The 122,180-nt window shown below is 46.1% G+C and overlaps 3 protein-coding genes across 8 annotated transcripts in view; all 3 read right to left on the reverse strand.

Annotated features, from left to right (window-relative positions):
• Positions 1 to 4,029, reverse strand: part of eif3d (eukaryotic translation initiation factor 3, subunit D) — a 19,567-nt gene extending 15,538 nt beyond the window's left edge. Inside the window, exons 1-3 of one of the 3 annotated variants that reach the window (XM_068019798.1) lie at positions 3,921 to 4,029; positions 1,147 to 1,282; positions 436 to 481 (exon numbers count right to left, since the gene is read on the reverse strand). In XM_068019798.1, coding sequence (XP_067875899.1) covers positions 436 to 481; positions 1,147 to 1,269 — 169 coding nt within the window. In that variant the 5' untranslated portion in view covers positions 1,270 to 1,282; positions 3,921 to 4,029. The other 2 variants (XM_068019796.1, XM_068019797.1) reach the window with 2 other exon arrangements.
• Positions 4,030 to 8,913: 4,884 nt separating this feature from the next.
• LOC137353704 (protein FAM83F-like) lies at positions 8,914 to 22,087 on the reverse strand. Its single transcript, XM_068020066.1, has 5 exons — positions 21,598 to 22,087; positions 11,979 to 12,146; positions 11,173 to 11,294; positions 9,679 to 10,394; positions 8,914 to 9,063 (listed from the first exon to the last, which is right to left on the reverse strand). The coding sequence occupies exons 1-5, from the start codon at positions 22,045 to 22,047 to the stop codon at positions 8,981 to 8,983; spliced, it is 1,539 nt and encodes a 512-aa protein (XP_067876167.1). The 5' UTR covers positions 22,048 to 22,087; the 3' UTR covers positions 8,914 to 8,980.
• A 9,403-nt stretch (positions 22,088 to 31,490) lies between these two features.
• On the reverse strand, positions 31,491 to 110,865 carry LOC137353476 (growth factor receptor-bound protein 2-like). 4 transcript variants are annotated; one of them, XM_068019800.1, is made up of 7 exons: positions 110,194 to 110,282; positions 62,402 to 62,510; positions 58,794 to 58,885; positions 40,080 to 40,199; positions 38,628 to 38,796; positions 34,230 to 34,697; positions 31,491 to 31,759 (listed from the first exon to the last, which is right to left on the reverse strand). In XM_068019800.1, the coding sequence occupies exons 2-7, from the start codon at positions 62,459 to 62,461 to the stop codon at positions 31,580 to 31,582; spliced, it is 1,089 nt and encodes a 362-aa protein (XP_067875901.1). In that variant the 5' UTR covers positions 62,462 to 62,510; positions 110,194 to 110,282; the 3' UTR covers positions 31,491 to 31,579. The 4 variants fall into 4 exon arrangements, with proteins under 4 accessions (XP_067875901.1, XP_067875903.1, XP_067875902.1 ...); XM_068019802.1 differs by lacking the exon at positions 62,402 to 62,510 and adding an exon at positions 96,130 to 96,282 and having other exon boundaries at positions 110,194 to 110,275; XM_068019801.1 differs by having other exon boundaries at positions 62,402 to 62,507; positions 110,194 to 110,254.
• Positions 110,866 to 122,180: the final 11,315 nt, after the last annotated feature.

Consider the following 122,180-nt stretch of genomic DNA (forward strand, 5'->3'; position numbering starts at 1 on the left):
ACTCAATCAAATTAGTAAGACACAACCTCCCCTTCACAAAACCATGCTGCCTCTCGCTAATAAGTTCGTTTGTTTCCAAATGGGAGTAAATCCTGTCCGAAGAATCCTCTCTAATAGTTTCCCTACCACAAGTGGAAAGTCCCCGGATCACTCTATGTTGAGATGGCTAATCTCAGCTGAGAAGTTACAATGGAGCAGGTCGGGGGAGGGAAGGAAGGATGGACAACCATGGTTCCTGGTCCTGATTGATATCCACTAACTCCTACAAAAAGAGTGTAGGTGAAAGTCAGGACACAATGTGGCCAGACTCTATTGTGATGCCCTTGATGGCCAAATAGCCATTGATGCAGAATATCTGGGCTCAGACGGCTGTTTGTTGAGGTAGGTGGCACCTATAAAGTGTATCCATCATCCATTAGGCACTCTGGTACTTACTGGTGTATCGCTTATCTTGATAAGTTGCTCCTGTCCAATCAGCAACCTGAAATTACAAATTGTTAAACCTGCTTACTGAAAGCAAACTAGAGTAACTCCCCTACAAACAGCCATGCTTTCAATTCGTACACATTCACGAGTAAGTGATACTTTTTAAAGACTTGTTTAACATTTGAATCCCCTAATCGAATACGCCCAGAGACGGCGCTCACTGGTTAAGGAAATCTCTGCTGCTAACCTGCAATGAGCTGAAAGTTGGCATACAGCACACACTTCCTGTAACACCGACCCTTTCACACTCTGTCAGCACCCTTGCAACACCACTCCACCTCACACCCAGCCCCCACCCTCCGCTCCAGACCCGTCCTTACACCCAGCACCCCCTCCACTTCAGACCGCACCCCCCGCACTCCAGCCCCCATCTCACACCCAGCCCCGAACAGACCCCTCCTCATACCCAGCCCCTACCCTCCGCTCCAGACCCCACCCTGCACAATTCTACCCTCCTGCCCATGCTCCAACTTACCCATGAGCAATGACACAGAAGATTTGCTAGTTTATGCTAAGTCTAACAGTGTTGTTTGTGTATCTAACAGGTGAGCAGGTGATGATAATGGTAGCTTTGATACACTGTTCTTGGTCAATCAGCCACTGCTCACGGGCCCTCGTTACCCCGTGTATTCCCCCGGTCGCCTCAGGGAACAGTCTCACCTTTCCCAGCCGGTCGCCCTTACTGAATGGCTGGTAAGGCATGTCCTTGAACTGCTCTGGAACAGCACATGGTCCCCATCCGAACGGATTATCCTGGATCACCGGGGTCAGGAATCTCGCCATCTTCTACAATCAGCTGCAAAGAGACACCCAAATGTCAATGAATGAACAAACAGGAGTGAGACAGCTGAGTGCACACGGGTGATCTCGCTCACAGCCCCCAGACACAACCTTACACCACCCCGTCTCTCTGCTTCCCACTCCAGTCAGTCCAACATACCAGTGTCAGCCCTGGCTCAGTGGATAGCACTCCCACCTAACTCAGAAGGTTGTGGGTTCAAGTCCCACTCGAGAGACTTAAGCACAAGCTGACACTGCCAGTGCAGTCCTGAGGGAGTGCTGCACTGTCGGAGGTGCTGTCTTTCGCTTGAGACATGAAATCGAGGGCCCTGTCTGCCCTCTCAAGTGGATGTAAAACATTCCGCAGCCACTATTTTGAAGAGCAGGGGAGATCAGGCCATTTAGTTTAACATCTTAGATAAAATGTTATAAGCTATTATTGAAGATGTTATAGCAGGGCACTTAGAAAAATTCAAGGTAATCAGGCAGAGTCAACGTGGTTTTGTTAAAGAGAGTCATGTTTAACCAATTTATTGGAGTTCTTTGAGGGAATTACATGTGCTGTGGATAAAGGGGAACCGGTGGATGTATTGTACTTAGATTTCCAGAAGGCATTTGATAAGGTGCCACATCAAAGGTTACTACAAAAAATAAAAGCTCATGGTGTAGAGTGTAACATATTGGCATGAACAGAAGATTGGCTAACTAACAGGAAACAGAGAGTAGGCATAATAGGTCATTTTCTGGTTGGCAAGATGTAACGAGTGGTGTGCCGCAGGGATCAGTGCTGGGGCCTCAACCTTTTACAATTTATAGAAATGACTTAGATGAAGCGACCGAAGATATTGTCGCTAAATTTGCTGAGAACACAAAGATAGGCAGGAAAGTAGGTTGGCTACAAAGGGATATAGATAAAGTGCGTGGGCAAAAATCTGGCAGATGGAGTATGATGTGGGAAAATGCAAAGCTGTCTATTTTGGCAGGAAGAATAACAAAGATGCATATTATCGAAATGGTAAGAGATTGCAGAGCTCTGAGATGCAGAGGGATCTGGATGTTCTAGTGCATGGATCACAGAAGGTTAGTATGCAGGTACAGCACGTAATTAGGAAAGCTAATAGAACGTTATTGTTTATCGCGAGGGGAATTGAATACAAAAGTAGGGAGGTTATGATTCAGCTATACAAGGCATTGGTGAGACCACATCTGGAGTACTGTGTACAGTATTGGTCTCCTTATTTAAGGAAGGATGTAAATGCGTTGGAGGCAGTACAGAGAAGGTTTACTAGACTAATACCTGGAATGGGCGGGCTATATTATGACGAAAGATTGGACAGGCAAGGCTTGTATCCACTGGAATTTAGAAGAGTAAGAGGCGATTGATTGAAACATATAAGATCCTGAGGGGTCTTGACAGGGTGGATGTGGAAAGGACGTTTCCCCTTGTGGAAGAATCTAGAACTAGGGGTCACTGTTTAAAAATAAGGGGTCACCCATTTAAGACAGAGATGAGGAGAAATGTTTTTCTCTCAGAGGATTGTGAGTCTTTGGAATTCCCTTCCTCAAAAGGCAGTGGAAGCAGAGTCTTTGAACATGTTTATGGCAGAAGTGGATAGATTCTTGGAGTGGAAGGTTATCGGGGTTGGTGGTAATGTGAAAAAATCTGTTCAGCCATGAACTTATTGAATGGCGGAGCAGGTTCGAGGGGCTGAGTGGTCTATTCCTGCTCCCAATTCGTATGCATGTAACATCACAAAAAAATCATCCGTTAATTATCTCATTGCTGTTTGAGGGATCTTGCTGTGCACAAAGTGGCTCCTACATCACAAGAACAGCTAAAGTTTGAAAGTACTTCATTGGCTGTGAAGCGCATTGGGACGTCTGGCAGTTGTGAAAGGCGCTACGGAAATGCAAGTTCTTTTTCCTTTCAACTTTTTTACCATCTGCTGCTTCGTAATGGCAACCCCTCCCCCCCCCCAACCAAACCCACCCACCCCCCAAATCTTTCCCAAAGGCACTGGTTACCTTCTGAGGGATGGGGGTAACAGCTCTCAGAGTGTCCGCACGCCACAGTATCCCACCCCGAAACACTCTCCTTCACCCCAGGGTTCAGTGGCTGAACGTCTGCAGCTATTTGGCCATGGTGGGGGTGCTGGTTGGGATGGGGGTCCTGGCAGCTGAGGCCAGTCCTGGTTAATGGGGGAGGGGGGAAGAAATAGGTTTATTGCCCCTTGAGCCATTGGCACGGACAGCAATGAAGGCGCTATATAAATGCAGTGTCACTGATCCAGGCGGTGACCGATTCACTGTCGATGTGTCCGGGAAGCCCCGAGACCCGGGGGGGGGGGGGGGGGCGCGGTGGACGGGGGGATATTTTAACCGATTACCTCACTCGCCGTATAAAATTTCTGAGATTTTAAACGCCCAAGGCCGCCGTGCGCCGGATCGCGCGGTTTTTACCCGGTTTTCTCGCTTTTATCCGCCCGATGCCGCCGGATTCAAAAAATAAAAACCCCGAAAGCTCAGCCACCCGGCAGACAGTCGCCACACTGCCGCAAACCAGCACCCGGCCCGGCCGCGCAACAGTGTCGTAAACCCAGGGCCTGGAATGCGCCGTTTAGACAGCAGCTGAATAAATAATTGACCAGTGGTACCTGTGCGGCTAAAGGAAGCGGCTTCCTCTCAGTTATAATGGATAAATGCTTTTAAACGCAATATAAGCCTCTGAAATCACTTTACGATCCGCCTGCCACACTGTCGGAAAGTGAGCCAATACCTACTCTACGCCACTATCGTAAAGAACTTTAGTCAAATTGGACTTTTAAATTGCAAATTTTAAGCCACTACAGGACGTAAGCTACACCTTTAACCACGCTTTGTATCAGACAAAATTAAACATAGCAACTACTTGAGGTTCTGCCTTCTAATTGTCGCATACGAAGTGAATCTACTTTACGGCTGTGTGGCAGCTATAACGACGGCCCGTGGCTCTTATCAGAACAAAGAGCTTGCAACTGGTGCAAGATGGGCCGCGGTGTAAATGGAGGTCGTCCTCCAGCAGCTGCTGCCCTTTGCTGTCCAGGAGAGGAACGGCAGTCCTCTGCACAGCAGTACTCAGGGTCTGAACAGGTACCTCTGACTGGTCAAAATTTGGACACAGTGGAGAAAATTTAAACCACGGCCAGGAAAGAGCTTGGCGGGAGAACTCTTAAAACATCCCAAAGTGCTTTATAGACAATGAAATAGTTTTGAAGTGGTGTAATGCAGCAATTTGTGCACAGCAAGCTCCCACAAACAGCTATGTGATAATAAAATAATAAAGCCACTACCATACGCATCTTCCCCTCCCTTCCCCGGTCAGCATTCCGAAGGGATCGTTCCCTCCACGACACTCTGGTCCACTCCTCCATTACCCCCACCGCCTCGTCCCCGTCCCATGACACCTTCCCCTGCAATCGCAGGAGGTGTAATACCTGCCCATTTACCTCCTCTCTCCTCACTATCCCAGGCCCCAAACACTCCTTTCAGGAGAAGCAGCAATTTACTTGTACTTCTTTCAATGTAGTATACTGCATTCGCTGCTCACAGTGTGGTCTCCTCTACATTGGGGAGACCAAACGCAGACTGGGTGACCGCTTTGCGGAACATCTCCGCTCAGTCTGCAAGCAGGACCCCGAGCTTCCGGTTGCTGGCCATTTCAACACTCCCCCCTGCTCTCATGCTCACATCTCTGTCCTGAGATTGCTGCAGTGTTCCAGTGAACATCAACGCAAGCTCGAGGAACAGCATCTCATCTACCGATTAGGCACACTACAGCCTGCCGGACTGAGCATTGAGTTCAATAATTTCAGAGCATGACAGCCCCCCATTTTACTTTCATTTTTAGTTATTTTTTCTTTTTTACATTTTGTACAATCTTTTTTTTTGCATTTATTTCATTTCATCTTAGTTTGTTCAGTTTGCTTACTCACTGTTTTTTTCATGTTTGTACTTGCAGCTGTTCAATCTTCAGTCGTTACCACCCTATCTGTACTAATGCTTTGTCTTTCAACACACCATCAACATATTGTTTGCCTTTGCTCCATGACCTTTTGGTCAGCTATGTGGCCTGGTCCAATCTACACCTTCTCCTTTGTTATCTCTTGCCCCACCCCCCGCCTCACTTGCTTATAACCTTTGACATTTCTAATATTTGTCAGTTCCGAAGAAGGGTCACTGACCCGAAACGTTAACTCTGCTTCTCTTTCCACAGATGCTGCCAGACCTGCTGAGTGGTTCCAGCATTTCTTGTTTTTATTTCAGATTTCCAGCATCCGCAGTATTTTGCTTTTACAGCTATGTGATAATGCTAAATAATCTGTTTTTGCTGATGTTGGCTGAACATACATTGGCTCTCGATTTTAAACTTACATGTTTGTTTTTGAATCCTTCTGTGGCTTTGCCCCTCCCTATCTCCTGTCACCTCCTCCAGCCCGACAATTCTCCAAGATTTCCGCATTTCTCCAATTCTGGTTTCTTGAGCAACCCAGTTTTAATCGCTCCACTATTGGTGGCCTTGCCTTCAGCTGCCTAATCTCTAAGCTCTAGAATTCCTTCCTTAAACCCCTCTGCCTCTCCACCCTCCTTAAAATCTACTTCTTTGACCACACCTCTGGTCACCTGTCCTAATATCTTTTTGAGTGATTCAGTGTCAGAATTTGTCTGATAATGTTTCTGTGAAGCGCTGTGGGACGTTTTCCTATCTTAAAAGGCGATATATAGATATAAGTTGTGTTTAAGTCTCTGGAATGGGACTTGAGCACACACTTTCTGACTCTGATACCAACTGAACCACAACTATACCTTACTTCTCTCCTCAAAACCTATTTTTCAATGCAGACTGTTTTGGGTAAATGCTGGAAACACACAGCCAGTGAGCTGGCATCTTGAAAAAGAAGACACTTTAAGTGTGTCCAGTACAATAGAATGTTCAGCACAGAAACAGGCCATTTGGCCCAACTTATCTATGCTGGTGTTTATGCTCTGCATGTGTCTCCTCTCATCCTACTTCATGTAACCTCATCAGTGTAAAACCCCCTATTCCTTCCTCATGTGTTTATTCAGCTTCCCCTTAAATGCATCGATACTATTCAAGGACACATTGTACAGCGAGCTCGCCACTGGTATCAGACCCACCGGCCGTCCATGTCTCCGCTTTAAAGACGTCTGCAAACGCGACATGAAGTCCTGTGACATTGATCACAAGTCGTGGGAGTCAGTTGCCAGCGTTCGCCAGAGCTGGCGGGCAGCCATAAAGGCGGGGCTAAAGTGTGGCGAGTCGAAGAGACTCAGCAGTTGGCAGGAAAAAAGACAGAGGCGCAAGGGGAGAGCCAACTGTGTAACAGCCCCGACAAACAAATTTTTCTGCAGCACCTGTGGAAGAGTCTGTCACTCTAGAATTGGCCTTTATAGCCACTCCAGGCGCTGCTCCACAAACCACTGACCACCTCCAGGCGCTTTACCCATCGTCTCTCGAGACAAGGAGGTCAAAGAAAGAAAGACTATTCAGCTCAACCACTCCCTGTGTTAGCGAGTTTCACATTCTCACCACACTCTGGGTAAAGAAGTTTTTCCTGAATTCCCGACTGGATTGATCAGTGACCACCTTATATTTTTTGCCTTTGGTGGTGGTCTCCCCCACAAGTGGAAATATCTTCTCTACGTCTCCCCTATCGAAACGCCTTCATAATTTTAAAGACCATCATCAGGTCTTTCTGTTTTCTGCAGAAAGGATCCCCAGCCTGTTCAGTCTTTCCTGACAGTTATAAACTCTGAGTTCCGGTATCATCCTTGTGAATCTTTTTTTTTGCGCCGTCTCCAAGTCGATGGAGGTAAAATACGGATACTGACTGACCAGCTGTGAGTTTACTATTCCTACTTCTAATTTCTAAAATACTTCTTTCACTGGTTTCCCCTGTTAGTACCTCATGCAGCAGCTACTAATAAACAACCTGCGTCAAATCTCTTTAATAGAGACATTACAAAATAGAATGATGGAATTGTACAAAATATTTTTATTTAATATTTTCTCTTTCAGTAAAGTTCCTTTATGTAAAATATATATCAATAATCTTTACTTTTGATTTTACAATGTAATAAAATATGAATCGATCTATAAAATATTACAAGTCCAGTGCACACTCTTACAAACTTGTGCAATATATCTGTGTCACTTTTAGTCATCGGATAATTTATTTGGGTCATTTATTCCTTGTGAATGACGCCCAGGCCAGAAACCAATTCAGCTTCACGCCTGGTTTAAGTGTAGAAAAGTTTCAACTTTTTTAAACAATGATTCCCTCAATTGGGATCATTTATGTTTTTAACCTCCTGAATTCGCTCAATGTTAAAATACTGGTAGTGACATAGGTCCTAGAAACTAGTGCAAAACATCTGAGTCCCAGTTCCAATGGGTGCTCGTGGAGTCTGGATCCTTGTTCCAATGGGTGCTCACGGTGTCTGGATCCTTGTTCCAATGGGTGCTCACGGTGTCTGGATCCTTGTTCCAATGGGTGCTCACGGTGTCTGGATCCTTGTTCCAATGGGTGCTCACGGTGTCTGGATCCTTGTTCCAATGGGTGCTCACGGTGTCTGGATCCTTGTTCCAATGGGTGCTCGCTGTGTCTGGGTCCCAGTTCCAATGGGTGCTCACTCTGTCTGGATCCTTGTTCCAATGGGTGCTCGCTGTGTCTGGGTCCCAGTTCCAATGGGTGCTCGCTGTGTCTGGGTCCCAGTTCCAATGGGTGCTCGCTGTGTCTGGGTCCCAGTTCCAGTGGGTGCTCGCTGTGTCTGGGTCCCAGTTCCAGTGGGTGCTCGCTCCGTCTGGGTCCCAGTTCCAATGGGTGCTCGCTGTGTCTGGGTCCCAGTTCCAGTGGGTGCTCGCTCCGTCTGGGTCCCAGTTCCAATGGGTGCTCGCTATGCCTGGGTCCCAGTTCCAATGGGTGCTCGCTCTGTCTGGGTCCCAGTTCCAATGGGTGCTCGCTCTGTCTGGGTCCCAGTTCCAATGGGTGCTCGCTCTGTCTGGGTCCCAGTTCCAATGGGTGCTCGCTATGTCTGGGTCCCAGTTCCAATGGGTGTTGACAGTCCTTTGCACACCCACCCAAGTGCCCACACCTCCTGTGTGAATCCAGGCAGCGAGCAGTGACATTGGCAGGCTTTGACTGAGGGGCGTTCGCACCCAGGTTTAATCCTACTGACTCCTGTCCTCTTCACATATTGTCTAACAGGAGTTCCTGGGTAGTGAACCCAAGGGGGAATCCTGGCTTGTTTTCCCCCCGCCCCCTTCCTGAACCCAGTGGTAATGAGACCTACTGCAGCTACAGCTGGTCCAAGGGGCGCCAACTCAACACGCGCCAATCCTGGGACCTCCCTGCTTTGTGAGGCCCAGTCCCAATAGAGTATGCGGTTACTCACTTGGTCATGTGGGGAGCCATGAGGGGCCTAGACCAAGGTAATTGGCACCTTCACCATGGTGGAACACATCTAGGGGGAGTGGGAGATTTGGAACACATGTGTTGTACAGCTTAGTAATATCACTACTGATAGGGACGGCTCATGGATGGACAGTGGCAGAAACACGGACAGTGGGGTATGACGATAAATCTGTAAGTGATTCGCCACCTCCCCCAACCCCCCCAGCTGATCGGTGCCCCTCCCCCATCCTCGGCACATCTCCTCATGATAAGACACATTTCTCCTTCTTACTCTTGCTCAGGGTTGTACTGATCTTCTGCTCCAGGACTGCAGTACTGTCCTTCCCTGTTAAAACAGAAAGGCACAGGGTGAGTAAGAGCTGAGGGGGTGGGGGTCCCACATTGTCATGAGGGGCTCGGGAAGAACGGTTACGGTGTGGTGGGGGCGGGGGGGGGGGGGGGTTCTCACAGTGCCACAAGGGGTTGGGAAACATGTTCACTCAACATCACCTCCTGTTCAAGGGCATCAGTTTCCTCATGTTGTCTCCAGTGAGGGTGGAGTGCTTCTGCTACTGGACCAGAAATCCAGACGACATGAGTTCAAATGCCAGCCACGAGAGTTTGAGAGAGAGGCAGAGAGGTTTAGGGAGGGAATTCCAGAGTTTAGGGCCCCAACATTTCAAGGCACAGCCGCCAATGGTGGAATGACGGAAATCGGGGAATGCACAAGAGGCCACAATTGGAGCAGCGCAGAGATCTCAGATGGCTGAGATTGGAGGAGATTACGGAGATAGGGAGGGGTGAGGCCACTGCGGTGATTTGAAAACAAGGATGAGAATTTTAAAATCAAACGTTAAACTTGAGATTTAAAACAGCCCTGTTGCGAAGCGACCCAAGCCCTGGGCTGACATAGAGTTGTACAGCACGGAAACAGAGAACCCGCCATGCTGGCTGTAGGTACCTGTGTTCATGTCCGTTGAGTTTTCCGCCTCCGTAGGCTGTTTGCCACTTTTCGCCGAGTCCTTCAACTTCGCCTTCACATTTTTCTTGGAGGCCGCATCCTTGGTCTCCACTGTCACCGAGCTCCGAAGGCTGACCCGGGAATCACCGTCGGGACTCTGGGGAACTTTGACTTTCTTGGAGGCGCTCCAGCTGAAGCTCAGTTTCTTGACTCTGCTATTCTTCCGATTATTGATCCTGGGCATCTCACTGATCGGCACCAGATCCTCAAGTGGTTCTGGTTCCTCCAGGCCCCGGACATCGTTCTTAAGCAGCCATTCCTGGACAGCCTGGTTTCCTTTGCTGTGATCCTCCTTCTTGCTGTCCTTCATGGTTCCCTTGCGCTCTCGGAACTTGACGCTGCTCTCCTCCACCTTGTCCTCGTTCGGAGGGAGTAGCTGGTTTTCAGAGATGGCGCGACGCATTCCCTCCGATACCAGGAGGTACTTGGGGTTATTGAACTTGCGCTTCAGGTCATCAGAGCGCGGTGGAATCAGACTGCTGGCGACCCATGTCATCGGGGCCACGAGTCCTGGCTTGATGTTTAGGTGCTCATGCAGATTAACCATGTCTGAGTTGGCGTACAGCTCCCGGAACTCGGTGTCGAAGTTTTCCAGAATCTGCCCGGTGTAGACGGTGAGTGTGCTGCGGTGTAACCGCGCACAGCTCCATGTGAAACTACCGGGAGAAATCACAAATCCAGCTCAGCTTGCTTTAGATTACTACATAACAAAACATTCAGAATCCCATTAACAGAAAGTATGGGTAAGGCCACGGAGGCGAGGGGGAGAAGGAGGGGTGTTTGTGTCCATAGAATCCCCTCTTGCACTGCATTCACGCACCCAACATCCCAGACCTTACCTCCCAATCTGGGCTTCCCACTGCCCAATGGGAATTCATCATCCATGTGTACAAACCCAGTCTGGAACTCAGTCATCTGATGCACACACACACACATACAAAAATACACACACAAACACGGAACAGGCACACACACACAGACACATATAAAAACACAGGCACACACGAGGAAACACACAGACATAAAAACACAAACAGATGCAAACATACACACAGAAACACTCACACACGGATTGAGACTCACATAAAAACAGACACACATATAAAAACATAGACACACATCCAGAAACAGACTCGCTCCAGCAGGAGTCATTGAGGGAATGATGGAGAGGTGTGATGTAACCAAATGCTTCTGTTGTTGTGACCAGCACAGAGTGAGATGGCTCGGTGTCACAGACCAGCTTTACACAGATCCCCCGGGATGGAGGGAAACTGTAAACTGTGAGTAAAATGGCCCTTACTGTCATGTGACTGTATGATATGGAGACTTTGCTGAAAAATAGGACAAACCAATTTGCACCAATAAATAACCAGCGTTGAGAGGATACAGGAATGGTTTCATGTAGTTAGATCAGGTCCCAAGGCAGATGTTTACCTGTATGACCCACAAAGCACTTTATCGCCATCCACAATCATAAACTTCTGGTTTAAAGCACCCTTAACGTATCCTGATTCCAAATAGAGGCCGGGGCCGGTGATGGAACGGACTCGCAAGTACTGCAGTGAAAAACCAGAACACAGGTCAACAGTCAGCAATCTTCTCTAGCTCCCTCTCACTCTCTCACCTTCTCTCCTGCAGGTCAGACCTTAGCTGGGAATGAATTCCATGAACACCAGCAGACTCTTCTCTCCTCCCAAATGCTTGCCCAAGCAGCGGTCCTTCACCTGCTAGCCTGGGCGGTGAGACTGAGATGGTTATTTGGCTAGGGGCAGCGTCACAGCCAAGCCCGATCCTGTCCTGTTTGGTACAGTGTGAGTGTGGTTGGGATTGGGGTCCCTGAGCAAGGCTGATGAAGACAGCAACAGGCTGGAGTTCCCTGCCCTGATCACAAACCCTGACCCCCTGGCTCAGTCTAACATTCATCCCTCTGTCTCTCAGCGAATTCGCCCCCTTTTTAATGACAACTTTCTCCTGCACTCCAATTACACTAGAGAACAAAACAGGCCCCAACAATGGCACCATGGGTCAGGTAGAGACTAGAATCCAGGATTCAGCTCTAACAGAGGGACCCACTCCCAACGTACCCAGACAGGCAGTTGGGGGGGTGGGGGGAGTAGTGTGGGAGTGGGTGCGGGGGTTGAGGGAGGTTGTAGAGCAGCCACATCTGCAGAGAGAAAGACTCGGGAGGGAGAAGCACCCGAGCACTCCCGCAGTGTCAGATCCTCCAATGTGACACTCACTCGAATCATTAGATCATTCAGTTCCATTTTCCTGCACATTTCCAGAAAGTACTTCAGGTTCCCCTCGTTGAGGACGATATAAACAGGGAGTTTCCTCCTGGAACAAGCCTCAATCAGATCTTCAAATATATTCCGGTCTGTGAACTCATCCATCACCATGCCAATTACCTGAATTAAAAAAATTAAAGGGACATTTTCAAACACCCAATACAGAGTTCTCATCGCTTTGAGTCTGAGTTCAAGTCAAAATTAATTCCCTAACCTGGTGTAACCGATGCACTTGTTGTTGCTGTAATTTTAAATATTTGAGTGTACTCCTGATAGAGTCATTTACGGCACAGGAGAAGGCCGTTCGGCCCATCGGGTCCATGCCTGTAACGTGGGAGTGAGAGGTGTAAGGAGTGAGGAAGAGAGAGAGAGTGAGACTTCTGGTGTCTGCTGAGCTGCTGATTCCCGCATTAGAAAGTGGAATTAAAAAAGGCAGCAAAGGGTGAAGAGGAATGAAACGCAGGTGAAAGATTGGATTAGAACCTGGGTTTCAGAGTCCAACATCAATCGGGGAGTTGAGTGACTCTGCAGAAAGCTGGTGCAGTTAAACACGGGTTTCAAACACTGAGTTCTGATGACGGGTCACAGAGCTGAAACGTTAACTCTGCTTCTCGCTGCACAGATGCTGCCGGACCTGCTGAGTATTTCCAGCACTTTCTGTGTTTATATTGTGGATATCTTGTGATGATTGTAAGTAGGTCTTGAGCCCATTGTTAACAGTAGACCCTGCAGGCATGTGGTCTAAATAAACAAATCCAGTTAGTCGACTGCTTGTAAAACTCCTGGTGTGAACTAGAGGTCGCTAATCTGCTTGTAAATTTCGGGCTCCATGTCAGAAGAGCCCAGAACAAAATGAATGATTTCTTTTCTCTCTTGTTGTTCTTTTACAATAAAACACAACAGCTGAGGTGTGACACCCATTGCACGATGGCTGGTGTCTGACATATATCATTGGATAGATTTTCTGTTTAGTTGAACACTATCTAAATGTTCTTCTCTCTGACAGGCCATGCCGGGGCTGCAGCAGACAGGCTCAGCTCCAAGTAGCAATGCCAGGCGACAGTGTGTTAAACAGGTCCGCACATCCCTGTCAAACAGGGGCTACCACTACCCCCACAGTAAAAATTGAGGTAATGCATCCTTGCATCAACTGAACTGGGGTATGGGAGCCTCTGCAGCACGTGGGAGATTACTAACAAGCTGGGAACAGGGCGGCAGACTAGAAGGTGGGTTTAGTCAAAAGCCCTGCAGCTCGCAAAGGGTTAATGTGCGGCTGTGTAGATGTGATGGCAGGGAGTTGCTCAAGATTGCCCGATAAGACCACCTTCCTTTCCCTCCCCCCCTCCCCCTTCATTAATAGTGCTGCAGTCTTGTCTGTGGTGGCTTTTGCTTGTGTGGTTCCAAAACTGATCAGATAACTCAGCAACGCTTCAGACTGTCTGCCTTTCCTGTGACTGTACTCTGCTCACAGAGAGCTGGCACTCACTCAACTCCAGTACAACACTTACTTAGAGAAAATAATGTTGAAAAAAATATAGTATTCGAGGCCTTATTTACTGAATCTGAGTGGGGGGGGTGTAGGGCAGGTTTCTACCCATGGCAATAGTGAGGGGCCAAATGTGTGGGGGCAGAGAGGGGGAGGGGGAGGGGACCAGCCTAACCTCGAGCAGAATGGCCTGCCATGGGTACGGTCATGCTAGGGGGAGGTGTCGGAGGGGGGATTGCGTTTACCCCACCGCTGTTTCTTGGATCCTGCAGTGCATGAACTGCCGGCCACACCTTGCTCACAAAGCAACAGTGACTGTACTTTGAAATAAAGGTACCTCGTTGGTTGGGATTGGCGCCTGGAGAACCGGGAAGGTTTGTATAAATCGCTGCTCATTTTAGGCAGAGAGTTGTGGGGGATGACAGGGGTTGGGGGGGGGAGGTTTGGTGGGGAGGGAAAGGAAGGTGGTCTTATCGTGCAATCTTGAGCAACTCCCTGCCATCACATCTACACAGCCGCACATTAACCCTTTGTGAGCTGCAGGGCCTCTGACTAAACCCACCTTCTAGTCCGCCGCCCTGTTCCCAGCTTGTTAGTAATCTCCCACGTGCTGCAGAGGCTCCCATACTAAAGGCCTGCCACCTGACCTGAACCCAATGGGACCCAACGACATGTGTCGGGTTCGAGTCGGGTCAGGTTGCTCTTCCGGGTCCGGCTTTCAGGTTCGGGTCGGGTCCTGGTCAGACACACACTGTACTACCTTTTGCTCTGCTGGGAGGAAAAGGGAAGTTGAGTAAGTAAGCGTCAAAATTTGAAGACTGCCTGAGCTGGGAGTCCGGGATGTCAAGGAGGGAAACGTGCATCCAGACTCCACAGACTCTGAGTCTGCGCAGTGAGTCTTGTGAGAGTATCGTTGATAGCACGCATTGAGAGGTGGTCACACCGCAGGCTCAGACCCCACAGGCAGGAGGGGAATGGGTGACCACCTAGCAGAGCAAGAGGTCCAGGCAGGCAGTGCAGGAATCTCCTGTGGCTATTCCTCTGCAAAACAGATATACTGCTTTGGATACTGTTGGGGAGAAATGGCCTCTCAGGAGAAAGCAGCAACAGCCCAATTCGTTGCACCACGGTTGGCTCTGCTGCACAGGGAAGGAGTAAAAAATGTGGGAATGCAATAGTTATCGGGGATTCAATTGTAAGGGGAATAGATGGGCATTTCTGTGGCCACAAATGAGACTCCAGGATGGTATGTTGCCTTCCTGGTGCTAGGGTCAAGGATGTCTCAGAGCACTTACAGCACATTCTGAAGGGGGGAGGGTGAACAGCCAGTGGTCATGGTACACATTGGTACAAACAACATAGGTAAAAAAAAAAGATAAGGTCCTAAAAGCAGAATATAGAAAGCTAGGAAAGTAGGACCTCAGGATTACTACCCGTGCCATGTGCTAGTCAGAGTAGAAATAGCAGGATATATCAGATGAATACGTGGCTGAAGAGGTGGTGTGAGGGGGAGGGTTATAGATTCCTGGGACATTGGAACCGGTTCTGGGGGAAGGTGGGGCCAGTACAAACTAAACGGGTTATACCTGGGCAGGACCGGGACTGATGTCCTGCTGGGAGTATTTGCTAGAGTGGTTGGGGAGGGTTTAAACTAAAATGGCAGGGGGATGGGAACCTTTGCAAGGAGTCCGAGGAGGGGGGATCAAAGACCAGAACAAAAGACAGTAAGGGGAATAAGAAAAGTGACAGGCAGAGAAATTAAGGGCCAGAATCAAACAGACCCACAGTGAAAAATAGTGAGAAGAGGACAGTAATGTTAAAAAGACAAGCCTTAAGGCTTTCTGCCTTAACGCGTGGAGCATTCACAATAAAGTGGATGAATTAATCGTGCAAATAGATGTAAACGGGTATGATATAGTCGGGATTACGGAGACATGGCTGCAAGGTGACCAGGGATGGGAAATGAACATCCAGGGATATTCAGTATTTAGGATGGACAGACAAAAAGCAAAAGGCAGTGGAGTTGCATTGCTGGTTAAAGCGGAAATTAACACAATAGCGAGGAAAGATATTAGCTCTGATGATGTGGAATCTGTATGGGTAGAGCTGAGAAACACTAAGGAGCAAAAAACTTTAGTGGGGGTTGTATATAGACCCCCGAACTGTAGTGGTGATGTTGGGAATGGCATTAAACAGGAAATTAGAGATGCAGGCAATAAAGGAACATCTGTAATTATGGGTGACCTTAATCTGCATATCGATTGGGCAAATCAAATTAGTCACAATACTATAGAGGAGGAATTCTTGGAGTGTATACGGGATGGTTTTCTGGACCAATACATTGAGGAACCAACTAAAGAACAGGCTATCCTAGACTGGATATTGTGTAATGAGAGAGAAGAATTGACAATCTAGTGGTGCGAGACCCCTTGGGGACGAGCGACCATAATATGATAGAATTCTTCATCAAGATGGAGAATGACGTAGTTGATTATGAGACAAGGGTCCGGAATCTTAGTAAAGGAAACTACGAAGGTTTGAGGCGCGAGTTGGCCATGACAGATTAGGAAACGTTACTTAAAGGGATGATGGTGGATAGGCAATGGCAAACATTTAAAGAGCGCATGGAGGAACTGCAACTATTGTTTATCCCTGTCGGGCGCAAAAGTAAAACAGGAAAGGTAGCCAAACCATGGCTTACAAGGGAAATTAAAGATAACATTAGATCCAAGGAAGAGGCAAATAAATTTACCAGAAAAACAACAGACCTGAAGATTGGGAGCAGTTTAGAATTCAGCAAAGGAGGACCAAGGGATTGATTAAGAAGGGGAAAATAGAGTACGAGAGCAAGCTTGCGGGGAACAGAAAAACTGACTGTAAAAGTTTCTACAGGTATGTGAAGAGAAAAAGATTAGTGAAGACAAATGTAGGTCCCTTACAGTCAGAAACAGGGGAATTTATTATGGGGAACAAAGAAATGGCTGACCAACTAAATGTATACTTTGGTTCTGTCTTCACAAAGGAGGACACAAATATCCTACCGGAAATGTTGGAGAACACAGGCTTAGAGAGAGAGAGGAACTGAAGGAAATCAGTATTAGTAGAGAAATGGTGTTGGGGAAATTGATGGGATTGAAGGCCGATAAATCCCCAGGGCCTGATGGTATGCATCCCAGAGTACTTAAGGAAGTGGCCCTAGAAATAGTGCAGCATTAGTGGTCATCTTCCAAGATTCTATGGAACAGTTCCTACAAATTGGAGGGTAGCTAATGTAACCCCACTATTTAGAAAGGGAGGTAGAGAGAAAGCAGGGAATTATAGACCAGTCAGCCTGACGTCGGTAGTGGGGAAAATTCTAGAATCCATTATCAAAGACTTTATAGCAGAGCACTTGGAGAACAGTGGTAGAATCAGACAGAGTCAGCATGGATTTACGAAAGGGAAATCATGCTTGGCAAATCTACTAGAATTCTTTGAGTATGCAACTAGTAGAGTTGATGAGGGGGAGCCAGTGGATGTGGTTTATTTGGACTTTCAGAAGGCTTTTGACAAAGTCCCACATAGGAGATTAGCGTGTAAAATTAAAGCGCATGGGATTGGGGGTAGTATATTGCAATGGATAGAAAATTGGTTGACGGACAGGAAACAAAGAGTAGGGATAAATAGGTCTTTTTCTGAATGGCAGGCAGTGACTAGTGGGGTACTACAGGGATCGGTGCTTGGACCCCAGCTATTCACAATATCTTTCTTTTCTTTCTTTTGGGCCTCCTTATCTCGAGAGACAATGGATACGCGCCTGGAGGTGGTCAGTGGTTTGTGAAGCAGCGCCTGGAGTGGCTATAAAGGCCAATTCTGGAGTGACAGGCTCTTCCACAGGTGCTGCAGAGAAATTTGTTTGTTGGGGCTGTTGCACAGTTGGCTCTCCCCTTGCGCCTCTGTCTTTTTTCCTGCCAACTACTAAGTCTCTTCGACTTAGTTATTCACAATATTATTCACAATATATATTAATGATTTAGATGAGGGAACAAAATGTACTATCTCCAAATTTGCAGATGACACAAAACTGGGTGGGAGGGTGAGTTGTGAGGAGGATGCAGAGAGGCTTCAGGGTGATTTGGACAAGTTCAGTGAGTGGGCTAATCATTGGCAGATGCAGTATAGTGTGGATAAATGTGAGGTTATCCACTTTGGTAGCTAAAACAGGAAGGCAGATTATTATCTGAACGGCTATAAACTGAGAGAGGGGAATATGCAACGAGACCTGGGTGTTCTTGTACACCAGTCGCTGAAGGTAAGCATGCAGGTTCAACAGGCAGTAAAAAAGGCAAATGGTATGTTGGCCTTCATAGTGAGAGGATTCGAGTACAGGAGCAGGGATGTCTTGCTGCAATTATACAGGGCCTTGGTGAGGCCACACTTGGAATATTGTGTGCAGTTTTGGTCTCCTTATCTGAGGAAGGATGTTCTTGCTGTAGAGGGAGTACAGCCAAGGTTTACCAGACTGATTCCTGGGATGGCGGGACTGACATATGAGGAGAGATTGAGTTGGTTAGGATTATATTTGCTGGAGTTCAGAAGAATGAGGGGGTTCTCATAGAAACCTATAAAATTCTAACAGGACTTGACAGGGTAGATGCAGGAAGGATGTTCCCGATGGTGGGGGAGTCCAGAACCAGGGGTCATAGTCTAAGGATATGGGGTAAACCTTTCAGGACTGAGATGAGGAGAAATTTCTTCACCCAGAGAGTGGTGAGCCTGTGGAATTCGCTACCACAGAAAGCAGTTGAGGCCAAAACATTGAATATTTTCAAGAAGGAGTTAGATATAGCTCTTGGGTCTAAAGGGATCAAAGGGTATGGGGCGAAAGCGGGAACAGGTTACTGAGTTGGATGATCAGTCATGATCATAATGAATGGCGGAGGTGGCTCAAAGGGCCGAATGGCCTACTCCTGTTCCTATTTTCTATGTTTCTATGATGTCATTGCGTTCATGCTGCAGCTTCCTTCCTTTCCATCCATCCAAAAGTGCTACGTACAGTGAGTGCACTATGGATGTAAAACGAATAATGTCAGCTGGAGAAAGCGAACGTTCCGGTGGTTGGGTCAGGCATAGGAAAAAATGGAAGGACTCAGGCCAGGTCGGGCTCGGGTCCAATGTGGTTCTGTTGGGTTTGGGTAGGGTTCTTTTTCCAGACCCGAGCAGGCCTTTATCCCATACCCCAGTTCGGTCGATGCAAGGATGCATTACCTCAATTTTATTGTGGGGGTGGTTGTAGCCCCTGTTTGACAGGAAAGGGCAGACCTGTTTAACACACTGTCATCTGGCATTGCTACTTGGAGCTGAGCCTCTCTGCTGCAGCCCAGGTGCGACTTGACAAAGGGAAGAACATTTAGATAGTGTCCAACTAAACAGAAAATCTATCCAATGATATCCGTCAGACACCAGCTGTCATGCAATGGGTGTCACACGTCAGCTGGAAGGGAAGAATCATCCACGGTACCTCACTCACCTTCAATATACACTGAGCCCTCAGCTGCAAAGTTTGAGAGTTTAGCCTTCGGATGAGGAGAGGATGGAGCTAGATGGTGATGCACCCTGCAGTTGAATAGCTGTCTGAGCTGAGGTGCACCAAATGCACATGGAATTGAACCTAAGCAAGAGTTGGCACCATCAGAGGAAGGGAGCGTTGGAGGCGGGGTGGGAAACCAATGGATTCAATGGTATTTCCATTGCTGAATCCCCCACTATCAACATCCTAGGGGCTACCATTGACCAGAAACTGAACTGGAGTAGCCATATAAATACCGTGGCTACAATTCCCGTGGCTGGGAATTCTGTTGCGAGTCACTGTCACTGGGTCAAAATCCTGGAACTCTCTTCCAAACAGCACTGTGGGTGTAACTATCTCACATGGACTGCAGCAGTTCAAGAAGGCAGCTCACCACCACCTTCTCGAGGGCAATTAGGGATGGGCAATAGTAAATACATGAAAGGAAGGACATGAAAAACCCACCAGTCGCAACCAAGGTCAAACTCTTCATCCAACAGTGCGAATTCACCCCCGTAGTCACCAGTAACAAAACAGAAATAAAGTTGGGGGGGGGGGGGGTGGTGGGGTGCAGGGAAGAACATCAGATTTCAGGAAGAATGCTGGGAAATTCCTTCCCAATTCCCCAAGGGAATCTCCAGGAGACTGCAGTTGCCTGTGACATATCAGGAAATTATTCTACCCAACCTAAAAGTCCCATTGATCTCCTGCCCCAGATATTACCGGAACGCTGGTTACTGTTAGTCAACAGTTTCACACCTTTCTGTAAACACATCTTTTACTTGTATAAAGTATCAACAATGTGCATTTACATAACTTAGAAAAAACACCCAGCCTACTTCACATCAGGAAATGGTTTAAAATTTTTTTTGGAAATTTCTCTTTACCCCATTCAATCTCAGGGTGGGAGCGTTGCTGGCAAGGCTGGCACTTATTGCCCACCCCCTCGTTGCCCCTTGAGGAGGTGGTGGTGAACTGCTTTCTTGAACCGCTGTTTAACAGCTTAATACAGCTGAGTGACTTGCTAGGCCACTTCACTGGGCAGTTAAACCATGTTAGTGTGGGATTAGTGTGCAATTTAAGAAGCTATATAAAGGAGGGATGATTCGGGAGGGCAATCCAGAGATTGGCGGGAAGGCAGCAGAAGGTATGACCCTCCCCGTAGTGAGTCTGGGGAAGAAGTGTTGGTCGAGATCTTGCAGGGACTCAAAAATTATGGGCACATCTGTGAAAGCAACACTGACTGAACATTACATCGTGAAACAGGAAGTAGCATAAATTATATAAACCTATCGAACTACAGAAAAAAACACATCAAAATTCTGGAAACACACAGCCTGTTGACAAGCTTCTGAAAGAGAAGGGCAGGGTAGGTTTTTCGGGATGGCTTTCCATGACAATGGACCTACTGTGTCCAGTTTACTGTCAGCCATTGCTCAGTAATGGGTAGTACCATCAGCTCGGAGTCGGAAGGCTGTGCGTTCAGAGTCCCTCTCCAGAGCCTGAAGGACAAATCTAGGCTGACGCTCCCAGTGCCAGTACTGAGGGAGTGCTGCACTGTCGGAGGGTCAGTACTGAGGGAGTGCTGCATTGTCGGAGGGTCAGTGCTGAGGGAGTGCTGCACTGTCGGAGGGTCAGCGCTGAGGGAGTGCTGCACTGTCGGACGGTCAGTACTGAGGGAGCGCTGCACTGTCGGAGGGTCAGTGCTGAGGGAGCGCTGCACTGTTGGAGGGTCAGCGCTGAGGGAGTGCTGCACTGTCGGAGGGTCAGCGCTGAGGGAGTGCTGCACTGTCGGAGGGTCAGCGCTGAGGGAGTGCTGCACTGTCGGACGGTCAGTACTGAGGGAGCGCTGCACTGTCGGAGGGTCAGTGCTGAGGGAGCGCTGCACTGTTGGAGGGTCAGTACTGAGGGATCGCTGCACTGTCGGAGGGTCAGTACTGAGGGAGTGCTGCACTGTCGGAGGGTCAGTGCTGAGGGAGCGCTGCACTGTCGGAGGGTCAGTGCTGAGGAGGGCTGCACTGTCGGAGGGTCAATACTGAGGAGGGCTGCACTGTCAGAGGGTCAGTACTGAGGAGGGCTGTACTCAGAGGGTCAGTACTGAGGAGGGCTGCACTGTCAGAGGGTCAGTACTGAGGGTATGCCGCACTGTCGGAGGGGCAGTACTGAGGGAGTGCTGCACTGTAGGAAGAAGCAGTACTGAGGGAGTGCTGCACTGATGAAGGTCACGACTTTCGAATAAGATGTTAAATCAAGTCCCTCTTGGGTGTTGTGAAAGGTCCCACGGGTCACTATTTTGAAGACGAGCAGGGGAGTTCTCCCCGGTGTCCTGGGCCAATGTTTATCCCTGAATCAACATCACAAAAACAGATTATCCGCTCATTATCACATTGCTGTTTGTGGGAGCTTGCTGTGCGCAAATTGGCTGCTGTGTTTCCTACATTACAACAGTGACTACACCTCAAAAATACTTCATTGGCTGTAAAGTGCTTTGGGTCCTGCGGCGGTGTAGAGTTACTTGGTTCTTGATCTTCACTCACCTTCCTCGCCTCTTGGATCACCTTCCGCACGATTTCCTTGATGAAGGGATCGTTGTTCTTCGGGGGGTGCATGTGGACAGTTGCCCTGGTGATCCCTCGATAGACCACATGCTCTGTCCATCCCAGGTCCAGCTCAGGTATTGGGATATCACTCTGCTCTGGCCAGTAGGTTGAGTGACTCTCACCCTCCACCTTCTTACCTTTAGAAGTATTTTTCCCCTCAACCTGGTACTTGTCGTAATTTTTGGAAATCTTCTCAAGCTCTTTTGAGGAAATAAACTCTTTGACTTGCTTTTCCTTCAGTAGCTTATAGAAATCAGTTTCACCAGTTTTCAATAGTTTTTCTAAGGCTAAACGTTGGTCTTCACAGTAATAGAATCCAGCATTTTTATCATTAATTTTAACATTAATATGATTATCTTCCAAACATTCCAGTTGGGAGCCCGCCATGTTCTCCTGCTGCTGTTACTGATTCTCTCTCTCTCTCTGGTCCTGACTTACCTGTCTGACGTCAAGAAAAGTCCAAACAGGTAACACTTTTTGGGACCTCCTCCCTTTAAGGACGGTAATTGACAAACGTTTTAGCCAATCATCGGGCGCAGTTGTCCTGAACTACCAATCATAACGCGAGGTAGGCGGGATTTCTTAAAGGGGCGTTGTCTTTCAAGAACGCGACCAATGTTTAAAGTTCATTCAGGTTCCCAGTTCAAGTGGGCCAGTCTTCAGGAACAATTAAACGCTCTGCGGCTGAGTCACGCCAAAGAAATCACTTTTGCAAAGAGTATTTCAATTATTTTCTGTGATAGGGTGCAGAGAAAAACTTTGGAATAAATTAATGAACTCTATTAAATGTAAACTGCAGCAGATATGTAGCTAGATGATGATAGGCATCCTGACAGTGTGAAAGGCGCTATATAAATGCAAGTTCTTTCTTCACTACACGGGACTAGTTGTGTGTGTTAAAGCCTGGCTCGGGTATAAAATTAAAACCCGACCCGAACCTGGCACATGTAGTCGGGTCTAATTGGGTTTGGGTTGGATAGCCAGGCTTTGTATATTTTTGAAGCACATTTGTTATGAACTTAATATATTTCCGGCAGAGGTGAAATTGATTCTGTTGCTCTATCACTGGGATACGAAGTCTCAGCACCATAATCGGCCACAATGAGGCAAACAAAAGAGAAATTAGCCACTTTTTGCCCAGTTAATCAAAGGAAGTTACACATCTATGGGGAGAGACTGGACCCTGATCAACGGCCTCCTCCTGTACTGCAAACCTCTTCAGTGTGAATCATCCATCATTCAGTCTCAGAGTCACTCTAAGGAATGGCCTTTAGGGACAAGTAGCAACCATTGCACATCCGCTCAGGTATTTCTGAGTCGGCGTGTTTCAAAAACTACAACTTGTATTTATATAGAAACTTAAATGTCGTAAAACGTCCCAAGGTGCTTCCCAGGAGCATTATCAGACAAAAGGAGGTATTGACTATTGGGACAGGTGACCAAAATCTTGGTCAAAAAGGTAGGATTTAAAGCATCTTAAAGGAGGATTAAGAGGTGGAGAGGTTTAGGGAGGGAATTCCAGAGCTTAGGGCCCAGGCAGCTGAAGACACGGCCTCCAATGGTGGAACGATGGACATGGGGAACAGGCCAGAAGGGCAACAAAACTCAAAACACTTGAGAAGGAGGTGCCAGAGAACGGCAGCTCGCACAGTATCGCTGGGGTTTCCCGATCTCGGCTACGTTGCTGCAGTGACACAACGAGCAAAGATCAGGCTCCATTTCTTGAGCAGCGGGGGGGCAGGGGGGAATTCTAGCGAAGACTCCCTCATGGCCTTTCTCACTGACCCCACATTAATCAAGTCAAACAAAGACCTTTTTAAAAAATGCATTCTTGGGATGTGGGTGTCGTGACGAGGCCAGAACTTATCGCCCATCCCTAGTTACCGTGAGAAGTGTACAAGATTATGAGGGGCATGGACAGGGTGGATAGGGAGCAGCTGTTCCCCTTAGTTGAAGGGTCAGTTACGAGGGGACACAAGTTTAAGGTGAGGGGCAGGAGGTTTAAGGGGGATTTGAGGAAGAACTTTTTTACCCAGAGGGTGGTGACGGTCTGGAATGCCCTGCCTGGGAGGGTGGTAGAGGCGGGTTGCCTCACATCCTTTAAAAAGTACCTGGATGAGCACTTGGCACGTCATAACATTCAAGGCTATGGGCCAAGTGCTGGCAAATGAGATTAGGTAGACAGGTCAGGTGTCTTTAATGCATCGGTGCAGACTCGATGGGCCGAAGGGCCTCTTCACCACTGTATTATTCTGTGATTCTGTGAGAAGGTAGTAGTGAGCCTTTGAGCAGTTCGCTGGAATGAGGGTCACTTCATGGTCACTGATCCCAAGTTTTTAAGTTCCAGATTTTGAAATCTGAATTCAAACTCACAAGCTGTCCACTTTGGGATTTGAATTCATGTTCTGTGGATTAAGTCCCAGCCTTTACTAGTCTAATAAAATAGGCCCTAAACCACTGCATCCACAATGATGGTGAAGCAGTAAAGATGTTTGACAGGCCCTGATCGAGTTACTTAATTCCCAATGCCGCACTGAAGCCCCTGTTATATCAAGGATGGAGAGCATTTTGGTTTGTTCATCAACAGCTTGCATATTGATCCTCTCTCCACTCCTCTTTCTCGCACTTCTTAACCAACATCTGTTTCCTTTAAATATTGTTTCTTATCTGTCAAGTCATCAATTTATTGAGAACTCTATCTTAACTATTAAATCAGCGAGCAGCAAACTCTGTGTCGTCAGACCTATTTCACTCGCGATAAGACTTTTGGAGTATTTCTGTTGGACATACACTCAAACTGCCAGCCAAGATCTCAAAGTTGTATGAAGGTGATCGTGTTTCTGTTTGGGGTCACAGCTGATGGCTCAGGTGAAGACGACAAGAGCTACAAGCTCCTGGGAGCTGCATCCCAGTGAGGAACAATGTCCTTAAGGGCAGAAGAAGGACTTGGGGAGGAGGGAGAATAGAGCAGAATTGTAAGGACAAAGGTTGGTTTCATATCTTCATCCTTTGGAGTAATGGAAGGATTCACTACGTGCTGAGGTTCTATCTGTCCCCGGTGTTGCGAAGGATGGGCCTGGTCACATTGCCGCGGAACGCTCCATGCAGTTGGGACGTGCCGTACCACCTATCCTTCGTGGAGCAGTTTCTGCGGAAAAACACCTTTGACCACCGGTCCATCAGGCAGTGGTCTGCACGGAATGTCCTCAAGGCCCTACGGGAAAAGGAAACGGTGGATCCTGTCGGATGGTTCCCCGAGCAGACCGTCAAAGTCATTTGGCGGAATGCCTCATCACCAGAACTTTCAAACAAGCACCAAGACGTAGCTTGGCTGGTGGTGAGAAGGGCCCTCCCCGTCAGATCCTTCATGCACACCCGAAGTCTCGCCCCCTCCGCGCAATGCCCCCGCGGTGGCTGTGGTGGGGAAGAGACGGTCGCCCACCTCCTCCTGGAATGTGCCTTTGCAAAGCAGGTGTGGAAAGAGATGCAGTGGTTTTTGTCAAGGTTCATCCCAAGCAGCTCTGTAACACAGGAGTCTGTGCTCTACGGGCTGTTCCCAGGGACGCACACCGAGACAAACATCAACTGCTGCTGGAGGACTACCAATTCGGTGAAAGACGCCCTTTGGTCTGCCCGAAACTTGCTGGTCTTCCAGCGCAAAGAGTTGTCCACCACCGAATGTTGCAGACTGGCACATTCCAAGGTCCAGGACTACGTGCTGAGGGACGCACTAAAGCTTGGGGCAGTCGCAGCAAAGGCTCAATGGGGAAAGACCACTGTGTAAGGTCCCCCCACCAAGCTGGACTGAGGGGCTGGATCCATGGGAAACCCCTCGAACTGTATGGGGAAAATTTTCATTTGCTGTAAATGTAAAACTGTAATTGACATGACAATTGTGAAACGGAAGGGTTGGGAAGAAACACATGACAGTATTGAAAGAAACTGATCTCCCTTGCAATGTTTGTATTTTTTCGTGCTGTTTGGAAACTGTTTGGCAATGTAAATTTTACAGATTTTTATGAATAAAGTATATTTTGGAAATAAAAAAAAAAGTAATGGAAGGATTCAGCGCAAAGAGTTGTCCACCACCGAATGTTGCAGACTGGCACATTCCAAGGTCCAGGACTACGTGCTGAGGGACGCACTAAAGCTTGGGGCAGCCGCAGCAAAGGCTCAATGGGGAAAGACCACAGTGTAAGGTCCCCCCACCAAGCTGAACGGAGGGACTGGATCCATGGGAAACCCCTCGAACTGTATCGGAGAAATTTTGTGTGCTGTAAATGTAAAAATGTATATGGCATGACAATGAAATGGAAGGGTTGTGAGGCAACTCATGATTGTACGGAAGGTAACTGATCACCTTTGCACTGTCTGTATTCTTTGACTTGATGCTGTTTTAAACTGTTTGGGAATGTAATTTTTACAGATTTTTATGAATAAAGTATATTTTGGAAATTAAAAAAAAGTAATGGAAGGATTCGCAGGTTGATTAACAGGCTGTGACTTGACCACTCCTTCCATGATCTATGATTATCCAACTGATAGGGTGGTTATTCGAGTTAGGAGGGTTAGATTGGCACCCACAGCACATACGATTAGGGACGGATCACCCATACCCACTGGACAAGAGGGTCCCACATCAGCCCAACTGTCTGAAGCAAGGTTTAAATCTGGAACCTTCTGACTGCGAGGCAGGAATGTTACCACTGAGCCAAATGTATTCCAGGTGAATGGATAAACCAGATGACAAAGATATCTATGAGTTTGCTGTGTGTGAATAACCAAATATTTCACTCGATTTGCAAGCGTCTCTACACTTGCTCTCCAAATAGGACTCTGCAACACTCACACCCTCCCTGATTGGAAAGTATTTGCTGCTCGTTTGAAATGACCTCATCACAGACACTGCCTTGCACGGGGGGAGGGGAAGCAAGTGTTCACTCAGCAAGATCCCACAAACATGAATCGTGTACGTCCACCCAAAAGGGCGGGCCAGGGTGTTGGGTTTAACATCTCATCCAAAAGACAGCACCTCTTACACGTACAGCCTTTCCTTGGCAATGCACTGGGAGCGTCAGACTGGATAATTGGCTGAAGGGATTCAAATTCATGACCTCTGACCCAGAGGCCAGAGTGTTACCCACTAAGCCACTGCTGACACCTGACAATAAACATTAAGGGAGCCACCAACTTTATTTTTGAGGGTTGGCAGATGTTTCACATTGTAACCTGAATCTCGGAGATTAATCTGAAAGACTGGTCCATTTCACCTTTTAATGTGAAACTATCTGACCGATTTGCTGATGCAGAGGTTATGATAGGTACACAACTCCAGCAGTCTCTGTCCATTCTCATTCATCCTTCCAATGCCATAGCGCCCAAGGCAGGAGGGCCATGAGTCATGGTCGGCCCCAACCCTGACATTAAAGTCCCCCAGCAGGAACAAATGTTCGGTATTGGGGATGCTACTAATGATATTATGGAATTCCTCGTAGAACTGGTCTTTAACTTCAGGTGTGGAGCAGAGTGTTGGAGCATAGATGCTGAGTGGGTGTACTGGACCAGAGGCGGTGAGCAGTCGGATGGACAGTATGCGTTCCGAGCCGTTTGAAGGTGGCTCTATCATGCTGAGCAAAGAGTTTCTGATGGCGAAGCCCACTCCATGCTGTCTTGGTTCTTCAGGATCCTTACACTGCCAGAAGAAGGTGTAGTTTTGCTCTCTTAGAGATCCAGTCGCAGGGAGGCATGTCTCCTGAAGTGCTGCAATGTCCATATTGAGTCTGCTGAGTTCGTTGTTAATGATGGCGATCTTCCGAGAATCGTTGATTTGTGTAAAGTCTTCCGACAGGCCAGGACACAAAGTTCTGACGTTCCAGCTTGCAAAACGAAGGGCTGGTACCTTCTTTCCTTTTTTTGTCGTGCTGTTTGGTGCGGTGTTACAGTCCACTTATCGGGCAATGACCCTGAGCTCCAAGCACCCATTGAAGCAGGTGGACTGTGGCGGGACAGAACCTTACTGACCGGGGGCTGCCCGGTTTGAGGCGGGCGGTAACTGTCCAGTGAGGTGTGATGACCTCTCCAACCGACAAAGGCAACCCGTGGCACCCAATCTCTGTGCCAATTGAGCTGGACTTATAACCCGTAACTGCTGCCTTCCGTATTGTTTTAGTCGTTGTGAGGTGACTATAGAGTGACCTCTCCATGGCACAAGCCTGGGCGGATGTATGGAGGTTGTGAGTTGCCCAAGCGTCAAAACCCCCCTCTCGGCCTTCCTGGTGGGGTCCAAAGGAGTGCAGAGCACAACGTATGGCACCAGTATGGCTGCAGGAACTGCTGGAAACATGGCAAAGGTGACACATGACCGCCTTAGGAGTACCCTCTGGATTTTCTGTTAGGGTTTACTCCCTTAGCCTTGGTCTCTCCCGAAACACCCACAAGGCAGTGGGGTTGTTAGCTCCTATCCCTGAGCAGGGGCCCGAACAAGTAAACTGTGCGATTTCGTGGAGGGAGAGGGAAGGGGGGAGGGGATACGAGGGGGGAGGGATTGGGGGAAAGGGGTGCAGGGGGAAGGGGGAGCGGGAGGTGCGAGGGGGGAAGGGGGTGCAAGGGGGAGGGGGTGCGAGGGGAGAAGGGGGAGGAGGTGGGGGAGAAGGTGGTGCAAGGGTGGACGGGGAGGGGGTGGGGGGCGTGGTGCGAGGGGGGAAGGTGGTGCAAGGGGGCAGGGGGTGCGAGGGGGGAAGGTGGTGCGTGGGGGGGGAGGGGTGCGAAGGGGGAGCGGGGGTGTCAGTGCCATGGCCGGCCGTGATGTGGAGCTTCTTCTCCCGGGTTCCGATCAAGGATTTTCCGTACGAGACCAGCAGGGGGGCGCCGAGGCCTCGCTGGGCCTTTGGTATGCACTCATTGTCGCCCCAGTCCGGGCACTGCGACCCCAGCTCCGATGTGACCCCGTATCGGCTCCGGCATTAAAGGAGCAGCAGGAGTTTGAGCTTTCTGCGCACATCCCCTTTGTTATGCTGGCCATCTTCTTCAAGATGCTAACAGTCCGGTCTGTAAAACCTCTGCATCCGCAACTCATTCTTTCATACTAAACCCTGTCACCAGGTTTCTTGGAGGCACCCAAGATCACGTTGTTGGCACCAGCTGGACCTCATCGTCACAAGGCGAGCCTCTATAAACAGCGTTCAAATCACACACAGCTTCCACAGTGCGGACTGCGACAGTGACCACTCCCTGGTGTGCAGCAAGGTTAGACTCAAACCAAAGAAGCTGCATCACTCCAAGCAGAAGGGCCGCCCACGCATCAACACTAGCAGAATTTCTCATCCACAGCTGTTACATAAGTTTCTAAATTCACTGAAAAAGCCCTTCAAAACACTCCTACAGAGGATGCAGAGACCAAGTGGGCCCACATCAGAGATGCCATCTATGACTCAGCAATGACCACCAATGGCAAACGTGTGAAGTGGAATGCAGACTGGTTTCAATCTCACTTTGAAGAGCTGGAACCTGTCATAGCTGCTAAGCGCATTGCACTGCTGAACTACAAGAAAGCCCCCAGCGAGTTAACATCCACAGCACTTAAAGCAGCCAGAAGCGCTGCACAAAGAACAGCCAGGCGCTGCGCAAATGACTACTGGCAACACCTATGCAGTCATATTCAGCTGACCTCTGACACCAGAAACATCAGGGGAATGTATGATGGTATTAAGAGAGCTTTTGGGCCAATCATCAAGAAGATCGCCCCCCTCAAATCGAAATCAGGGGACACAATCACTGACCAACGCAAGCAAATGGACCGCTGGGTTGAGCACTACCTAGAACTGTACTCCAGGGAGAATGTTGTCACTGAGACTGCCCTCAATGCAGCCCAGTCTCTGCCAGTCATGGATGAGCTGGACGAACAGCCATCAAAATCGGAACTCAGTGGTGCCATTGATTCTCTAGCCAGTGGAAAAGCCCCTGGAAAGGACGGCATTACCCCTGAAATAATCAAGAGTGCCAAGCCTGCTATACTCTCAGCACTACATGAACTGCTTTGCCTGAGCTGGGACGAGGGAGCAGTACCACAGGACATGCGCGATGCCAATATCATCACCCTCTATAAGAACAAGGGTGACCGCGGTGACTGCAACAACTACCGTGGAATCTCCCTGCTCAGCATAGTGGGGAAAGTCTTCGCTCGAGTTGTTTTAAATAGACTCCAGAAGCTGGCCGAGCGTGTCTACCCTGAGGCACAGTGTGGCTTTCAAGCAGAGAGATCGACCATTGACATGCTGTTCTCCCTTTGCCAGCTACAGGAGAAATGTTGCAAACAACAGATGCCCCTCTACGTTGCTTTCATTGATCTCACCAAAGCCTTTGACCTCGTCAGCAGACATGGTCTCTTCAGACTACTAGAAAAGATCGGATGTCCACCAAAGCTACTAAGTATCATCACCTCATTCCATGACAATATGAAAGGCACAATTCAGCATAGCGGCGCCTCATCAGACCCCTTTCCTATCCTGAGTGGCGTGAAACAGGGTTGTGTTCTCGCACCTAAACTGTTTGGGATTTTCTTCTTCCTGCTGCTCTCACATGCGTTCAAGTCGTCAGAAGAAGGAATTTTCCTCCACACAAGATCAGGTGGCAGGTTGTTCAACCTTGTCCGTCTAAGAGCGAAGACCAAAGTACGGAAAGTCCTCATCAGGGAACTCCTCTTTGCTGATGATGCTGCATTAACATCTCACACTGAAGAGTGTCTGCAGAGACTCATCGACAGGATTGCAGCTGCCTGCAACGAATTTGGCCTAACCATCAGTCTCAAGAAAACGAACATCATGGAACAGGACGTCAGAAATGCTCCATCCATCAATATCGGTGACCACGCTCTGGAAGTGGTTCAAGAGTTCACCTACCTAGGCTCAACTATCACCAGTAACCTGTCTCTCAATGCAGAAATCAACAAGCGCACAGGAAAGGCGTCCGCTGCTATGTCCAGACTGGCCAAGAGTGTGGGAAAATGGCGCACTGACACAGAACACAAAAGTCCGAGTGTATCAGGCCTGTGTCCTCAGTACCTTGCTCTACGGCAGCGAGGCCTGGACAACGTATGTCAGCCAAGAGTGACATCTCAACTCATTCCATCATCGCTGCCTCCGGAGAATCCTTGGCATCAGGTGGCAGGACCATATCTCCAACACAGCAGTCATCGAGGCGGCCAACATCCCCAGCATATCCACCCTATTGAGCCAGCGGCGCTTGAGATGACTTGGCCATGTGAGCTGCATGGAAGATGGCAGGATCCCCAAGGACACATTGTACAGCGAGCTCGTCACTGGTATCAGACCCACCGGCCGTCCATGTTTCCGCTTTAAAGACGTCTGCAAATGTGACCTGAAGTCCTGTGACATTGACCGCAAGTCATGGGAGTCAGTTGCCGGCGATCGCCAGAGCTGGCGGGCAGCCATAAAGGCGGGGCTAAAGAGTGGCGAGTCGAAGAGACTTAGCAGTTGGCAGGAAAAAAGACAGAGGCGCAAGGGGAGAGCCAACTGTGTAACAGCCCCGACAACCAATTTTATCTGCAGCACCTGTGGAAGTGTCTGTCACTCTAGAATTGGCCTTTATAGCCACTCCAGGCGCTGCTTCACAAACCACTGACCACCTCTAGGCGCTTACCCATTGTCACCCGAGACAAGGAGGACAAAGAAGATCTGACCCAAGCCATACTAAACCCAAAGATGTTGGATTGACAGCTCCTTAGGAATTCCCAACTTTATTTTGACCAAAATATTGATTGACTCACAAGTGCAAAATCTAAACAGGATTCACAGACTTCACACCAAAACATCTTCAGACTTCATCAAAGCACAAATATTTTATTGATCGCTATTCTGAGTGTCGGAAAGACAATGACGATTTTCCAGAGTTCAAGTCAGTGTCACCGGTTGATCGGTGCCACGTAATTACTTGGGAACAAACCGATCCGTCCCCATAAATTCCCCTTCCACCACGAGGGGTCCGTGTTGTCCAGGACCTCAATGATATCGCCACTCTTGAACTCCAGCTCATCGTCAGCCTCAGCTGTGAAATCGAACAAGGCGCGAACTCGCCGGGCTTTCTGCAAGGAGGAAACTTTGAGTGAGAAACTGTATCAAGGGATACAGAGCTAAACAGACATCTCACGCCACGTCCCATTCACCTTTCACCCGCCTGTGCTCGCTGACTCTCAGTCTGGCAATGTCTCAACTTTAAAATTCTTATCCCATTCTCATTCTCCTCGTTTTCAAATCCCTCCATGGCCTCGCCCCTCCCTATCTCTGTAACCTCCTGCAGCCCTACTACCCTCCATGATCTCTGCGCTCCTCCAATTCTGGCCTCTTTCGCAGTCCTGATCTTCATTGTTCCACCATTGGCAGCCGTGCCGTCTGCAATTCCATCCCTAAACCTCTCTGTCTCTCTACCTCTCTATTCTCCTTAAGACACTCCTACCCCTTTGACTAAGCTTTTGATCACCTATCCTAATATCTCCTTAATGTGACTCAGTAACAAATTTTGTTTTATATCACTCCTATAAAAGCGCCTTGGAAAGTTTTACTATGTTAAAGGTGCTATATAAAACCTAGTTGTTGTTGTTGTAAATGGGGTTGAGGTTCAGCCATGATGTAACTGAATACAGAACAGACTCAAGGGGCTGAATGGTCTCCTTCTGTTCCTTTGTTCCTCAAAAAGGCTGAGCAATGAGCTAAACTGCCAATGAGCTCCCTCAGATCATAGAATCAGAGAATCAAACAGCACAGAAGGAAGCCTTTCGGCCTATTGTGTCCATGCCAGCTCTTTGAAAGAACTATCCAATTCTTTCTCCTGCTCTTTCTCCACAGCCCTGCAGACTTTCCCCCTTCAAGTATTTATCCAACGCCCTCAGAGTCATAGAGTCATTTTTTATTTTTACAGCGTAGAAGGAGGCCATTCAGCCCATCGAGTCCGGGCCAGCTCTCCACGAAGCAATCCAGTCAGTTCCACTCCTCCGCCTGATCCCTGAAGCCCTGCAAGTTCACTTCTTTCAAGTGCCCATACAATTTCCTTTCGAAGTCATTGTCTCCGCTTTCACCACCCTCATGGGCAGCGGGTTCCAGGTCATTACTACTCGCTGCGGAAAACAGTTCTTCCTCACATTCCCTCTGCATTTCTTTCCCAAAACCTCCCCCTAGTCCTTGTACCATCAGTTACTGGGAACAGTTTTTCCTTGTCTAACTTATCTAAGCCTGTCATAATCTTGTACATCTCTATTAAATCTCCCCTCAATCTCCTTTGCTTCAGGGAGAACAACCCCAGCTTTTCCAACCTAACCTTGTAACTAAAATCCTCCATCCCTGGAACCATTCTGGTAAATCGCCTCTGCACCCTCTCAAGGACCCTCACATCCTTCCTAAACTCCAGTTGGGGCCTAACCAGAGCTTTACAAAGGTTCAGCAAAACTTCCCTGCTTTTATACTCACTGCCTCTAGTTATGAAACCCAAGATCCCACATACTTTATTAACCACTCTCTCAATATGTCCTGCCACCTTCAAAGATCTATGCACATGCACCCCCAGGTCCTGTACATGCTTTAGAACTGTGCCATTAAGTATATGTTACCTCCCTATTCCTTTCAGGCAATGCATTGCTGGTCACAACAACTCACTGCGTGAAAAAATGATTCCTCATCTCCCCTCTGGCTCGTTTGCCAATCTAAAAGACACAGTCGTGACTTGTTAATCCATGAGATGGGTCTGTACAGGCCCACTGCATTGATGACAACATCTGACAATGGTGTAAAAGAAAATCAGAAAATGTTGGAAATATACAGCCGGTCAGTCAGCATGTGAAAAGAGAGCACACAGGCCATTGTGTCTTGTGTGACCCTCCATTGGAACTGGCAATATCATGCCAGGTTAAGATCTGGACTTAATGACAGAGGGAGAGCATAAAGAGATCCAGGACTTGAGGGAGGCGTGGTGGGGAGAGAGGGGGGTGCTGGTGGGGGGAGAGATAGAGAGAGAGAGAGAGAGAGAGAGAGAGGTAGATAATAAGAGGGGCACAAGAGAGAGTGGGGAACAGAGTCACAAGAAATAAAGAGAAAACGGAGGAAGCTAGGACTTGGGTAGGAAGTAACTCCAAGAGACAGTAAGAGAGTGAGAGAGAGATAGAAGGAGACGCAAGCGAGAGATTGAGAGAGAAAGTGATCGAAAGAATAGAGGGAATCCACAGTTTGGGCAGGGGAGAGACGAATAGAGCAAGAGTGCAGGAGCAAGAGAGAGCGCAGACTCGCACTTATGCAGCATGAGAGAACTGTGCGATTTCAGAGTGGGACCCGGGGGTGAGGGGGGTGGGGAGGAGCTGACTGGCACCAAGGCTCTCAGGGAAGACCAGGCTTTGGATCTGGAATGGAGTGTTCCAGCTTAGTTTAATCCTGGTCTGGCATTTCCGTAGGTGCAGCAACTCAGGAACCTTGCTGTTGCACACAGTGTTTCCATCACTTCTGTACTCGCCCCTCGAACCCGCCAGAGATTTGGTTCATTCTCTCTGACGAGCCTATGATCGGACTTACCGGCACCGGTGGGCATTCGTTGGCTTTCCTAACCACTGGTGGCAGTTCATGGAAAGGAGGCTGTGGGCTGCAGGACTGCCTGAACTTGGATGGTACGTCACTGAACGATGGCTGTGGGTTGGAGCCCTTTCGATTCACAGACGAGGTGTCACTGAAAAGTGTGCTTGATCCTGCTGAGCTAGCCAGTCGTGGATCAGGAATTCGGGAATCTGGAACTCGGGAATCTGGTATTCGGGGATTAGGCATTCGGGGATTAGGCATTCGGGAATCTGGCATTCGGGAATCTGGCATTCGGGAATCTGACATTCGGGAATCTGGCATTCGGGAATCTGGCATTCGGGGATTAGGCATTCGAGGATCTGGCATTCGGGAATCTGGCATTCGAGGATTTAGCATTCGGAAATCTGGCATTCGTGAGCCCATCATTCGTGGATCAGGAAGTCGCGGGTCAGGATGACTAAAGCCTCCCTGAAAAAGAAAGGTTCTTAAAGGTCCATTGCATTTAAAACCAGTTACAAACACAGATACCCTGCAAATTATTAAAACCTTTGCACGTCTGCACAGTTTCAGTCCAGCACCTTGTCGCACCAATTTTTGGTCATGCTTTCATGGTCAACATTTCACATTGAAAGCACCAATGTAAACATTGAGAATGGAAATACTGTATGTAAACAGTTGTTGGTAACGATGTAGTTGCACACTTTGGTCCTGTGGAGTGAGTTTCTGAGGTTCCTTCTCACCACCTTCTATATAAAAAATATATTCATCCACTGACATGGATATACTATCTATAATTTACTGATCTCCTCCATGCTCGCTGACCTACATTAGCTCCCAGTCAACCAACGCCTCAGTTTTAAAATTTTCACTCTCGTTTTCAAGTCTCTCCATGGCCTGGCTCCTCCCTATCTCTGTAACTTCCTTCAGCCCTACAACCCTCTGAGATCTCTGCGCTCCTCTAATTCTGGCCTCTTGAGAATCCCTGATTTCTATCACTCCACCATTGGTGGCTGTGCCTTCAGCTGCCGAAGTCGTAAGCTCTGGAATTCCTTCCTTAAGCCTCTCCGTCTCTCTACCTTACACTCTTCCTTTAAGATACTCCTTAAAACTAAGCTGCTGTTCACTTGCACTAGTCTCTTCTTTGGCTTTGTGCCAATTTTTGTTTGATTACGCTCTGATGAAGCACCTTGGGATGTTTTATTACTTTAAAAGTGCTATATAAATGCCAGTTGTTGTTGTAGAAGATTCCCAAAAGTATTAGATAGGGCTGATTTACCATTGCTGTTATCCTCACTGTTCCTTTGTGCTGTGCACTGAGTCTCAATCCAGCACGACTTCCCCTCCTCCAGCCCCAAAAACCACCACCCCCACCCACCCCCCCACCGCCTCACCTTCCCGCCATCTCTCGCCTGCATTTCCCTCCCCCACCCCAGCACAAGATGGGGAAATTTGTCCCCCTGCAGAATCTCCAATCTTTGTGTTTAATCTGCTGGGTTCCTTCCGACCAAAAAACTGCTGAGTGCCCTCAGGTGTCAGCAGTAAGTGGGTCACAGAACCACATTAGAATAAACATTTACTCAGAACTAGCTTGACTGCGACGTGGCAGGTTTTACTGGTCCTGAAACGAAAACAGAAAGTGCTGGAAATACTCAGGTCTGGCAGCATCTGTGGAGAGAGAAACAGAGTTAGTTTCAGGTCTGTGTGACCTTTCATCAGAACTGGGAAAAATTAGAAATGTAATAGGTTTTGAGCAAGTGAAAGGGGGGATGGGAAAGGGAAAGGTCTGTGATAGGGTGGAGGGCAGGAGAGATTAAATGACGAAAGGTTTCATGGTACAAAGACAAAGGGAGTGGTAATGGGACAAATACAGAAACAGAAGATGTGTCTGAGTGAGGTTTAACTGGCAGGGTAGCAGCTATCCGAATACAAAATAGAGGGATTAACAAAGAAACAAGAGGGGAAAAAAATGAACTAGCAAAGAAAACAAGAAGAAAGGAAAAAATGGGGGCAGAGGTTATGATCTAAAATTACTGAACTCAATGTTGAGTCGGGAAGGCTGTAAAGAGCCGAGTGAAAAGATGAGGTGCTGTTCCTCGAGCTTGCATTGAGCTTCAATGGAACATTGCAGCAGGCCGGGGACAGAATGGTCCGACAGTGCCGCGCTCCCTCAGTACTGACCCTCTGACAGTGCAGCACTCCCTCAGTACTGCCCCTCCGACAGTGCAGCGCTCCCTCAGTACTGCCCCTCTGACAGTGCAGCACTCCCTCAGTACTGACCCTCTGACAGTGCAGCACTCCCTCAGTACTGCCCCTCTGACAGTGCAGCACTCCCTCAGTACTGACCCTCTGACAGTGCAGCACTCCCTCAGTACTGCCCCTCCGACAGTGCAGCACTCCCTTAGTACTGACTCTTCCACAGTGCAGCACTCCCTCAGTACTGCCCCTCCGACAGTGCAGCGCTCCCTCAGTACTGCCCCTCTGACAGTGCAGCACTCCCTCAGTACTGACCCTCCGACAGTGCAGCGCTCCCTCAGTACTGCCCTTCTGACAGTGCAGCACTCCCTCAGTACTGACCCTCCGACAGTGCAGCACTCCCTCAGTACTGACCCTCCGACAGTGCAGCACTCCCTCAGTACTGACCATCCCACAGTGCAGCACTCCCTCAGTACTGACCCTCCGACAGTGCTGCACTCCCTCAGTACTGACTCTCCGACAGTGCTGCACTCCCTCAGTACTGACTCTCCGACAGTACAGCGCTCCCTCAGTACTGACCCTCCGACAGTGCAGCGCGCCCTCAGTACTGACCCAACAGTGCTGCACTCCCTCAGTACTGACCCTCCAACAGTGCAGCATTCCCTCAGTACTGACCCTCCGACAGTGCTGCACTCCCTCAGTACTGACCCTCCGACAGTGCAGCGCGCCCTCAGTACTGACCCTCCGACAGTGCAGCGCTCCCTCAGTACTGACCCTCCGACAGTGCTGCACTCCCTCAGTACTGACCCTCCGACGGTGCTGCACTCCCTCAGTACTGACCCTCCGACAGTGCAGCATTCCCTCAGTACTGCCCCTCCGACAGTACCGCGCTCCCTCAGTACTGTCCCTCCGACAGTACCGCGCTCCCTCAGTACTGTCCCTCCGACAGTACCACGCTCCCTCAGTACTGTCCCTCCGACAGTGCAGCACTCCCTCAGTACTGACTCTTCCACAGTGCAGCACTCCCTCAGTACTGACCCTCCGACAGTGCAGCGCGCCCTCAGTACTGACGCTCCGACAGTGCAGCATTCCCTCAGTACTGACCCTCCGACAGTGCAGCATTCCCTCAGTACTGACCTTCCGACAGTGCTGCACTCCCTCAGCACTGACCCTCTGACATTGCAGCACTCCCTCAGTACTGATCCTCCAACAGTGCAGTACTCCCTCAGTACTGACCCTCCGACATTGCAGCACTCCCTCAGTACTGATCCTCCAACAGTGAAGCACTCCCTCAGTACTGACCCTCCAACAGTGCAGCACTCCCTCAGTACTGACCCTCCCACAGTGCAGCGCTCCCTCAGTACTGACCCTCCAACAGTGCTGCACTCCCTCAGTACTGACCCTCCGACAGTACAGCGCTCCCTCAGTACTGACCCTCCGACAGTGCAGCACTCCCTCAGTACTGACCCTCTGACAGTGCAGCACTCCCTCAGTACTGACCCTCCGACAGTACAGCGCTCCCTCAGTACTGACCCTCCGACAGTGCTGCACTCCCTCAGTACTGACCCTCCAACAGTGCAGCATTCCCTCAGTACTGACCCTCCGACAGTGCTGCACTCCCTCAGTACTGACCATCCGACAGTGCAGTGCGCCCTCAGTACTGACCCTCCGACAGTGCAGCGCTCCCTCAGTACTGACCCTCCGACAGTGCTGCACTCCCTCAGTACCGGCCCTCCGACAGTGCAGCATTCCCTCAGTACTGACCCTCCGACAGTGCAGCATTCCCTCAGTACTGATCCTCCGACAGTGCAGCATTCCCTCAGTACTGACCCTCCGACAGTGCAGCATTCCCTCAGTACTGATCCTCCGACAGTGCTGCACTCCCTCAGTACCGAACTGGGCGTGTCAGCCTAGGTGTTGTGCTCAAGTCTCTGGAATGGAGACTTGGGCGTGAGAGCTTCCCACATGCCAAAGACTTGCAGGTTGGTAGGTAAATTGGCCATTATAAATTGCCCCTAGTATAGGTAGGTGGTAGGGAAATATAGGGACAGGTGGGGATGTGGTAGGAATATGGAATTAGTGTAGGATTAGTATAAATGGGTGGTTGATGGTCGGCACAGACTCGGTGGGCCGAAGGGCCTGTTTCAGTGCTGTATCTCTAAAACTAAAACTAAAAACTAAACCTCAGCTGACACCTATATTTACCTTTGCTTCTTTCTTGGAGTCTCTCAGGTAGATCTGTGTTGTTTTGGAGATTGAGCTGACTTTGTAATATTCGACCAGCTTGTTCAGGGATTCGAACTTCTCTGACCACAGGAAGTAGTGACCTTTGCCATCACGCAGGACCTTAAAATGCTGGACATCTTCCTCGTGCCTGAAAAGAAAACCATTTCTCAGTTCAGAATCCAGTTGTGAAACGATTATAATTCCAGCTTCTTGGACACGGAGCCTGGAAAGGCACAAGGAGGCGAATTGGGTTCCAGGCGAGAGATCAAGGCTTGGTAGCACCTGCAACTAGGACATGGGGCAGAAGATCCCTTGTCATGTTGCTGTTACTTTCTCTTTGTTTCTTGTTGTTTGGGTTGCTTTCAAAGCATTGCCCGTTACCGTGTGGGTGGCTAAGACAAGAGCTGAAGTAGCAGCAAGCCTGTGGTTTAAAAACTTCTATAACAGCATGTAGCAAAGTTAGATTTTGATATCACAAGAAAAGAAGGAGGCCATTCAGCCCCTCAAGCCTGTTCCGCTATTCAATTAGAGTTTGGCTGATCCATATCTTAATTTCACGTCCCCGCCATGTTTCAGTAACACTTAATACTTGGATCTTCTGTCAAAGAATTGTTTCTAGTCTAAGCTGTCCAAGATGACTCCTGAATCTTTACATCCTGGATACTCCTCTCAACAACTCATCGCCGCTGTTAGTAACTTTCACAAATCAGCTTTTCTCACATTCCAACATTCAGATCTGTATAATGATAATATGGGATAATCATTGCTTCATGCACTTTTTGATTTTACCAAACTATCTATAGCTTTCAGTATCCTGCTTAGTTTTCCAAAAACAACGCCAATCCTTCTTTTGATGTCGTCTGCACAGCTCCCATGTTCTGACACTAACCCACCATTTCCACCTGTTTTACTGCATCCCATCCTACTGTAACGTGTACCTCTTCCTGCTGCTCCCCGAATGACGTAACCTTTCTCTCCTTTATGGTCATGTATAATCCAAATTTTCCACTCCCCACATACACCCTATCAGTTAGTCTGCAAGTCTGTTTTAGATGTTGTGATGTTCAAAAATCTTGTCAAAAATAAATCTGTCTATCCATTGATTAAGCAACCAACCAATCAGTCTATCTATTAATCTGTGTGTCATTTTAGGAGCCATTCATACAGCAAACGTCAGACCTTAATTCTAAAACAAATGCTTTAAAACTTTGCCTCTCAGTGATTTGGCCTGAACACACTTTCAGTAAAGTGCTTCTGGTGGAGCGCTGAAGTGGGGCGTGAACTCACAACCTCAGGGGTGAGAGTGCCGGAACAGACTCAATGGGCCAAATGGCCTTCTTCTGTACTGTACTATTTTATGATAAATTAAGCCAAGTTGCCCCCAGGAGGCCGCTAGGCAGTACGTCTTTGTAGGAGAGCCACTCTGTATACCTGACTGAGATCGAGAACTCATTCTTGGAGCTCTGGCTGGCCCTGATGAGGAAGAATCCCACATCTTGCTCCAACAGAATGGACTCGGCCTCGCTTCGGGCAATCCCACCGTAGAACCAGCTGTTTGAAAAAATAAAATTAGAAATAAGACATCCAGGACGAGAAGAGGATCTTCAATCCAAGGAAACCTGTCAGGCATCACCCTGAGGCTTCTATTCCCTATAATATACACAGGAGCTGCTATTACCTATAATATACACAGGGGCTGCTATTCCCTATAATATACACAGGGGCTGCTATTCCCTATAATATACACAGGGGCTGCTATTCCCTATAATATACACTGGGGCTGCTGTTCCCTAAAATATACACAGGGGCTGCTATTCCCTATAATATACACAGGGGCTGCTCTTACCTATAATATACACAGGGGCTGCTATTCCCTATAATATACACAGGGGCTGCTATTACCTATAATATACACAGGGGCTGCTCTTACCTATAATATACACTGGGGCTGCTGTTCCCTAAAATATACACAGGGGCTGCTATTCCCTATAATATACACAGGGGCTGCTCTTACCTATAATATACACAGGGGCTGCTATTCCCTATAATATACACAGGGGCTGCTCTGACCTATAATATACACAGGGGCTGCTATTCTCTATAATATACACTGGGGCTGCTGTTCCCTAAAATATACACAGGGGCTGCTCTTACCTATAATATAAACAGGGGCTGCCCTTACCGATAATATACACTGGGGCTGCTATTCCCTATAATATACACAGGGGCTGCTCTTACCTATAATATAAACAGGGGCTGCTCTTACCGATAATATACACTGGGGCTGCTATTCCCTATAATATACACAGGGGCTGCTATTCCCTATAATATACACAGGGGCTGCTCTTACCTATAATATACACTGGGGCTGCTGTTCCCTAAAATATACACAGGGGCTGCTATTACCTATAATATACACTGGGGCTGCTGTTCCCTAAAATATACACAGGGGCTGCTATTACCTATAATATACACTGGGGCTGCTGTTCCCTAAAATATACACAGGGGCTGCTATTACCTATAATATACACAAGGGCTGCTCTTACCGATAATATACACTGGGGCTGCTCTTACCTATAATATACACAAGTGCTGCTCTTACCGATAATATACACTGGGGCTGCTATTCCCTATAATATACACAAGGGCTGCTCTTACCGATAATATACACTGGGGCTGCTCTTACCTATAATATACACAAGTGCTGCTCTTACCGATAATATACACTGGGGCTGCTCTTACCTATAATATACACAAGTGCTGCTCTTACCGATAATATACACTGGGGCTGCTATTCCCTATAATATACACAGGGGCTGCTCTTACCTATAATATACACTGGGGCTGCTATTCCCTATAATATACACAGGGGCTGCTCTTACCTATAATATACACTGGGGCTGCTATTCCCTATAATATACACAGGGGCTGCTCTTACCTATAATATACACAGGGGCTGCTCTTACCTATAATATACACTGGGGCTGCTATTCCCTATAATATACACAGGGGCTGCTCTTACCTATAATATACACTGGGGCTGCTATTCCCTATAATATACACAGGGGCTGCTCTTACCTATAATATACACAAGGGCTGCTCTTACCGATAATATACACTGGGGCTGCTATTCCCTATAATATACACAGGGGCTGCTCTTACCTATAATATACACAAGGGCTGCTCTTACCGATAATATACACAGGGGCTGCTATTCCCTATAATATACACTGGGGCTGCTATTCCCTATAATATACACAGGGGCTGCTATTCCCTATAATACACACAGGGGCTGCTAATACCTATAATATACACAGGGGCTGCTATTCCCTATAATATGCACAGGGGCTACTATTCCCTATAATATAACAGGAGCTGCTATTCCCTATAATATGCACAGGGGCTGCTCTTCCCTATAATATAACAGGAGCTGCTATTCTCTATAATATACACAGGGGCTGCTATTACCTATAATATACACAGGGGCTGCTATTCTCTGTAATATACACAGGCGTTACTATTCCCTATAATATAACAGGAGCTGCTATTCCCTATAATATCCACAGCGGCTGCTATTACCTATAATATACACTGGGGCTGCTATTCCCTATAATATACACAGGGGCTGCTCTTACCTATAATATACACAGGGGTTGCTATTCCCTATAATATACACAGGAGCTGATATTCCCTAAAATATACACAGGGGCTGCTATTCCCTATAACACACACGGGGGCTACTGTTCCCTGTAATATAACAGGAGCTGCTATTCCCTATAATATACACAAGGGCTGCTCTTACCTATAATATACACTGGGGCTGCTATTCCCTATAATATACACAGGGGCTGCTATTACCTATAATATACACAGGGGCTGCTATTCCCTATAATACACACAGGGGCTGCTAATACCTATAATATACACAGGGGCTGCTATTCCCTATAATATGCACAGGGGCTACTATTCCCTATAATATAACAGGAGCTGCTATTCCCTATAATATGCACAGGGGCTGCTCTTCCCTATAATATAACAGGAGCTGCTATTCTCTATAATATACACAGGGGCTGCTATTACCTATAATATACACAGGGGCTGCTATTACCTATAATATACACAGGGGCTGCTATTCCCTATAATACACACAGGGGCTGCTAATACCTATAATATACACAGGGGCTGCTATTCCCTATAATATGCACAGGGGCTACTATTCCCTATAATATAACAGGAGCTGCTATTCCCTATAATACACACAGGGGCTGCTAATACCTATAATATACACAGGGGCTGCTAATACCTATAATATACACAGGGGCTGCTATTCCCTATAATATGCACAGGGGCTACTATTCCCTATAATATAACAGGAGCTGCTATTCCCTATAATATGCACAGGGGCTGCTCTTCCCTATAATATAACAGGAGCTGCTATTCTCTGTAATATACACAGGCGTTACTATTCCCTATAATATAACAGGAGCTGCTATTCCCTATAATATCCACAGCGGCTGCTATTACCTATAATATACACTGGGGCTGCTATTCCCTATAGTATACACAGGGGCTGCTCTTACCTATAATATACACAGGGGTTGCTATTCCCTATAATATACACAGGAGCTGATATTCCCTAAAATATACACAGGGGCTGCTATTCCCTATAACACACACGGGGGCTACTGTTCCCTGTAATATAACAGGAGCTGCTATTCCCTATAATATACACAAGGGCTGCTCTTACCTATAATATACACTGGGGCTGCTATTCCCTATAATATACACAGGGGCTGCTCTTACCTATAATATACACTGGGGCTGCTATTCCATATAATATACACAGGGGCTGCTCTTACCTATAATATACACAGGGGTTGCTATTCCCTATAATATACACAGGAGCTGATATTCCCTAAAATATACACAGGGGCTGCTATTCCCTAAAATATACACAGGGGCTGCTCTTACCGATAATATACACAGGGGCTGCTATTCCCTATAAAATTCACAGGGGCTGCTATTTCCTGTAATAAACACAGGGGCTGGTATTACCTATAATATGCACAGGGGCTTCTATTCCTGTAATATACACAGGAGCTTCTATTCCCTATAATATACACAAGGGCTTCGATTCCCTATAATATACACGAGGGCTGCTATTCCCTATAATATACACAGGAGCTGCTATTCCCTATAATATACACAGGAGCTGCTATTCCCTGTAATATACACAGGGGCTGCTATTACCTATAATATGCACAGGGGCTTCAATTCCCTATAATATACACGAGGGCTGCTATTCCCTATAATATACACAGGAGCTTCTGTTCCCTATAATATACACAAGGGCTTCGATTCCCTATAATATACACGAGGGCTGCTATTCCCTATAATATACACAGGAGCTGCTATTCCCTATAATATACACAGGAGCTGCTATTCCCTGTAATATACACAGGGGCTGCTATTACCTATAATATACACAGGGGCTGCTATTCCCTATAATATACACAGGAGTTGCTATTGCCTATAATATACACAGGGGCTGCTATTCCTTATAATATACACAGGGGTTGCTATTCCCTATAATATACACAGGGGCTGCTATTCCCTATAATATACACAGGAGCTGATATTCCCTATAATATACACATGGGCTGCTATTACCTATAATATACACAGCAGCTGCTATTCCCTTCAATATACACAGGGGCTGCTATTCCCTATAATATTCACAGGCGTTACTATTCCCTATAACATAACAGGAGCTGCTATTCCCTATAATATACACAGGGGCTGCTGTTCCCTAGAATATACACTGGAGCTGCTATTCCCTATAATATACACAGGGGCTGCTATTCCCTATAATATACATTGGGGCTGCTATTCCCTATAATATACACAGGGGCTACTATTCCCTATAATATATACAGGGGCTGCTGTTCCCTGCAATATATACAGGTGATGCTATTCCCTATAATATACACAGGGGCTGCTATTCCCTATAATATACACAGGGGCTACTATTCCCTATAATATATACAGGGGCTGCTGTTCCCTGCAATATATACAGGTGATGCTATTCCCTATAATATAACAGGAGCTGCTATTCCCTATAGTCTCCACAGGGGCTGCAATTCTACATAATATACACAGGAGCTGCTACTGTCTATAATATACACAGGGGCTGCTACTCTCTATAATATACACAGGGGCTGCTATGCCCTATAATATACACAGAGGCTGCTATGCCCTATAATATACACAGGGGCTGCAATTCTCCATAATATACACAGGAGCTGCTATTGTCTATAATATACACAGGGAGTGCTATTATCTATAATATACACAGAGGCTGCTATGCCCTATAATATACACAGGGGCTGCAATTCTCCATAATATACACAGGAGCTGCCATTGTCTATAATATACACAGGGGGTGCTATTATCTATAATATACACAGGGGGTGCTATTATCTATAATATACACAGGGGGTGCTATTATCTAAAATATACACAGGGGCTGCTATTCTCTATAATATACACAGGAGCTGCTATTGTCTATGATATACACAGGGGCGTCTATTCCCTGTAATATACACAGGTGCTACTACTCCCAATAAAATACACAGGGGCTACTCTTCCCTATAATATAACGGGAGCTGCTATTCTCTATAATATGCACAGGGGCTGCTATTACCTATAATATACACAGAGGCTGCTATGCCCTATAATATACACAGGGGCTGCAATTCTCCATAATATACACAGGAGCTGCTATTGTCTGTAATATACACAGGGGCTGCTATTATCTATAATATACACAGAGGCTGCTATGCCCTATAATATACACAGGGGCTGCGATTCTCTATAATATACACAGGAGCTGCTATTGTCTATGATAGACACAGGGGCGTCTATTCCCTGTAATATACACAGGTGCTACTACTCCCTATAATATACAAAGGGGCTACTCTTCCCTATAATATAACAGGAGCTGCTATTCTCTATAATATGCACAGGGGCTGCTATTACCTATAATATACACAGGGGCTACTATTCCCTATAATATACACAGGAGCTGCTACTCTCTACAATATACACAGAGGCTGCTATTCTCTGTAATATACACAGGCGTTACTATTCCCTATAATATAACAGGAGCTGCTATTCCCTATAATATCCACAGGGGCTGCTATTACCTATAATAAACACAGGGGCTGCTCTTACCTATAATATGCACAGGGGCTTCTATTCCCTGTAATATGCACAGGAGCTTCTGTTCCCTACAATATACACAAGGGCTTCTATTCCCTATAATACACACGAGGGCTGCTATTACCTATAATATGCACAGGGGCTTCAATTCCCTGTAATATACACAGGGGCTGCTAATACCTATAATATACACAAGGGCTGCTATTACATATAATATACACAGGGGCTGCTAATACCTATAATATACACAGGGGCTGCTATTCCCTATAATATACACAGGGGTTGATATTCCCTATAATATACACAGGGGCTGCTATTACCTATAATATACACAGCGGCTGCTATTCCCTATAATATACACAGGAGCTGCTTTTCCCTATAATATACACAGGGGCAGCTATTCCCTATAATATACACAGGGGCTGCTATTACCTATAATATACACAGCGGCTGCTATTCCCTATAATATACACAGGAGCTGCTTTTCCCTATAATATACACAGGGGCAGCTATTACCTATAACATACACAGGAGCTGCTATTCCCTTTAATATACACAGGGGCTGCTCTTCCCTGTATCATACACAGGGGCTGCTATTCCCTATAATATCCACTGGAGCTGCTATTCCCTATAATGTACACTGGAGCTGCTATTCCCTACAATATTCACAGGCGTTACTATTCCCTATAATAGAACAGGAGCTGCTGTTCTCTATAATATACACAGGGGCTGCTATTCCCTAAAATATACACAGGGGCTGCTGTTCCCTATAATATACACAGGGGCTACTATTCCCTATAATATAACAGGAGCTGCTATTCCCTATAATATACACAGGGGCTGCTATTCCCTATAATATACACAGGGGCTGCTGTTCCCTATAATATACACAGTGGCTGCTATTCCCTAGAATATACACAGGGGCTGCTATTCCCTAAAATATACACAGGGGCTGCTATTCCCTATAATATACACAGGGGCTGCTCTTACCTATAATATACACAGGGGCTGCTATTCCCTATAATATACACAAGGGCTGCTCTTACCTATAATATACACTGGGGCTGCTATTCCCTATAATATACACAGGGGCTGCTCTTACCTATAATATACACTGGGGCTGCTATTCCCTATAATATACACAGGGGCTGCTCTTACCTATAATATATACTGGGGCTGCTATTCCCTATAATATATACAGGGGCTGCTATTACCTATAATATGCACTGGGGCTGCTCTTACCTATAATATATACTGGGGCTGCTATTCCCTATAATATACACTGGGGCTTCTATTCCCTATAATATGCACAGGTGCTACTATTCCCGATAAAATTCACAGGGGCTGCTATTTCCTGCAATAAACACAGGGGCTGGTGTTACCTATAATATACACAGGGGCTGCTCTTACCTATAATATGCAGAGGGGCTTCTATTCCCTGTAATATACACAGGAGCTTCTGTTCCCCACAATATACACAAGGGCTTCTATTCCCTATAATATACACGAGGGCTGCTATTACCTATAATATGCACAGGGGCTTCAATTCCCTGTAATATACACAGGGGCAGCTAATACCTATAATATACACAGGGGCTGCTATTCCCTATAATATACACAGGAGCTGCTATTCCCTATAATATACACAGGAGCTGCTATTCCCTGTAATATACACAGGAGCTGCTATTCCCTATAATATACACAGGAGCTGCTATTCCCTGTAATATACACAGGGGCTGCTATTCCCTGTAATATACACAAGGGCTGCTATTACCTATAATATACACAGGGGCAGCTATTCCCTATAATATACACAGGGGCTGCTATTCCTTATAATATACACAGGGGCTGCTATTCACTATAATATACACAGGGGCTGCTATTCCTTATAATATACACAGGGGCTGCTATTCCATATAATATACACAGGGGCTGCTATTCCTTATAATATACACAGGGGCTGCTATTACCTATAATATACACAGGGGCTGCTATTCTCTATAATATACACAGGGGCTGCTATTCCTTATAATATACACAGGGGCTGCTATTACCTATAATATACACAGGGGCTGCTATTCTCTATAATATACACAGGGGCTGCTATTCCTTATAATATACACAGGGGCTGCTATTCCATATAATATACACAGGGGCTGCTATTCCTTATAATATACACAGGGGCTGCTATTACCTATAATATGCACAGGAGCTGCTATTCCCTACAATATACACAGGGGCTGCTATTCCTTATAATATACACAGGGGCTGCTATTACCTATAATATACACAGGGGCTGCTATTACCTATAATATACACAGGGGCTGCTGTTCCCGATAATATAGACTGGGGTTTCTATTCCCTATAATATACACGAGGGCTGCTCTTACCTATAATATACACTGGGGCTTCTATTCCCTGAAATATACACAGGAGCTGCTATTACTTATAATATACACTGGGGCTGCTATTCCCTATAATATACACAGGAGCTGCTATTCCCTACAATATACACAGTGCTGCTATTCCTTATAATATACACTAGGGCTGCTATTACCTATAATATACACAGGGGCAGCTATTCCCTATAATATACACAGGGGCTGCTATTCCTTATAATATACACAGGGGCTGCTATTCACTATAATATACACAGGGGCTGCTATTCCTTATAATATACACAGGGGCTGCTATTCCATATAATATACACAGGGGCTGCTATTCCTTATAATATACACAGGGGCTGCTATTCCATATAATATACACTGGGGCTTCTATTCCCTGAAATATACACAGGAGCTGCTATTACTTATAATATACACTGGGGCTGCTATTCCCTATAATATACACAGGAGCTGCTATTCCCTACAATATACACAGTGCTGCTATTCCTTATAATATACACTAGGGCTGCTATTACCTATAATATACACAGGGGCAGCTATTCCCTATAATATACACAGGGGCTGCTATTCCTTATAATATACACAGGGGCTGCTATTCACTATAATATACACAGGGGCTGCTATTCCTTATAATATACACAGGGGCTGCTATTCTCTATAATATACACAGGGGCTGCTATTCCCTATAATATACACAGGGGCTGCTATTCCTTATAATATACACAGGGGCTGCTATTCCATATAATATACACAGGGGCTGCTATTCCTTATAATATACACAGGGGCTGCTATTACCTATAATATGCACAGGAGCTGCTATTCCCTACAATATACACAGGGGCTGCTATTCCTTACAATATACACAGGGGCTGCTATTCCTTATAATATACACAGGGGCTGCTATTACCTATAATATACACAGGGGCTGCTATTACCTATAATATACACAGGGGCTGCTGTTCCCGATAATATTGACTGGGGTTTCTATTCCCTATAATATACACGAGGGCTGCTCTTACCTATAATATACACTGGGGCTTCTATTCCCTGAAATATACACAGGAGCTGCTATTACTTATAATATACACTGGGGCTGCTATTCCCTATAATATACACAGGAGCTGCTATTCCCTATAATATAGACAGGGGCTGCTATTCTCTATAACATACACAGGAGCTGCTATTCTCTATAATATACACAGGAGCTGCTATTCCTTATAATATACACAGGGGCTGCTATTACCTATAATATACACAGGGGCTGCTGTTCCCGATAATATAGACTGGGGCTTCTATTCCCTATAATATACACGAGGGCTGCTCTTACCTATAATATACACTGGGGCTTCTATTCCCTGAAATATACACAGGAGCTGCTATTACTTATAATATACACTGGGGCTGCTATTCCCTATAATATACACAGGAGCTGCTATTCCCTATAATATAGACAGGGGCTGCTATTCTCGAGAACATACACAGGAGCTGCTATTCTCTATAATATACACAGGAGCTGCTATTACCTATAATGTACACTGGGGCTGCTATTCTCTATAATATACACAGGAGCTGCTATTACCTATAATATACGCAGGAGCTGCTATTCTCTATAATATACACAGGGGCTGCTGTTCCCTAAAATATCCACAGGAGCTGCTGTTCCCTATAATATCGACAGGGGCTGCTATTCTCCATAATATACACAGGAGCTGCTATTACCTAAAATATACACAGGAGCTGCTATTACCTATAATATACACAGTGGCTGCTATTCCCTATAATATACACAGGGGCTGCTATTATCTATAATATACACAGGGACGACTCTTCCCTATAATATAACAGGAGCTGCTATTCTCTATAATATACACAGGGGCTGCTGTTCCCTAAAATATCCACAGGAGCTGCTGTTCCCTATAATATCGACAGGGGCTGCTATTCTCCATAATATACACAGGAGCTGCTATTACCTAAAATATACACAGGAGCTGCTATTACCTATAATATACACAGTGGCTGCTATTCCCTATAATATACACAGGGGCTGCTATTATCTATAATATACACAGGGGCGACTCTTCCCTATAATATAACAGGAGCTGCTATTCTCTATAATATGCACAGGTGCTGCTATTACCTATAATATACACAGGGGCTACTATTCCCTATAATATACACAGGAGCTGCTACTCTCTACGATATACACAGGGGCTGCTATTCTCTAATATACACAGGCGTTACTATTCCCTATAATATAACAGGAGCTGCTATTCCCTATAATATCCACAGCGGCTGCTATTACCTATAATATGCACAGGGGTTGTTATTCCCTATAATATACACAAGGGCTGCTATTCCCTGTAATACACACGGGGGCTAATGTTCCCTACAATATAACAGGAGCTGCTATTCCCTATAATATACACAAGGGCTGCTCTTACCTATAATACACACAGGGGCTACTATTCCCTATAATATACACAGGAGCTGCTACTCTCTACGATATACACAGGGGCTGCTATTCTCTGTAATATACACAGGCGTTACTATTCCCTATAATATGCACAGGAGCTGCTATTCCCTATAATATACACAGGGGCTGCTCTTACCTATAATATACACAGGGGCTGCTATTCCCTATAATATACATAGGGGCTGCTCTTACCTATAATATACACAGGGGCTGCTCTTACCTATAATATACACAGGGGCTGCTGTTCCCTAAAATATACACAGGGGCTGCTATCACCTACAATATACACAGGGGCTGCTATTCCCTATAATCTACACAGGAGCTGCTATTCCCGCAAATATACACAGGGCTGCTATTCCCTATAATATACACAGGGGCTGCTCTTACCTATAATATACACAGGGGCTGCTTTTCCCTGTAATATACACAAGGGCTGCTCATACCTATAATATACACTGGGGCTGCTATTCCCTATAATATGCACAGGTGCTACTATTCCCGATAAAATTCACAGGGGCTGCTATTTCCTGTAATAAACACAGGGGCTGGTATTACCTATAATATACACAGGGGCTGCTCTTACCTATAATATGCACAGGGGCTTCTATTCCCTGTAACATACACAGGAGCTTCTGTTCCCTATAATATACACAAGGGCTTCTATTCCCTATAATATACACGAGGGCAGCTATTACCTATAATATGCACAGGGGCTTCAATTCCCTGTAATATACACAGGGGCTGCTAATACCTATAATATACACAGGGGCTGCTGTTCCCCAAAATATACACAGGGGCTGCTATCACCTACAATATACACAGGGGCTGCTATTCCCTATAATCTACACAGGAGCTGCTATTCCCTAAAATATACACAGGGCTGCTATTCCCTATAATATACACAGGCGCTGCTCTTACCTATAATATACACAGGGGCTCCTTTTCCCTATAATATACACAAGGGCTGCTCTTACCTTTAATATACACTGGGGCTGCTATTCCCTATAATATGCACAGGTGCTACTATTCCCGATAAAATTCACAGGGGCTGCTATTCCCTATAATATACACAGGAGCTGCTATTCCCTGTAATATACACAGGGGCTGCTATTCCCTGTAATATACACAGGGGCTGCTATTCCCTGTAATATACACAGGGGCTGCTATTCCCTGTAATATTCACAGGGGCTGCTATTACCTATAATATACACAGGAGCTGCTATTCCCTGTAATATACACAGGGGCTGCTATTCCCTGTAATATACACAGGGGCTGCTATTCCCTGTAATATACACAGGGGCTGCTATTCCCTGTAATATACACAGGGGCTGCTAATACCTATAATATACACAGGGGCTGCTATTCCCTATAATATGCTCAGGGGCTGCTATTCCCTGCAATATACACAGGGGCTTCTATTCTCTGTAATATACACAGGGGCTGCTATTCCCTGTAATATACACGGGGGCTGCTATTCCCTGTAATATACACAGGAGCTGCTATTCCCTGTAATGTACACAGGGGCTGCTATTCCCTGTAATATACCCAGCAGCTGCTATTCCCTGTAATGTACACAGGGGCTGCTATTCTCTATAATGTACACAGGGGCTGCTATTCCCTGTATTGTATCCAGGGGCTGCTATTCCCTGTAATTTACACAGGGGCTGCTATTCCCTGTCATGTATACAGGGGCTGCTATTCCCTGCAATGTACACAGGGGCTGCTATTCTCTATAATGTACACAGGGGCTGCTATTCCCTGTATTGTATCCAGGGGCTGCTATTCCCTGTAATATACCCAGCAGCTGCTATTCCCTGTAATGTACACAGGGGCTGCTATTCTCTATAATGTACACAGGGGCTGCTATTCCCTGTATTGTATCCAGGGGCTGCTATTCCCTGTAATTTACACAGGGGCTGCTATTCCCTGTCATGTATACAGGGGCTGCTATTCCCTGCAATGTACACAGGAGCTGCTATTCCCTGTAATATACACAGGAGCTGCTATTTCCTGTAATATACACGGGGGCTGCTATTCCCTGTCATATACACAGGAGCTGCTATTCCCTGTAATGTACACAGGGGCTGCTATTCCCTGTAATATACACAGGAGCTGCTATTCTCTATAATGTACACAGGGGCTGCTATTCCCTGTAATGTATACAGGGGCTGCTATTCCCTGTAATGTATACAGGGGCTGCTATTCCCTGTAATTTACACTGGGGCTGCTATTCTCCATAATGTACACAGGGGCTGCTATTCCCTGTAATATACACAGGAGCTGCTATTCCCTGTAATATACACGGGGGCTGCTATTCCCTGTAATATACACAGGAGCTGCTCTTCCCTGTAATGTACACAGCGGCTGCTATTCCCTGTAATATACACAGGAGCTGCTATTCCCTGTAATATGCACAGGGGCTGCTATTCCCTGTAATATACACAGGGGCTGCTATACCCTGTAATATACACAGCAGCTGCTATTCCCTGTAATGTACACTGGGGCTGCTATTCCCTATAATATATACAGGAGCTGCTATTCCCTATAATATAGACAGGGGCTGCTATTCTCTATAATATACACAGGAGCTGCTATTACCTATAATATACACAGTGGCTGCTATTCCCTATAATATACACAGGGGCTGCTATTCCCTTTAATATACACAGGGGCTACTATTCCCTGTAATATACACAGGAGCTGCTATTCCCTGTAATATACACGGGGGCTGCTATTCCCTGTCATATACACAGGAGCTGCTATTCCCTGTAATGTACACAGCGGCTGCTATTCCCTGTAATATACACAGGAGCTGCTATTCCCTGTAATATGCACAGGGGCTGCTATTCCCTGTAATATACACAGGGGCTGCTATACCCTGTAATATACACAGGAGCTGCTATTCTCTATAATGTACACAGGGGCTGCTATTCCCTGTAATGTATACAGGGGCTGCTATTCCCTGTAATGTATACAGGGGCTGCTATTCCCTGTAATGTACACAGGGGCTGCTATTCCCTGTAATGTACACAGGGGCTGCTATTCCCTGTAATGTATACAGGGGCTGCTATTCCCTGTAATGTATACAGGGGCTGCTATTCCCTGTAATTTACACTGGGGCTGCTATTCTCCATAATGTACACAGGGGCTGCTATTCCCTGTAATATACACAGGAGCTGCTATTCCCTGTAATATACACGGGGGCTGCTATTCCCTGTAATATACACAGGAGCTGCTCTTCCCTGTAATGTACACAGCGGCTGCTATTCCCTGTAATATACACAGGAGCTGCTATTCCCTGTAATATGCACAGGGGCTGCTATTCCCTGTAATATACACAGGGGCTGCTATACCCTGTAATATACACAGCAGCTGCTATTCCCTGTAATGTACACTGGGGCTGCTATTCCCTATAATATATACAGGAGCTGCTATTCCCTATAATATAGACAGGGGCTGCTATTCTCTATAATATACACAGGAGCTGCTATTCCCTATAATATACACAGGGGCTGCTATTCCCTTTAATATACACAGGGGCTGCTATTCCCTATAATATACACAGGGGCTGCTATTCCCTATAATATATACAGGAGCTGCTATTCCCTATAATATAGACAGGGGCTGCTATTCTCTATAATATACACAGGGGCTGCTATTCCCTATAATATACACAGGGGCTGCTATTCCCTATAATATATACAGGAGCTGCTATTCCCTATAATATAGACAGGGGCTGCTATTCTCTATAATATACACAGGGGCTGCTATTCCCTATAATATAGACAGGAGCTGCTATTCCCTATAATATAGACAGGAGTTGCTATTCCCTATAATATATACAGGAGCTGCTATTCCCTATAATATAGACAGGGGCTGCTATTCTCTATAATGTACACAGGGGCTGCTATTCCCTATAATATAGACAGGGGCTGCTATTCCCTATAATATATACAGGAGCTGCTATTCTCTATAATATACACTGGAGCTGCTATTCCCTATAATATAGACAGGGGCTGCTATTCCCTATAATATATACAGGAGCTGCTATTCCCTATAATATAGACAGGGGCTGCTATTCTCTATAATATACACAGGGGCTGCTATTCTCTATAATATATACAGGAGCTGCTATTCCCTATAATATAGACAGGGGCTGCTATTCTCTATAATATACACAGGGGCTGCTATTCTCTATAATATATACAGGAGCTGCTATTCCCTATAATATAGACAGGGGCTGCTATTCCCTATAATATATACAGGAGCTGCTATTCCCTATAATATAGACAGGAGCTGCTATTCTCTATAATATACACTGGAGCTGCTATTCCCTATAATATAGACAGGGGCTGCTATTCCCTATAATATAGACAGGGGCTGCTATTCTCTATAATATAGACAGGGGCTGCTATTCCCTATAATATATACAGGAGCTGCTATTCCCTATAATATAGACAGGGGCTGCTATTCTCTATAATATACACAGGGGCTGCTATTCCCTATAATATACACAGGGGCTGCTATTCCCTATAATATATACAGGAGCTGCTATTCCCTATAATATAGACAGGGGCTGCTATTCTCTATAATATACACAGGGGCTGCTATTCCCTATAATATACACAGGGGCTACTATTCCCTATCATATACACAGGAGCTGCTATTCCCTATAATATACACAGGGGCTGCTAATACCTATAATATACACAGGGGCTGCTATTCCCTGTAATATACACGGGGGCTGCTATTCCCTGTAATATACACAGGAGCTGCTATTCCCTGTAATGTACACAGGGGCTGCTATTCCCTGTAATATGCACAGGGGCTGCTATTCCCTGTAATATGCACAGGGGCTGCTATTCCCTGTAATATACACAGGAGCTGCTATTCCCTGTAATATCCCCAGCGGCTGCTATTCCCTGTAATGTACACTGGGGCTGCTATTCTCTATAATATACACAGGAGCTGCTATTCCCTGTAATGTATACAGGGGCTGCTATTCCCTGTAATTTACACTGGGGCTGCTATTCTCCATAATGTACACAGGGGCTGCTATTCCTTGTAATGTATACAGGGGCTGCTATTCCCTGTAATTTACACTGGGGCTGCTATTCTCTATAATGTACACAGGGGCTGCTATTCCCTGTAATATACACAGGAGCTGCTATTCCCTGTAATGTACACAGGGGCTGCTATTCCCTGTAATATACACAGGGGCTGCTATTCCCTGTAATATACACAGGAGCTGCTATTCCCTGTAATATACACGGGAGCTGCTATTCCCTGTCATATACACGGGAGCTGCTATTCCCCGTAATGTACACAGGGGCTGCTATTCCCTGTAATTTACACTGGGGCTGCTATTCTCTATAATGTACACAGGGGCTGCTATTCCCTGTAATATACACAGGAGCTGCTATTCCCTGTAATGTACACAGGGGCTGCTATTCCCTGTAATATACACAGGGGCTGCTATTCCCTGTAATATACACAGGAGCTGCTATTCCCTGTAATATACACGGGAGCTGCTATTCCCTGTCATATACACGGGAGCTGCTATTCCCCGTAATGTACACTGGGGCTGCTATTCCCTATAATATGCACAGGGGCTACTATTCCCTATAATATACACAGGAGCTGCTATTCCCTATAATATACACAGGGGCTGCTAATACCTATAATATACACAGGGGCTGCTAATACCTATAATATACACAGGGGCTGCTATTCCCTATAATATGCACAGGGGCTGCTATTCCCTACAATATGCACAGGGGCTTCTATTCTCTATAATATACACAGGGGCTGCTATTCCCTGTAATATACACGGGGGCTGCTATTCCCTGTAATATGCACAGGGGCTGCTATTCCCTGTAATATACACAGGAGCTGCTATTCCCTGTAATATACCCAGCGGCCGCTATTCCCTGGAATGTACACTGGGGCTGCTATTCTCTATAATGTACACAGGGGCAGCTATTCCCTGTAATGTGTACAGGGGCTGCTATTCCCTGTAATTTACACTGGGGCTGCTATTCTCTATAATGTACACAGGGGCTGCTATTCCCTGTAATGTATACAGGGGCTGCTATTCCCTGTAATTTACACTGGGGCTGCTATTCTCTGTAATGTACACAGGGTGTGCTATTCCCTGTAATATACACAGGGGCTGCTATTCCCTGTAATATACACAGGGGCTGCTATTCCCTGTAATTTACACTGGGGCTGCTATTCTCTGTAATGTACACAGGGGCTGCTATTCCCTGTAATACACACAGGAGATGCTATTCCCTGTCATATACACAGGAGCTGCTATTCCCTGTAATGTACACAGGGGCTGCTATTCCCTGTAATATACACAGGAGCTGCTATTCTCTATAATGTACACAGGGGCTGCTATTCCCTGTAATGTATACAGGGGCTGCTATTCCCTGTAATTTACACTGGGGCTGCTATTCTCTATAATGTACACAGGGGCTGCTATTCTCTGTAATATACACAGGGGCTGCTATTCCCTGTAATATACACAGGGGCTGCTATTCCCTGTAATTTACACTGGGGCTGCTATTCCCTGTAATATACACAGGAGATGCTATTCCCTGTCATATACACAGGAGCTGCTATTCCCTGTAATATACACAGGGGCTGCTATTCCCTGTAATTTACACTGGGGCTGCTATTCCCTGTAATATACACAGGAGATGCTATTCCCTGTCATATACACAGGAGCTGCTATTCCCTGTAATTTACACTGGGGCTGCTATTCTCTATAATGTACACAGGGGCTGCTATTCCCTGTAATACACACAGGAGATGCTATTCCCTGTCATATACACAGGAGCTGCTATTCCCTGTAATGTACACAGGGGCTGCTATTCCCTGTAATATACACAGGAGCTGCTATTCTCTATAATGTACACAGGGGCTGCTATTCCCTGTAATGTATACAGGGGCTGCTATTCCCTGTAATTTACACTGGGGCTGCTATTCTCTATAATGTACACAGGGGCTGCTATTCCCTGTAATATACACAGGAGCTGCTATTCCCTGTAATATACACAGGGGCTGCTATTCCCTGTAATATGCACAGCGGCTGCTATTCCCTGTAATGTACACTGGGGCTGCTATTCCCTGTAATTTACACTGGGGCTGCTATTCTCTGTAATATACACAGGAGCTGTTATTCCCTGTAATGTACACAGGAGCTGCTATTCCCTGTAATGTACACAGGGGCTGCTATACCCTGTAATATTCACAGGGGCTGCTATTCCCTGTAATATACACAGGGGCTGCTATTCCCTGTAATATACACAGGAGCTGCTATTCCCTGTAATATACACTGGGGCTGCTATTCCCTGTAATATACACAGGAGCTGCTATTCTCTGTAATATACACAGGAGCTGTTATTCCCTGTAATATACACAGGAACTGGTATTCCCTGTAATATACACAGGGGCTGCTATTCCCTGTAATATCCACAGGAGCTGCTATTCCCTGTAATATACACAGGGGCTGCTATTCCCTGTAATATACACAGGAGCTGCTATTCCCTGTAATATATACTGGGGCTGCTATTCCCTGTAATATGCACAGGAGCTGCTATTCCCTGTAATGTACACAGGCGCTGCTATTCCCTGTAATATACACAGGGGCTGCTATTCCCTATAATTTACACAGGAGCTGCTATTCCCTGTAATTTACACTGGGGCTGCTATTCACTATAACATACACAGGGGCTGTTATTCTGTACAAAAGACACAGAGGCTGCTACTCCCTATACTATAAACAGAGGAGCTTCTAGTCTCTATAATATATCCAGGGGCAGCTATTCACTAAAATATACAAGGGGCTGTTATTCTCTATAATATACACAGGGGCTACTAATCTCTATTGTATACACAGGGACTGCTATTAACTGGAATTTACAGATTCTGCTTTCAATCTATTTAGCAAAGATTCAGACATTATTGACTTCATTTGGAGTGTACAACATGCTGCAGACAGGGGTTATGTGTAGCTTGCCTTATATCACTAACACTTACCTAGGTACTTTAAGTTCAATGTAGTTCTTTGGGACGAACCCCTCGTGCCCATAAAGCTCGGCTTTGTACCAATCATCCTCTGTGCTCAGAACCTGGAGGATGAGACTTGCAAAGTTCAGAAGCAAGACTTTGGGAGGTGTACTGCAAATTGTAGCTACAGTTCATATTTTCACTGGACAAAGAGAAGCCTTAGAGGCAAGATGATTGCTACTTTTAGGATTCTAAAGGGACTGGATAACTGTCGACAATGATAAGCTGTTTCATCTTGTCCGGCACAACAAATCCAGAGGACACAGCCTGCACTTGAAAGGGGTAAATTCAAAAACTGATCTGTGGAAACCATATTTCAGTGAGAAAGTGGTCAATCTATGGGATAGGCTCCCTAGGGAGATGGTGGGAGCAGTTATTGATTCATTCGCATGTGAATGAGATAGATTTCTTTCAGAAAATCACCTTTATGGGGTCAGTATCGGAGTAATTGATCCAGAGCCTGCACAATTCTCTCCACACCCAGATTCCTAATTTACACTCCCGTCACACAAAATCCTTCACTGCCAGGGCTGGATACTAAGATTCCTCCGTGTCTTAACATGGTGAGCTGTTATTGCAGGGGATTGGCAGCACAGTGATCTAGACACTGACTTTCAATCCTGCTGAGAGAATGTTTTCTACCCTGTCTGCTGATGGTCAGGCTTCTTATGTGAAATGAATGACATTGCCTACAGTACAAAGCCACTCTAAATCAGGAAATAAACTGGCTCAGTGAAGCAACACGGCCAAGTAGTCCATTGGGGAAGCCACCAACATTTGCAGCAGAAGTTCTCAGATCGTGATCGGGGCTTGCGAGGGGTGTGGGGAGAGGGCAGAGGGGAGAGGGGAGGGGCGGGGGGGAGAGGGGAGGGGCGGGGGGGCGTTTCAGGCCAATCACGAGATCCCCAACTGCAACCATATCTGAGTCATTGGATTGAACCCAGGGAACATCTGAATGGGTCTCTTATAGAATCGCAGCAAGTTTACAGCACAGAAAGAGGCCATTTGGCCCATTGTGTCTGTGCCAGCCGAGAAATGAGTCACCCAGTCTAATCCCACCTTCCAGCGTTTGGTCCGTAGCCCTGCAGGTCATGGCACTTGAGGTGCATATCCAGACTCCTTTTCAATGAGTTGAGGGTTTCTGCCTCAACTACCCTTTCAGGCAGTGAGTTCCAGACCCCCACCACCCTCTGGGTGAAAAAGGTTTTCCTCACTGCCCCTCTAATTTTTCTACCAATCACTTTATATCTATGCCCCCTCGTCACTGACCTCTCTGCTAAGGTGAGTAGGCCCTTCACCTCCACACTATCCAGGCCCCACACAGTTTTGTACATTTCAATCAGATCTCTCCTCAGCCTTCTCAGCCAAGAAGAACAACCCCAGCCTATCCAATCTTTCCTCATAGCTGCATTTTCCAGTCCTGGCAACATCCTCGTAAATCTCCTCTGTACCCTCTCTAGTGCAATTACATCCTTTCTGTGAACAATTACCCTTTATTTCCTGCCACTGAGCAAATTTTGTATCCACCTTGCTGCCTGGATTTCCCTGGATTCCATGTGCTTCTATTTTTTTAACCAGTCTGCCATGTGGGACCTTGTCAAAAGCCTTGCTAAAATCCATGTAGACCACATCAACTGCGTTACCCTCATCTATCTTCCTTGTTACTTTTTCAAAAAATTCGATCAAGTTGGTCAGACAAGATCTTCCCTTAACAAATCCACACTGACTGTCCTTGATTAACCTCTGCCATAATAGATGCCAATAGTTTGCTCACTACTGAGGTTAGACTGACTGGCCTGTAATTATTAGGTCTGTCCCTCGCTCCCTTTTTAAACTGAAAAACTTGTAAAAGTTTATCCCGGGTCGCGGGGCACTGTAACAAAGGAGAAAAGATAGAAGACACACAGATTTAAGATAATTGGCAACAGAACCCGAGGTTACATAGAGTAGAATCATAGAATGGTTACAGCACAGAAGGAGACCATTTGGCCTGTTTAGCTGGTGCCGGCCCCTGCAAGTGCAACTCAGCTAGTCCCACTCCCCCGTCCTTTCCCTGTAGCCCAGCAATTTCTTTTCCCGACAGGTGTTTATCCAATTCCCTTTTGGAAGCCAGGATTGATTCTGCCTCCAGCATCCTGTCAGGCAGTGTATTCCAGATCCTAACCACTCGCAGTGTGAACAAGTTTTTTCTCATGTCGCCTCTGGTTCTTTTGACATGTGAAATAACAATTTTCACAGTGAGTTGTTGTGATCTGGAACGCGCTGCCTGAAAGGGCGGTGGAAGCAGATTCAATAGTAACTTTCAAAAGGGAAATGGATAAATATTTGAAAAGGACAAAATGTGCAGGGCTATGGGGAGAGAGCAGGCGGGGTAGAGCTAACTGGATAGCTCTGTCAAAGAGCTGACACAGGCATGACGGGCTGAATGGCCTTCTCCTGTGCTGTAAGATTCCATAAAGGCCTGGAGGGGCAGTTTCTTGCAGAGTTTTGCTTCTGAACTGCCAGCTCTTGCAGCAGAAGTTTCTAAGAATCTTCTGATGCAGTATTAGCTGCAGTGCAAGGTTTGGTTTCCTCCCAGTGCACCTGTGCTGCCCGAGACCACACTCAGCTTTCAGCTTCCTTCACGCAAAGCCCTTCTTTTTCTCTCTCTCACAGGCTCTGCTTCCTGACATCATCTGATAGCGCAGCACCAACTGGCACCACACTCCCTCTTATCACCACCTCAATCTTTAATGAGCAGCAGCAGAACTGCTGATGTTGAGTTTGAAGCATCCCGTCTCTGTGTGTAACACTTCCACTCCATGGTCACGATGTTTCTTTTCCCTTATTCTCGGGAAGGGACAGACGCTGGCACAGGATGGATTTATTGCCAGTCACAGTGTGCCCTGGAGAGATGGTCTGGGGCCAACTTCAGACATAATGTGAGACTGGAGTCAGGTGTTGGTCAGGCTGCGTAGGGGTGAAAGATTCCCTCAAGAACATCAGCAAACTAGTGTGTTCTTATGTCAATCCGGCAATTTCAATGGTCATTTTATCCAGTGCTAGCACACAGATCAGCAGATTTATTGGATACAATCTCATAATTATCCTGGTAAGATTCAAATTCACAACCAAGAGGGATTGAGGAACATCATGAGATGGTGGGGAGGTGGGGTTGAGGGATAAGTGAGATGGTGGGGAGGTGGGGTTGAGGGATAAGTGAGATGGTGGGGAGGTGGGGTTGAGGGATAAGTGAGATGGTGGGGAGGTGGGGTTGAAGGATATTGGGTGGCAATCAGAAGCAGGAATCCTGGATGAATTTCCCCCTCCCTAGCCCAGGGACAGTGACACCAATTGTTACATCCCTATATCACACTCTCTGAGACCAGGGACCTTACTGATTTGTAATTATCAGTTCCCTTGGGACAGTGAGTTTACCCAATGAGCCCAAGAGGCTGGGAGATTAGAATGCCAGACAACAGCAACAATCTAACTATCTTGAGGTGAGGCTCTCTCTGTGTTGCTTCCCCTCAGCTAGGTCTGTCCAGTTAAATCAACACAGCGTGAGGTTGATGGCAGTCAATTGGAGATCACCCAACCTTCATTGTAGGAAACCAGCAGGATGTCCTGTATCTTTGCATTACTAAAAGTGTTCTCATGCACCATGAGCTGTAACGCAGTCAAGCTCCACTTGCTCAAATTGATCTGCTGAGAAATGCAAAACGAGCACAATAGCAGAGAACGGTTCCTTATATAGACATTAGCTCATTCACAGTCTTCTGTTTGGTGTAAATGGATCAGTAACACATTACATGTTAGTTATAGGGACATTCCGTGTCCAATTTCTCATTTTTTTTTTGCGTGTGAATTTTGTGAAGAACACTGTCCCAGGTAGATACAGAGTAAAGCTCCCTCTACACTGTCCCCATCAAACACTCCCAGGACAGGTACAGCACGGGGGTTAGATACAGAGTAAAGCTCCCTCTACACTGTCCCCATCAAACACTCCCAGGACAGGTACAGCCACGGGGGGTAGATACAGAGTAAAGCTCCCTCTACACTGTCCCCATCAAACACTCCCAGGACAGGTACAGCCACGGGGGGTAGATACAGAGTAAAGCTCCCTCTACACTGTCCCCATCAAACACTCCCAGGACAGGTACAGCACGGGGATTAGATACAGAGTAAAGCTCCCTCTACACTGTCCCCATCAAACACTCCCAGGACAGGTCCAGCCACGGGGGGTAGATACAGAGTAAAGCTCCCTCTACACTGTCCCCATCAAACACTCCCAGGACAGGTACAGCCACGGGGGGTAGATACAGAGTAAAGCTCCCTCTGCGCTGTCCCCATCAAACACTCCCAGGACAGGTACAGCACGGGGAGTAGATACAGAGTAAAGCTCCCTCTACACTGTCCCCATCAAACACTCCCAGGACAGGTACAGCCACGGGGAAAAAAAAAACGGGGGTTAGATACAGAGTAAAGCCAAACTGAGAGGGCAGGCAGGGCCTCGGTTTAACGTCTCATTATTTAAATGGCAGCACCTCCAGCAGTACAGCACTCTCTCAGTGGACCCCCCCCACCACCACCTTCCAACCTCGGAACCAGATGTTGTTTATAACAATCCAAAAGACAATTTTCATGTCTTGTTTCTCTGGTGCCTGTCCACAAGTTACTCGGTACTTGACTGTTAATCCGGCGAACATGAGTTCAATGCCCTCTGTGGGCCATTTGAGAATTTGAATTTGGTTTAAAAAATCAGGAAATTAAAAAGCTAGGGGTCAGTAAAAGTGATGATGAAGCTCTCGGACTGTGGTAAAACCCATCTGGTTCACTAATGTCCTTTAGGGAAGGAATTCTGACATCCTTACCCAGTCTGGGTCGATATGTAACTTCCAGTCCTTATCCAGAATGTTTGACTCATTGAATCCCTCTGATGTGGCCTAGCAAGCCCCTCAAAAAGGGTCATTAGGGATGGGCAATAAATGCCAGGCTGGCTAGCAATGGTATCTGAGTGAGGCAATTTGATAATAGGTCCAGATTGAGAGAATGTTCTCCTACCTCTTAGGTGTCAGCCATTGCTTGTCACTGAAGATCAGAGAAACAAGTCGCTACTCTGAGATTTGAGCACATAACCCAGGCTGACACAGCACTGAAGGAGTGCTACACTGTCAGAGGTGCTGTCTTTTGAATGAAACGTTAAACTGAGGCCCCGTCTGCCCTCTGATTTGGATGTAAAAGTTCCGATGGCCACTATTTCGAAGAAGAGCAGTGGAGTTCTGCCCGGTGTCCTGGGCCAATATTTATCCCCCAACCAACATTGCTAAAAACAAATTATTTGTTCATTATCATATTGGTGTTTGTGGGATCTTGCGGTGCACAAATTGGTTGTCAGGTTTCTTTCACTTTACAGTGACGATACTTTAAAAGTGTGTCGAGTGCTTTGGAATGTTCTGAGTCTGTGAGAGGTGCTATATAAATGCAGTTCTATCATTTTTCTTTTTGCATCTGTCACAGTGCTATTAAACAGCATCTCTGCTGGGGAAAGGGAGGGCAGGCAAATAAACTCTGAATCCAGCTTTTTGCAATCCTCTGACCATTGGCCAACAGGAGGACTAGGGTGTGTCAGCAATTGCCATCTGCCGCTGTTCTGCGGTTATACACTAAAAGGAAAGCAAGTAAGTTCACAAACGATGGAGAGATGTTGATTTGCACGTTTGAGGTTGGTGGGTTTAACAGAAGTTGCAACACTCCCTCAGTTTTGCATTTCAGTCTGTGACAATCCCAGCTTGATATAAAACTGGGACACAGGCTATTTACAGGTACACTGACTGCCTGTGCCGAATGGGTTCACTCCCTCGTAATGTGGATCTTGGGATTCTCTGTCACCCAGAACATGGAAGTGAAACAGCGCCTCAAACCGACATGATTTATCATGGTTTGCAAATTTTTAAATAAGGGAAATAAGAAGGAAAGAACGAGGAGTATAGGAGCAGGAGGAGGCCATTCAGCCCCTCAAGCCTGTTCCACCCATTCCATGAGATCACGGCTGCTCTGTATTCCACTGCATCCAATCACTGTGGCATTTTCCTTTATACCCTTGGCTCGCAAAAACATAATGAAAGACTTTCATTTCTATAGAAACTTTCACAACCTCGGGACCTTCCAAAATGCTCTACAGCCAATGAGGTCCTTTGCGAAGTGTAGTCACTGTTGTAATGTGGCAAACGTGGCAGCCAATTTGTGCACAGCAAGATCCCATGCGATGAGATAAATGACCGGATAATCCGTTTTGGTGATGTTAGATTTACAAAGCTGTAGGAATTAGGACATTATGTTGAGGAGAAAGACTCCGTGTCGTTTTATGGAGGGGTTTAACTCTGTCAGATGTCAGTGTTTTATCAGAAATCCCCGGTTGATGGTGTTGCTCACAGATCAGAAATCCCCCAGCATTTCCTTCACTCTGAGTTTTGCTGCACAAGGCACTGGGTTTAATGCCTGGAGCAAAGTTGTGCTTTCCGACTTATTCAGGGAGTTGTTAATGTCTCCGCCTCTCCCCCGCCCACCCCAAACTATAAATGACAAATATTAAATGCCCCATGTTTTTAAAATATTTCCCACTCTTAGTTCAGGCAGATCTAAGTTCAGAATGAACTAAATCTGTGTTTTATTATTTGACCTCCTTCAGGTCTGGTGTTATTATTCCTCGCACTCTCCTCTCTCAGGGTACAGGTCCCCCAAGGTTGGTTGCTCTCTGATACCACATGTGAAAGCTGGCAAGCTATTCCGATGTGGACAGTATCACAACCTTGCCTCAAATTGCCTTCAACTCCAATATATACGCACGCATGCACACAAAGAGAAAGTCGGGAGGTGAGGGTTCGTGAATTGCTGTATAACCAACAGATAAATCGAGGGTGGGCAGCTGTTATACCCCACGCAGTGAGGTCACGATGATGGCTGTGCAAGAGGAAACTGCTCTAATCACAGGAGACTGTACAAAACATCACATTCTGTCAAAGAAGCAGTGTCTAGCTGGTTCAGCTGGTAGCTCTCTCACCTTCGGTTCAGGTAATGCAACATGTAATCTAAGCCCACATTCCAAAACACTGACATCTGAGGGAGTGCCGCGCTGTCGGAGGGTCAGTACTGAGGGAGCGCCGAACTGTCAGAGGGTCAGTATTGAGAGAGTGCTGCACTGTCAGAGGGTCAGTACTGAGGGAGTGCTGCACTGTCGGAGGGTCAGTATTGAGGGAGTGCTGCACTGTCAGAGGGGCAGTACTGAGGGTCAGTGCTTCACTGTCGGAGGGTCAGTACTGAGGGACGGCTTCACTGTCGGAGGGTCAGTACTGAGGGAGTGCTGCACTGTCGGAGGGTCAGTACTGAGGGAGTGCCGCACTGTCAGAGGGTCAGTACTGAGGGAGTGCCGCACTGTCGGAGGGTCAGTACTGAGGGAGCGCCGAACTGTCAGAGGGTCAGTACTGAGGGAGTGCCGCACTGTCAGAGGGTCAGTACTGAGGGAGTGCTGCACTGTCAGAGGGTCAGTACTGAGGGAGTGCCGCGCTGTCGGAGGGTCAGTACTGAGGGAGCGCCGAACTGTCGGAGAGTCAGTACTGAGGGAGTGCCGCACTGTCAGAGGGTCAGTACTGAGGGAGTGCTGCACTGTCGGAGGGTCAGTACTGAGGGAGCGCCACACTGTCGGAGGGTCAGTACTGAGGGAGTGCTGCACTGTCGGAGGGTCAGTACTGAGGGAGTGCTGCACTGTCGGAGGGTCAGTACTGAGGGAGCGCCGCACAGTCGGAGGGGCAGTACTGAGGGAGTGCTGCACTGTCGGAGGGTCAGTACTGAGGGAGCTCTGCACTGTCGGAGAGTCAGTACTGTGGGAGTGCTGCACTGTCGGAGATACCATCTTTTGGATGAGACATTAAACCAAGGCCCTGTCTGTTCTCTCAGGTGAATTTAAAAGATCCCATGGAATTTGAAGAGAGCAGGGAATTATCCCAGTCTCCAGTCTCATGGGCTTCCCTTAACCAACATTATTCAAGCAGATTAACTGGTCAATAATCTCATTGCTGTTTGTGGGATTCTGTCCACATTCAGCTCTATAACAACATCAATCAAATGCGACTGCCTTCAAAGCTGTGACAAGATGCTAAAAAATGTCCAGTGTCTTTCTAATTGGTATTATTATACCTGTAAATCTAAATTCTTACTGATTTTTAGATTTAATGTTTAACTTTAAAGACCATCAACAACAATAACTTACATTGATATAGCGCCTTTAACCCAGTAAAATGTCCCAAGTTGTTTTGCAGGAGCGTTATCAAATTTGACCCCGAGCCACAAAAGGAGATTTTCGGGCAGGTGACCAAAAGTTTGGTCAAAGAGGTCGGTTTTAAGGAGCATCTTAAAGGAGGAGAGAGAGGCGGAGAGGTTTAGGGAGGGAATTCCAGAGCTTAGGGCCCAGGCAGTTGAAGGCACGGCCACCAATGGTGGAGCGATTAAAATCAGGGATATGCAACAGGCCAGAATTAGAGGAGCGCAGATATCTCAGAGGGTTGTGGGGCTGAAAGGGATTACTGAGACGTTGGGCGGGGTGGGGTTTGCAAAACCGTGGAAGAATTTGCAAAAAAGGATGAAAATGTTAAAATCGAGGCATCGCTGGACTGTGAGCCAATGTAGGTCAGCAAACACAGGAGTAATGAGTGAACGAGACCTGGTGCATGTTAGGATATTAGACACAAGGAACGTCACAGCGTAAAGAGATTGGCTCTCAGCTTGCTCAGAAATATCAGACAACTGTGTATCTCACTCTGAGTGTGCAAAGACATTCAAGTTGTGGCTGCTATAGAAACTGCACATTTCGGGAGTTGCAAAGAATGTTCAGTGCTACAAGGGCTTTTTCTCTCATCTCTGCATGCTTTGCAGTAACCCTGCAACCCTATCCTTGCTCATGTTAAAATATTTTACCCCACAGCGACTCTCACAGGGACAAGCAAAATCGGCTGTTGACCCAATTGACTGGTTTGTACTAAAGCCCACTGAGGGAGCTTCCATCTAACTGCCTGACCCACTGCCCTAAGCAGGGGTCAGAATTCTCGCTCTGGGACACTCTGCAGAAAGTTGAGAGAGGTTTAAATCTGGTTTGGATGTGGGGTACTGAGGTCAAAGACAAGAGGTGTCATTGATGTAAAATTGTCGTTATTAACGTGAGCAGACAGGCCAGGAGAATTTTCTTTACAGGGAGGGTGTTGGAATGCATTCTCACAGGGAGTGGTTGAGGCAGAGACTATTGCACCTTTTTGAATCATAGAATGGTTACAGCACAGAAAGAGGACATTTGGCCCATCGTGTCTGTGCCAGCTTTCTGCAAGTGCAACTCACCTAGTCCCACACCACCCACTTTACTCAGTAGCCCTGCAAATCTTTTTCCTCCTGAAGGCTGTGATTGAATCTGCTTCCACCACAGTCTCAGGCAGAGAATTCCAGATCCGAACCACCCGCTACGTAAAAAAAATTTTTCTAGTGTCGCTGTTGCTACTTTTGCCAATCACTTGGATTTTGGATTTAAGGGAAAATATTTCTGGCGGAGGAAGTAGCAGAAGTATGTGGAGAGAGCGGGACAGTGGGATTAGTTTGGGATTGATATAGGATGATGGGGATTGAGCGGGACAGTGGGATTAGTTTGGGATTGATACAGGGCAATGGGGATTGAGCGGGACAGTGGGATTAGTTTGGGATTGATACAGGACGATGGAGAGAGAGTGGGACAGTGGGATTAGTTTGGGATTGATACAGGGCAATGGGGATTGAGCGGGACAGTGGGATTAGTTTGGGATTGATACAGGGCAATGGGGATTGAGCGGGACAGTGGGATTAGTTTGGGATTGATACAGGGCAATGGGGATTGAGCGGGACAGTGGAATTAGTTTGGGATTGATACAGGACGATGGAGAGAGAGCGGGACAGTGGAATTTTTTGGGGATTGATACAGGGCAATGGGGATTGAGCGGGACAGTGGAATTAGTTTGGGATTGATACAGGGCAATGGGGATTGAGCGGGACAGTGGGATTAGTTTGGGATTGATACAGGGCAATGGGGATTGAGCGGAATTGCTCTATCAAAGAGTGGGCACAGACACAATGGGCTGAGGGGCCGACCCTTGCGTTGATGACCCTGGTTCATTGCAACCTCTAAGCAACGATACAATGATTTTAACCTTTTTTTTCCATCTGTGACACAGGCTGTATATTTGTTTGTCACACCGCAGCTTTTTGTGACAATTTCATAATCATCATTCTGGGATATTCGCAGTTCCCGCACCCCACCCCCCCCCCACTCCCCCACTGACCTGCCTGACAGTCAGGCTGTGATCAGAGCAACTCCAAGCTGTCCCAAGGCTTCATCCCCTCTTTTAAATTGGCCCCGTAAAATATCAATTACTTTTCATGGGAGTTTAAATGACCTGTCGCTTTAGACATTTAAAACAAATAAATCCTGGTTACGGCTCGCTGATTTAAGGGACCTTGAATGAGATCAATCACACAACCTCCTCCCACACTACTGATCTTTGAGACATTGCTTGACCAGGCATTAAAATTTTATATCACAAACCAATAATTTTTAATCACTAAATAAAATAATTTAAAATCTAGGACATTCATGGATCACTGACCAGCCAGGTCTCTTCATTCTCTTCCCCCGCTATCACATACACTCTGCACAATACAACAACAATTTGCATTTATACAGCGCCTTTAATGAAGTGAAATGCCCCAAGGTCCAACTATTATCAAACAAAAGAAATTTGACACCAAGCTATATAAGGAGATATTAGGACAGGTGACCAAAAGCTTGGTCAAAGAGATAGGTTATAATGATGGTTTTAAAGGAGGAGAGAGAGATGGAGAGGTTTAGGGAAGGAATTCCAGAGCTTAGGGCCCAGGAAGCTGAAGGCACGGCTGCCAATGGGAGGAGCGCAGAGATCTCAGAGGATTGCACGGTTCGGAGAAGTGACAAATAGGGAGGGGGTGAGGCCATGGAGGGATTTGTAGGCAAGGATGAGAATTTTAAAATTGCAGCACTGCCAGACTGGGAACCAATGTAGGTCAGTGAGCAAAGGGATGTTGGGTAAATTGGACATGGTCTGAGTTAGGAACTGGCAGTGAGTTTTAGATGAGGTTTACGGAGGGTGGAATGTGGCAGATCATCCAGATGAATGTTGCAATAGTCCAGTCTCGAGGTAAGAAAAGCAGCAGTAGGCAAGTTGATGCATGTACAGAGACGGGAAATGTTATGGAGGTGGAAGTAGGCGGTCTTGATAATCACTCATTTACCCGAATATTTTCTCATTCTGGTTTTTCATGGGGCATCCCGAGAAATGACATTTAAAAAATATTTCTAACTGAAAGCTTGTGGATGAAATAACTTTGCCCGTTCTGGTTTTAGACTTGACAAAATATAGCAGCCTCTATGTGTCTTTCCATGGAGAATAGTGTGAAATAGTGGCAAGATTCTCAGACTGATAGGTTGAGAAGTGAACACTAATTTGTGTGGAACATAAACCACCTTTATCCCAGCTGATGGGTGGGGGTGGTGATGATGACTGGCAGGAAGGATTTATGGGATCCCACAACCCGTTCAATGAAGGGTGGGAGGGGTCACCCATCACACATGAGCAGCCCGCTGGATGTCCACTCAGAATTTCGAGATGGAGCTCCGGTCTAAACTCGCCTGGACAGTCCGGAGTGGTGCTCGAACCCAGAACCTTCTGACTTGCTGGTGGGAATGCTACAACTGAGATAAATGCTGGATAACATACAACTGGGTGCATAGGATGGTTAAATGTATGGCCTGATGGGTAAATCCACAGCCAACGTGATGCAGTCCATGTGATACGAAATGATCCCAACCTGTGTTGACATCATTCATCTCAGCCTTGGCAAGCAGTGGGCATTCTAAAATTGGCCACAGTGCCTGTGAAATGGATGGGGTTGAGGTTGGGGGTGAGGGCGAATATCAGCTCCTGAGAACTGAGTCCTGCTAGAATGTTCAGTGTTTGGATTTGGGGTTAGACCAGGATTGGGTTCAGTTGTGATGCCTGCTACGGTCAAATAGCTACTGGCACTTCCTGTCCAGGCTCTTTGGGCAAGTGACAAAGGACAAATTCCACTTGTACCCCAGCAACAATCGAGGGAGTGGGGAAAAATCGGTAGAAAACTGTCCGAGGAAAAGATAGTTTAAAAAGAGAACTCGCAGATACAATACTCTCAAACCAAAGTAGCAATTGTAAAATAGGGCACGAGTTAAACAAGGGGGTGAAACATGGTCCAGGTTTCAACATATGAATTGTAGGCTTTGCAATAGTTAGCTATTAAGCGCAGGGAATTTGGTATAAGTTAGATATCTGGTTACCCTGCTGTGCTGTTATGCTTCTTTCCTTTTATGAAGATTTTGTTGCATTCTGGTGAGCGTTACACGATTAATCACTGAAATAACAGCCCTCAGAAGCTTATTCATTGTCACTGATGTCAATTCCCAAATGCTAAAATTAAACAGGAATGCATTTCCTTCCTGACACAAAGCGTGTAAAATCACCAGGGGTTCCTCTTATGCTATGCGTTGTACACAGTATTTATAGCACTGAAACAGGCCATTCAGCCCAACGGGTGCATACTGATGTTTATGTTCCACACGAGCCCCCTCCTACATTACTCCACCTCACCCTATCAACATCTTTAATCCGTGTTTTTAATCCGTCATGTACCTATCCAGCTTCCCCTTAAATGCATCTATGCTATTTTCCCCAACTATTCCATGTGGTAGCAAGTTCCACATTCTCAGCACTCTCTGGGCCTTGATCTTGAATTTCCCATTGGAGTTATTAATGCCTGTCTTATATTTATGGAGCCCTAGTTATGGAGCTTTAGTTTTAGACCCCTGCAAGGAATGAATCTCAGAGTAGAATAATTGAGCGGCATGCCTTTAATACCATTAAGTGCTGCCTCAGTGCTGCAACTTAACAATCAGTTAGAACCATACTGGAGTGTGCAAGGTGAAGGTTGTGAACAGAGGCTGCGTTAAAAGGTTCTTCTCAGCTACAATAAATACAAATGTTTTTCATCGTTTAGTCACCGATTGAACATTACAACACTGTTATATTATGAGCAGTGAGTTGTGAGCAGTGAGTTGTGAGCAGTGAGTTGTGAGCAGTGAGTTGTGAGCAGTGAGTTGTGAGCAGTGAGTTGTGAGCAGTGAGTTGTGAGCAGTGAGTTGTGAACAGTGAGTTGTCAGCAGTGAGTTGTGAACAGTGAGTTGTCAGCAGTGAGTTGTCAGCTGTGAGTTGTCAGCAGTGAGTTGTCAGCAGTGAGTTGTGAGCAGTGAGTTGTGAACAGTGAGTTGTGAGCAGTGAGTTGTGAGCAGTGAGTTATCAGCAGTGAGTTGTGAGCAGTGAGTTGTGAGCAGTGAGTTATCAGCAGTGAGTTATGAGCAGTGAGTTATGAGCAGTGAGTTATGAGCAGTGAGTAATGAGCAGTGGGTTATCAGCAGTGAGTTATCAGCAGTGAGTTGTGAGCAGTGAGTTATGAACAGTGAGTTATCAGCAGTGAGTTGTGAGCAGTGAGTTATCAGCAGTGAGTTGTGAGCAGTGAGTTATGAACAGTGAGTTATCAGCAGTGAGTTGTGAGCAGTGAGTTATGAGCAGTCAGTTGTGAGCAGTGAGTTATGAACAGTCAGTTGTGAGCAGTGAGTTATGAGCAGTGAGTTATGAACAGTCAGTTGTGAGCAGTGAGTTATGAACAGTGTTATGAGCAGTCAGTTGTGAGCAGTGAGTTATGAACAGTCAGTTGTGAGCAGTGAGTTATGAACAGTCAGTTGTGAGCAGTGAATTATGAGCAGTGAGTTATGAGCAGTGAGTTATGAGCAGTGAGTTATGAGCAGTGAGTTATGAGCAGTCAGTTGTTCACAGTGAGTTATGAGCAGTGAGTTATGAGCAGTGAGTTATCAGCAGTCAGCAGTGAGTTATGAACAGTCAGTTGTGAGCAGTGAATTATGAGCAGTGAGTTATGAGCAGTGAGTTATGAGCAGTCAGTTGTGAGCAGTGAGTTATGAGCAGTGAGTTATGAGCAGTGAGTTATCAGCAGTGAGTTATCAGCAGTCAGCAGTGAGTTATGAACAGTCAGTTGTGAGCAGTGAATTATGAGCAGTGAGTTATGAGCAGTGAGTTATGAGCAGTCAGTTGTGAGCAGTGAGTTATGAGCAGTGAGTTATGAGCAGTGAGTTATCAGCAGTGAGTTATGAACAGTGAGATATCAGCAGTGAGATATGAGCAGTGAGTTATGAGCAGTGAGTTATCAGCAGTCAGCAGTGAGTTGTGAGCAGTGAGTTGTGAACAGTGAGTTATGAGCAGTGAGTTATGAGCAGTGAGTTATGAACAGTGAGATATCAGCAGTGAGATATGAGCAGTGAGTTATGAGCAGTGAGTTATCAGCAGTCAGCAGTGAGTTGTGAGCAGTGAGTTGTGAACAGTGAGTTATGAACAGTGAGTTGTGAACAGTGAGTTGTGAACAGTGAGTTATGAACAGTGAGTTATCAGCAGTGAGTTATCAGCAGTGAGTTATCAGCAGTGAGTTGTGAGCAGTGAGTTATGAGCAGTGAGTTATCAGCAGTGAGTTATCAGCAGTGAGTTATCAGCAGTGAGTTATGAACAGTGAGTTATCAGCAGTGAGTTATGAGCAGTGAGTTATCAGCAGTGAGTTCGCAGTGAGTTATGAACAGTGAGTTATCAGCAGTGAGTTATGAGCAGTGAGTTATCAGCAGTGAGTTGTGAACAGTGAGTTATGAACAGTGAGTTGTGAGCAGTGAGTTATCAGCAGTGAGTTATCAGCAGTGAGTTATCAGCAGTGAGTTGTGAACAGTGAGTTATGAACAGTGAGTTATGAGCAGTGAGTTATCAGCAGTGAGTTATCAGCAGTGAGTTATCAGCAGTGAGTTGTGAACAGTGAGTTATGAACAGTGAGTTGTGAGCAGTGAGTTATCAGCAGTGAGTTATCAGCAGTGAGTTGTGAACAGTGAGTTATGAACAGTGAGTTGTGAGCAGTGAGTTATCAGCAGTGAGTTATCAGCAGTGAGTTGTGAACAGTGAGTTGTGAACAGTGAGTTGTGAACAGTGAGTTATCAGCAGTGAGTTATCAGCAGTGAGTTATCAGCAGTGAGTTATCAGCAGTGAGATATCAGCAGTGAGTTGTGAGCAGTGAGTTATGAGCAGTGAGTTATGAACAGTGAGTTGTGAGCAGTGAGTTATGAACAGTGAGTTGTGAGCAGTGAGTTATGAACAGTGAGTTATCAGCAGTGAGTTATGAGCAGAGTTATGAACAGTGAGTTGTGAAAAGTGAGTTATAAGTAGTGAGTTATCTGCAGTGAGTTATGAAGAGTGAGTTATGAGCAGTGAGTTATGAACAGTGAGTTGTGAGCAGTGAGTTATGAACAGTGAGTTATCAGCAGTGAGTTATGAACAGTGAGTTGTGAGCAGTGAGTTATGAACAGTGAGTTATCAGCAGTGAGTTATGAACAGTGAGTTGTGAGCAGTGAGTTATGAACAGTGAGTTATCAGCAGTGAGTTATGAACAGTGAGTTATCAGCAGTGAGTTATGAACAGTGAGTTGTGAGCAGTGAGTTATGAACAGTGAGTTATCAGCAGTGAGTTATGAACAGTGAGTTGTGAGCAGTGAGTTATGAACAGTGAGTTATCAGCAGTGAGTTATGAAGAGTGAGTTATGAGCAGTGAGTTATGAACAGTGAGTTATCAGCAGTGAGTTATGAACAGAGAGTTGTGAGCAGTGAGTTATGAACAGTGAGTTATCAGCAGTGAGTTATGAACAGTGAGTTGTGAGCAGTGAGTTATGAACAGTGAGTTATCAGCAGTGAGTTATGAACAGTGAGTTGTGAGCAGTGAGTTATGAGCAGTGAGTTATGAACAGTGAGTTATCAGCAGTGAGTTATCAGCAGTGAGTTATCAGCAGTGAGTGATCAGCAGTGAGATATCAGCAGTGAGTTGTGAGCAGTGAGTTATGAGCAGTGAGTTATGAACAGTGAGTTGTGAGCAGTGAGTTATGAACAGTGAGTTATCAGCAGTGAGTTATGAGCAGTGAGTTATGAGCAGTGAGTTATCAGCAGTGAGTTATCAGCAGTGAGTTATGAAGAGTGAGTTATGAGCAGTGAGTTATGAACAGTGAGTTGTGAGCAGTGAGTTATGAACAGTGAGTTATGAGCAGTGAATTATGAAGAGTGAGTTATCAGCAGTGAGTTATGAGCAGTGAGTTATGAACAGTGAGTTATGAGCAGTGAGTTATGAGCAGTGAGTTATGAACAGTGAGTTGTGAGCAGTGAGTTATGAGCAGTGAGTTATGAACAGTGAGTTATCAGCAGTGAGTTATGAGCAGTGAGTTATGAACAGTGAGTTATGAGCAGTGAGTTATCAGCAGTGAGTTATGAACAGTGAGTTATGAGCAGTGAGTTATCAGCAGTGAGTTATCAGCAGTGAGTTATGAGCAGTGAGTTATGAAGAGTGAGTTATGAGCAGTGAGTTATGAACAGTGAGTTGTGAGCAGTGAGTTATGAACAGTGAGTTATCAGCAGTGAGTGATCAGCAGTGAGATATCAGCAGTGAGTTATGAACAGTGAGTTATCAGCAGTGAGTTATGAACAGTGAGTTATGAGCAGTCAGTTGTGAGCAGATAGTTATGAGCAGTGAGTTATGAACAGTGAGTTGTGAGCAGTGAGTTATGAACAGTGAGTTATGAACAGTGAGTTATGAGCAGTGAGTTATGAGCAGTGAGTTATCAGCAGTGAGTTATGAGCAGTGAGTTATGAACAGTGAGTTGTGAGCAGTGAGTTATGAACAGTGAGTTATCAGCAGTGAGTTATGAGCAGTGAGTTATGAGCAGTGAGTTATGAGCAGTGAGTTATCAGCAGTGAGTTATGAGCAGTGAGTTATGAGCAGTGAGTTATGAGCAGTGAGTTATCAGCTGTGAGTTATCAGCAGTGAGTTATGAAGAGTGAGTTATGAACAGTGAGTTATGAGCAGTGAGTTATGAGCAGTGAGTTGTGAGCAGTGAGTTATGAGCAGTGAGTTATCAGCATTGAGTTATCAGCAGTGAGTTATGAAGAGTGAGTTATGAACAGTGAGTTCTGAGCAGTGAGTTCTGAGCAGTGAGTTATCAGCAGTCAGTTGTGAGCAGTGAGTTATGAACAGTGAGTTATCAGCAGTGAGTTATGAACAGTGAGTTATCAGCAGTGAGTTATGAGCAGTGAGTTATCAGCAGTCAGTTGTGAGCAGTCAGTTGTGAACAGTCAGTTGTGAGCAGTGAGTTATGAGCAGTGAGTTATGAGCAGTGAGTTATCAGCAGTCAGTTGTGAGTTCTGAGCAGTGAGTTATGAACAGTGAGTTATCAGCAGTGAGTTATCAGCAGTGAGTTATCAGCAGTCAGTTATCAGCAGTCAGTTATGAGCAGTGAGTTATCAGCAGTCAGTTGTGAGCAGTGAGTTATGAGCAGTGAGTTATGAACAGTCAGTTGTGAGCAGTGAGTTATGAACAGTGAGTTATCAGCAGTGAGTTATGAACAGTGAGTTATGAGCAGTCAGTTGTGAGCAGATAGTTATGAGCAGTCAGTTATCAGCAGTCAGTTGTGAGCAGTGAGTTATGAGCAGTGAGTTATGAACAGTCAGTTGTGAGCAGTGAGTTATGAACAGTGAGTTATGAACAGTCAGTTGTGAGCAGTGAGTTATGAACAGTGAGTTATGAACAGTGAGTTATGAGCAGTGAGTTATGAGCAGTGAGTTATCAGCAGTGAGTTATGAGCAGTGAGTTATGAACAGTGAGTTGTGAGCAGTGAGTTATGAACAGTGAGTTATCAGCAGTGAGTTATGAGCAGTGAGTTATGAGCAGTGAGTTATGAGCAGTGAGTTATCAGCAGTGAGTTATGAGCAGTGAGTTATCAGCTGTGAGTTATCAGCAGTCAGTTATGAAGAGTGAGTTATGAACAGTGAGTTATGAGCAGTGAGTTATGAGCAGTGAGTTGTGAGCAGTGAGTTATGAGCAGTGAGTTATCAGCATTGAGTTATGAGCAGTGAGTTATCAGATGTGAGTTATCAGCAGTGAGTTATGAAGAGTGAGTTATGAACAGTGAGTTATGAGCAGTCAGTTGTGAGCAGTGAGTTATGAGCAGTGAGTTATCAGCAGTGAGTTATGAGCAGTGAGTTATGAGCAGTGAGTTATGAGCAGTGAGTTATCAGCTGTGAGTTATCAGCAGTGAGTTATGAAGAGTGAGTTATGAACAGTGAGTTATGAACAGTGAGTTATGAACAGTGAGTTATCAGCAGTCAGTTGTGAGCAGTGAGTTCTGAGCAGTGAGTTATCTGCAGTCAGTTGTGAGCAGTGAGTTATGAGCAGTGAGTTATGAACAGTGAGTTCTGAGCAGTGAGTTATCAGCAGTCAGTTGTGAGTTATGAACAGTGAGTTATGAGCAGTGAGTTATGAGCAGTGAGTTATGAGCAGTGAGTTGGGAGCAGGGAGTTGGGAGCAGGGAGTTGGGAGCAGTGAGTTGTGAGCAGTGAGTTATGAACAGTGAGTTGTGAGCAGTGAGTTATGAGCAGTGAGTTATGAACAGTGAGTTATCAGCAGTCAGCAGTGAGTTAAAAGTAGTGAGCTATCAGCAGTCAGTTGTGAGCAGTGAGTTATGAGCAGTGAGTTATGAACAGTGAGTTATCAGCAGTCAGTTGTGAGCAGTGAGTTATGAACAGTGAGTTATCAGCAGTGAGTTATGAGTAGTGAGTTATCAGCAGTGAGTTGTGAGCAGTGAGTTATGAACAGTGAGTTATCAGCAGTGAGTTATGAGCAGTGAGTTATCAGCATTCAGTTGTGAGCAGTGAGTTATGAACAGTGAGTTATCAGCAGTGAGTTATGAGCAGTGAGTTATGAGCAGTGAGTTATGAGCGGTCAGTTGTGAGCAGTGAGTTATGAGCAGTGAGTTATGAACAGTGAGTTCTGAGCAGTGAGTTCTGAGCAGTGAGTTATCAGCAGTCAGTTGTGAGCAGTGAGTTATGAACAGTGAGTTATCAGCAGTGAGTTATGAACAGTGAGTTATCAGCAGTGAGTTATGAGCAGTGAGTTATCAGCAGTCAGTTGTGAGCAGTCAGTTGTGAGCAGTCAGTTGTGAGCAGTGAGTTATGAGCAGTGAGTTATGAGCAGTGAGTTATCAGCAGTCAGTTGTGAGTTCTGAGCAGTGAGTTATGAACAGTGAGTTATCAGCAGTGAGTTATCAGCAGTGAGTTATCAGCAGTCAGTTGTGAGCAGTGAGTTATGAGCAGTGAGTTATGAGCAGTGAGTTATCAGCAGTCAGTTGTGAGTTCTGAGCAGTGAGTTATGAACAGTGAGTTATCAGCAGTGAGTTATCAGCAGTCAGTTATCAGCAGTCAGTTATCAGCAGTGAGTTATCAGCAGTCAGTTGTGAGCAGTGAGTTATGAACAGTGAGTTATGAGCAGTGAGTTATCAGCAGTCAGTTGTGAGTTCTGAGCAGTGAGTTATGAACAGTGAGTTATCAGCAGTGAGTTATCAGCAGTCAGTTATCAGCAGTCAGTTATCAGCAGTGAGTTATGAACAGTGAGTTATGAGCAGTCAGTTGGGAGCAGTGAGTTGTGAGCAGTGAGTTATCAGCAGTGAGTTATGAGTAGTGAGTTATCAGCAGTGAGTTGTGAGCAGTGAGTTATGAACAGTGAGTTATCAGCAGTCAGTTGTGAGCAGTGAGTTATGAACAGTGAGTTGTGAGCAGTGAGTTATGAGCAGTGAGTTATGAACAGTGAGTTCTGAGCAGTGAGTTCTGAGCAGTGAGTTCTGAGCAGTGAGTTATCAGCAGTCAGTTGTGAGCAGTGAGTTATGAACAGTGAGTTATCAGCAGTGAGTTATGAACAGTGAGTTATCAGCAGTGAGTTATGAGCAGTGAGTTATCAGCAGTCAGTTGTGAACAGTCAGTTGTGAGCAGTGAGTTATGAGCAGTGAGTTATGAGCAGTGAGTTATCAGCAGTCAGTTGTGAGTTCTGAGCAGTGAGTTATGAACAGTGAGTTATCAGCAGTGAGTTATCAGCAGTGAGTTATCAGCAGTCAGTTATCAGCAGTCAGTTATGAGCAGTGAGTTATCAGCAGTCAGTTGTGAGCAGTGAGTTATGAGCAGTGAGTTATGAACAGTCAGTTGTGAGCAGTGAGTTATGAACAGTGAGTTATCAGCAGTGAGTTATGAACAGTGAGTTATGAGCAGTCAGTTGTGAGCAGATAGTTATGAGCAGTCAGTTATCAGCAGTCAGTTGTGAGCAGTGAGTTATGAGCAGTGAGTTATGAACAGTCAGTTGTGAGCAGTGAGTTATGAACAGTGAGTTATGAACAGTCAGTTGTGAGCAGTGAGTTATGAACAGTGAGTTATGAACAGTGAGTTATGAGCAGTGAGTTATGAGCAGTGAGTTATCAGCAGTGAGTTATGAGCAGTGAGTTATGAACAGTGAGTTGTGAGCAGTGAGTTATGAACAGTGAGTTATCAGCAGTGAGTTATGAGCAGTGAGTTATGAGCAGTGAGTTATGAGCAGTGAGTTATCAGCAGTGAGTTATGAGCAGTGAGTTATGAGCAGTGAGTTATGAGCAGTGAGTTATCAGCTGTGAGTTATCAGCAGTGAGTTTTGAAGAGTGAGTTATGAACAGTGAGTTATGAGCAGTGAGTTATGAGCAGTGAGTTGTGAGCAGTGAGTTATGAGCAGTGAGTTATCAGCATTGAGTTATCAGCAGTGAGTTATGAAGAGTGAGTTATGAACAGTGAGTTATGAGCAGTGAGTTATGAGCAGTGAGTTATCAGCAGTGAGTTATGAGCAGTGAGTTATCAGCAGTGAGTTATGAGCAGTGAGTTATGAGCAGTGAGTTATCAGCAGTGAGTTATGAAGAGTGAGTTATGAACAGTGAGTTATGAGCAGTGAGTTATGAGCAGTGAGTTATGAGCAGTGAGTTATCAGCAGTGAGTTATGAGCAGTGAGTTATGAACAGTGAGTTGTGAGCAGTGAGTTATGAACAGTGAGTTATCAGCAGTGAGTTATGAGCAGTGAGTTATCAGCAGTGAATTATGAAGAGTGAGTTATGAGCAGTGAGTTATGAACAGTGAGTTATGAACAGTGAGTTATCAGCAGTCAGTTGTGAGCAGTGAGTTCTGAGCAGTGAGTTATCTGCAGTCAGTTGTGAGCAGTGAGTTATGAGCAGTGAGTTATGAACAGTGAGTTCTGAGCAGTGAGTTATCAGCAGTCAGTTGTGAGTTATGAACAGTGAGTTATGAGCAGTGAGTTATGAGCAGTGAGTTATGAGCAGTGAGTTGGGAGCAGGGAGTTGGGAGCAGTGAGTTGTGAGCAGTGAGTTATCAGCAGTCAGTTGTGAGCAGTGAGTTATGAACAGTGAGTTGTGAGCAGTGAGTTATGAGCAGTGAGTTATGAACAGTGAGTTATCAGCAGTCAGCAGTGAGTTAAAAGTAGTGAGCTATCAGCAGTCAGTTGTGAGCAGTGAGTTATGAGCAGTGAGTTATGAACAGTGAGTTATCAGCAGTCAGTTGTGAGCAGTGAGTTATGAACAGTGAGTTATCAGCAGTGAGTTATGAGTAGTGAGTTATCAGCAGTGAGTTGTGAGCAGTGAGTTATGAACAGTGAGTTATCAGCAGTGAGTTATGAGCAGTGAGTTATCAGCAGTCAGTTGTGAGCAGTGAGTTATGAACAGTGAGTTATCAGCAGTGAGTTATGAGCAGTGAGTTATGAGCAGTGAGTTATGAGCGGTCAGTTGTGAGCAGTGAGTTATGAGCAGTGAGTTATGAACAGTGAGTTCTGAGCAGTGAGTTCTGAGCAGTGAGTTATCAGCAGTCAGTTGTGAGCAGTGAGTTATGAACAGTGAGTTATCAGCAGTGAGTTATGAACAGTGAGTTATCAGCAGTGAGTTATGAGCAGTGAGTTATCAGCAGTCAGTTGTGAGCAGTCAGTTGCGAGCAGTCAGTTGTGAGCAGTGAGGTATGAGCAGTGAGTTATGAGCAGTGAGTTATCAGCAGTCAGTTGTGAGTTCTGAGCAGTGAGTTATGAACAGTGAGTTATCAGCAGTGAGTTATCAGCAGTGAGTTATCAGCAGTCAGTTGTGAGCAGTGAGTTATGAGCAGTGAGTTATGAGCAGTGAGTTATCAGCAGTCAGTTGTGAGTTCTGAGCAGTGAGTTATGAACAGTGAGTTATCAGCAGTGAGTTATCAGCAGTCAGTTATCAGCAGTCAGTTATCAGCAGTCAGTTATCAGCAGTCAGTTATCAGCAGTCAGTTGTGAGCAGTGAGTTATGAACAGTGAGTTATGAGCAGTGAGTTATCAGCAGTCAGTTGTGAGTTCTGAGCAGTGAGTTATGAACAGTGAGTTATCAGCAGTGAGTTATCAGCAGTCAGTTATCAGCAGTCAGTTATCAGCAGTGAGTTATGAACAGTGAGTTATGAGCAGTCAGTTGGGAGCAGTGAGTTGTGAGCAGTGAGTTATCAGCACTCAGTTGTGAGCAGTCAGTTATGAGCAGGGAGTTATGAGCAGTCAGTTGTGAGCAGTGAGTTATGAGCAGTGAGTTATCAGCAGTCAGTTGTGAGCAGTGAGTTATGAGCAGTGAGTTATGAACAGTGAGTTATGAGCAGTCAGTTGTGAGCAGTGAGTTATGAGCAGTGAGTGGTGAGCAGTGACTTATGAACAGTGAGTTATCAGCAGTGAGTTGTGAGCAGGGAGTTGTGAGCAGTGAGTTATAAACAGTGAGTTATCAGCAGTGAGTTGTGAGCAGTGAGTTATGAACAGTGAGTTATGAGCAGTCAGTTATGAGCAGTCAGTTATGAGCAGTCAGTTATGAGCAGTGAGTTGTGAGCAGTGAGTTGTGAACAGTGAGTTATCAGCAGTGAGTTGTGAGCAGTGAGTTGTGAGCAGTGAGTTATGAACAGTGAGTTATCAGCAGTGAGTTGTGAGCAGTGAGTTATGAACAGTGAGTTATCAGCAGTGAGTTATGAACAGTGAGTTATCAGCAGTGAGTTGTGAGCAGTGAGTTATCAGCAGTGAGTTGTGAGCAGTGAGTTATGAACAGTGAGTTATCAGCAGTGAGTTATGAACAGTGAGTTATCAGCAGTGAGTTGTAAGCAGTGAGTTATCAGCAGTGAGTTGTGAGCAGTGAGTTATGAACAGTGAGTTATCAGCAGTGAGTTGTGAGCAGTGAGTTATCAGCAGTGAGTTGTGAGCAGTGAGTTATGAACAGTGAGTTATCAGCAGTGAGTTGTGAGCAGTGAGTTATGAGCAGTCAGTTGTGAGCAGTGAGTTATGAACAGTCAGTTGTGAGCAGTGAGTTATGAGCAGTGAGTTATGAACAGTCAGTTGTGAGCAGTGAGTTATGAACAGTGTTATGAACAGTCAGTTGTGAGCAGTGAGTTATGAACAGTCAGTTGTGAGCAGTGAATTATGAGCAGTGAGTTATGAGCAGTGAGTTATGAGCAGTCAGTTGTGAGCAGTGAGTTATGAGCAGTGAGTTATGAGCAGTGAGTTATGAGCAGTGAGTTATCAGCAGTCAGCAGTGAGTTATGAACAGTCAGTTGTGAGCAGTGAATTATGAGCAGTGAGTTATGAGCAGTGAGTTATGAGCAGTCAGTTGTGAGCAGTGAATTATGAGCAGTGAGTTATGAGCAGTGAGTTATGAGCAGTCAGTTGTGAGCAGTGAGTTATGAGCAGTGAGTTATGAGCAGTGAGTTATCAGCAGTGAGTTATGAGCAGTGAGTTATGAGCAGTGAGTTATCAGCAGTCAGCAGTGAGTTGTGAGCAGTGAGTTGTGAACAGTGAGTTATGAGCAGTGAGTTATGAGCAGTGAGTTACGAACAGTGAGATATCAGCAGTGAGATATGAGCAGTGAGTTATGAGCAGTGAGTTATCAGCAGTCAGCAGTGAGTTGTGAGCAGTGAGTTGTGAACAGTGAGTTATGAACAGTGAGTTGTGAACAGTGAGTTGTGAACAGTGAGTTATGAACAGTGAGTTATCAGCAGTGAGTTATCAGCAGTGAGTTATCAGCAGTGAGTTGTGAGCAGTGAGTTATGAGCAGTGAGTTATCAGCAGTGAGTTATCAGCAGTGAGTTATGAACAGTGGGTTATCAGCAGTGAGTTATCAGCAGTGAGTTATCAGCAGTGAGTTAGCAGTGAGTTATGAGCAGTGAGTTATGAGCAGTGAGTTATGAGCAGTGAGTTATCAGCAGTGAGTTGTGAACAGTGAGTTATGAACAGTGAGTTGTGAGCAGTGAGTTATCAGCAGTGAGTTATCAGCAGTGAGTTATCAGCAGTGAGTTGTGAACAGTGAGTTATGAACAGTGAGTTATGAGCAGTGAGTTATCAGCAGTGAGTTATCAGCAGTGAGTTATCAGCAGTGAGTTATCAGCAGTGAGTTGTGAACAGTGAGTTATGAACAGTGAGTTGTGAGCAGTGAGTTATCAGCAGTGAGTTATCAGCAGTGAGTTGTGAACAGTGAGTTATGAACAGTGAGTTGTGAGCAGTGCGTTATCAGCAGTGAGTTATCAGCAGTGAGTTATCAGCAGTGAGTTGTGAACAGTGAGTTGTGAACAGTGAGTTATCAGCAGTGAGTTATCAGCAGTGAGTTATCAGCAGTGAGATATCAGCAGTGAGTTGTGAGCAGTGAGTTATGAGCAGTGAGTTATGAGCAGTGAGTTATGAACAGTGAGTTGTGAAAAGTGAGTTATGAGTCGTGAGTTATCAGCAGTGAGTTATGAAGAGTGAGTTATGAGCAGTGAGTTATGAACAGTGAGTTGTGAGCAGTGAGTTATGAACAGTGAGTTATCAGCAGTGAGTTATGAACAGTGAGTTGTGAGCAGTGAGTTATGAACAGTGAGTTATCAGCAGTGAGTTATGAGCAGTGAGTTATGAGCAGTGAATTATGAAGAGTGAGTTATGAACAGTGAGTTATCAGCAGTGAGTTATGAACAGTGAGTTGTGAGCAGTGAGTTATGAACAGTGAGTTATCAGCAGTGAGTTATGAACAGTGAGTTGTGAGCAGTGAGTTATGAACAGTGAGTTATCAGCAGTGAGTTATGAGCAGTGAGTTATGAGCAGTGAATTATGAAGAGTGAGTTATGAACAGTGAGTTATCAGCAGTGAGTTATGAACAGTGAGTTGTGAGCAGTGAGTTATGAACAGTGAGTTATCAGCAGTGAGTTATCAGCAGTGAGTGATCAGCAGTGAGATATCAGCAGTCAGTTGTGAGCAGTGAGTTATGAGCAGTGAGTTATGAACAGTGAGTTGTGAAAAGTGAGTTATGAGCAGTGAGTTATGAACAGTGAGTTGTGAAAAGTGAGTTATGAGCAGTGAGTTATGAACAGTGAGTTGTGAAAAGTGAGTTATGAGCAGTGAGTTATGAACAGTGAGTTGTGAAAAGTGAGTTATGAGCAGTGAGTTATGAAGAGTGAGTTATGAGCAGTGAGTTATGAACAGTGAGTTGTGAGCAGTGAGTTATGAACAGTGAGTTATCAGCAGTGAGTTATGAACAGTGAGTTATCAGCAGTGAGTTATGAACAGTGAGTTATGAGCAGTGAATTATGAGCAGTGAGTTATCAGCAGTGAGTTATCAGCAGTGAGTTATGAACAGTGAGTTATGAGCAGTGAGTTATGAGCAGTGAGTTATGAGCAGTGAGTTATCAGCAGTGAGTTGTGAGCAGTGAGTTATCAGCAGTGAGTTGTGAGCAGTGAGTTATCAGCAGTGAGTTATCAGCAGTGAGTTATGAACAGTGAGTTATGAGCAGTGAGTTATGAGCAGTGAGTTATCAGCAGTGAGTTATGAGCAGTGAGTTATGAGCAGTGAGTTATCAGCAGTGAGTTATGAACAGTGAGTTGTGAGCAGTGAGTTATGAACAGTGAGTTATCAGCAGTGAGTTATGAACAGTGAGTTATGAGCAGTGAGTTATGAACAGTGAGTTATGAGCAGTGAGTTATGAGCAGTGAGTTATCAGCAGTGAGTTATGAGCAGTGAGTTATGAGCAGTGAGTTATGAGCAGTGAGTTATCAGCAGTGAGTTATGAGCAGTGAGTTATCAGCAGTGAGTTATGAGCAGTGAGTTATGAGCAGTGAGTTATCAGCAGTGAGTTATGAGCAGTGAGTTATGAACAGTGAGTTATGAGCAGTGAGTTATCAGCAGTGAGTTATGAGCAGTGAGTTATGAGCAGTGAGTTATCAGCAGTGAGTTATGAGCAGTGAGTTATCAGCAGTGAGTTATGAGCAGTGAGTTATGAGCAGTGAGTTATCAGCAGTGAGTTATCAGCAGTGAGTTATGAGCAGTGAGTTATGAGCAGTGAGTTATGAGCAGTGAGTTATCAGCAGTGAGTTATGAGCAGTGAGTTATCAGCAGTGAGTTATGAGCAGTGAGTTATGAGCAGTGAGTTATCAGCAGTGAGTTATCAGCAGTGAGTTATGAGCAGTGAGTTATCAGCAGTGAGTTATGAGCAGTGAGTTATGAGCAGTGAGTTATCAGCAGTCAGCAGTGAGTTGTGAGCAGTGAGTTGTGAACAGTGAGTTATGAGCAGTGAGTTATGAGCAGTGAGTTACGAACAGTGAGATATCAGCAGTGAGATATGAGCAGTGAGTTATGAGCAGTGAGTTATCAGCAGTCAGCAGTGAGTTGTGAGCAGTGAGTTATGAGCAGTGAGTTATGAGCAGTGAGTTATGAGCAGTGAGTTATCAGCAGTCAGCAGTGAGTTATGAACAGTCAGTTGTGAGCAGTGAATTATGAGCAGTGAGTTATGAGCAGTGAGTTATGAGCAGTCAGTTGTGAGCAGTGAATTATGAGCAGTGAGTTATGAGCAGTGAGTTATGAGCAGTCAGTTGTGAGCAGTGAGTTATGAGCAGTGAGTTATGAGCAGTGAGTTATCAGCAGTGAGTTATGAGCAGTGAGTTATGAGCAGTGAGTTATCAGCAGTCAGCAGTGAGTTGTGAGCAGTGAGTTGTGAACAGTGAGTTATGAGCAGTGAGTTATGAGCAGTGAGTTACGAACAGTGAGATATCAGCAGTGAGATATGAGCAGTGAGTTATGAGCAGTGAGTTATCAGCAGTCAGCAGTGAGTTGTGAGCAGTGAGTTGTGAACAGTGAGTTATGAACAGTGAGTTGTGAACAGTGAGTTGTGAACAGTGAGTTATGAACAGTGAGTTATCAGCAGTGAGTTATCAGCAGTGAGTTATCAGCAGTGAGTTGTGAGCAGTGAGTTATGAGCAGTGAGTTATCAGCAGTGAGTTATCAGCAGTGAGTTATGAACAGTGGGTTATCAGCAGTGAGTTATCAGCAGTGAGTTATCAGCAGTGAGTTAGCAGTGAGTTATGAGCAGTGAGTTATGAGCAGTGAGTTATGAGCAGTGAGTTATCAGCAGTGAGTTGTGAACAGTGAGTTATGAACAGTGAGTTGTGAGCAGTGAGTTATCAGCAGTGAGTTATCAGCAGTGAGTTATCAGCAGTGAGTTGTGAACAGTGAGTTATGAACAGTGAGTTATGAGCAGTGAGTTATCAGCAGTGAGTTATCAGCAGTGAGTTATCAGCAGTGAGTTATCAGCAGTGAGTTGTGAACAGTGAGTTATGAACAGTGAGTTGTGAGCAGTGAGTTATCAGCAGTGAGTTATCAGCAGTGAGTTGTGAACAGTGAGTTATGAACAGTGAGTTGTGAGCAGTGCGTTATCAGCAGTGAGTTATCAGCAGTGAGTTATCAGCAGTGAGTTGTGAACAGTGAGTTGTGAACAGTGAGTTATCAGCAGTGAGTTATCAGCAGTGAGTTATCAGCAGTGAGATATCAGCAGTGAGTTGTGAGCAGTGAGTTATGAGCAGTGAGTTATGAGCAGTGAGTTATGAACAGTGAGTTGTGAAAAGTGAGTTATGAGTCGTGAGTTATCAGCAGTGAGTTATGAAGAGTGAGTTATGAGCAGTGAGTTATGAACAGTGAGTTGTGAGCAGTGAGTTATGAACAGTGAGTTATCAGCAGTGAGTTATGAACAGTGAGTTGTGAGCAGTGAGTTATGAACAGTGAGTTATCAGCAGTGAGTTATGAGCAGTGAGTTATGAGCAGTGAATTATGAAGAGTGAGTTATGAACAGTGAGTTATCAGCAGTGAGTTATGAACAGTGAGTTGTGAGCAGTGAGTTATGAACAGTGAGTTATCAGCAGTGAGTTATGAACAGTGAGTTGTGAGCAGTGAGTTATGAACAGTGAGTTATCAGCAGTGAGTTATGAGCAGTGAGTTATGAGCAGTGAATTATGAAGAGTGAGTTATGAACAGTGAGTTATCAGCAGTGAGTTATGAACAGTGAGTTGTGAGCAGTGAGTTATGAACAGTGAGTTATCAGCAGTGAGTTATCAGCAGTGAGTGATCAGCAGTGAGATATCAGCAGTCAGTTGTGAGCAGTGAGTTATGAGCAGTGAGTTATGAACAGTGAGTTGTGAAAAGTGAGTTATGAGCAGTGAGTTATGAACAGTGAGTTGTGAAAAGTGAGTTATGAGCAGTGAGTTATGAACAGTGAGTTGTGAAAAGTGAGTTATGAGCAGTGAGTTATGAACAGTGAGTTGTGAAAAGTGAGTTATGAGCAGTGAGTTATGAAGAGTGAGTTATGAGCAGTGAGTTATGAACAGTGAGTTGTGAGCAGTGAGTTATGAACAGTGAGTTATCAGCAGTGAGTTATGAACAGTGAGTTATCAGCAGTGAGTTATGAACAGTGAGTTATGAGCAGTGAATTATGAGCAGTGAGTTATCAGCAGTGAGTTATCAGCAGTGAGTTATGAACAGTGAGTTATGAGCAGTGAGTTATGAGCAGTGAGTTATGAGCAGTGAGTTATCAGCAGTGAGTTGTGAGCAGTGAGTTATCAGCAGTGAGTTGTGAGCAGTGAGTTATCAGCAGTGAGTTATCAGCAGTGAGTTATGAACAGTGAGTTATGAGCAGTGAGTTATGAGCAGTGAGTTATCAGCAGTGAGTTATGAGCAGTGAGTTATGAGCAGTGAGTTATCAGCAGTGAGTTATGAACAGTGAGTTGTGAGCAGTGAGTTATGAACAGTGAGTTATCAGCAGTGAGTTATGAACAGTGAGTTATGAGCAGTGAGTTATGAACAGTGAGTTATGAGCAGTGAGTTATGAGCAGTGAGTTATCAGCAGTGAGTTATGAGCAGTGAGTTATGAGCAGTGAGTTATGAGCAGTGAGTTATCAGCAGTGAGTTATGAGCAGTGAGTTATCAGCAGTGAGTTATGAGCAGTGAGTTATGAGCAGTGAGTTATCAGCAGTGAGTTATGAGCAGTGAGTTATGAACAGTGAGTTATGAGCAGTGAGTTATCAGCAGTGAGTTATGAGCAGTGAGTTATCAGCAGTGAGTTATGAGCAGTGAGTTATGAGCAGTGAGTTATCAGCAGTGAGTTATCAGCAGTGAGTTATGAGCAGTGAGTTATGAGCAGTGAGTTATGAGCAGTGAGTTATCAGCAGTGAGTTATGAGCAGTGAGTTATCAGCAGTGAGTTATGAGCAGTGAGTTATGAGCAGTGAGTTATCAGCAGTGAGTTATCAGCAGTGAGTTATGAGCAGTGAGTTATCAGCAGTGAGTTATGAGCAGTGAGTTATGAGCAGTGAGTTATCAGCAGTCAGCAGTGAGTTGTGAGCAGTGAGTTGTGAACAGTGAGTTATGAGCAGTGAGTTATGAGCAGTGAGTTACGAACAGTGAGATATCAGCAGTGAGATATGAGCAGTGAGTTATGAGCAGTGAGTTATCAGCAGTCAGCAGTGAGTTGTGAGCAGTGAGTTGTGAACAGTGAGTTATGAACAGTGAGTTGTGAACAGTGAGTTGTGAACAGTGAGTTATGAACAGTGAGTTATCAGCAGTGAGTTATCAGCAGTGAGTTATCAGCAGTGAGTTGTGAGCAGTGAGTTATGAGCAGTGAGTTATCAGCAGTGAGTTATCAGCAGTGAGTTATGAACAGTGGGTTATCAGCAGTGAGTTATCAGCAGTGAGTTATCAGCAGTGAGTTAGCAGTGAGTTATGAGCAGTGAGTTATGAGCAGTGAGTTATGAGCAGTGAGTTATCAGCAGTGAGTTGTGAACAGTGAGTTATGAACAGTGAGTTGTGAGCAGTGAGTTATCAGCAGTGAGTTATCAGCAGTGAGTTATCAGCAGTGAGTTGTGAACAGTGAGTTATGAACAGTGAGTTATGAGCAGTGAGTTATCAGCAGTGAGTTATCAGCAGTGAGTTATCAGCAGTGAGTTATCAGCAGTGAGTTGTGAACAGTGAGTTATGAACAGTGAGTTGTGAGCAGTGAGTTATCAGCAGTGAGTTATCAGCAGTGAGTTGTGAACAGTGAGTTATGAACAGTGAGTTGTGAGCAGTGCGTTATCAGCAGTGAGTTATCAGCAGTGAGTTATCAGCAGTGAGTTGTGAACAGTGAGTTGTGAACAGTGAGTTATCAGCAGTGAGTTATGAGCAGTGAGTTATGAGCAGTGAGTTATCAGCAGTGAGTTATGAGCAGTGAGTTATGAGCAGTGAGTTATCAGCAGTCAGCAGTGAGTTGTGAGCAGTGAGTTGTGAACAGTGAGTTATGAGCAGTGAGTTATGAGCAGTGAGTTACGAACAGTGAGATATCAGCAGTGAGATATGAGCAGTGAGTTATGAGCAGTGAGTTATCAGCAGTCAGCAGTGAGTTGTGAGCAGTGAGTTGTGAACAGTGAGTTATGAACAGTGAGTTGTGAACAGTGAGTTGTGAACAGTGAGTTATGAACAGTGAGTTATCAGCAGTGAGTTATCAGCAGTGAGTTATCAGCAGTGAGTTGTGAGCAGTGAGTTATGAGCAGTGAGTTATCAGCAGTGAGTTATCAGCAGTGAGTTATGAACAGTGGGTTATCAGCAGTGAGTTATCAGCAGTGAGTTATCAGCAGTGAGTTAGCAGTGAGTTATGAGCAGTGAGTTATGAGCAGTGAGTTATGAGCAGTGAGTTATCAGCAGCGAGTTGTGAACAGTGAGTTATGAACAGTGAGTTGTGAGCAGTGAGTTATCAGCAGTGAGTTATCAGCAGTGAGTTATCAGCAGTGAGTTGTGAACAGTGAGTTATGAACAGTGAGTTATGAGCAGTGAGTTATCAGCAGTGAGTTATCAGCAGTGAGTTATCAGCAGTGAGTTATCAGCAGTGAGTTGTGAACAGTGAGTTATGAACAGTGAGTTGTGAGCAGTGAGTTATCAGCAGTGAGTTATCAGCAGTGAGTTGTGAACAGTGAGTTATGAACAGTGAGTTGTGAGCAGTGCGTTATCAGCAGTGAGTTATCAGCAGTGAGTTATCAGCAGTGAGTTGTGAACAGTGAGTTGTGAACAGTGAGTTATCAGCAGTGAGTTATCAGCAGTGAGTTATCAGCAGTGAGATATCAGCAGTGAGTTGTGAGCAGTGAGTTATGAGCAGTGAGTTATGAGCAGTGAGTTATGAACAGTGAGTTGTGAAAAGTGAGTTATGAGTCGTGAGTTATCAGCAGTGAGTTATGAAGAGTGAGTTATGAGCAGTGAGTTATGAACAGTGAGTTGTGAGCAGTGAGTTATGAACAGTGAGTTATCAGCAGTGAGTTATGAACAGTGAGTTGTGAGCAGTGAGTTATGAACAGTGAGTTATCAGCAGTGAGTTATGAGCAGTGAGTTATGAGCAGTGAATTATGAAGAGTGAGTTATGAACAGTGAGTTATCAGCAGTGAGTTATGAACAGTGAGTTGTGAGCAGTGAGTTATGAACAGTGAGTTATCAGCAGTGAGTTATGAACAGTGAGTTGTGAGCAGTGAGTTATGAACAGTGAGTTATCAGCAGTCAGTTATGAGCAGTGAGTTATGAGCAGTGAATTATGAAGAGTGAGTTATGAACAGTGAGTTATCAGCAGTGAGTTATGAACAGTGAGTTGTGAGCAGTGAGTTATGAACAGTGAGTTATCAGCAGTGAGTTATCAGCAGTGAGTGATCAGCAGTGAGATATCAGCAGTCAGTTGTGAGCAGTGAGTTATGAGCAGTGAGTTATGAACAGTGAGTTGTGAAAAGTGAGTTATGAGCAGTGAGTTATGAACAGTGAGTTGTGAAAAGTGAGTTATGAGCAGTGAGTTATGAACAGTGAGTTGTGAAAAGTGAGTTATCAGCAGTGAGTTATGAACAGTGAGTTGTGAAAAGTGAGTTATGAGCAGTGAGTTATGAAGAGTGAGTTATGAGCAGTGAGTTATGAACAGTGAGTTGTGAGCAGTGAGTTATGAACAGTGAGTTATCAGCAGTGAGTTATGAACAGTGAGTTATCAGCAGTGAGTTATGAACAGTGAGTTATGAGCAGTGAATTATGAGCAGTGAGTTATCAGCAGTGAGTTATCAGCAGTGAGTTATGAACAGTGAGTTATGAGCAGTGAGTTATGAGCAGTGAGTTATGAGCAGTGAGTTATCAGCAGTGAGTTGTGAGCAGTGAGTTATCAGCAGTGAGTTGTGAGCAGTGAGTTATCAGCAGTGAGTTATCAGCAGTGAGTTATGAACAGTGAGTTATGAGCAGTGAGTTATGAGCAGTGAGTTATCAGCAGTGAGTTATGAGCAGTGAGTTATGAGCAGTGAGTTATCAGCAGTGAGTTATGAACAGTGAGTTGTGAGCAGTGAGTTATGAACAGTGAGTTATCAGCAGTGAGTTATGAACAGTGAGTTATGAGCAGTGAGTTATGAACAGTGAGTTATGAGCAGTGAGTTATGAGCAGTGAGTTATCAGCAGTGAGTTATGAGCAGTGAGTTATGAGCAGTGAGTTATGAGCAGTGAGTTATCAGCAGTGAGTTATGAGCAGTGAGTTATCAGCAGTGAGTTATGAGCAGTGAGTTATGAGCAGTGAGTTATCAGCAGTGAGTTATGAGCAGTGAGTTATGAACAGTGAGTTATGAGCAGTGAGTTATCAGCAGTGAGTTATGAGCAGTGAGTTATAAGCAGTGAGTTATGAGCAGTGAGTTATGAGCAGTGAGTTATCAGCAGTGAGTTATGAGCAGTGAGTTATGAGCAGTGAGTTATCAGCAGTGAGTTATCAGCAGTGAGTTATGAGCAGTGAGTTATGAGCAGTGAGTTATGAGCAGTGAGTTATCAGCAGTGAGTTATGAGCAGTGAGTTATCAGCAGTGAGTTATGAGCAGTGAGTTATGAGCAGTGAGTTATCAGCAGTGAGTTATCAGCAGTGAGTTATGAGCAGTGAGTTATGAACAGTGAGTTATCAGCAGTGAGTTATGAGCAGTGAGTTATCAGCAGTGAGTTATGAACAGTGAGTTATGAGCAGTGAGTTATCAGCAGTGAGTTATGAGCAGTGAGTTATCAGCAGTGAGTTGTGAGCAGTGAGTTATGAGCAGTGAGTTATCAGCAGTGAGTTATGAACAGTGTGTTATCAGCAGTGAGTTGTGAGCAGTGAGTTATGAGCAGTGAGTTATCAGCAGTGAGTTATGAACAGTGAGTTATGAGCAGTGAGTTATGAGCAGTGAGTTATCAGCAGTGAGTTATGAGCAGTGAGTTATCAGCAGTGAGTTATGAGCAGTGAGTTATCAGCAGTGAGTTGTGAGCAGTGAGTTATGAGCAGTGAGTTATCAGCAGTGAGTTATGAACAGTGAGTTATCAGCAGTGAGTTGTGAGCAGTGAGTTATGAAGAGTGAGTTATGAGCAGTGAGTTATGAGCAGTGAGTTATGAGCAGTGAGTTATGAGCAGTGAGTTATCAGCAGTGAGTTATGAGCAGTGAGTTATGTGCAGTGAGTTATGAGCAGTGAGTTATGAGCAGTGAGTTATCAGCAGTGAGTTATCAGCAGTGAGTTATGAAGAGTGAGTTATGAACAGTGAGTTATGAGCAGTGAGTTATCAGCAGTGAGTTATCAGCAGTGAGTTATGAGCAGTGAGTTATGAGCAGTGAGTTATCAGCAGTGAGTTATGAAGAGTGAGTTATGAACAGTGAGTTATGAAGAGTGAGTTATGAGCAGTGAGTTATGAGCAGTGAGTTATGAGCAGTGAGTTATGAGCAGTGAGTTATCAGCAGTGAGTTATGAGCAGTGAGTTATGAACAGTGAGTTGTGAGCAGTGAGTTATGAACAGTGAGTTATCAGCAGTGAGTTATGAGCAGTGAGTTATGAGCAGTGAGTTATCAGCAGTGAGTTATCAGCAGTGAGTTATCAGCAGTGAGTTATCAGCAGTGAGTTATGAAGAGTGAGTTATGAACAGTGAGTTATGAGCAGTGAGTTATGAGCAGTGAGTTATCAGCAGTGAGTTATGAGCAGTGAGTTATCAGCAGTGAGTTATGAGCAGTGAGTTATGAGCAGTGAGTTATCAGCAGTGAGTTATCAGCAGTGAGTTATGAAGAGTGAGTTATGAACAGTGAGTTATGAGCAGTGAGTTATGAGCAGTGAGTTATGAGCAGTGAGTTATGAACAGTGAGTTGTGAGCAGTGAGTTATGAACAGTGAGTTATCAGCAGTGAATTATGAAGAGTGAGTTATGAGCAGTGAGTTATGAACAGTGAGTTATGAACAGTGAGTTATCAGCAGTCAGTTGTGAGCAGTGAGTTCTGAGCAGTGAGTTATCTGCAGTCAGTTGTGAGCAGTGAGTTATGAGCAGTGAGTTATGAACAGTGAGTTCTGAGCAGTGAGTTATCAGCAGTCAGTTGTGAGTTATGAACAGTGAGTTATGAGCAGTGAGTTATGAGCAGTGAGTTATGAGCAGTGAGTTGGGAGCAGTGAGTTGTGAGCAGTGAGTTATCAGCAGTCAGTTGTGAGCAGTGAGTTATGAACAGTGAGTTGTGAGCAGTGAGTTATGAGCAGTGAGTTATGAGCAGTGAGTTATGAACAGTGAGTTATCAGCAGTCAGTTGTGAGCAGTGAGTTATGAGCAGTGAGTTATGAACAGTGAGTTATCAGCAGTCAGTTGTGAGCAGTGAGTTATGAACAGTGAGTTATGAACAGTGAGTTATCAGCAGTCAGTTGTGAGCAGTGAGTTATGAACAGTGAGTTATCAGCAGTGAGTTAAAAGTAGTGAGCTATCAGCAGTCAGTTGTGAGCAGTGAGTTATGAGCAGTGAGTTATGAACAGTGAGTTATCAGCAGTCAGTTGTGAGCAGTGAGTTATGAACAGTGAGTTATCAGCAGTGAGTTATGAGTAGTGAGTTATCAGCAGTCAGTTGTGAGCAGTGAGTTATGAACAGTGAGTTATCAGCAGTGAGTTATGAGCAGTGAGTTATCGGCAGTCAGTTGTGAGCAGTGAGTTATGAACAGTGAGTTATCAGCAGTGAGTTATGAGCAGTGAGTTATGAGCAGTGAGTTATGAGCAGTCAGTTGTGAGCAGTGAGTTATGAGCAGTGAGTTATGAACAGTGAGTTCTGTGCAGTGAGTTCTGAGCAGTGAGTTATCAGCAGTCAGTTGTGAGCAGTGAGTTATGAGCAGTGAGTTATCAGCAGTGAGTTATGAACAGTGAGTTATCAGCAGTGAATTATGAGCAGTGAGTTATCAGCAGTCAGTTGTGAGCAGTCAGTTGTGAGCAGTCAGTTGTGAGCAGTGAGTTATGAGCAGTGAGTTATGAGCAGTGAGTTATCAGCAGTCAGTTGTGAGTTCTGAGCAGTGAGTTCTGAGCAGTGAGTTATCAGCAGTGAGTTATCAGCAGTGAGTTATCAGCAGTGAGTTCTCAGCAGTGAGTTCTCAGCAGTCAGTTATCAGCAGTCAGTTATCAGCAGTCAGTTATCAGCAGTCAGTTATCAGCAGTCAGTTGTGAGTTCTGAGCAGTGAATTATGAACAGTGAGTTATCAGCAGTGAGTTATGAACAGTGAGTTATGAGCAGTGAGTTATCAGCAGTCAGTTGTGAGCAGTGAGTTATGAGCAGTGAGTTATCAGCAGTGAGTTATGAACAGTGAGTTATCAGCAGTCAGCAGTGAGTTATGAGCAGTGAGTTATCAGCAGTCAGTTGTGAGCAGTGAGTTCTGAGCAGTGAGTTCTGAGCAGTGAGTTATCAGCAGTGAGTTATCAGCAGTGAGTTATCAGCAGTGAGTTATCAGCAGTGAGTTCTCAGCAGTCAGTTATCAGCAGTCAGTTATCAGCAGTCAGTTATCAGCAGTCAGTTGTGAGTTCTGAGCAGTGAGTTATGAACAGTGAGTTATCAGCAGTGAGTTATGAACAGTGAGTTATGAGCAGTGAGTTATCAGCAGTCAGTTGTGAGCAGTGAGTTATGAGCAGTGAGTTATGAGCAGTGAGTTATGAACAGTGAGTTATCAGCAGTCAGCAGTGAGTTATGAGCAGTGAGTTATCAGCAGTCAGTTGTGAGCAGTGAGTTATGAGCAGTGAGTTATGAACAGTGAGTTATCAGCAGTCAGCAGTGAGTTGTCAGCAGTGAGTTGTCAGCAGTGAGTTGTCAGCAGTGAGTTATCAGCAGTGAGTTATCAGCAGTGAGTTGTGAACAGTGAGTTGTGAGCAGTGAGTTGTGAGCAGTGAGTTGTGAGCAGTGAGTTGTGGGCAGTGAGTTGTCGGCAGTGAGTTGTCGGCAGTGAGTTGTCGGCAGTGAGTTGTCAGCAGTGAGGTGTCAGCAGTGAGTTATGAACAGTGAGTTATCAGCAGTGAGTTATGAACAGTCAGTTATTAACAGTGAGTCATCAGCAGTGAGTTGTGAGCAGTGAGTTATCAGCAGTCAGTTATTAACAGTGAGTTGTGAGCGGTGAGTTGTGAGCGGTGAGTTGTGAGCAGTGAGTTGTGAGCAGTGAGTTGTGAGCAGTGAGTTATGAGCAGTGAGTTGTAAGCAGTGAGTTGTAAGCAGTGAGTTGTGAGCAGTCAGTTCTTAACAGTGAGTTGTGAGCAGTGAGTTATGAACAGTGAGTTGCCTAAGGCAAATTTGGAAACCATATCAAAATATATGACAGTAGATAAGTTGTGGGAAACATTTAAAGAATTTATTCATAAGTTGCAACAAATATACATTACCTTAAAGAATAAAAGCCCTATGGGAAACGTGGTCCAACAGGTGCTAACAATAGAAGTTAAAGATAGTACTGGATTAAAGTAAGAGGCTTATAAATTTGCCAAAAAGAGAAGCAAGCATAAGGATTTGGAGGGTTTTAGAATTTGGCAAAGGATGACCAAAAAATTGATAAAGAAAGAGAAAATAGAATGAGAGTAAACTAGCAAGAGACATGAAAACATATTGTATAAGTTTCTATCGGTATGTAAAAAGGAAGAGATTAGCAAAAGTAAATGTGGGTCATACGAACATATGAACTAGTAGCATCAGTAGGCCATTCGGCCCCTCGAGCCTGCTCCGCCATTCTATAAGACCATAGCTGATCTGTTTGTGCACTCGACTCCACTTTCCTGCCGACCCCGATACCCTGTGACTCTCTTGTTTGTCAAGAATCTGTCAAACTCTGCCTTAAAAACAGGCAGAGAAAGGAGAAATGATAATGGGGATAAAGGAAATGGCACAGGCATTAAACGAATACTTTGTATCTGCCTTCACAGTAGAAGACATAAAATAAATTCTGGAAATAATAGGCAACCTAGGGTCTAGTGAAAAGAGGAACTTAGGGACATGATTCTTAGTAAAGAAATACTATTAGAAATTAATGGGACTTAAAGTTAACAAATCCCCTGGACCTGACGACCTCCATCCTCGGGTTTTAAAAGAAGTGGCTATAGAGATAGTGGATGCATTGGTTTTAATATTCCAGAATTCCTTAGATTCAAGAACATTTCCCAAGGATTGGAGGGTAATAAACGTAACCTTGCTATTCAAGAAAGGAGGGAGAGAGAAAACATGGAACTATAGGCCAGTTATCCTAACATCAATAGTAGGGAACATGCTAGAATCTATTACTGGGGACGTCGTAATAAAGCCCTTTGAAAATCATAATATCATTCAGCAGGATTTATGAAAGGGAAATTGTGTTTGACAAACGTGTTGAAGTTTTTAAAAGTTGTAACTAGCAGCGTAGATAAGGAGGAACCAGTAGATGTAGAGTATTTGAATTTTCTAATAGCATTCGATAAGGTGTCACAAAAAATGTTATTACACTAAATTAGGGCTCATAGAATTGGAGGTAATATATTAGCATGGATAGCGAATTGGTTAACAGACAGAAGACAGAGAGTAGCAATAAACGGGTCAGTTTCGGGTTGTCAGGCTGTAACTAGTAGGCTACAGCAAGGATCAATACTTAGGCCTCAGCTATTTACAATCTATATTAATGACTTAGATGAGCGGACTCAGTGAAACATATATGAGTTTGCTGACGATACAAAGTTAGGTGAAAAAATAAGCTGTAAGGAGGCTGCAAAAGATATAGACAGGTTAAGTGATTGGGCGAGAACATTGCAGATGGAATATAAGGTGGGGAAGTGTGAAGTTATCCACTTTGGAAGGAAAAATAGAAAGGCAGAATATTTCTAAAATGGTGAGCGATTGGGAAACGTTGGTATTCAGAGGGATCTGGGTGTTCTTGTACATGAATCACAGAAAGTTAACATGCAGATACAGCAAGTAATTAGGAAAGAAAATGGTATGTTAGCCTTTATTACAAAGGGTATAAAAGTTATAAAAAGTATAACAGTGAAAAAGTCTTATTGAAACTGTATAAGTGAGAGCACACCTGGAATATTGTGTATAGTTTTGGTTTCCTTACCTAAAGAAGGATACACTAGTCTTGGAGGGAATGTAACAAAGATTCCTGGGATGAGGGATGTGTCCAAGAGGAGAGATTGAGTACAATAGGACGATATTCTCTGAAATTTAGCAGAATGAGAAGTGATCTCATTGAAACATACAAAATTCTTAAAGGTCTTGACAGGCTAGATGCTGGGAGAATGTTTCCCCTGGCTGGGGAGTTTAGATCTAGGGGTCACAGTCTCAGGATAAGGGGCTCGCCATTTAAGGACTGAGATGAGGAGAAATTTCTTCGCTCAAAGGGTTGTGGATCTTTGAAATTCTCTACCCCAGAGAGCAGTGGATGCTCAGTTATTAAATATATTCAACTCAGAGATTTTTGGGATACTAAGGGAATCAAAGGATATTAGGGTAGTGCAGGAAAGTGGAGTTGAAGTAGAAGGTCAACCACGATCGTATTGAATGGCAGAACAGGCTCGAGGGGCTGAATGGCCTACTCAGCTCCTATTTCTTATGTTCTCATGTTAAATGGAGGTAAACACATTACAAAGGTGAGTAACAATCAGTCCCAGGGAAACTGCATATAGTTTTGGTCTCCTTACTTAAGGAGAGATATACTTGCATTGGAAGCAGTTCAGAGAAGGTTCACTAGGCTGATTCTTGGGATGAAGGGGTTCTCTTATGAGGAAAGATTAAGCAGACTTGGCCTATACTCACTGGAATTTAGAAGAATAAGAGGTGATCTTATTGAAACATATAAGATTCTTAGGGGGCGTGACGGGTAGATGCTGAGAAGATGTTTCCCCTCATGGGGGATATCTAGAACTGGGGGCACAATTTCAAAATAAGGGGGCACCCTTTCAAGATGGAGATGAGGAGGGATTTTTTTCTCTCAGAGAGTCGCTAATCTTTGGAATTCTCTTCCCCAGAGAGCAGTGGAGGCTGGGTCATTGAATATATTCAAGGCTGAGTTCGACAGATTTTTGATCTACAAGGGAGTCGAGGGTTACGGGGGTCCGGCAGGAAAGTGGAGTTAAGGCCACAATGAGATCAGCCATGAACTTATTGAATGGCGGAGCAGGCTCGAGGGGCCGAATGGCCTACTCCTGCTCCTAATTTGTATGATCTTACGATCTTATAAGCGTGTTATCACTCTGAAGCCACCTCACAGTCAACTGCCAGTCTTGCACTGTGTTGCATGGATATGCTTCGAGAAAAAGGGGACATTGCAAAATGAAATAGCATAAAGAAAGTTAACCTGAATGGGTTAACCCAAACATTTATCAAAAGGGAAAACACACAGGCATTACGTGCTTATATGGAAGAGCAATAACTGAGAAATATATCCCTATCTAACCTAGAAAACGGACAAAGGATGGCTAAACACTTCAAAACAAGTTGGTTAAAGAACCCTTTCCAAAAAAGACAACTCAAAACAACCCTGAATATGGGCTACTATGCAAAAACAGGTAGTTACACTGAAGTGCAGCATGACACCATCCTGTCATAACTTAGTCTCTATCTGAATCGCTTGCATGGGAGATGAATAAGCATGAAGGTGAGCTTTGCTGCTGTTACTGAGGTAGAAAATTCTGAAGTGGATTACAAACATTGGGGCCATGGGAGTCATAAGCAAAGTGCTGGTTGAGGGATGAGTGCTTGATAAGACACTGGGAGAAATCTCTGCTCTTCCAAAGAATGCAGATTTAACACTTTATTTTGTACATTTATGAGTCTATTTCTTTCATGTCAGCTGGGGCTCAGTGGGGAACATTCTGACCTCTGAGTCAGAAGGTTGTAGGTTCAAGAGCCACACCAGCACTTGAGCCAATAATCCAGACTGACACTCCCTGAGGGAGAGCGGCACTGTCAGAGGGTCAGTACTGAGGGAGTGCTGCACTGTCAGAGGGTCAGTACTGAGGGAGCGCTGCACTGTCAAAGGGCAGTACTGAGGGAGCACTGCACTGTCAAAGGGCAGTACTGAGGGAGCACTGCACTGTCAGAGGGTCAGTACTGAGGGAGTGCTGCACTGTCAAAGGGCAGTACTGAGGGAGCACTGCACTGTCAAAGGGTAGTACTGAGGGAGCACTGCACTGTCAGAGGGTCAGTACTGAGGGAGTGCTGCACTGTTGGAGGGTCAGTATTGAGGGAGCGCTGCACTGTTGGATGATCAGTACTGAGGGAGCACTGCACTGTCAAAGGGCAGTACTGAGGGAGCGCTGCACTGTCAGAGGGTCAGTACTGAGGGAGCACTGCACTGTCAGAGGGTCAGTACTGAGGGAGCACTGCACTGTCAGAGGGTCAGTACTGAGGGAGTGCTGCACTGTTGGAGGGTCAGTACTGAGGGAGCACTGCACTGTCAGAGGGTCAGTACTGAGGGAGCACTGCACTGTCAGAGGGTCAGTACTGAGGGAGCGCTGCACTGTTGAAGGGTCAGTACTGAGGGAGTGCTGCACTGTCAGAGGATCAGTACTGAGGAAGCGCTGCACTGTTGGATGATCAGTACTGAGGGAGCACTGCACTGTCAGAGGGTCAGTACTGAGGGAGCGCTGCACTGTTGAAGGGTCAGTACTGAGGGAGTGCTGCACTGTCAGAGGGTCAGTACTGAGGGAGCACTGCACTGTCGGAGGGTCAGTACTGAGGGAGTGCTGCACTGTTGAAGGGTCAGTACTGAGGGAGTGCTGCACTGTTGAAGGGTCAGTACTGAGGGAGTGCTGCAATGTCAGAGGATCAGTACTGAGGGAGCGCTGCACTGTCAAAGGGCAGTACTGAGGGAGTGCTGCAATGTCAGACGGTCAGTACTGAGGGAGTGCTGCACTGTCGGAGGGTCAGTACTGAGGGAGCGCTGCAATTTCAGACGGTCAGTACTGGCGGAGTGCTGCACTGTCGGAGGATCAGTACTGAGGGAGTGCTGCAATGTCAGAGGGTCAGTACTGATGGAGTGCTGAACTGTCAAAGGGCGAGCACTGAGGGAGTGCTGCACTGTCGGAGGGTCAGTACTGAGGGAGTGCTGCAATTTCAGAGGGTCAGTACTGGCGGAGTGCTGCACTATCGGAGGATCAGTACTGAGGGAGTGCTGCACTGTCAGGGGGTCAGTACTGACGGAGTGCTGAACTGTCAAAGGGCGAGCACTGAGGGAGTGCTGCACTGTCAGGGGGTCAGTACTGAGGGAGGGCTGCACTGTCGGAGGGTCAGTACTGAGGGAGGGCTGCACTGTCAGGGGGTCAGTACTGAGGGAGTGCTGCACTGTCGGAGGATCAGTACTGAGGGAGCGCTGCACTGTCAAAGGGCAGTACTGAGGGAGTGCTGCAATGTCAGACGGTCAGTACTGAGGGAGTGCTGCACTGTCGGAGGGTCAGTACTGAGGGAGCGCTGCAATTTCAGAGGGTCAGTACTGGCGGAGTGCTGCACTGTCGGAGGATCAGTACTGAGGGAGTGCTGCAATGTCAGAGGGTCAGTACTGATGGAGTGCTGAACTGTCAAAGGGCGAGCACTGAGGGAGTGCTGCACTGTCGGAGGGTCAGTACTGAGGGAGTGCTGCAATTTCAGAGGGTCAGTACTGGCGGAGTGCTGCACTGTCGGAGGATCAGTACTGAGGGAGTGCTGCACTGTCAGGGGGTCAGTACTGATGGAGTGCTGAACTGTCAAAGGGCGAGCACTGAGGGAGTGCTGCACTGTCAGGGGGTCAGTACTGAGGGAGGGCTGCACTGTCGGAGGGTCAGTACTGAGGGAGGGCTGCACTGTCAGGGGGTCAGTACTAAGGGAGTGCTGCACTGTCGGAGGGTCAGTACTGAGGGAGCGCTGCAATTTCAGAGGGTCAGTACTGACGGAGTGCTGAACTGTCAAAGGGCGAGCACTGAGGGAGTGCTGCACTGTCGGAGGGTCAGTACTGAGGGAGTGCTGCAATTTCAGAGGGTCAGTACTGGCGGAGTGCTGCACTGTCGGAGGATCAGTACTGAGGGAGTGCTGCACTGTCAGGGGGTCAGTACTGACGGAGTGCTGAATGGTCAAAGGGCGAGCACTGAGGGAGTGCTGCACTGTCGGAGGGTCAGTACTGAGGGAGTGCTGCAATGTCAGAGGGTCAGTACTGATGGAGTGCTGAACTGTCAAAGGGCGAGCACTGAGGGAGTGCTGCACTGTCGGAGGGTCAGTACTGAGGGAGTGCTGCAATTTCAGAGGGTCAGTACTGGCGGAGTGCTGCACTGTCGGAGGATCAGTACTGAGGGAGTGCTGCACTGTCAGGGGGTCAGTACTGATGGAGTGCTGAACTGTCAAAGGGCGAGCACTGAGGGAGTGCTGCACTGTCAGGGGGTCAGTACTGAGGGAGGGCTGCACTGTCGGAGGGTCAGTACTGAGGGAGGGCTGCACTGTCAGGGGGTCAGTACTGAGGGAGTGCTGCACTGTCGGAGGGTCAGTACTGAGGGAGCGCTGCAATTTCAGAGGGTCAGTACTGACGGAGTGCTGAACTGTCAAAGGGCGAGCACTGAGGGAGTGCTGCACTGTCGGAGGGTCGGTACTGAGGGAGTGCTGCAATTTCAGAGGGTCAGTACTGGCGGAGTGCTGCACTGTCGGAGGATCAGTACTGAGGGAGTGCTGCACTGTCAGGGGGTCAGTACTGACGGAGTGCTGAATGGTCAAAGGGCGAGCACTGAGGGAGTGCTGCACTGTCGGAGGGTCAGTACTGAGGGAGTGCTGCAATTTCAGAGGGTCAGTACTGGCGGAGTGCTGCACTGTCGGAGGATCAGTACTGAGGGAGTGCTGCAATTTCAGAGGGTCAGTACTGGTGGAGTGCTGCACTGTCGGAGGATCAGTACTGAGGGAGTGCTGCACTGTCAGGGGGTCAGTACTGACGGAGTGCTGAACTGTCAAAGGGCGAGCACTGAGGGAGTGCTGCACTGTCGGAGGGTCAGTACTGAGGGAGCGCTGCACTGTTGGAGGGTCAGTACTGAGGGAGTGCTGCACTGCCAGCAGGAAGAATAGAAAAGCAGAATATTATTTGAATGGAGAGAGACTGCGGAATGCTGCAGTACAGAGGGACCTGGGTGTCATAAATCATAAAATATCAGCGTGCAGGTACAGCAAGTAATTAGGAAAGCAAGTGGAATGTTGGCCTTTTTTGCAAGGGGGATGGAATATAAAAGTAGGGAAGTCTTGCTACAACTGTACAGGGCATTGGTGAGACTGCAGTAGAGTGCTGTGTACAGTTTTGGTCACCTTATTTAAGAAGCGATATATTTGCATTGGAAGCAGTTCAGAGAAGGTTCACTAGGCTGATTCCTGGGATGAGGGTTTTATCTTATGAGGAAAGGTTGAGCAGGTTGGGCAGGTTGGTGTTTAGAAGAATAAGAGGTGATCTTATTGAAATGCATAAGATTCTGAAGGGGCTTGACAGGGTAGATGCAGCGGTTAGCACCGCAGCCTCACTGCTCCAGCGACTCGGGTACTGCCTGTGTGGAGTTTGCAAGTTCTCCCTGTGTCTGCGTGGGTTTCCTCCGGGTGCTCCGGTTTCCTCCCACATGCCAAAAGACTTGCAGGTTGATAGGTAAATTGGTCATTATAAATTGCCCCTAGTATAGGTAGGTAGTAGGGAAATATAGGGACAGGTGGGAATATGGAATTAGTGTAGGATTAGTATAAAAATGGGTGGTTGATGGTCGGCACAGACTCGGTGGGCCGAAGGGCCTGTTTCAGTGTTGTATCTCTAAAAACTAAAAAAAAAGGATGTTTCCCTTTGTGAGGGAATCTAGAATTTGGTGGCACAGTTTCAAATTCAAGACGGAGATGAGGATAAATTTTAATCTCAGAGGGTCATTAATCTGAGGAATTCTCTTCCCCAGAGATCAGTGGAGGCTGGGTCATTGAATATATTCAAGGCTGAGTTGGACAGATTTTTGATCTACAAGGGAGTCGAGCGTTATGGGGGACTGGCAGGAAAGTGGAGTTAAGGCCACAATGAGATCAGCCATGATCTTATTAAATGGCAGAACAGGCTTGAGGGGCTGAATGGCCTACTCCTGCTCCTATTTCTTATGTTCTTATGAGAGAGCACTGCACTGTTGGAGGGGCCATATTTCAGATTGGAAAGTATAAACCAAGATCTATTCAGATGGATGTTAAACATGCAATAACACTATTCAAAGGGCAGGGGAGTTCTCTCCAGTATTCCTCCCTTAATCAACATCACTAAAAACAGATTAACTGGTTTCGAACCATTGCATTTTACTGATGGTATGGAAAAACAATGATCATTTAGTGTCCCAGCTTCAGGAGAGATTGCAAAACCAAGCAATAGGACATTCATGTCAGTGAGTGCTAATTAAACGACAATAAAGTAGATTTGTTCAGTCCCAAGTTGCTGCCAGTCTGGTGTGGTCTAACCACACTATTTTGCGCTCTCCGTTCTCAGACACTGAGAGCCTTTCAGAGGCTGCATATCTAACTAAGTGAAATTATTCAGCAAAGTGTACATTTTTTGCAGGAGAATTGTTGTGGTGCAAGCTGTAGATTTGAATTCCCATGTTAACTGAGAGGGCAGAGAGGCCTCGGTTTAACGTCTCATCTGAGAGACGGCACCTCCGACAGTGCAACACACCCTTAGTACTGCCCATCCGACAGTGCTGTGCTCCCTCAGTGCTGCCCCTCTGAAAGTGCGGTGCTCCCTCAGAACTGACCCAACAACAGTGCGCCGCTCCCTCAGTACTGACCCTCCGACAGTGCAGTACTCCCTCAGGACTGACCCTCCGACAGTGCAGCACTCCCTCAGTACTGACCCTCCGACATTGCAGCACTCCCTCAGTACTGACCCTCCGACAGTGCAGTACTCCCTCAATACTGACCCTCCGACAGTGCAGTACTCCCTCAGTACTGACCCTCCGACAGTGCAGCACTCCCTCAGTACTGACCCTCCGACAGTGCAGCACTCCCTCAGTACTGACCCTCCGACAGTGCAGCACTCCCTCAGTACTGACCCTCCGACAGTGCAGCACTCCCTCAGTACTGACCCTCCGACAGTGCAGTACTCCCTCAGGACTGACCCTCCGACAGTGCAGCACTCCCTCAGTACTGACCCTCCGACATTGCAGCACTCCCTCAGTACTGACCCTCCGACAGTGCAGTACTCCCTCAATACTGACCCTCCGACAGTGCAGTACTCCCTCAGTACTGACCCTCCGACAGTGCAGCACTCCCTCAGTACTGACCCTCCGACAGTGCAGCACTCCCTCAGTACTGACCCTCCGACAGTGCAGCACTCCCTCAGTACTGACCCTCCGACAGTGCAGCACTCCCTCAGTACTGACCCTCCGACAGTGCAGCACTCCCTCAGTACTGACCCTCCGACAGTGCAGCACTCCCTCAGTACTGACCCTCCGACAGTGCAGCACACCCTCAGTACTGACCCTCCGACAGTGCAGCACTCCCTCAGTACTGACCCTCCGACAGTGCAGCACTCCCTCAGTACTGACCCTCCGACAGTGCAGCACACCCTCAGTACTGACCCTCCGACAGTGCAGCACTCCCTCAGTACTGACCCTCCGACAGTGCAGCACACCCTCAATACTGACCCTCCGACAGTGCAGTACTCCCTCAGTACTGACCCTCCGACAGTGCAGCACTCCCTCAGTACTGACCCTCCGACAGTGCAGCACTCCCTCAGTGCTGACCCTCCGACAGTGCAGCACTCCCTCAGTACTGACCCTCCGACAGTGCAGCACTCCCTCAGTACTGACCCTCCGACAGTGCAGCACACCCTCAATACTGACCCTCCGACAGTGCAGTACTCCCTCAGTACTGACCCTCCGACAGTGCAGCACTCCCTCAGTACTGACCCTCCGACAGTGCAGTACTCCCTCAGTACTGACCCTCCGACAGTGCAGCACTCCCTCAGTACTGACCCTCCGACAGTGCAGTACTTCCTTAGTACTGACCCTCCGATAGTGCAGTACTCCCTCAGTACTGACCCTCCGACAGTGCAGCACACCCTCAATACTGACCCTCCGACAGTGCAGCACTCCCTCAGTACTGACCCTCCAACAGTGCAGCACTCCCTCAGTACTGACCCTCCGACAGTGCAGCACTCCCTCAGTACTGACCCTCCGACAGTGCAGCACTCCCTCAGTACTGACCCTCCGACAGTGCAGCACACCCTCAATACTGACCCTCCGACAGTGCAGTACTCCCTCAGTACTGACCCTCCGACAGTGCAGTACTCCCTCAGTACTGACCCTCCGACAGTGCAGCACTCCTTCAGTACTGACCCTCCGACAGTGCAGCACTCCCTCATTACTGACCCTCTGACAGTGCAGCACTCCCTCAGTACTGACACTCTGACAGTGCAGCACTCCCTCAGTACTGACCCTCCGACAGTGCAGTACTCCCTCAGTACTGACCCTCCGACAGTGCAGCACTCCTTCAGTACTGACCCTCCGACAGTGCAGCACTCCCTCATTACTGACCCTCTGACAGTGCAGCACACCCTCAGTACTGACCCTCCGACAGTGCAGCACTCCTTCAGTACTGACCCTCCGACAGTGCAGCACTCCCTCATTACTGACCCTCTGACAGTGCAGCACTCCCTCAGTACTGACACTCTGACAGTGCAGCACTCCCTCATTACTGACCCTCTGACAGTGCAACCCTCCCTCAGTACTGACCCATCGCTACATAAATGCAAGTTCTTATTTTTCTTTTTGAAGTTTCTATTGACAATAAATATGCAGTGTTGAACAGTGAAAAATAAAACTCTTTTGATAGGAATGTGTTTTTTTTGCCTGCAAAGGAGGCACCAAAAGCCAAAGTTTAGACATTTGCTCTTTGATGACATCCCAATCCAGGGTCCAAGAATACTGTATCCAATGATTGGGATTCAGATGCAATGTCCAAACACTCTCAAGCCACAAATATTGTATTGAGAGCTGCCCCTGAGTTTGGATAAACTATTTGATATTTAAAAGCAGCAATATGGCACCTGGTGGCATTGCACTAAAGAAAGACTTGCAATTCTATAGCACCTTTTACAACCTCAGGACATCTCGAAGTGCTTTACAGCCAATGAAGCACTTTTATTGAACTGTAGTGACTGTTGTAATGTAGGAAACGTGGCAGCCAATTTGTGCACAGCAAGATCCCACAAACAGCAATGTGAGAATGACCACATCATCTGTTTTAGTGACGTTGGTTGAGGGATTAATATTGGACAGGACACCGGGGAGAACTCCCCTGCAATTGTTCAAAATGGGATCTTTTACATCCACCTGAGAGAGCAGCCCGGTTCTGAGTTTAACATTTCATCCAAAAGACAGCACCTCTGACAGTGCAGCACTCCCTCAGTGCTGCACTGGAGTGTCAGCCTGGATTTTTATGGTCAAATCTCTGGAATGGGACTAAAGGGTACTGTTGTTAAATGGTAGCCCCAGACTCTCTACATGCCTGCTCAGCCTCTAGCCGCAGGCCCTCTCGCCCGTGACTGGTCGCTATTCCATCCCTGTGTTGCACCCTGTCTGGTTACATTCATTCTTCCTGTCTGTTGCTGCACATCTCTTAAATAAAAGGAAAAGAAACTTAAATTCATGGAAGACATTCCAGTTGTGCCTTTTCTTAAGCTATCGGTAGTCTGCTCTACATCTCAAACCAGACTGCAGATGTTGCTTTTAAACCCTCTGCTACTTTATACATGGTTGTGTAACTTACTCTGCTAGAAATGCAAGCATTTTTACTAAATTGTAAAACACAGTCTGCACTCTGTTTCCATGTGACTTCAAATTGTAAGATCTGTTCAGCTAACTGAGACAGCTTTGAGCTTTAGGTAAACTGTGTAGATTTTATTAATAACACACCTTTTTAGACTTGAAAGCATTTTAATTATATCTTTTTTAGAATGCCTGTAATCTTTTCACTGCGCCAAACCTCTGGAACTCCGTGCTCTAGTGTAATGAAGATAAACCGATCAAGCCTCTACTCTGCAGCACTGACACAGTGCTTGATGGCTTCTCCTGTTGCCACTGCCTGTTCATTTCCCCCATAATTGCCAGCTGGTTTTGAGGCCTGACAGCAAGTTTTGTACGTAAACTCTCAGCCGTGCCTTCGTCACCTCCAGACTTGACTATTTCAATGCTCTCTCTTCTGGCCTACCGCCCATCTTCCATAAACTTCAACTCATCCAATAATCTGTAATAATCTGTTGCCATGGCCTAACTCAAACCAAGTCCCAATTACCCATTAGCCCCTGTGCTTGCTGACCTACATTGTCTCCTGGTCTGACAACACCTTGACTGTAAAATTCTCAACCTTGTTTCCAGATCCCGTCATAGCCTCACCTTTCTCTATCTCTGTAACCTCTTCCAGCCCCACAACCCTCCAAGATATCTGCACTCTGCTGGTCCAACCCCAATTTCCATTACCCCACCATTGGCAGCCACGCCTTCAGCTGTACAGGCCTTAAGCTCTGGAATTCCTCCCCTAAATCTCTCTAATTCTCTCTCCTCCTTTAAGTCGCTCCTTAAAACCTACCTCTTTGACCAAGCTTTTGGGCACCTGTCCTAATAGCTCCTTATATGGCCTGGTGTCAAATTCTGCCTCGTTATGCTCCTAATGCTTTGGGATGTTTTACTAAAGGCGCTATATAAATGCAAGTTGTTTCGTAACTCATCCTCAACAGTATCCTTAGGGATCTCTGTTTGGGATTGGGTGAAACAATCCACGTTTTAAATTGAGAATGTGCAGCTTTCCAGTTGTGGCCTTTTGTAAACCCCACCACTGATGATGCTCAATACGGAACTCCAGCAGCATTCCAGATGGGATCTGGCCAAGGATTTGTACAACCGAAGCAACATTTCAGGAAGGACCCTTGAAATCATTCCTGGCTGGATAACCCTCTCCAAAATGCCTTGACACCCAAATAGCGGGCACCGCTAGTGGAGGGCTACAGAGAACTCTAAAGCACCCGTGTCCGGTCCTGTGAACACTGCAAGATGAGATGTAAAGATGACTGAATCTGGCACAGGGACGGCTGGCATTGATATACCTGCATGGATAGTTTGGTTGCCAAATTGTGCGAAGCTCCGATCCCTGGGATTTCTTTGCCCAGGGCTTCTGTCCCTGATCACCATCGAGCGGTGATGGCTGGAAGGTCAGTGTGCCAGACGAGACTGGATTGAGTCTGGCAGTGATGGCCTCCATGGTTAAGCAACAGCTGACCCTCACTGCTCAGGTTTGCAATCCAGATTGGGCAAGGGTAAAAAGACAGTATTGGTTGTGATTTCACCTCAGAAAGGAACCAACAAGGGCTGCAAGAAGGGGTAAAATATGAAAGTGGAAAAGGTGTGGTGGTGTGGGGGGCTATGTGGGGGGGGGGGGGGGGTAGAGGGGGGGGAAGACACAGGGGAAAAAGGACTGATTCACACCAGGAAAGCAATCCTCTTTAAATCAGAGTGGCTTTTCTCAGGAATGCACAACCACACCCTTACTGAAAGTGCTGTGAAGTGGGAGCTCAGTTTGCAAACTGGGCAAAGTTTCATCTGTAATTAAAACCATTAAGAGAAAATAGAATTACATTTCCTTGTGAGCTGATGACTTGAAACATGAGAGAAATTGCCTTCGAATACTAGCGGTGATTCTGTTCTCCCTATGGGGGAGCAACACACGCAGGGAGCTCGGGTCAGAGAGACAGAGAGAGATGACTACAATGCTGTAGCCCTGAGTCTCAGCTCCACATTCCCTGCGAGCCCCCTGCTTCACCACATGGAGCTTGACCTTCACCCTACGGTTACTTTTCACTGTGGCACCAGAGGGTCTAGAGTCCATGATCAACAACAGGGGCAATATTTTGATTTAATTTGTTAAGTTTCCTTTAAGTTATTTATAATTCACAGTTTATTGCTCGCAGCCCTTTGAAAATCTTTTCCTGACGATGAAAATTGTCATCTTTATTGGCAATGATCAAAAAGAGTTAGAGGGAGCAACTAAATGGAAGAAAATAATTGTGCTAGAAATGTTTGTGGCTCCCTTGCTCTTGAAGGCTCAAGGGTTGTGCCAGGCTGCACCAGCAGCCCCTCCATACCTTCAAGTGCCCAGTCTTTATGAGCGAGTGTTGACCGAGATATTGGGCAGTGTTGTGCATCAGTGCCAACCCCCATTCAGCCCTCACCCGAGACCCACACGGTTGGGGTATCAGTGCGCAGCGATGAGAAATGGGAACCCCCCGCCCCTCCCAGGATTAAATTGTTTCCCTCTCTAATCCGGGAGTATGCTCATGGGCCTAGCATAGATCCCCAAATATAACCCCAGAAAAAGAAACTTGGGGTGAAATGGTGCCTCAGAGTAAAACCAGACCAGCCCATTGAGAGTGCAACCCATGTTGGTGATTACTCTTTCAGTTCAAAGATCATTAACTCAGGATTCCTGTTCTCTTTTTTTAAATTATTTGTCCTTCACTACCTGATATTTGTCCAGCACACTCCAGCCCTTGCTAACAGATAAATGGCTAGTTCCAGGGTAGTAACACTGAACGGAATTACTGGCGAGTCTACGGAAACCCCAGTTCTACATCCTTGTCAGGTTTCTCTCTCTGCCTCGACACCCAGTTTAAAATATTTTATACTTTGGAGTGCTGTACAGTGCTGTGACCTCGCACAGGATGTCAGAGAGTCAACTCGCGAATAAAGGCAGAAGTTTGCCGTACCTTAAGGATGTCGTCTTTCTTGAAACTCAGCTCATCTTCTCCAGCCCCGTTGAACTCGTACTTGGCCACAGCTTCCATTCGGGACACCCACGGAGGAACCTCACTCGTCAGAAGCTGACCAAAAGACTTTACAACAAGAAATGGGAAGGAAGCTCCTCCGATAGACCGGCTCCTAGAGCGGGTGCGTGGTGTGTGTGCGCAGCAGGAGGGGGAGGGGGAACTGTGAAGTGGCAGGGGGGAGGGGGGGGGGAAGAGGGTGGGAGGGAGGAGGGGGCAGAGAAAAGATACAAGAAACTTGTTTCAACGGCGCGTTCGAACTTCAGTTCACAGAAGGTTCCAGATGGTTTTTCGCACTTCTAAAGGTTCCCAAACCACAAGCCAGCGGGTGCAGAGAGAAATGTCTAGCACAAGCACCCCTCCCTCACTCTGCTACTTTTCAAAAGGTAATTAAAAAAAAAGAAAATTGGGGCCAATTTCTTTTTGTACTTCAGGAAAACCACAATCAAAAACGCTTAATACAGAAGTTCAACAAAGGGGAGTCACTCAGCACCACTCTAAAACAATCTTCAACTCTTGGAGCAGGACTCGCACAGGACTGGCCCACACAGAGTGGACATGGGGAATCTCCCCTCATCAATCAATGGAATGTCAGTCCGCTGTCAAAACCCGACACTCGGAAATCTGCTTGTTCATTTGATGGCAGTTTTTTTTTGCCTAAAAGGTTTTGTTTTAACTGCAGGCGGCTTCCTGCGTCACTCACCTATTGCACTGTGTGAAGGAGGCTGCGGGTAAACTGCACCAAAAAAAAAAAAAGTTGCTGTTAACTGCAGACTAAACCCTCACTTAAAGGTAAATCACAACTCTGACCTTATTTGGACCTCAGGAAGGATATATCAACCTTGGAGGGGGTGCAGTGTAGATACCAGAATGAGAGTGGGGCTGAAAGGGTTAAATTATGAGGGCAAGTTGCTCAACTTTGGTTTGCATCTCCTTGAGTTTAGAAGATTGAGGGATGATCTGCTCAAGGTCTTTAAAATGATAAAGGGATTTGCCAGCGTAGATAGAAACTATTTCCTCTGGTGAAGAATCCAGAACAAGGGGACACAATCTTAAAATTAGAGCCAGGCCGTTTAGGGGTGAAATTAGGAAGCACTTTATCCCACAGGTTTTAGCGGAAACCTGGAACTCACTCCCCACAAAGGGCTGGGGATGCTGAGCCTCAAATAGAGCTTTCAAGTCCAAGATTATTGTTGGGGGAAGGGTATCGAGGGATGTGGAGGAAAGGTGAGTAAATGGGGTTTTGTGGAATAGATCAGCCATGATTTAATTGAATGATGGAGCAGGCTCAAAGGGCTGAATGGCCTCCTCATGGAGAAATTACCTGTGGCACCTGTAACAAGGTAAAGATGAATAGATCTGATCAAAGGATACCCTGACAACTGCTGGGATACAGTACAAGTTTGGGCATTGGAGGATGATATGATGGTGCTGCGATGCTGCCAGAGTCGAATAGCCCACTGCCAAGGCTCACACAAGTGAAATAGCCAGTGGGCCTATGTGTGTGGGGGTTCCCAGCATCACAGAAAAGTACCACAGTAAGAGAGAGGAGTGGGGAAACACAGAATAAGAACCAGCAGCAGCCTTTCACACCACTCGGAGAAGTTTCTCGAGAATAACCCCTTTCACCATCATTTTGATCAGGAAAAGATACATGACCTGGAGATCTAAAGAAAGAAAAAAAATGTAATCCAGAGGCAGTAGGTATTCGAAAAGAAATGAAAATGAGCCAAGTTTGTTCTCTGACAGAGAGACAGAATGATAATTACTGAGTTTTAGCAATAAACTTGATTATAGAGTCTCAGCATCAAAGAACTATATCATTTGCTTTGGTGCCACTCAACTCTCATTACTGCACTACACCACTGCTCGAGACGAGTGCACACAAAAGTCAGTTTCTTTTCCCAAGCATGTAAAACTAGAAGGAAGAAAATACACACAGAAATGTGTCATATCTGTTTAGAAATCAATTAGTCGATCTTGTGCATTTTGATAGCGCCTTTCGCAACCTCAGGTTGTCCCAAAGCCACTGATGTACTTTTTGAAGCACAGTCACTTTTGTAATGTTGCACAGCAAGATCCCACAAACAGCAATCTGATTCTGTGATGTTGGTTGAGGGATAAATATTGCCCCTAGGACACTAGGGAGAACTCCCCTGCTCTCCTTCCAACAGTGCCATGGGATCTTTAGCATCCGCCTGAGAGGGCAGACGGGGTCTCAATTTAAAATCTCATCCGAAAGCCAGCATCTCCGACAGGAGCACCTAGATTTGGAAGTCCCATCCTTTTCTTTCTGGGACCATATTTATTCTGAACCCTCACTTCCTCCTCCTTGAACGCCTCCCACTGCTCTGACACTGATTTTCCTTCAAGTATAGATAAGTCCCCGGGGCCAGACGGGATATACCCAAGGTTATTACGGGAAGCGAGGGAAGAGATTGCTGCTCCTTTGGCGATGATCTTTGCGTCCTCACTGTCCACTGGAGTAGTACCAGATGATTCAAGGGTGGCAAATGTTGTTCCCTTGTTCAAGAAAGGGAATAGGGATAACCCTGGGAATTACAGACCAGTCAGTCTTACGTCGGTAGTGGGCAAATTATTGGGGAGGATTCTGAGAGACAGGATTTATGATTATTTGGAAAAGCATAGTTTGATTAGAGATAGTCAGCATGGCTTTGTGAGGGGCAGGTCATGCCTCACAAGCCTTATTGAATTCTTTGAGGATGTGACAAAACACATTGATGAAGGAAGAGCAGTGGATGTGGTGTAAATGGATTTTAGCAAGGCGTTTGATAAGGTTCCCCATGGTAGGCTCATTCAGAAAGTAAGGAGGCATGGGATACAGGGAAATTTGGCTGTCTGGATACAGAATTGGCTGGCCCATAGAAGACAGAGGGTGGTAGTAGATGGAAAGTATTCAGCCTGGAGCTCGGTGACCAGTGGTGTTCCGCAGGGATCTGTTCTGGGACCTCTGCTCTTTGTGATTTTTATAAATGACTTGGATGAGGAAGTGGAAGGCTGGGTTAGTAAGTTTGCCGATGACACAAAGGTTGCTGGAGTTGTGGATAGTGTGGAGGGCTGTTGTAGGTTGCAACGGGACATTGACAGGATGCAGAGCTGGGCTGAGAAGTGGCAGATGGAGTTCAACCTGGAAAAGTGTGAAGTGATTCATTTTGGAAGGTCGAATTTGAATGCAGAATACAGGCTTAAAGACAGGATTCTTGGTAACGTGGAGGAACAGAGGGATCTTGGGGTCCACGTACATAGATCCCTCAATGTTGCCACCCAAGTTGATAGGGCTGTTAAGAAGGCGTATGGTGTGTTGGCTTTCATTAACAGGGGGATTGAGTTTAAGAGCAGCGAGGTTATGCTGCAGCTCTATAAGGCCCTGGTTCGACCACACTTGGAATATTGTGTTCAGTTCTGGTCGCCTCATTATAGGAAGGATGTGGAAGCTTTAGAGAGGGTGCAGAGAAGATTTACCAGGATGCTGCCTGGACTGAAGAAAGGTTGAGGGAGCTAGGGCTTTTCTCATCGGAGCGAAGAAGGATGAGAGGTGACTTGGTAGAGGTGTACAAGATGATGAGAGGCATAGATAGAGTGGATAGCCAGAGACTTTTTCCCAGGGCGGAAAGGGCTATCACCAGGGGGCATAATTTTAAGGTGATTGGAGGAAGGTTTCGGGGAGATGTCAGAGGTAGGTTCTTTACACAGAGAGTGGTGGGTGCGTGGAATGAACTGCCAGCGGTGGTAGTAGAAGCAGATACATTAGGGACATTTAAGCGACTCTTGGATAGGTACATGGATGATAGTAGAATGAAGGGTATGTAGGTAGTTTGATCTTACAGTAGGTTAAAGTGTCGGCACAACATCGTGGGCCGAAGGGCCTGTACTGTGCTGTACTGTTCTATGTTCTATGTTCTATTAAGTAGCTGTTTCCAGTCTATTTCTGCTGAACTATATCGGCCTAGGACACTGAGGAAAACTTCCCTGGTCTTAGAAATAGTGCTATGAAATCTTTTACATCCACTGGCAAGGCAGACAGCTGCGATTTAGCACGATAACTGAAAGACAGCACTTCCAACAGTGCAGCACTCTCTCAGTACTGCACTGGGAGTGTCAGCCTGGATTTTGACTCAAGTCTCTGAAGTGGGGTTTGAACTCACAACCTTCTGACTCAGAGGTGAGAGTGCAACCCACCGAGTTACAGCTGACACCCAAGGGTTTCCAAAATGCTTCACAGCCAACAATGTAAATTTAAACAGTTGTCATGTAGGGATATTTTAAAACCAACTTTTAAATGTCCTTCGAACCTTCTCTGCTCCAGCGGAAATAACCACATCTCTACTCATAATGACGGGGTCATAGTCAAGTGATGTGAATGAAACGAGGAGTGATGTATAACGGGCAGTTGATTTGATATTACCCCAAGTCAGCGTTATCCCCTAGAGTAAAGAAAGAAAAGATGGGATTAAAGGAGGTGTAAATGACAATAGCTCATTATCAACAGCTGCTATCCAAATAAATTGGGCAGAGGTCATGACCTGCAATTGTTGAACTCAATGTTGAGACCATAAGGTTGTAGAGTGCCTAATTGAAAGATGAGATGCTGTTCCATTGAGCTTCATTGGAACAGTGTAGGAGACCCAGAACAGAGAGGTCAGAGTGGGATGGGGAATTGAAATGACAAGTGTTCGGAAGCTCAGGGGTACACTTGTGGGCTGAATGGAGGTGTTCCGCAAAGCGATCACCCTAACTGCATTTGATCTCCCCATTGTAGAGCAGACCGCATCATGAGCAGTGAATACAAGATACTAAATTGAAAGAAGTACAAGTAAATCGCCTTTTTGCCTGGAAGAAGTGTTTAGATCCTTGGATTGTGGGAAGAGAGGAGGTAAAAGGACAGGTTGCATCTCCTGTGCTTGCATGGAAAGGTGCCAAGGGAAGAGGAGGAAGTGTTGGGAGTGATAGAAGATGGAATGCTGAAAAAGGAGGGGAGGGGAAGATGTGTTTGGTGGTAGCATCACGCTGGAGGTGGCGGAAATGGTGGAGGATGATCCGTTGAATGTGGAGGCCGGTAGATTGGAAGGCGAGGACAAGGGGAACCCAATCATGGTTCTGGGAGAGAGCACGGGGAGGAAGGAGAGAGGGTGGAAGTGCGGGAAAAGAGACGAATGCAGTTGAGGGTCTTGTCAATCACAGTGGAGAGGTATCCTCGGTTGAGGACAGATAGGAAGCATTAGTATGGAAGGTGGTATCGTTGGAACAAATGCGACGGAGACAGAGACACTGGGTGAATAGAGTCCTTGCAGGAAGCAGGAAGTCAAGGTAGCTGTGGGAGTCAGTGCATTTATAGTAGATATTTGTCAACAGCCTATCCACAGAAATGAAGACAGAGAACTTGTGGAAGGGAAGGGAAGTGTCGGAGATGGACCGTATGAAGGCAAGGGATGGGTGGAAACTGAACCAAAGTTGATGACATTTTCCAGTTTGGGGTGAGAGCAGGAAATGGCACCGATAGTCATCAATGTACCAGAAATAGAGGTGATGGAAGGGACTGGAGCAGGACTGGAACAAGGAATGTTTCACATATCCCACTAAGAAACAGGCATAGCTAGGACCCATTGGGTTTCCATGGCAACACCTTTGAAGGAAGTGAGTGGAGTTGAAGGAGAAGTTGTTCAATGTGAGAACAAGTTCAGCCAGGCGGAGGAGGGTGGTGGTGGATGGGGACTGGGTTGGGCCTCTGTTCAAGGAAGAAGCAGAGAGCCCTCAAACCGTCCTGGTGGGGGATGGAGGTGTAGAGAGATTGGCCATACATGGGGAAAGGAAACGGTTGGGGCCAGGAAACTGGAAACTGTTAAAGTTGGCAGAGGGTGTGGGAAGAGTCATTTTATTTACAGCACTGGAGGCCATTCACCCCATTGAGTCCATGCTAGCTCTCCATTGAGCTATGCTGTCAGTTTCACTCCCCCACTCAATCCCTGTAGCTCTGCAAGTCTATTTCTCTCAGGTGGTCATCCAACTTCCTCTTGAAGTCAGTGATTCTCTCCGCTTCCACCTCTCTCATGGGCAGTGAGTTCCAGGTCATTACCACCAGCTGTGTAAAAAACTGCTTCCTCATATTCCCCCTGCATCTTTTGCCCAAAACGTTCAATATGTGTCCCCTAGTCTTTGCACCATTTGTTAATAGGAATAATTTTTTCTTGTTTAGGTTAGCTAAGCCTGTCATAATCTTGTACATCTCGATTAAATCTCCCCTCAATCTCCTTTGCTCCAGGGAGAACACTCCCAACTTTTCCAACCTAACTTTGTAACTAAAATCCTCCTTCCCTGGAATCATTCTGGTAAATCTCCTCTGCACCCTCTCAAGGACCCTCACATCCTTCCTGAAGTGTGGTGACCAGAACTGTATGCAATACTCCAGTTCAGGCCTAACCAGAGCTTTATAAAGGTTCAGCATAACTTCCCTGCTTTTGTACTCAATGCCTCTAGTTATGAAGCCCAAGATCCCATATACTTTACTAACCGCGCTCTCACTATGTCCTGCCACCTTCAAAGATCTATGCACATGCACCCCTTGTTCCTCTGTTCCTGCACACTCTTTAGAACTGTGCCATTAAGTATACATTGCCTCTCCCTATTCCTTCTGTGAAAATGCATCACCTCACACTTGCCAGTATTAAATTCCATCTGCCACCTCTCTGCCCATTCTGCTAGCCTATCAATGTCCTGTTGCGGGCGGTTCATATCATCCTCACTGTTTGCCACTCCTCTAAGTTTGGTGTCATCAGCAAATTTTGAGATTCTACTCTATATTCCAAGATCCAAGTCATTTATATATAGCAAAGAAAAAACAGTGGTCCCAGCACCAACCCTTGGAGAACACCACTGTCTCCAATCCTCCAGTCTGAAAAGCAACCATTTACTATGACTGTTTGCTGTCCTTCAGCCAATTTATTTTATCCAATTGGACACTGACCCTCATATTCCATGAGCCTCCATTTTCTTAACCACCCTTTTATGTGGTACCTTAGCAAATACTTTCTTAAAATCCATATAAACAACATCCACTGCATTCCCTTCAACAACCTTCTCTGTTACTTCATCAAAAAATTCAATTAGATTTCTCAAGCATGATCTGCCTTTTACAAATCCATGCAGGCTATTATTAATTAACTTGAACCGCTCTAAGTGTCCGTTGATATTTTCCCTGATTATTGTTTCTGAAACTTTACCCACCACTGATGTTAAACTGACTTGCCTGTAGTTGCTAGGACTGTCCTTACATCCTTTCTTGAATAAGGATGTCACATCTGCCACTCTCCAATCCTCTGGCACCTCCCCTCAATCCAGGGAAGATTGGAAGATTATGGCAAGCTCTTCCACTATCTCTGCTATTCATGTTTTAGGGCGGCACAGTGGCGCAGTGGTTAGCACCGCAGCCTCACAGCTCCAGCAACCTGGGTTCAATTCTGGGTACTGCCTGTGTGGAGTTTGCAAGTTCTCCCTGTGTCTGCGTGGGTTTTCTCCGGGTGCTCCGGTTTCCTCCCACAAGCCAAAAGACTTGCAGGTTGGTAGGTAAATTGGCCATTACAAATTGTCCCTAGTATAGGTAGGTGGTAGGGAAATATAAGGACAGGTGGGGGGGGATGTGGTAGGAATATGGGATTAGTGTAGGATTAGTATGGATGGGTGGTTGATGGTCGGCACAGACTCGGTGGGCCGAAGGGCCTGTTTCAGTGCTGTATCTCTAAACTAAACTAAACTAAACATCTCCATCCCCACTTCCTCTAGCAACCTGGGATGCAAGCCATGCGGAACAGGTGACTTATCTACCTAAGCATAGCCAGCCATTTTAGTACCTCCCCAATCTCAATTTTTATTCTATCCATCGCCTCTACTCTCTCTGCTTCTACTGATATTTTATCAGCCTCCATTTCCTTAGTGAACACTGATACAAAGTATTCATTAAGTATATTAGCCTTTGCCTCCTGCCTCTAAACATATATTACCCTCTTTGTCCCTAATAGATCCCACTCCTCCTCTTACCACTCACTTACTATTTACATGCCGGCAGAAAGTCTTTGGGTTCCCTTTTATGTTGATTGCAATTCTATTTTCATATTCTCTCTTTGGCAATCTTATCTTCCTCTTCATTTCCCCTCTCAACTTATTGTATATTAAAGCATGGCTACCCAACCCGAACCCGACCAGAGCCAACGACATGTGTCGGGTTCGGGTCGGGTCGGGTCTCTCCTTCGGGTCCAGCATTTGGGCTCGGGTCGGGTTGGGCTGGACGTGGACAGTGCTGCCTTGCTCCGGGAAGTAATCTTCAAATGAACATTCAGGACATCAAGGCAGAAAAATGTGCAGTCTGGACTCCGCACTCTGCAGTAAAGCCTGGCTACCCGACCAAACCTGACTACATGTGTCGGGTTTGGGTCGGGTCGGGCATTTAAAAAAGTTAAAGGGCTCGGGCCCAGGTTGGATGTGGTTGGGTCGGGTTTCAATTTTATACCCGAGCCAGGCTTTATGTATATGGCCTAGTTCTCACCTGATGAGTTCACCTGACATGCATCATACAATTATGGATGTCTTCTTCTTCTTAGGCAGTCCCTTGGGAATGAGGATGACTTTCTCCCACTCCAGGCTTGTGAATCCTGAGGTGACTGAATCGTTCAATCCTGATATTCCTGGTCCTGAAGTTCATTTTAGACAGGGTGGAAGATGACTGTGCGTGGGTTCTTTCAATGTGAGCTGGCCGTTGCACACCGACTACCACACGGTCTGAGTGAAGCAAGGTCTTTGTCCAATGGCAGGGATGGCTGAGACGATTGGAGACCAGGTTTTGCTACACGGATGGGTCTACTACACACACATGACCAGCATGTCCAGCTGGCAAGCCTGGATGCAGGCCGTGTGGATCTGCATCAGGGTGTTCTTGAAGGGGTAGCTGAAAGCCTGCTCGAAGGGTTCCTGTGACGAGGGCACCCCAGGATCCCTCATGGAGCTGGCAGGATTAGGCTGAAGCAGAAAAACTAGTATAACCAGTGGCCAGTCACAGGCTCAGCAGGAGACTGAAGTCTTTCAAACAAGGTTGGAAGAGATTGGACAAGGGGAGAAAACATAGAATCAAGATAGGAAGAAATCAGTTCCATGGGGCAGAAACGATGGGTCTTAGTTTAGTTTAGAGATACAGCACTGAAACAGGCCCTTCGGCCCACCGAGTCTGTGCCGACCATCAACCACCCATTTACACTACACTAATCCCATATTCCTACCCCATCCCCACCTGTCCCTATATTTCCCTCCCACCTACCTATACTAGGGGCAATTGCTAATGTCCAATTTACCTATCAACCTGCAAGTCTTTGGCATGTGAGAGGAAACCGGAACACCCGGAGAAAACCCACGCAGACACAGGGAGAACTTGCAAACTCCACACAGGCAGTACCCAGAATTGAACCCGGGTCACTGGAGCTGTGAGGCTGCGGTGCTAACCACTGTGCGTGGGTCTTGGAAAGGAGGTAGAGGCGGGCTGGTTGGGGATGGGGTCGATGACTGCGGTCAAGGGACAAACGTATTGATCTCTTCATTCATTTACAGTCAAGGAAACTAGAAGTTGCCAATTGAACCCATGCCATGCTGGAAGTTTGATTGGTTGCTTGCAATGTCAATGAGCACATATTCTCACCGGTGATTGAATACAATAAATGTCAATCAGAGATATATGGGCGGGTCTATTGGACAAAAGCTGCCCCGCCCTATTCTCCTACTTGCCTCAATACTCTACTTTTATTGGTCAGTATAACTGTCAATCGACAAGTGCCGCTTCGCCAGCCGTAAAGCTATTTATTATCTGAAGGCTATTGGGTAAAATATCTGTCGCTCAAAGCTGAGTGCAAACCCCGCTCTGTCATTGGTCCATATAGGCATAGCCCCGCCTGCGGGCACTGAGAGAGGTCAGCGGCGCGGCTTTGATTGGCAGTCGGGCCGGATCGAGCGGGAAGGCGGTGAGTGAGTGACTAACGGTTCATTTAGTAAATTTAAACAGATAACCCACCTCGAGCCGGAGGTCCCGGGGATAGATTCAGCTTCCCCACTGCGGCTTCCAGGGTTTTACCGGCTGGGCCTCAGGCTGTTCGTGCCGCGGCCTCGGACTTTCCTGCTGCCTTTGCCCGCGGTTAGGGAGGGGAGGCCGGATAGGGGCTGAACTCCAGGCCGCTGTTACCCCCTTTTTGGGATCATTGTATGCGGAACTGTCTTATTTGGCAGTAAACTACATTTAAAACGAATTAATAATTTTGTATTGAAAATCTGGTGTCAATTAAAGATTAAATGTAACCGTTGGGGGGCGGGGGGGTATTAAAGCTCCTTAAACCTGTCAGTAATCTTATAGTTTGGCTCTAAGAAGCCCCCAAGGCCCAGACTGTAATTCAATTCTAAATCCTGGCCTTGCTTCCCACACAGGACGGAGGCTATTCGGCCCATCGTAGCTGTGCTGGCACCTTGGTAGAGCCATTTCTGCAATTGGTTTCTATGCCCCCTGGGTTAAGGAGAGGGAAATCAGCCAGGGTTGTTCCTCCTGATCTGTTCCCCACCCCCTACAGTTGTTAAAATCATACAACACAGAAAGAAGCTGTTTGGCCTGTCACACCTATGCTGGTTCCCTTAAAGAACTACCCAATTAGTCCCGCTCCCCTCTTTTCTCCATAGCCCCTGCAACTCTTTCCCACCTTACATTTTAATACAGTTCTTTTTTGAAAGTCACTGTTGAATCTGTTTCCATCGTTCTTTCAGGCAGTGCATTCCAGATCACAACTTTCAACCTGAAAGTTTCCTCATGTCACCTTTGGTTCTTCTGTTAATTATCTGTGTCCTGTGGTTACTGACCCTCCTGCCTCTGGAAACCATTTCCTATCTTCCTTATTTCCAGGTTATTAAAATTATTTTAATAAAAGCTGATCTTGTTACAGCTAAGTTGCAGAAACCAGTGGGCCAGGATGTGATCCACAACCTGGGATTCTGCAGTGACTGTACCTATGCCAGCTATAATTTCACACTCTGCTGCTTCCTCATTCACCTTGTCTTTGCCAGTCCCTCTCTTTTTCCAGCCTTGATACCCCACAGAATGATGTGTGTGTTTGTTTTTATTTTTGAAGTGCAGGAATAGAATTGCATCAAACTGAAGACTATGTCAAAGCTGCCCTATGTCTCTTGGGCTTAAAGCCTTGTTACTGTCACGCTAAGACCTCACTGGAGCTCAGGAATTGCCCTTGCACATCAGGCAATGCTGCCATAGTCGACTTCCTGGATTGGCCAGAGCTGGCAGCTTGGGTGACCCAGCAAAGTATGATGCTGCTGGCTGTACTTCTGGGGCCAGTAGTGTTGAGCACAGTGTGAAAGCAGCCAGGGGAGATGGTGGCATAGTGGTAATGACACTGAACTAGTGATCCAGATGCCCAGGCTAATGCCTTGGTAACACTGGTTCAAATCCCACCACAGTAGATAGTGGAATTTAAATTCAGTTAATCTGGAATTGAAAGTAGTTGCAGTAATGGTGCCATGCAGCTATCATTGATTGTCATAAAAACCCATCTGGTTCACTAATTGCCTTTAGGGAAGGAAATCTGCTGTCCTCACCTGGTCTGGCCTACATGTGATTCCAGACCCACAGCAATGTGGTTGACTCTTAACTACTCCTTGAGATCAGCCTAGCAAGCCACTCAGTTGTCAAGGGCAATTAGGGATGGGTAACAAATGCAGGTCTTGCCAGTGATGCCCATATCCTACGAAAGAATGAAAAAGAAGTAGTGGAGTAGTGTGTATATTGTCTGTATTCAATTGTCATGGAAGCCAAATGTCAGGCTTAAATTTGAGCAATTTGTTGTGAATGGGTAGTGCATGAATTGATTGCTAACAGAAAT

Source organism: Heterodontus francisci, chromosome 41 (assembly GCF_036365525.1).
Source record: "Heterodontus francisci isolate sHetFra1 chromosome 41, sHetFra1.hap1, whole genome shotgun sequence".
NCBI classification, from domain to species: Eukaryota; Metazoa; Chordata; class Chondrichthyes; order Heterodontiformes; family Heterodontidae; genus Heterodontus; species Heterodontus francisci.

Bases quoted from the DNA above. Each gene is read 5' to 3' on its own strand.
- LOC137353704 (XM_068020066.1), bottom strand. From the start codon at position 22,047: ATGGCGGGCTCCCAACTGGAATGTTTGGAAGATAATCATATTAATGTT. The intron at 10,395-11,172 runs GTAAACATCTGC...TTCTCCCGGTAG, and splicing joins GTGCTTTGTGGGTCATACAG to TTTCACATGGAGCTGTGCGC. The intron at 9,064-9,678 runs GTACCTACAGCC...CTGTTTTAACAG, and splicing joins CTCAACGGACATGAACACAG to GGAAGGACAGTACTGCAGTC.
- LOC137353476 (XM_068019799.1), bottom strand. From the start codon at position 110,271: ATGGAAGCTGTGGCCAAGTACGAGTTCAACGGGGCTGGAGAAGATGAG. The intron at 40,200-58,793 runs GTAAGTGTTAGT...TTTTTCAAACAG, and splicing joins ATTGAACTTAAAGTACCTAG to CTGGTTCTACGGTGGGATTG. The intron at 34,698-38,627 runs GTAAATATAGGT...TTTCTTTTTCAG, and splicing joins ACTCCAAGAAAGAAGCAAAG to GGAGGCTTTAGTCATCCTGA.